The sequence below is a fragment of the Parasteatoda tepidariorum genome, chromosome 2 (assembly GCF_043381705.1).
Source record: "Parasteatoda tepidariorum isolate YZ-2023 chromosome 2, CAS_Ptep_4.0, whole genome shotgun sequence".
Classification (NCBI taxonomy): Eukaryota; Metazoa; Arthropoda; class Arachnida; order Araneae; family Theridiidae; genus Parasteatoda; species Parasteatoda tepidariorum.
In genome coordinates, this window is record NC_092205.1 from 71,083,974 (window position 1) to 71,228,152 (window position 144,179).

A 144,179-nucleotide genomic window follows, 5' to 3' on the forward strand; every position below is an offset into this window, starting at 1 on the left:
TCTTTTTCAAATCCAAAATATTTTTTTCGAGCTATTTGACAATTTCCAAACTTTTTTTACACCCAGTATAAAGATGCATAGTAATAGCGCAGCCGAGGATAGTATCCTTTAAATTGGTAAGTCATATTAATATTACAAATAGTGTATACTTAGATATTATTACTACTAATATAAATATTACATACTTAGGTATTATTAACACTATAACAAATAGTATATAGTTAAACATTATTACAATTACAAATAGTATATACTTAGATATTATTACTACTATTACAACTAGTATATACTTAGATGTTTACTGAACGTACATTTCATTTGCAACAATACGAATTTTTTTTTTAACCATGCATGCTTTCTTAATGATATTTTACTGAAATTTTCTTCTACAGTGCTTCAAATCCCAAGCTTCACTGTAATTTCATCACAAGGGACACAGATCTTGATCTAAATCTTTGGCTTTAAGTATTCGCTGTCTGTATATACGTGTATCAAATAAATTATTTTTATTACGAAAATATTGAATTGAATTATATCACTTGTCATTTTTTGTGTCATCTTTATTCCTTTATTTTATACCCAGAAAGAAGTTTAAGTTATTTCTTTCTATATACAGGGTGTTTATAAAGTCCCGGACCCATTTTGATGTTTATTAACTCATAAAATAATAAAGATAGATTAAAATTAATAATATATATGGTTAGATAGACTCAAAAAGTTTCATGATCCTTGTCAATGAACTGCCACGTGTGCCCTCTTCGTCGCACGGAGAATATCAAGTTGATAGTCAATTTCACGCCAGGTAACGGCAAGCATCCTTTTATGTTTCTGGCATTGTTAATCGCCATAATGTGCGCATATGGGGATCTGAAAACCCCCATGAATACCGTGAGACATAAAGGGATTCCTCTAAGGTTAATGTGTAGTGTGGACTAATGCACGACCGAGTTATTGGGCCTTTCTTTTTTACAGAAAAGACGGTCTCATCAGTTTTATACTTAAACATGTTGGAAAACTTCGTATTTCCACAACTGGAAGAGCTTCGCCACATGTCTTTGTGCGACAAGATGGTGCACCACCTCATTGGGGTATCATCGCTCGTAGTTCTTTGAATGACCATTTTCCAGGAAGATGGATTGGGCGAGAAGCTCCAATTCCTTGGTCACCCAGATCACCTGATATAACGCCGCTGGACTTTTTTCTTTGGGGATTTATAAAGGACAACGCTTACAGGAGGATCGTGTCGAACATTGGTGACCTAAAAGCCAGAATTACAACCGCAATAGCCTCTGTGGATGCCGACATGTTCGCCGCTACCTGGCGTGAAATTCACTATCGACTTGATATTCTCCGTGCGACGAAGGGGGCACACATAGAAGTTCATTGACAAGGGTCATGAAACTTTTTGAGTCTATCTAACCATTTATGTTATTAATTTTAATGTATCTTTATTATTTTATGAGTTATTAAACATCAAAATGGGTCCGGAACTTTATAAACACCCTGTATTTAGAACTTGTAAGCGACAGCTACTCTTTCGTATGTGCGTACATTTGTTTTGCTACCCAAAATCTATAAGACTCAGGAACTTGAAAATATGAAGATGTGTAGGAAAATATATAAGGAGTACGATGGAAAGAAAAAAAATTAAGAATCAATTATTAGTTCGGGAACTATCAACTTGTAAACTTATGGTAAAAAATAACACGTGGGACGTCCTTTAGTCCTCAGAAAGGAATTCACAGGTAGGTACCTTATTTATGTCGCAACTAGAGCTGCAAAATGTGCTATTGGCGACTGTCTGGGAAACATCAGTATATTTTTAAAACTAAACTAACTCAGTGGCGCGACAGCCCATTAAGAGGGCCAAGGCCGACTGTGCCCACCTCAGTTTTCTTGACCTTGGGCTCTGGGGTGCGGGAGCATATGTTCCGGTCAGGTGGTCAGCCGAACGCGGAACCCCCAGTGTTAGTTCCCAAGCATGCTTGGTACTCATTTTATCGACCCACTGAAGGGATGAAAGGCTGAGTCGGCCTTGCCCGGCCCAAGGATCGAACCAAGGACCTGTGGCACGGCAGCGCGAAGCGCTACCACTCAGCCACCGGCGTATATTTTTATCCGTATATTTTTTATTTATTCAAATATAAAAGTATTATATATCTTTTCATTTAAGACATTATATTTAAAATAAATAATAATAAATTAAATTTTACTTTATTTTATTAAATTAGAACTTAAACATAAGCATAAAATTTTGATAAAATTTGAAAAATCATTGTTTTTCCTAATTTATTTTCAAAAAATCCATTTTAAGGGGACCCCAAGCCATGGTCTAATGGGTAATCCAGCCCTGGTGGCTTCCCTGCTTTGGCAGCTCGACGACCTGAGCACGAAGTCGATCGCACGATTGTTGTAGTTAATTTACGTCGCACTAGAGCTGCACGATGGGCTATTGGCGACGGTCTGGGAAACACCCCTGAGGATGATCCGAAGATATGCCATCACAATTTTAATCCTCTGCAGAGGGGATGGCACCCCCGCTTCGGTAGCCCGACGACCTGCACGCGAAGTCGAGCACTTAACGGTAGAACAATTTAACAAGGACCGATACTGCGTATCCTCGGTCCCTACGCAGACTGATCAAAGTGGTCACCCACCCGCAGCCTGTGATGCTTGACTTCGGTGTTCTACTGGGAACCGTGTCCTTACGATCAGTTCACAGCGGGACAAAGGAATTAACAGGCAAATCAAAGGATTGAATACGTAATGCCTAATGCGAGATGACTTTGTAATCTAATCATTGGATTTTCACGTACTAAGATGCGATCTTAATTATTCGTGGAAATAGCCTTAAATATGCTAAAATATTTCCGCAGGCGATATTTTAAGTTACGAAATATACTTTCTCTGAACAAACATGCTTTCGTTCAGACGAATTTAAATTATTGAACCTCAAAATATGGAGGCAATCTCTATCTGGAAAATGTCCCAGTTAACTGAGGACATTTTCAGGCTCGGAAAATCTTTCGAGCTTCGGAATTAAGTTTCGAGAAAAAGATTTTTTTGCACTGATACTGATTTATTTTTTTAATTTCGTAACTTAATGGAGATAGTCTGAAAAGGTATTTGCAAGCCAGCTACGATGATCTTGGGTTCTTAAAGCATTACAAACGCATTCAACAAATTATATTTAATTGAATTTTATAACAGTCGTTCAACAGCCAACCCAATTTTGGGTATAGGACTTTTAATGTTCAACTCCGTATCCTTGTAATTTTGGACCAATCCAGAAGACAAGGAAACTCCTGCACCAGCACCCCAGACGTATGATTTGTTATGGAACATGGAGGACTTAGTGACTCGACAGATTTAACGTGCATAGTCTTCGGAAGGTGGGGATCGAACCCAAGACCTCTAACATATGGGCCCAGTGCCCTAGCAACCAGACTATCCCGTCGCTCAAATTATATTTAAGAACAAAAGCAAGGAATGATGTTCATGGTACAGTGCCATAGAGGAAACAGAATGCAAATAATCCTTTTACATTACTGCACACAGAGCCATCTGTTGGATTTTAGAAATTATTATTATTGTCATTGAGAAATATTATTAACACCTGCTGTGCTGCGTTATGGTAATTCTTACTACAGTGACGGAATAGCATGCACCTAAAATTTTTAAATGTGGTGGATATTTAAATCATTATTCGTAGGATATAATTTCTAAATTTCAATATTCATTCGAAACTACCATTTTTTATCCTTATCAATAATGTATATTTCCTATGAAACTTTTCTCAGCAATTTCAAAAATTCACTACGAGAAACCACAGTTAGAATATTTTGTTAATTTTAATCCCTTTTGATTGGCTTTTTATTTTTATTGGCTACAACATTTTGACATTTCTTAATTGATTTTGTTTGGTGTGAAAAACTTGGTTTCACTCTTCTATAGTAATAAAGCCCACTTTTACATTAATTTACTTTCCTAGCTGTGTCCAAAATAAAAATATTCCTGTTGTATACCATTGAAAAAACAGTTATTCACATTTTCCTAAAGAATTAGGCTTTAAACTCTGCACAATTTACAATCAACTGAATAATATTAATTATTGTCCTACACTAAGCTCCAGAATGGGAAGAGAATTCCCGATTGGATCAAAATCAAGTTATCATTTAAAACTCAAGTTGCAAATAATAATTAAAACAGTCTGTATAAATTTAGACGTAAAGAAAATAAAGCCTACTTCACTTTTTAAGCTTTTCATCAAGGCATCTACAGATTATTGTACTAAAACGATGCATGAAAAACATTGTCTAATTCACTATTTCCGCCATCTATAGTCTCCGAATGGTTTATTTATTTTCACACATATATTATGCAAGCTTGCGTGCTCATTACAAAGTAGGACTTGTGAAGAAAGTTTAAGAACATACATCCCTGTTTACGCTGCACAGGGTTTGGCGGAGTTACGCGGTCTCCCGAACGGCTTTGGCAAAATTCAGAAATAACAGAGAATAAAGTATACGCACCGGCTCACGACGGAATTCGAACCCTCTACCTCTCAACCTATCCTATAACATCACTTTCTGCTGACTTACAGACAGTGCCCGATTTTGAATTACTTAAGCTCAGTTAAGCACTTGTTTGTGTTAAGGCTCTATAAGCGATAACAAGACACCAACTTTATTTCACTATCGTAGTGAGGAGGATGTCTTTCAGCCATCCTGGATGGTCTTCCACAAGCTCTGTTGGCATATGATACTGATACTTAGGTAGCGAATATTTATTTTTAGAATTGCTGGAAGTTTGTAATAGTTATTCATGATTGTTACATCTTGTTAACTTGGGACGGTTTTTCGAAGGCTCTATCGTTGCTTTTTGTTATTGTCGTTAATTTACGTCGCACTAGAGCTGCACAATGGGCTATTGGCGACGGTCTGGGAAGCATCCCGGAGGATGATCCGAAGACATGCCATCACAATTTTGATCCTCTGCGAAGGGGATGGCACCCCCGCTTCGGTAGCCCGACGACCTGCGCGCGAAGTCGAGCACATTACGGTAGCACAGTTTAACGAGGACCAATACTGCACACCCTCGGTCCCTACGCAGACTGATCCAAGTGGTCACCCACCCGCACACTGACCGTAGCCAGTGATGCTTGACTTCGGTGATCTGCTGGGAACCGTGTCTTAACGATCAGTCCACTGCGGGACGTTGCTTTTTGAGAATAATATGTTACTTTCAGAACTGCTGCAAGTTTCTCATGTCATGTAGGTCAAGTTGAGCGTACTTTTAGCTAGCGCCCGGTATGTTTATTATGAAAATGATTCAAAACATTAATATGGAGAAAAGCCAGAGTATTAAAAAAATGAAAAACATCTGCGGTCTTTTCAATATTCAAAAACTTACTCCAATGCTCATAAAAACATGCAAAAAATGAAAATAAAGCATTGTTTTTGATAATTTTCATCTTGGTAAGAAAAATGTCGCCAAACTGGCGATTTAAAAAAAAGTTTAATAACCTTTAAAAAAATAATAAGTTATTTGTCCGTTCTTAAGCACAGATAATTATTTAAAGCAAAATGGCATACATAGTTTAAAATTATAGATTTGCTTCAAGTAAAAGGCATTTAAACTGTGTTTTTTGTTTTAATTTTCGTTAGCAAAACAGCTTTGAAAAAAATCATCTTAACCTTACAGAATAGCTATGTGAAGAAAAGAAAATTTTGTGGAAATGAAAAGTTTGAAATAAATTTTTTTAACAATTTAAAAGTTACTCCAAGAAGAAAGCAGTCCTCAGTCAACACCTCCTAGATAAGAGCAGGCCTCAGCACGGGTTACCGTAAATATCCTTAAGTAGTCCAAACTTAATGACATATTTCGTATTTTCAACCCCTGCGCAGCTTAGTACCCCGAACGTAATGACATCATTCTTATTTTTCATCTACTGCGCAGTTATTTTCGTTAGATCGGACTACTAAATTGATCCGTGTTGAGGCCTTTCTTCTTCTAGGAGTTGTTGCCTCAGCACGGATCAATGTAGTTCAAAGTAACGGACATAAACTGCACAGTGGAGGTTAATAAGTCGTTCGGACTACTAAGCTGTGCAGTGGGGAAAAATAGGAAACATGTCACTACGTTTGTACTACTAAAGGATAAAATTACTTGTTTATGGTAACCCGTGCCGAGGCTTTCTCTCTTCTAGGAGGTATTGCTCCATCACTGCATTGATTGGGAAATATGTGAAAGTGGAAAATTATTCTTTGATTTTTTGCATCTCAAGAAGGAAGGATATCGCCAAATTGGCAATTTTTTAAATATTGAAGTCAAAACAATTAATATAAGCCGTGGACTATTAGAGTTTTTATTTTGTTATATTTATCTCCCATAAAAATATCTTGCAGTTTCCCGGCAACGTGCAGAAAGAGAGTGTAAGAGTTGGGGAAATTTAATAACTTATGTTTATACACGTAAAACATTGTTTCCAGCGTAGTTTTTCACGCTAAATGGAATGAAACTAGCAGATTGGTCATATGGGCTCTATGCACAAACAATACAGTTTTGTGACAGTACCAATTCATGCACATGATAATGCTATCTAGACAAATGAAATAAAGTTACTTTAGGTACAAGTAAAAAGTATTACTTTTGGTACTAAAACCTAACAGATCATCTCATGGTTAGTCACATTTGATGGAGCGTAAATAATTACAATATAAACAATACCTCTTAAATCGAAATATTAGTGTTTAAGTTTATCCCCATTTTCTTAGAATTAATTTAAAAAATTGCCTTTTAATTTAGCATATCAAATTCATTTGCACAATCTATTTTATATAAAATTTTGAAACATCGTAATTCATATTTCCACAGAAATTAGAAGCCATTTATTATTTCTTTTAAATAAAAATGAAAATAATTGTAACTATTAATTTCTGTTAGTGACATGAAGGATTTGGGCTAAATTATAAACACACTTTTTGGGTGATTAATTATCATTTTATTTCAGAACGCATCACAACTTAAATTACACAAAATACAGACAAAATTTTAAGAAAATAAAAACTTTGGTATCCAAGCAACAAATATATTTTTCTTTTAAATTAGCTATGGAATGTCACTTAATAAAGAGAGAAAAAATTATTCAATTAAAAATATAATATATATAATCACAATTGAGATGGAATATACGTACATGTTTTTTTAAAAGAGCACAGCTACCTGTGTCACAATTTTTTTTTTTTTCAATTTCTGAGTCCTGACCGCAATCTAAATGTACTACTGATTAAACATTTTCGTACAAAATTCAGGAATGTTGATCAGAGCGCTTCAAGTTTAAAAAAATAAAGACATCATACATGAAAAATTTAACAATAGTTGTCTAAGTACCGATCTCATATGACACAAATCTGCATTAAGCTATTATTTATAAAAAACAATGTTTTCCTTATTGCGTCGTATTTTGTTTTTTTTTACCAGTATCCATTAAAAAACATTCAACATGCAATTCCTTACAAGAAAATAAAAACTTTTCTTCTTATAAAACCCTTAAATAAAAGCTCAGTAAACTTTAAAAATAGAATTTTCTTTTTCCGAATGATTAACATGACATTTAATTTAATACAAAGTGTAATTTAATGAGAAACACTCACTTGCTCATTGCAGGGATGCTAACATATATTTAGAACTTGTTTTTGAAATCTTATTCAACATTTACCCTAGCTAAGTTAACTTAATTTTACATCAACCAAATAAGCGAGACTTTACAAAGTTTTTAAGCGTTATAGTACTCTGACTGAAAGTTAATAACACAAAAATCAATTTTTCTTGTTCCTCATTAAAATTATAGAACAACATTTTTGCCTCAAAAAGAAATACATTAAGCCAAATATGTATCCACTGAGCTCAATTAAAAAAAAAAAAAAAAACATTATTATTAATGCCAAAAATTTACTAAACTAAATCAAATGTTTACTTGCTTTTGAGTTGCATTCCTCTTTTTTTTCGAACACTATATTAAATGAATGAATTTTATTTTAAAGAACACCTGCCCAGGCTGTTCATAACATCCTCCAATTTTTTGTGTTACGTCTATTTTGGCGCAATATATACACCTATTCATTACAAAAAACGAATTTTTTAATTTTTATAATGTATTCCCTTTAAAAATCGAAAATATTTTTTTCTGCTATATAATTCATTAACTTAAAAAATATCTTTGTGTTGTGAAGGTGTATATGTCATGCCAAAAAAGTGTAACATATACATACGTCATTTTTATTTTGGAATTACGGTTTAAAATTCTGCAACGATCTATTTCGGAAAAACACAAATTTTTAAACAATTCATTGTTCGTGTTGTTGTTGTTTCATCAGTTGTAAGCCAAATTTAATGCAGCACATTGGAATAACAATTCCAAGCTGCAAAGGAACAGCAATTATTTAAAATAGATGAACTTCTGTAAAAAATTCTTTTTTTCCCTGCTGCAACCCACAAAAAATTTACAATCGTTAGTCATCCCTGCATCAACATATATTAATATGGATTTATTGCTCAAATCTATTTTTCTCAATAAGTTACTAGGAACTGAATTTTGTCCTCAACTACTCACATTTATAGAAAAAAAGAGAAACAATGGGGGTGGTGTTTAAATACAAAATAAATAATTAAATATGATCATCAGAACAAATAAATAAATAGAATTGTACAAAAATAACAGTTATTTGTTAAATAAATTAAGAAAGGAATGCAAAGCTGATCTGCATTCTCAATAAATATGTGAAAAAATAACATCTTTTAAAATTAAAATTATTCTAGAAATTTTAAAAGATTCTAAAAAATGCCAATAAAAAGTTAAAATCTGAATAAATATGAAAATTAAATGTTGAAAGTCAATGTGAAAATTAGGCAGCAGTAAACATTAGGTCATGCATAAAGGAGCATTGCATTAAAATTTTTTAATCTAATAATTCCATGTTAAATAGTATATCTTTCAAGGCAATTCCAGAGTAATAATATTTCCTAACAATAAAAAATTTCAGATAAAAATTTGGACTGGAAGACGTAAGATCTTTAAATAAAATTAACAATTGAAACTATGAACAATGATTTCATATAAATAAAAATTCTCTAAGAAATTTCTATACAAAACATAAATTAAAACCAGCATATCAGAAGCACTATGTGCGAAAAAAAAAGAAAGTCTAACTGCTAAAATTTAACAGGCTGAAATAAAGATATTTTAACAAAAGCCATATTTCAAATTCAAGCTATCAAGTCTAAATATTTTTGAATTTCTAAAAATGGATGATAATTTACGTCATGAAACAAGCGTAAAACAACTTCATTAATAACAAATAATTGGAACAGAAAGTAATCAGTAAATTCTGATGTAATAATTTATAAATTGAATTTGAAATTTGCAACTTACTTTAATTTTACTAATACCTAAATAGAAAAATAAGCTTTCACTATTATCTTACTCGATTAACCATTAATTTTAAATGTAAACAAATAGTTTTTAAAAAGTAGTAAAAGAAAATTGTTGAAATTTTAGATGGACACTCAAGTTGATTCATATAATACACTTTGGAGAAAAAGCATCATATAATAAGGCATGTTATTAAAAAAAAAGAAGAAAAAAAAAAGCAATGATTAGTATATTAAAGCTAATCAATTTTAGCTTGAAAATGTATTTAAATTAATACTTTAAATGATTAGACACCAAAAGTAAAAGCTTAAAAAAAAAAGAAAAAAAAAAGGATACACTGTATTTTGCATCTAGCAATTTGTACATTATCTGTGTCCGACTTTAAATAATTCAAAATTTAACTTATATTTAAGCTATCATTAATTTACAATGGAAACAATTTCTTGTAACTACATTATTGTAAAGTAAAGGCTTTTTGATCATTCTTGTCTTGTGATTATTAGCTAAAATTAGTGGAAATATTTTGTATCAAAAACTACAAAATAAATACAAGACATAAAACTAATAATCACAGCTGTAAGGGGTGACAGAACTCACCAATACAGTTTTTACCATTCCATGTTGGGTCGGGAAGCAATGGGACACAAAGGGTGTTTGTTTGCCGCAACTATGTGGACAATGTCTTTCCGAACAGATTGAATATAATCTTGAATCGCCCACCACAGCTGTAGACATTAGCGAAATGGCAAGAATCTTTTATTGTCAATTCGAGTCCCCGTTGCAGATGTGCAACCTACATTGCAACTGATAATTTATTTGAGCATCTGTTGTTAAGTCTCCAATAATTATCTAGCCTCCATTCTTACAAAGCAGTCACTTTTATTTTATGGCTCTGCAAAATTGTACGTTTTTTGTATTAACAAGTTTTTATCGCCCCTTACAGTTGTGAGTAATAAATTTTGCTACTAAAAGTATATTCAACAAATATTCAAAATATGGCTTAAATTAAAATAAAGCAACTATGAAATTCAACAATCAGGACATTTAAGTGCTTCTTTAGTGAAATACCTTTTACTGAAAAAAAAAAAAACAAACACAGAAGATTCAAAATGATACAACACAAACAGTTTGTTAGTAATGACTATGAATGGTATGAGGAAGAAAGTTCCAGTCTACTTTTATAAACATAAAATAAAAAACAAAATTCCTTTCACACTTCAACTTCCTTTTTTCATAAATAATCAGCAGTAAGCTTTCTTTACTTTAGTGAAAAAAAAAGTACAGGGTGGGCTACTTATCAGGCAACTAGCGCTATTCTCAACGGTGAATATCTAAGACTGTGCAATACTGTTCTAATAACATCGTCCAGAGAGTAAACAGCATTCACTTGGAAGTAGATTTCATTTACTTTTATGTAAATAGAAGGTGTCATAACTATTCTGACAGTATAACAATCATGAAAACGAAGGCACATTCACTTTCAGTGTTAACTCGATGTGATAGATATGTTTGTATTTTCATAACATTAAAATATTTTTTTAGTCTTAAGTTTCAATAAAGAATAAACAAGTATTCAGCACATCTCTCAATTTAACTATGTAAATATATATACATCATTGAAAAAAAAATCAAGAATAATAGAATATCAAATAGAATATTTAAATGAATAATAAAAATATTTATTTTCATTATATTAAGTTGCATAAATGGCAATAATGGTAAAGTTACCATCGCATATGAGTATTTAAGAACAAATGAAGCACACCCTGTACTTTTTTCCCCTTATTTTTAATGACTTTCATATTTAAGAGCATCTTTAAGTACACATTATAACTAATTATATATATACAAATGAATGATATAGCAGATGTTAATAAAAACTATACCAGGCACGCAAGACGACGATTTTCTTTGCTAAAAACAGTACCTCAATCTACAGTAGATAGACAATAGTTAAAAACATTTTTATTTAAATAGATTTAACATAAGATGGAAATGCTAAATTTTTTTAATTTCATACAAAATATACTTTTGCATGGTTCTCAAAATTTCAGGGAGGTGAAACTATTATACTTATCAATGATAAGGAAAAATTTAATAAATAACATACATTTTACCATTGTCACTCTACTGCACAGAACTTTCTTCATTTAAAATTGTGATTTACAGATATAATGAGCATTTTTATACACAAATATTGCATGAATAAGTAAGACACATAGAGTGATAATCCTCATTGAATCTTTCCATAATTTTGCAACTGTTCTATCAAGTTTTGTGTCCGTAACGGGTCAAAACTAAATTATTTCTTTTTTTAATGAAGAACAGTTGAAATTATATAATCTTTCTCCTTGATATAAGGATTTAAATGAACTGGAAACTACATCGCACAAATAAGAGCTCCAAAGCGATTTTCCAAGTGTCATCAACTCTACATGTCTTAGCTATGCATTTAAAAATTCTCCTAATACACATGCATTAACAGATCTCAGAATTTTTACACCAATGTGTCTCTGTGAATTAAATGAAGGAAGAAAAAAAAAAGAGTGAAAAATAAACACAAACAATGCAAACAGTTCAAGCATTTACAAGCAATGTGAATTCATTTTCCCCCTAAATCTGCATGGTTAGTGATATCCATGAAAGAAATCACTTTCCATAAAAAAGAACAGTTTTTTTTATTTTTTAAAGTCCTAATAAAGCTGCATACTTTTTCAATGACAACTCTAATAATGATGTGATTTAAGAGAAATACACAAACCAAAACTAGAGGCAGGTCATAAAAAAGGCACAAGTCCACAAGATTTCAGGTAGTCTTGCTTTTGAAAAAGGCTTCTTTTAGCTCGGCTCAAGTCTCGGCTATGCATTTCCCCACGAGTAGATGAGAAAGCACTGTTCCACGCATGCTGCAGCTGTTCTAGTGATGAAGCAGAAGTGGTAGAGTCACTTCATAGATATGAAAAGCGCAACACACCTAAGTCTAATTCCTATCGCACTACACTTAAAATCTAAATCTAGGCGTAAGACAAACGCACAAAAAACGATGCACATCCACAGGGACTTCATGAGACCAGACACAGAAATACAAGGAAAAAAAATAAACTGAAACTTGTCTTTACAAAATACAGTCTCTGTATTGAGAAGTCACAACCCAAGGCCAGATCTTGACATTTTTTTTTTTTTTTATGTTGTGTGGAGATATATGTCATGCCGAAATAGGCATTACACATTGTGTATTTGAACTTTTGCTTCCACAAAATAGTAAGAGTTTTAATAACTCTGAAATCTGTCTGGCCTTAGATCAGTGAACCAATAAGAGACTATTTCACTTTCTGAATCCATTTCCTATAATTTTCATAAATTTTCTGATACTAATCATAACAATTGTTCTTAATGTCTGTGTACACACACATAAAAAAAAGGAAAAACATGCAAACTGTGGGAAAAAAGTTTGCATCATTTGAATATGTCTTTAGGTTCAGAATTAATGATCTACCAGCATTTCTAGATCTATGCATTGGAGTTTTAAAGAGCTGTAGCTTCTTTCTTTTTTTTCATTAATAATCAACAATGGATGTCATGTAGAGAATCTCGAGAAATAACATTTTAGGGCTTAAAAAATAGCTTTTTTTTATTATTCTTCGTTCAATATTAAAATAAAAACTTTTTCTCTATAAACTTTATGTGAAGCCAGTTCTTCATCACTTTGAGATATTTTGGAACACCCCAGATGAAACCAAACGATATCGCTTGAAGATGGTGAATCCAAATTTAAAATGTGTGACAAAGGAGTGATGGCATCAGTCGAGTCTGGAATTAAAACATAATCTTAAAACTACTAAACACTAAACAAAAATCTGCAATTTGCTTTAGGAGTAATTATGAAACTAAGTAAAAAACCTTGAAAATTTTATGAGCAAAAATTTGAAATCAAGGTAACTTTTTTAACTAAGATTTATATTTTAGTTATCGACCAATAATAAATATCACACACATATATATACTAACTTAGTAAAAACCTTAAATTAAATATTTTTATTAGCGAATTGCATTATGTAGTTAATATATTTTAAGCACTTTTTACACACCAAGAATATTTTTGAAGACTCAAAATAAATTTCATACAATAACTAGTTGTTGGCAGAGAACTGTATTTCTAATTCTGTCAGTGACCATAAAAACCTTTTACGCATAATTTTAAATAAATTCATTATTGAGTTGCATATTTTATTCTTTAAAATAAATAACTGCTTTATTCAAATATGTAAAAAATAGTTATTTTTTTATATTTACCTCTTACGTCAATCAAAAGTTAGTTTTATCACATCACATTTTAATAAACTATAATAAAAAAAAAAAAAAAAAAAAAAAAAAAAAAAAAAAAAAAAAAAACTAGTAGGAGAACCACTTTTGATGTGAAATTTGTTTTAAATATACAAGATTTCAGTTTGCCACATTCTTACAATTGTTTTCTTACTAATCTAAGTTTAAAAAAAACTGGGTAGAGTGCACAAACGAAAACTAAAGTAGAAAAAAAGTTGAATAATGGTAAAGGAAGGAATAAATGTCGCATTAGCAGTATTTTCCAAATTCAGTCGCAATATAAATTTTGAACTCAAGGAAGCCCACATAATAACAGTCTTGAGTTACACAGAATTCCGAGAATTTGCGAAAAAAATCACATATCCTGTGCACTCAGTTTCAAAATATGGAAAGATAAGAAAAAACTCGGAATTGCAGGGTACATCCATAATACAATCACTCCTGTCGATTCTCAAAATTTACTAACATATTCATATTTTAATTTCCACTTTTTCTTATTAATACTTATTTTATTATTTCCACCCAGCTATCTAAAAAACTGTAGCTTTAATTAACACAATATTGAAAAAAAATAGAAAGAAAAGAAAATATGTACTATTACAACATGGTGACTCATGGAAACTTTACTTATTATATACTTAGGATACCTCCCTTTTTGGAAAATTTTTGTTTAACTTTTTTACTCTAATTGTATTTTTAGTTTGTAGCTAGAACAAGAATGGCAGTTGGTAAGCACGAGTACTAGGTAAGTTCAGGCCATATGGGTATTACATATTTTACTTAGTCAGTATGCAAATACAAAGAAAATCAGGTGCTTTTGTAATACAGTACAAAACCCGTTATTCGGAAATCAGAAAACCAAAAAACCGGAACGAAATTCAATAAATTTTCTCGCAATTTTTTAATTTTTTTTTTTTTCCCTCATAAGATTTTAGGATTTTTCTTTCTTTTTTGAAAGATAGTTACCTTACCATCATTTCAGAAATAAACATTAGTGTATTACCTCATCGTTTTTTCTTATTTTTAAGATTATTTCCAAATATTTTTTTTTTTTTTTGGGTTTNTTTTTTTTAGTTGGATTTAACAATAAAAAAAACGGCTTTTTGTAGCGATTCAGAAAACCGGAAAAATCAGTTATCCGGAATAGCGATAGTCCCGATCGCTCCGGATAATCGGTTCTCTACTGTACCAAATGTTTCCAAAACATTTTAAGTAAATTTATAATGATAATTTACACATATACATAAATAACCAAAAAAATATATAAGGTAAAGTATGGTAAGAGAAATGAAATATATATATATATATTATTCTATCATCAACCAATATCCAGTCATTGATTTGCATATTAAAGGAGATACAGGTAATGCAGAGTAAAAGATCTTACTCAAAAAAGAGTTCACTTGGCTTGATTGTAAGCCTGTTGATACATGGCAGACTCATCATTCCCATTGTTTCCTGCAGCGGCTGCCATTTGATCCTGAGAAAGAGCATATATCTTAATTATTAAGACATGTCACAAATTTTGTCATTTCAAATGATGTAGTTTCATTACAAGAGTCTTTTTGAAAAGAAAATATTTGTTACTTCTAATATATTAACAAAAAACTTTTTAAGCTATTTCATTTTTATAGCACGTTGGCTCCCAGAAGTTCCTTTTTTTTCTTCTTCTTCCAAATCCTGCATAGTATTGAGGAAACATTTTTGTATTAGTACCTGTACTAGGATGGTTACAAGGTTTTGATGACAAAAGGGGAATTAGTAATCAAGAAACTTGAGAAAAAAAAGAAAAAAAAATTCAAACTAAAAACACCGGATTTTAGCACAATTAAAATTTTTGGGAGGTCCACATTTTCTTGAATCATAGGCAATTCTAAGAAGTATTTGAATGAACACATTTATGAACACATTGAACAATGAACACATTTATAATAAAATAAGGGAAAGGCTAAGACGTATTTATAAAATTATTTAGAAGAGCATTTATAGAAAAACACCATGTTATTCAAGTAGGCAATAAGGTGTTTTTCTCTATTAAGAAAAAACCATGGGAGCATTTAAAATATTAAGAGTTTAAAGAACAAATACCTATGAAAAAAGTTTGGATGTGTCCTCCCATGTTGTCAATTATGAAATTATAATTCAAAAATAGATTTTTTTTCCCTATACTCTTTTTAATGAAGTACTATGAGAGAAAGTGACTATGTGCCAGAAAATATGAAGGTAGAATGCTGGTCCTTTGCATGCAATACTGTAAAAGGGTTAAAATTATCCACTAAAAAAAAAGATTTTACAAGATGAAAGTTTTAAATGACAGAACTAATAAATGTTTCGCATTTAAGAGGTTTAAAGTGCTTTAAGCGCAATCGATAATAAAAAAAAAAGAAAGATTGATTTATTAACAGATAATTCTCATATTACTAAAAATTTTTTTGTATTCTGTTATGCAATCTGTTCAATTTCCCTTTTTTTGAGATTACAGAGACAATGCAAGATTTTCCAAAAAGAAAATAAAAAGGAATTAAATTTAATCATAGCAGTGAAATCTGGGGGAAAAAAACCTAAATATTAAAAAAAAAAAAAAAAAATTTTTGTTTCTTTATTTTTAAAGAATTTCTAAGTGTCTGTATACATTCGAAATTGAAAGTTAAGGATAAAATGAATAAAATATATTATAAATGCATTTCTACCTAATAAAATAATGGTAATTAATATGACATTAATCTGATTTGTTAAAATGAAGAACTTTGGAAAGTTTCAGTTTGCTGAAAAACAGTAAATCTGACAATGTATACATCCGAGACTGAAAAACTATGATTCATTCCAAGCAGCAATATAAATACAGATTTTTTTTTTTAAATGTGAAAGAAAAGAAACTTGTTAAGGTTATCATTTTAGTAAGTTAATTACTTAAATTGACCACTATACCAAGCACCAAATTTTACTTCTGTAAGAAAAGGAAGCAAAAACCTCAGTAACCTAACTTTTTATGTTGTCCACAACACAAAATTTGTCTAGGGATCTTATCGAATGCTATTCTCAACCTGTCATAAGTTGACCGAAAGAAATAAAACTCTTTCAGAAAATTTTCTATCTCATTATGTTCTGTAATAAAATTTCACTCAATCATCAAACTCGTATCGAAAACTACATCGCAAGTTAACTGTAATAGAAACTATTGATGGCTCTGGAAACAAATAAGCTTGTAAGAACATCAAAATAAATGTTTAAATGCTGAAATGAGTATAATGTTTTAATTGCATGCATTTGTTTTATTACTGATATTTTAAGAAAATATTTAAAAGAAATAACTAACAAAATATGCATATCTGTTTTTAAAATAAATTAGATTTCTATTACATTTAACAAATTTTAGCTAAATATGTAATTAACGTTATTTCTTACGATATATGGGTTTTTGGGGAAGGAAAGTAAACTATTGAAACCATTATTTAAAAAAATTTAATCATAATCTTAATTTCGATTGAAGATATGTAAGAAATATATGAAACTGGTATAAAGAATAATATGATATAATTCAGGGTAGCTGAACAAAATTCCCTGATATATTTTTAAACAATTCCAGTCTATTATCGAAGTATGTACTGACAGTGCTGTGGTCAAAATATACAGTGAACCACAAAAATTTAATAATAATTTATATGTTATATTGCATATTTTATTTAAATTAAAACATAAAACACCACAATAGAGTGAAAAAATGGTAGTAAAGACAAAAGAAATATATCATATAACAGAGAAGAATATTATGTTTAAAAATAATGACATTTAGACTCACTTAGCAAACAAAAAAATTCCTTAGCAACACATGGACTTAATAAAGAAAAAAAAGGAATAAAAATAGTTACTGATAAAACTAAAGGTTCTGTATCAGTTAAGAAATTTTCAGAGAAACAATTTCCTTTTTTGAAAAATGGGTGCTAAAAATAAAACCTGGCTCAACCCCAGAATATATAGTGTTATAACTTATAAGTGGAACAGCAATCCCCATGTTTCCCATGAATTCTTTATAATGAATTTAATTGAATTGAATTCATTTATCAGACCTTGGCGATATAGGATTAAGAAAATAGAGAAAAAAAAAAACAATAACTTATAGGAGATAATAAAACACTATTTATCCCAATAAATTTCTTAATAAAACATAAGAATAGACAATCTGAAGTATATTCATCTTTCAACCTGTTATGGATGCTAGCAACCATACCCCTTTTCGAGCTGAAAGTTTTCTAAGTCACAAAACCAGGGTATGCTATGGTTTTGAGAAATTCGGCTCCATGCCAAATGGGGTGAAAATCAAACTGTTGCGTAATAAATGTGTTTTACTGTAAACGCAAAGGTCGCAAGTTTAGCGATCGCCAATACAAACTCCCTGATTTTTTTAGCAATTTCCAAATTATCAGACATTTTCTCGCTATTCCAGGTAGCGCAGCAATCCCCGTAATTAAAGAGAACAAAATTGACTTCTCCCCTTCAATAAATTGACCACCAAACCAATGCATCATAAATGGTCAACTTACACTGATTTCATTCTATCTCTTGCTTTATGAACAAAATACATCAAGACTTGAAATAAAATTAAAAATAAATAAATACAGTCAGGGTATCTGCTACATTTTAGATTTTCAAATTCATGACTTTCCATGTCTATTTCAAAGAACCTTTCATGACTTAACGAAGTTACTATTTTCTCCGACAAAAACAGAATAATACATTTAAAAAGCATTATAATAACATTAATTAAAATGATAGGTATAACCAAAACTGTTATACTCTGCATCTTCATATTTATTGATTTTAAATTTAAAAAACAGAGTAAAGAAATAGTTGAAGCAATAAAATAGCTGAGCAAATAATTTTCTTTTTTCTGCACAATTATATTCTAAAGATACTTTTCTTGTTCATCAGAAAGGAAAGAAATACTCCTAATTTTTCTGTTCTCATTTTGGAATTAAAAAAATTTGCCAATGACTGGCTTGCTTCAGCTAAAATTTTAAATTGATAAAATAAAAAAGAAAGATGAATAATAATAATTCTGAAATCACATAACTTTAAAAGATGCTTCGCTCTAGAAATGTTTTTTCTTTCATTTTTCGAAAGAACAGCATAATTTTAAAAGAAAATGATAAAAACTTTTCATATTTTAATAAAATATGACTCAGAGTGGGGATTTTGTTACAAATTCAGATATTTGGAACATCATGAAATTGGGGAGGGATTCCATTTTAAAAATAAAATTTTTCGGCGACCTAAATCCATGACAAATTTTGGTCAATACCAAAATTCATGACTTTCCATGATATTTCAAGACTTTCCAGGAGCGCGGATACCCTGTACAGTAGTTCAGAATACAATAACGCTTATCAAATACATAATATTTACGAATATAACATTTATCAAATAGATTAGAATGTAAGAGAGCATTACCTCGGTGAGTGGCACTGATTGAATAAGATGGGCTGGCTGTGGATAAAGTGCTTGAGCTGAAGGATTCCCTGTGTACGCAGGATGTGCCCCAGTCATAAACTGTAAAATATTGTTATAATTAGAATATATAAACACACATTCAATAGAATATTTTTTTTGTGTACTTACAAAATTGAATAGCCATGCTTGGCTATTGCAGGTATACATACAAATGGAAAAATCAGTAACAACAACTTAGTTAGCATAAACTTTCTCCCATTTTTTATCTTAAGCGAACCACACAAATAAGATTATGCCCACGTGTATTAAAGCTTAAGAAAGAAGAAGAAAAAAAATCATAAATCTCAGGTGATCTGAGCTTTTATAACTGGACCCAACTTCAAATCAATTTCTTCCTACGGCATGGTCGTGAATTATTAATATGCTTCCAAACATTTTAAAAATTAGATATTAAAATCACTATTTTTTATTGTGAAAAGTGAAAAATTGTTTTTCAAATTATCAAAAGTCAATACAATAGTTTATCTTATATCTCTAGATATGAAATCTAAACATATTCCTTATTTCAGGGGAAAAACATTGGACAAAAAAATTTGGAATATTTGTTTTAAATTTAATTAGGTGTATGTACAAAATGTGTAATAAAAAGCTTAGTCATAGCAATGAAAATACAAATTAAAAATACATTTACAACAAAACAACTACATAGGAAAGATAATACTATTAAATTGCTAATAATTAAAATAGGAGAATATATAAACGTAATTTAAATAAATATATTCTGAACATAATCTTAATTTAAATCAAACAGTAGATTACAGTGAGTCAAAAAAAATAAATAAATTAAAGGGATATTAAACTACAAAAACAAATTTAACTAGACGGCTAGCATTTAGCACAAGGCCTTGAACAAATGTGATATGGTAAAAAATGCCTAGCATACCGACCAGATCAATTTACTACATTAGTCAGGATATTATATAAAATTGTGTTATACAATTGAAAAATGCTAGAGAGAATAGATTTGTGAGCCTAATCAGATTTTTAGGTAAGCATATACAGCAATTCCCATATTTTAAAAGAATTTTAGTTGAAAATTGTAATTCCTTCAAAACTTAATAAAACTAAAAATTTAAACAAGTATAATGTGCTACTATATATCCTCCTATAACAATCTTATGTAATTCAATTTAATAAAAAGTCATTGGTATTTAAGACCTACAGATGTTCCAGATATCTGCATTTGGGACAACTGAGCTGTCATAGGTCCTACAAGTGCTCCATAATGAATAGGATCAATAGATGAAGGGATCATCTATGAAAAAAAGGAAATGAAAAATATAATAAAAAACACATTTAATCAGTCAAAACATTACTTATTTAAATGACAGTATAAAACAAATATTTTCATCTGCAGTATAAAATAATATAACATAGTGAAAGATAATTTCAAAACAAAATACAATTTAAATAACAAGAGTTGTCAGTAACAGAATGAATTTCATACAAGCCAAAGACAAGCTTCAACAGGGAATTTTTTTAAATTAGAAATGTATAAAAAATTTTTTTTATATATATTTTAAAAATTTCTATTTTATTTCTTTTTATTTCCAATGGCAGATTATAGACAGTAACAGCATACATAAACATCGAATGAAAATAAGAACAGAAACAAAAGATGCTGTAACAAAGTCTATTAATCACAACATGTCTGGAGCTTCCCAAAAGTGTTCAGTGATAGAATTCTTGTAAAGTGCAGATCAGCGGAGAAGGTGCGTGGAGTCCATGTCCTCATCAGAACTGCAAAGAGTGCATACCGGGAAAGGAACGATATCAAATCTAGACAGATGTTTCCACAGACAGTCATGACCGGTGGCTAAGCGGAATTCAGCCACCGCTCTTAGTCTTGGGCCATTTCGCAAATTTAGTACGGTAGTCCTCCAAGACTTAGTAGAAGTACGGCCGATAAGCTCTTCATGAGCACAAGTCCTAAAGGTCCTCTTAATAAGCTGTTTGATGGAACAGAAGGGCATAAGGTGTGTAGAAGTCTGAATAATTAAGGTCTACTTTTTTGTTAAGTAGTCTGCATTTTCATTGACCGTAACCCCGCAATGGGCAGGAACCCACTGGAGAACAATGGTTTTCTTAAGAGATGCTAGGTATTCAAGTTGGAGGCGGCAATCTAAAATGTCTCGAGTTAAGGGATTATTTAAGGATGCAATAGCAAGCAAAGCAACTCTTGAATCACATAGGACAAGGGTTTTTTCAAAAAGATCAATATGACAATGTAACTGGACTAGAGCTATTCGGATTGCAGCTATCTCTCCATCAAAAGCAGATCCCTGTTTTATTTTATATATTAACTTTTAAGTAATCCACACCAACTCTAATAACAAAAACATTTTTAATGATAAGTTAAAAATCTGTTTACTTCTAGATAATTGTGTTCCAATAAATATGATCTGCAGCTTAATATTTAATTGCATGTTATTCATAAGCACAAATTAAAAGAAATTCTTCTCATTTAATGGCACTTATATGTGTAAATTAAAATATCAGTAAATATGGATAGCAGTTCAATACAAATGATACCTTTTTCAACATTCATTACAAGTTATTCATAAGCTAATATCCAGAATCAGAAAAAATTCATTCATCTAAGTATTAAGTTATCCCTGTATACATTGCAAAACTCTACAGTTATTTTATATTAAACTTTTCATAAAATTAATTTTTCTTGCTACAGGTTTACGTTGATTTTTTCGCAAAAAGTATTAAATGTACAAATAAAACTTAATTGGTACTAATGGTAGCAGTTAAAAACAACATTTTTATGTTGTGAAACGAAGTGATTTTATCATATGTCATAACTTTTATTAGCTTTGTGTTGGTAGTTAATGTAGATCTAATTGTCACAACATTACAAAATGTGCAAGAATGTATTCAATTTAAAACAAGTTTAAATATTTCAGAGAAATAAAATAAATAATTGACAAATGAAAACCCATATAGTATAATATGAGTATAATATTAAAATAACTTTTTCTTTACAGAAAATAAAATTTTTTTTATATCTTGTAAGGCAAATAGTACAAAAATGTGGCATTGGTAGTTTTTTTTTTTTTTTTTTTTTTTTTTTAAATTATGTAATTTTTTTAACAATTTGTAATTAACAATTATTATAGGTAGTTTTGGGGTGAAAAACAATTGTAATAACTGCAATCAGCAGATACAATACTCAATATTATTGATTATGAAAAGTAACATTTTACTTGCAAAAAATATACTTGCATTATCTCAAAAATAAAATAACCTGGTATTAAGTAAAATAGAAAATCCTATTAGGACATATCATTAAATTTTAGCCTTCTATTAAAGAAGCTGAAATGTCTTATCCACTAATAGTTGTTAAAAAATTTTTTTTTCTCAATTTGAAGGAAAACTATTTTTTTTTAATTTATATAATATAAGTTATATAATAATATAGTATTAAAAGTAATAAATTTCACAAGCTTAAATTTGCTTAAATCTTAGTCCATACTGCGGGTAATTTATATCTAAACAATATTTAATATTTTTAGTACAAAATTTTTCAAGACTTCCAATATCACTTATATACAAAACAAATATATAGAAAAAAGTATCATTCAATCATCTTTTGAACTAGACAAGCAAGTGCTACAAATTACATAGGAGCATCAAAAGCAAGGGCCTAATTGTAATTTAAGTAAAACCCTATATGTCATTAGACAAAATTTTTTCAAACAATCATTATGAAATTTACAATAAATGATCAAAAACTTACAGGAGTCAATGGTTGTTGCACTATATATTGATGAGGATGAACCCAAGTAGTGCTCGGCTGTAATTGATAAGGTGAAACTGGTGTTGAATAAGACCTCTGGTATCCACTGATTGGACTTACAAGTTGGGAAGTGATTCTGAGAACATACAATTAAAATTAGTTTCACTAGCATTTTAATGAATTATTGATGAAATAAATATTTTGTACACAAAATAAGAGACACTTTACAGGCTAATTTAGATTTACAGCTTGTATTGTCTTTTCTTGATTTAATTTTCTTTTGAAAAACAAATTGAAAAAGATGTGTTATCTTTATAAAAATTATATTACTCAAAGCATTTGGGATCAAAGCTATTTTGCGTGATTGTATTCAGATTAGAATGGTAACACCATTTATTAATCTAATTTAATCAACTTAAAAAAAATAATAAACAAAAGAAAGCTATATATTGCTTAATTTTAACACAATCATTTAAAAAATGCCTCATTGTTAAACTATATAAAATATTTTATTCTTAAATTAACTTGTCAAGGATGAGAGTAGTTAGAAAGTAAAGAAGGGGAAATCCAAGAATGAATATTATATATATATATATCCTGTAAATAAGAATCGCAATGCGCAACTTTTAAATCAGGTAAATACGAAAACCGATGCTTGAAGTTAAATTCGTTTGAATAAGAATCGCTACATAGGGTCTTAAAAACACAGGAATACAAATTGCGAATTGAATTTTCAAACCTCGTAAATAAGAATCGCAATGTAAGATATTTAAATCACGTGAATAAAAATCTTAAAAACGCGTAAATACAAATTGCAATATTGAATTTCAGAAACTTGTAAATAAGAATCGCAATGTACGATATTTAAATCACGTGAATAAGAATTGCAATGCGCAACTTTTAAATCAGGTAAATATGAATATCAATATTTCATATTAAAATCGAATGAATAAGATTCTATAGAATTTCAAAAATGCGTGAATACAAATCGAGATATTTGATTTTCAAATCTCGTAAATAAGAATCACAATGAACAATATTTAAATCGCTTGAATAAGAATAGCAACTTTGAAATCAGGTAAATACGAAAATCTATGTTTGATATTAAAATTGCGTGAATAAGAACAGAAATATTAGCAGATTCTGGACTTAGGATTTCTAAAAGGCTTGCTTGTATTGTTGCTTAGCCATAATAAATAAAAATGTACAACATTTGAATGAGCAAATTAATATTTTCACCACAAATCCGCCACTATTTTTCATTATTTCGCTTGGTTTCGCTCAGGCAAACAGGAAGCAACGACGTCCGAATCACAAAAATACGAGCTGTCTGTCGGAGAAGCCTTATTTTCTGTGCGTAAAAGTGGAGAAAACATCTGAAATAAGTGAAAATGGGAAGGGTTGGCAGCTACGTAGTTTGCATTTTCTGCTTGTCTTTGAAAATCGAAAATAAATATATTTTATTTAAATGACTGAATTTTCACAAAAAGCGGAAATTCGAGAGACTAAAGTGAAAAAAGCAGAAATCCGTTAAAAATTCTCATCCCCAACTTGTACTATTGTTTCATATAGCGGTACTCATTTGATATTCTTTTGAATCGACCACAAAATTGGAATAGTAACTTCATTAATTTACAAAGCTGATTACATTGATTTATATTCTTTAGCAAGATTTGTAAGGTGTTCTTTTAATTCCATTTTAATTTATTTATCTTGCTAAGATAACATAAAACACTTCCTTCTAGCAGAAGTAACAGCAAGTCTGGATAGTTAAACTCAACTACATTAATTATAATAAAAAATCAGCTAATACAAGAAAAAAAAAATTCAACATTTAGATTTTTAAGAAAAAGTTATTTTGCTCACATAAAATTATCAACTTTATGCAGTCATGTAATTCTTTTTTGTAGAACTCTTGTATGAATTAAGATAGCATATCATTCAAATTGAAAAAAAGGGGGGAAAAGTTTTGTACGTAAAAAGAAAATCAGAATTCACTTTTAACACAGGTATTTGTATGAAAGAAATAAACATAATCAGAATTCTAATGCAATTAGTATAAAATGAAAAAAAAATGTGACATTTAAAAAATTAATTTTAATTTCACATGGAAAGAATTACTTTTGTATTCATGTAAAAAGAGTAGTAAATTAAGGAGTAAATAAATAATACACAGAAGTGAATAAAGCACCCATTAAAATGTTAATAAAATAAAGAGTATGAGGGGAAAACAATGAATTGGCAATAATAAATACTTTACCCATTCTGATTTATTCCACTTTGGTCATACAGCTGAACTCCCTAGAAAGAATAAAATAAATAACTTAGAAAAATTTTTTTTTTTTTAAAACCAAGCATTTATTATTAAAAGGTTATAAAAATTTATAACTAAAACTGGTTATTAACGATATATGTAAGAAGTCAGATTCTGATAATCATTGGGATGAAAAAGACATGGTTATTTTATGATTGTGCACTGATTCTGTCAGTCTAATTGGGAAATTTATTTAATAATTTCAATGTATGTACAGTTTCTCTTTAACACAGAGAAAACTTTTTTTTTTTTTTTTTTTTTTTTTGTAGAAACACAAATGGGCATAAGGCTTTGAACTCAATTCAAAGCAAAAAGGCTAATGCAATCCAATAATAAAAATTTAATTTCCACCTCCACAATATATGATCAATCAATTTGTGGTCTGCAGTCTTAACATCAGAGAAATTTACATTTACTTCCCCCTCAACAGAATTTGGTATTGTTAGAAGACATTTTAATTAAATGTAAACAAATAGATGGCAGTACTAATTTAGCCACACCTTATCCCAACTCTTCATAGTTATTCATTAAAACATGCAACCAATGACTGGAGGTTTAGTGAATACTGCCAGATTAAAATTTTAAACTTCTCAGACAGAGTAATTTCTAAATTATCAGTGTAACATTTTGATAAGTAGATTGTCATGTAATGTTATTTGCAATTTGCATTGTCTTTTTTAAGCACATTAAAAAAAAAAAAGACTTCAAGTCACATGATCAAATGAATTCTAAATGATTATGAGGATTTAGTTAAAAATGCTACTGTAAATTAGTTTTTATTATATAAATATTAGTTTAAAACATCTCATACTTCAGCTCTTTCTGGCCATAGCCTTTGTTCTTGGCTCTTAAATTGATTTCGTTTTTTGTTTCCTCCATCTGCAAATTTCACTAACAGAGGGTCTTTACTACCTGCAAGAAATAAAAGTATGTGAGAAAGCGGAAAATACTCGTTTCTACAAGTTAGAAATGCATTACCTTTATACCTATATGCAATTAGAAAATAATGTAAGTGTAGGTCTTTGTGAAAATCTATGTGTACATTGTTGTTTTTACAATTCTTTGGCGGTATACAAATGCTAAAGAATTTTAATAATTAAATCAATAACTTAACTTTCATAACTTTTGTTATTTTATTATATTTATCATGCAAATAATACACACTAATAACTTGGATATAAAAATATGAAATGCTTAATATAAGTGGGAAACACTACTGATAAACAATTACTGTTTAATATTAGAATGTCCAAAGAGATTAAACAAATTCATAATTTTTATAATTACTTCTTTGTTCCTATTTCTATTAGACATTGCCAATTGGCTACTTTTTTCAGATTGCTGATATGTTTGAAAAAAAAAAAAGTTCAAGAGTTGTTGGTGAGTTGAAATAACAATATAAGAATAACTTGTAATAATGAGAAAGTAAATCTTAACTCGACAAGAAAAATGTAGCTATAAATTATATCTGAATTAAAAATAAAAAGGATCAAATTGTTTGTCTGGATTAATGAAACAACGGAAAGTGGATTGGAGAACCATTCTCCAGAAAAAACTTAATTTCCAGTGAATTTCAATGTAAAATTAGAACCAAATATTCTTAGTTCAAATACAAATAACTTTAATTACAATTTAAAAAATTAATATGTATAACATTGATTAAATGTAGAAAAAAGTTACATTAAAATAATTTTTTCAAAAATTTCTAATAAAAAGTTTTCTTATGAATTTTATTAAAGGCTTTAGATAGAAAGTGGTTCACAAAATTTGTATTATTTTGATCTTATTAGATGTTTAGATAAATGAAAATTATTGAATTATTTAAAAGTTTAAATTGAATTAAAGTATCTTAGACGACTAGATAAACAAATAAAAATGCCACCTAAGTTCTAAAATATGATTGATTGAATTATTTGCAAATATGCAGGTATAGGACAAATAGTTTCTAAAAAACTCCAGAGTAAAGGATAAATTTTCCTGCAAATTGCAGGTTTTCCCTGTTTCTAGAGTGAGTAGTCATATTGTGTTATATTGCACTCAACTAAAGATTGCAGTCTGAAACATTTTTTATTCTTCTCTAAGTTGAAAACAAAATTTACAAACCAATGTTAAAAAAAATGTTTAATGTTTCTTATAACAATCTAAAATAATAATAACAACTGAACTTGGCAGTTGGAATTATATTATGTATAGAAAATTCTTCTCTCTTTTAATTTCTATACTGTTTCTGAGAAAAATCCATGTTTTCCCCTTCTCCTTATAGTTAAAAAGCAGTTATTTTATGATTTTAAAAAATAGTGAAACGTTTTTTTAATAATACAAAAATTTTAAAACTGTTAATCATAACAATGATTTAAATTCTTAAAATATTCTTTTTATCAGTTTTTAAAATTTTTCAGTATATTGAAGAAAACAGTTATGAAGAAGAAGTAACATAAAAACATGTTTTAAATTTTGAAAATAAACTTCACTCAGAACTATGTTTGATAAGCTAAATATAAATAATAAAAATAATAAACTAAATTGCTTTTAAAAATGTAAACTAAAATTATGACTTAACACTCTTCTCATTCAAAAGCTATATTTAATTTAAAAGCTAATATTTAATTTTTCTTCTTAACTTAAAAAAAGCAAATAATCTAGAATTCACGTAATTTATAATTCAAAGCTGCAAATATCAGACAACCATACAAATTCTAATTCACTTTCAGTATTATTTTTGTTAAGAATTGCCACGAGGCGGCGCTCTCATCATATAACACATTATTGTTCAGTTGCCATTCAACTCTAGAACAGGGAACATCACCCTGTCACTCAAAATGATCTTGTCAATTTTATGTTATTAAGTTTCAAAATAAATGTTTATGTTTGTTACAGTCCGCTACTTAATAGCTCAATATATCACGAACACTTAACAATTTTATTTTAACTCAGAAAAAAATTACAAATGAAATTGAATATTTCATAAGCTAATAATCAGTATATCTAATGAAAATTTCAGTTACATTAATACATTTTTCGTTGATTAAAAATTGATAAAATGAATTTAAATAATTGATTAAACTTCTTTGAAATAAAGAAAAATTTATACCTGCAAGAAGTTTTCCATTAAATCTGGAAATGATGACTTCACACATTTCACGAGTATCCATCCTAGGGAAAAAGAGGATAACATTTTACAAATAAATAAATAGAATAAAATAAAAATAAACTATAACATACATACGAATTGAAAAACTCACCTGGCAAATCCAACTCCCCTTGAATTCATTCCAGAATCACGCAAAATACGTGTAGATATAACTGTACCATATGGAGACAATATTTCTTCTAGCTCTGTTTCAGCCATAAATGGAGGTAAATTGGCAATGTACAGATTGGTGGGATCTTGTTCTTGTTGCTTTGATAAAAGAGAGGCAAAATAAAAAAATAATTAGCAAAAGCAATTAACAAAATACACTTACTTTTTACAGTATAAGGCAAAGTAAGGTGAACATCTTTATGTATATTTTAAAATTTATATTATGCTTTAAAAGTAAATTGCTCACACAAAGTTACAGTAGTATTTACAATATATTTAGCTGTTTAATACTTTCAAACACTGAGTCCTGGAAAAATTGTGCAGAAATTCTCTTGCTACACACTATTTTCTTATCAAAAGCAAGGGAAAATAAATATATATATGTATATTTATTTAATAAAAAATGTAGGGAAATACCCAGATAACTGTAGGGAAGCCACAAGATAACATAACTAAACTTAAATCAGTGTTTATTCTGTAATTAATCATTCAATTCACAGAATACAATGAACAACATATCTTTGTATATTTCTTTCACCTGTGTCAAACAAATTTTTGGGAAATATTCTTATATTTTTATTAAGATAGGGTTATTTATAGCCATGTACACATACAAGTAAATAATTCTACTGATAAGAAATTTTTTAACAAAATCTTTTAACAGCGTTAGAAATTATTAAAAAAAAAAAGTTACCGATTCTTCAGATCAATAAATAACATACTGGTAAACTCAAAATTTAACATTTTATGTACTTGTACAATTTATAATCATTTTCCTGCATTTTCCTAATAACAGCACATTTATTAGTTTATTTTGAATAAAACTTGATTAATCATAACAAATTGATTTAAAAATAGAATAAAACACTAAATTGGTCCTCAATTAAAAAAAATAAAGTGCTTAAAATTGCTGCTTTATTTAAATAAAACTCAAAAGAATAAACATCAACATTAAATAATAATACATATTGAGCAATATATTTTGTAATTTTGTGTGTCATATTTTAGTCATTCGTAATTTGTCAGTCACTGGTTCCGCAATATACTAGTTCACTTATTTTTCTCGCATGGGATATCATTTTCTTTATTCTATGTATCGTCCATTTTTTTAAGGCGTTCCCCTTTCTTAAAACGACGATTTGTATCTAAAAATTAAATAGATAATTCTATGGTAAACATAAAACTTAACTAAGGTTTGGCAAAGAAGAGCCACGCCGAATATTTCATTATAATATTTACAATAAAAAGGAGTCGTCATTATTCTAGGAACTATTAATGGCAGACACCCTGGTGACCCCACAGACCAGTGATAACTATTTCATAGTGGTCCTAGGAGAAATTCAGTGGTCCTGCATCAGCGGAAAATCAATGATTTCTAGTGCTGTTAACTAATAAAACATTCTTCACCTCTGCCCAGTTAACTTTTCTACATGGACTTAACATAAAACAAACAACTGTTAACTAATTAAAAGTCACATTTAATTCAGGCCTTTATTTAAATAAAAATTTTATAGTAATTTTATAGCAAATAATTTGTTACAATAATTTTAGATTTACTTACATGATCAAACTAAGATATTTAATTTAATTTGATTCTTACAGTATTAAAAATAAATAAGCTTTGTAGCTACACTTTAACTCAACCAATCAAACAGTTAATAAAATTATTTTTAATTTTATATTAAATTATGCCATACTTTAATTACCAGTCAATTCAAAAATGAAGTTTCACTCTAAATCTAACACACAGTTATCACTCAAATTTTAAGTAATAATATTTAAGAAAAAATTATTGAAAACAACTTAGAGCAAAGTTTCTATGAAAGAAAAAAAGATATAAAACCTTGAAGAGTAAAGAAAGAGAAGACAGAAAGAAGAGGAAAGAGCTCTCGCATAAAATTATTACCCGTGTGTAACATACTTTAGCCATTTGAGCTTGAACACCTTGATTTGCTAAAGCTTTAACAGCTGCTTCTGCTGCCACAGGAGATTCAAAATCAACAAAACCATAACCTGAAACATATCATTGTTACTTAAATAACTCTTTAGCAAGTTTATTACATAAAAATTTGCAATCAGCCATTAAAACTTTTTTACCAACTTCATAACAAAAAAGGGGTTATCTTAAATCATTTACCAGCAAACATTATTTATTATTAACCAGCAAACATTATTTATTATTAACCAGCAAACTCTAAAATTTATGTAAATAAGAGAAATTTTAATAAATTTATTTCATTATTCTTTTAAATTTATCAAACTTAGACCTAACACCATTTTACCCTTTGACACCGGTGTCTCTCATATATATAAATTTTTCTGACGCTTTAATTTCAAGCGAAGATATATTTTGGTATGTTATGATTATAAGAAACAGTCAAATTGTTATTAAAAAAATCTGTTGAATTATCAGAATTAAACTTGTACTAAAATATAAAATCCAAAAAGAGTAGTTTACAATATTTTTTTCATTCATATTCAAAAATTTATCAATAACTGATTTTGTAATTTGAAAAAATTTCCAATGATGAATAACCGATTTTGTAATTCGAAAAAATTTCCAATGATGAATAACTGTTTTTCATAGATTTAAATAACTGCGAATAAGTGCAAATTTGAAATATTATTTGGAAGTGAGCGTGTTTGAAAGATTTTACCTTTATTGCAGAAAAAAACACCACTGCATTTCATTACTATAAATTATTATAATGCTAAATACAGCATTTTTTAAAACTTATTTTGGCCTAAATTAATACAAAATAATGATTCAAGCATGAAAAATATGTTTTAAAAATATTCTGTGTCAAATGGTTAATGGTATTTATTTTTTCTTCTTCTTTAAATTGATATGTACATTCCAGACAACCCAATGAAATTGACTTAGGTGAAAAAGAAATGACAATTTAGCTGGCCTTTAAGGTTACCAGAATTATCTCTTCGACATCATACGGCAGTTCATCAACATAATGATTCCAAACGGTTAACAGACAATATATATATATATATATAATTGTAAATAATTCCAAGAACTAAAAACTGCTTAGGTTTATTTAAAAAAAGGGAGATAATGTTTTACAACAATTTCTTAAAATTTATTTAATTAATGCATTAAAATAGTAAATTTTGAATGTTAAATGTTAATTCAAATATGAATTTTAATTGTGATACAAAAATTTTCTTTCAAAAGAAAAAGTGAAACAATATATAAGATCAACTAAAATAAGAGCATATATTAATACTGAATAAAATCTTTAGCTTTACAAACATTTATTTTACATATACATATTTTTAAGTACACAAATTCCTGCACTCTATTTAACTTCATGTCAATTCTTTTAAATGACAGTTCGCAAGAAAGAAAATTATTCAGGATAATATTTTATTGTTCTTGTTCAAAATATTAAAAGATATCCTCAGTATTTTTAATTCAGCTCAAAACAGTGAAGTTTACATAATAAATAATAGTATTTAAGATAAAAATTATGGCAATATAAGAATACGAAATTGAAAAATTGTTTGACTTCAAAATATTGCACATTTCATGATTAATAACACAACACCTAATAAGAAAAAAATTGATTAATTAATTCAAAATTTGATAAATATAACTGTTTAATAGTTTTATTCATTACGTTCACTTTAAAATGAAAAAGTTGAAAAGCAACAGATAATATAAATTTCATTTTTAACATAGAAATCTATACATAATAACAGAATGACAAATTTAGAAATGTATGCAATAATAATGTGTACGAAATTTCGAATCATAAAACAACATTTTTATAGTTTACTAAACTTACCTTTACATTTATTGGTTTGCTTATCGAGTATTGCTTTAGTAGAAATAATAGGGCCATAGCTAAAAAATACAGAAAAAGTTAATTTTAAGTAAAATATTCCTGTTCTTGAAAGAAAAAGTAAAAGTTAATTACAGAAGTAAATAATCTTACAATATTTCAAGTAAATGAGTATTGCAAAACCAAATTTTTTAATTACAAACGCTTGTTAACATAATCAATACTATGAGTTTAATTAATACCATAAAATAAAATTGCATACTAATTTTTTAATCAAATACTGTAAAGTAGGAATACTCAAATAATATGATAACATTTTTTAACATGGATGAGAAAAACTTTTAACTTTATTAAATTTAATTTGTTTCAATTTATACTATTCTTATTTTAATTCTTATAATTTTCTTTCTTTAAGTTTCTCACGTTTTGTCCAATCCTTTTTCCCCCCCTCCAGTTTCTTCCCAAATTTTGGATTGAATAGGCTGGACAAAATACCAAATCTGGTTTAGATTTAATTACAAAATAAATATTTTTTTCTTATTTTAATTTTTAACATCTGCACCCAAGTGAAAAATTTAGATTGGTCACATGTTGGTCATTTTTACTACATTTTTAACTGAATCTGAATACACCTAGTCTGTGCATCTTTGTTCCTGTATATTGAGAAGTTTGTTGCAAGAGGGAAGATGCATTGATAAACTGGCGGCAGTAATTATTGTAAATTAAAGAGCTGAAGTTTTAAAACTGGAATTGGGTAAATGAATCATAACCCAGCCTCACAAGTGAGAAAATGGCCAATTGAAATTAATTTATAATTTTGTTCACTAGTGAAAAAAATTTAATCGCTTTGAAAATTAAAATACAAATTTGTTTTAAAGCAAACATTGATGGCTGGTGAGCAATTTCAGTTTGTAACAAAGTACTACTGATAAAGAAATTATTTTTCAAGAAGCAGCTTTACTTAGTTCACAAGTTGTAAGCAAACAAGGAAATGTGCACCAAGTGTAACAAAAAAAAATCTTGATATCAAACAAAACTGATTGGAAGAACTATGCAGTGCAATGCATTATCAATGCAATGGAAAATTTAATAGAATGATAAAATTACTTGCAAATTTAAATACTATCTCAACAATGAAATTTCATAGAACCTGAAGCCTCTGCCCACTTCATTTTGTAAACCAGGCAAGTGGAGAGATACCCCAGAAGTACTGGACCAGTTAATTTTTCTGTATGATTACATAAGTTAAATTTCAAGAACTATAAATAGTTTAATAGCAAGCAGTCAGGGTGTGTAGCCAAATTATTCAACAAAAAATAAGCACCTTTTAAGCACTTTTCAATAACTCAAAAAATATTTTTAAGCATTTTTTTGACAATTGTTAAAAATCATGAAATTTGGAATCATGTCATATGCTTTGGACTGACAATACGACGATTGGGGTTGAATTAATTATGAAAACGCTGAATAGAAACAATCTGAACTGTATCTTTTTGCATAATTTGAAGCGAAAATCAACACAGTAAAGGAAAAATCTCATTTTGAAAAAGGGAAAAGTAAGTACTTTTTAAAAACAGCCAATAAAAAAAGCACCTGGGCTTTCAAAAAGAAAAATAAAAAAAATAAAAAAAAGTAAAAAATAAGCAGATTTAAGCATTTTTTAAAAACGCTACGCACCCTGGCAGTACTTAAGCATATAACAAAAAGAAAAGTAAAGTAACTTTCAATAATTGGAAAAATTTTATGGGAAGTAATATAAAAAAGACTTATTATTACATTATAATTTTCAACACATACAAAACTGCACTATTAAACTTGAATGATCTTATTGACAACAAAACTAAAATTAGAATCTTTTTTTTTTTTTAATGCTTTTGAAAAAAACAACCTACATAGCATTACAAAATAATTCATAAATGTAATAAAAATGTGTTAATTAAAATATACAGTTTACTGTAGACTCAAAAAAATATAAAAAAACATCTTCAGAAATATGCAAAATAGTAGCATTATTCTTATAATTATTTGATACACTAAATATTAATTTTTTTATCTGTGTCAAATAATTAAAGCAAAAATATTAATATGTACAGTGCTTAAAATAAAAAAGTGAAAAACCATGAATAACTTTGGATCTAACTATCAGATTTTCCAGTACTAGAACTCAATCTTATGGTTTGAGTATTTTAACTTTATTATGCTAATTATATAAGTACAGACAATATTTTGAGAATTAAAATGCTTAAAATAGCTAGTGGTGCTGTAGTAACGCCACTAAGCTATTTTAATCTGCTTGCCTTGTTACTATAACTAGTCGAGAAGATCCTTTCTTCCCTAAAGAATGCCTTCGCTAGCCAAGTCTTGGTCCGAGAAATTTAGTGTATAATTTAATGTAGTTCCCTAACTAAAAAGTCAGAAACTGCGGGTTAAAAGAATAAAAATGAAAAAGTCGCTTCTTTTAGTCTTTCAAGGATTAGTAAGGAAAAAAAAAGGACTGTTTTTATTTTTACAGAGGTGTTTTCATACAAATATGGAAAAATATTTGTCTTTTCAAGTTTTTCTTCTTCTTTTTTTGGAAGAAATTTAATCAGAAAAAGTGAAGATCATCAATACATTGCCACCTAATTCTGTGGGCAATCAAAATTTTTGTGTAAAAAGATTCAGTCAAGTAAAATTTATCGATAGAGCAAAGAAAGCTAACTTTAAATTATGAACAAACAGGTCTTACTTACTTCATACACAAATTAAAAAGATCCTTATCAGTGGTGTTCTGAGTTAGTCCACGAATATAAAGGTTAGTTTTGCTAAGCTGTTCAGACTGGGAAGAAGAGTTGAGCCCAGAGCCTGCTGAGCCCATGCTTTGAGTACTAGTGGGTGTACTGGTATTGAGGACGGGAGGAGAAGCAGTGGGACCACGAGGCATATTCTAGTAAATAATAAAAACAAATATTAAGTCACACACAGATATTTTTCTGAAATCAACAGTTACAATTAAATAGTTCATAATTACGTGAATATTAAGAAAGAAATTATTTAGTTGGTTGAGTGCGCAGTTTAATTGCAAAAGAGTTAGAAGTGGCTAAACAAGGCAAAACACTGGCATTATTACATAAATTAATAAAAAAAATCGCCAGTTACACCAAGTCAGAGGTTAAAATAGGAAGGAAATTGAATAATATAAAACATCTAGGAAGTCCAACATAATAACACTTTTTTATCATAAGATTGCAAATTTTTAATTATTACCTACTGAAATTTGTATTGTAAGAATTAAAGAATTCATAAAAGGTACAGATTAGCATTTTTTTAAAAAAATCTTAGAATGCTATTTTATTTAATTGGTCATATTTTGGCAAAGCAGAAGTTTGGACAATCAAGCAATGGGAGTTCATGATATGCACTTAATTCTTTAAATACTTCTTTGCTATTATTTGAATAACAAGTATATAAGTGATTTAACGTTTTTTTCATTCAAGCATAAAAGATACCATTTCATAAATAGAAATGAATTAAGGTGTCACAGTACCCAAAAAATGACCAAAATATCGATATTTTTTTATTGCTTATAACAAAACTTCACACTGTTTCAAATGCAATGAAAAAAAAATTATCTCTCTATCTACATTTTTAAAAAAGTTATGAAAGATTTTAGATTATTCTAAAACAGCAGACCAACTTGATCAGCAGACCGACTTTAAAGTGCTTTTACTCATAGATGATAATTTGTGTTTTAATCTTAATTAAATCCCTAAGAAATTTTTTCTATTTAAGATAAAGCTTTAAAGTAAACTTTTATATCTTAAGTATAATACACTTACTATTTAAACTGTACATGGAATAAGCATTTTATGAGGTATTAAAATTTTTACAGCATGTTTATAAACCTAAGAGGAATTTTTAACCTTTTTTTTTATTTTTTTACAAAATAATCAATAAAAAATTTTTCTAATTGATATATCAACAAATGAATGCACAAAATTGTTAAAATGAATATTGCAAGCACTAAGGGAAAAAAAAATTTTTTTTTTGAAAATATGCAAAAATAAAAAAAGCCTAAGGAACTTAAAAAATTTGAAATTTTTCACTTTTTTTTAAATTGAAAAAAAATTAATCAGTTTAATTATTTTTTGAAGATAAATTATTGATTATAAGTTAAATGAGCATGTAAAACATTCACAAAAGGAAACATTCATTTTATTTTAAAAAAATGCTGCAAGGGTTAAGCTGCATTTATATTTTTATCAAATATTGGTTCAATATTTAAAAATTTTATTTTTTACAATTAAACATAATTTTAATTAATAGATATTTTTTAAAAATTACGAATAAAAAATCGATATGTCATTTTTGTTCAAAGAAAATTAAAGATTGTTAATGGGTTAAGATAGTACTATATAAGTTAATATTAATCATATGAGGTAGAAGGGTGTAGGGAGGGAGAAGGTCCAATGAACCACGCAGTCTCGCAGAGGCTTCCGAGGAATGCAGCGGCGCCCGAGGCCACAAACAAGGACCCATTCATGCCACTAGCAGCCATTCACTCGGAACATCTCCTCCAGGTGAGCTACGGAGTCAGGAGGCCACGCCATTCACAGCACATCTACATTCTCACCAAAAGGGTTTTTATAGCAATATATTACTACATTAAAATGATGGCAACATAGAACTTTGAGTTCGTTATATGCTATAACTTTCAAACCCAGTGGCTTCTAACTTCTAATAAGTAACTTGCAATTTGAAACTAATTCAAAACTAACTGATCCAAATAAAAAATAAATAGTGCAAAATTAAGAGCGAAAACAATTTTATAAATTTCATTTAAAAAAAAAAAAAAAAAACAAAAAAACCTATTNAAAAAAAAAAAAAAAAAGCAAGAAAACGATAATTTAAATTTTGAAATAGTTTTCTATTTTTTTTTTTCAATTTGATAAATTACAAGCTGTATGAGTAAGCATTTCAAGAGAATAAAAATACACGTCAAGATTAAAAAATTAAAATAGAAATTTATTAGAAATTATTTTAATCGAAACATTTGTAATACGGGTTATCCAATAACATTGCATCAAATTTGCCGAGAAAAAAGATAACTTTGTAAACATCCCAGGTTTATTAAATTTTTCAGCTATTATATATTAATGCCATAATAAATAATGTTTTTAAACAACCCTCATGGTTACAAAAAACGATAACTAAAAAGATTCAGATAATATTAGGCTATTTAACTTTGAAAATCCTGTACAAAATTTTAAAATATACATATTTTGCTTTTGAAATTAATGTATTTTTATTTATTAAAATTTTTTTTTTTTTGAAAATTTTTCGGTAAAAATTGGTAATAGGTACATTTATTGGCGTTCTATTTCTGGAAAACCTAAACATCAAATACTAAAATAATCCATTTGATACAAAAGCACTGCTGACTTTTTTTGTTGTTGTAAAAATTACCAAATTTTATTGACGATTGGGTTTGTTTACATGGAGCAGGCGCATTAAAGATAAGTATCATTTTGCCTTGAGGATTCACTAAAAAAATTGAAGATACGAAAACGTTAAACAAATTACAACTTTATAGTATTCCTTATAATTTTAAGACGATATCTGGGCGGTTACGACTCTTAACTGCGTCTTGTTTGTGATAAAAGCGAGACAGTCACCGTCTAGCATGAGTAAACTTTCAAAATCAACAACTTCGCATTACAAAGATGTCTGCGAGAAGTCTATTAGTATTAACAATGTTTTAAGAAACAATCTCTCTTCTTTTCTTCGCTTAAATTCAACACTGAGCTCATTTTAAGTAAAATAGGGAAAATATTTAAAAATCCTATTTTAGTACACTCGCGTTTAGTGCATAGAAAATGCAAAGCACATTTAAAACATTATACACCGAAATGAAATATGAAGGGCCACTTTTTAAACCTTATTCGTGAAATCATCATTTATTCAACAAGAGGTTTCCGTGTAATATGGCTGTTACAAAGTTAGAATTCCAGAAACTTATGAAGTGCTCGGAAACAGTACTAAGGATAAATTTGTTACATAAACATCACAATTGGAAAAAGAGTGGTTTATTACTGCCACAAGCTATTCATAAAAAGAACAAGAAAGAAAAAAATTAAAATTCACGCCACGTAAATTAAAATTCGATTGATGTTCAATTAAATCAAATTCAAACCATCTGATTTAATTTCTTACATTTAATCACTCGGAAGATTTCCTTATTTGAAAGATATTTTCTTTTCTACTCAATTGAAATCACAAAATTAAAATATTACCTACACATTTAAATTTGTTAATTTTCCTTCGCGTACATTTGCAAATCTTAACACTGATTTTGTGGATCAATTTAAAACGCTTCTACGAACCGTTTCAATTAAAGGTTAAAATAAAAATTGTTAACTGACATAAAATTTTTTGCCCAACTCACTTTAAAAGTGAATAAACCCGTACTTTGTTAGGTGTTCAACTAAATTAAAAACTCCGACATAGGAAATATACAGGCAAGGTAAATTACATCATTAATATACACGTTGTTAATTTTATTTTTAACATGTCTGATGAAAATTGTATATTTCTCCGCTACTTTCTTGTGTCCAGTGTTTAATTACATTTATTTTCATCAATTAACCGCGCTTTAGAACCAGAAACGCGCATAAACAGAACATTTATTTATTATTAATGAAAATCATTGTAGTATTTACACTATTCAAATATGAAACTTATTAAGCAAGCCCGAAGAGGAAAAAAAAAAAACAATATTTCCAAAAGCAAACATTAATAAAGCGACTGTGCAAACACATGCAGTACATGACAAGGTGTGATAAAAAACAAAATCCATAAATATAGTTTTCTCCACGCGTTTTCTATCGACTGTTAAACGATAGTACGAAGTCCAATTTGAATTCTGAAGTGTCAGCCTCACCATGGCACACGATAACGATTCAGTTTCGTCATGTTCTCGCTCTAAGTTAATCGAATAATGTAAATATCTAACTTTAGAACGGGATATCACATCATTTTTTATAGATTATAAATATGCAATAAAAATAAGTATTTCAAAATATGCTGCAATAAATAATGGAGAAAAGGAGGATTTTTACACAAGTAATCTTATACATTAACACACAAAGAGATTGAAAGTTAATTATTTTTTAAATTGAAATTACATACTAAGCAGTGTGCATAACCTGCTTTAAACAAGATACTTTTCTCTTTTGTTCGAAAAAAGAAGGAAAAAAAAGCAGTAACACAAGTGTTCCTTCATTAGGATTTTGATTGTTGAAACATGATAGCTTTGTCTACCATAATATAAAAATAACTTTTTTATATTAGAAGTTACCGGACTGTAGTTTTCGAAAGGCTAAGCGATAAATAGCAGAAAGAATGTTCTAATTTGTGTAGAATAAGTACTATCACTTTTTTTTTCTTCATTTAAGTGTTATTTATACATTGTATTTTATAACCAGCGTTTGAACAACTGATCTAATTCCGAGTTAACAACTGTCAGCGTTCAACTCCCTAGAATTGTAATTTTGAACCCAACCCAGAAGACAAGGAACTTCTGGATCAAGCATTAGGTCAAACTAGCCTTTATGGAGAACTTATTGATGGAACTAACCCGCAACTGCATTACATAGAGGGAAAAACCACAAAAACCTTCCACGGGACATCAATGAGCTGTTAAGAACCCTTTAAATATTACGTACATCAAAAAATATGCAAAACGCTATTTATAGGGTGCTGACGAATATTTGAAACGACCCCTAAAGGTAAAAACTAAGTGTCTAGCTAAGAGCAAAATTAAACGACACGTGACTTAAATCGATTTTTATGCACTATTACAGGAATGTTTGTATCCCGGAAAAAAAAGAAGAACTGGTACTAAAAGCATCACACTTAAATTTATGAAAGAGCTTATACAACTTTTAATGATGAACTACAAACAACTATTTTTTCGCAGATAAGTTACAGTTCTGCAAGTACGTTATAGCTGTTAAGGTTTGGTGGTCAGAAACATTTTTCAACATCCGAAAACAAAACAGATAGAAACTGGTGTTTCTGAAGTACAAACAGCCTTGACCACGATAAGCCAAAACTAAATTTACTACACAAAGTATTCTAAACACACACAAGGAGAGGAATTTAACGATTACGTAAAACTAATTAGTAACCTCATTTTTATCGCTCTATTTATTAATAAAAGTTAAAATAAACAATTGCGAACAATAGAAAATTTCAAAACAGTTCGATAACTCACTAATAAACATTCGTATTACTTTTGCGAATATTTTTGTTGTTGTTAATAAATATCATGTGGCAGACAATAAATAAAACATGATATTTAATATTACTATTTCATGCGCAATACATATTGGAGCGATATTTGAGCATTGAACATAGTACGTTCTTGAGACAAAATTCTTTCATGCGGTTGTAAGTTATTTTTTGCCCAATTTTAGAGCTAAAAACAACTGAAACATATTGTTACATTTTTTAAAATAAATGGTAATTCATAGAAATAATAAATAAATGGTAAATAATGGTAAGATAAAATAAATGGTAATTCTAATGCAATTCATAGAAAAACAAAAGTTTTATTATATAAATCTCTCATAAGATCAATTTTAACATATGCTTGTGAAACCTGGACCATATCTTGTACGGATGAGGCTATGTTGGGCTCTTTTGAGAGAAAGGTCTTGAGAAGTATTTTTGGAGGAATTAAAAAAAAAAAAAATGTTGTGTGACTTAGAAGATAGAATCTAGTTTTATTACTCATATAATGAACCTGACATTATTAACTTCATTAAACGACAAAGAATAAAATGGGCAGGCGAGGCGGGCCGAATTTGAGATGGATTGATGGCCTAGAGAAGGACCGTTTGGTCTTAAAAACGAAAAAGTGGAAAACACTAGCAAATAAAGGGTTAGCCTGGAAAAAAACAACTTGAGAAGACCAAGACCCACCCTGGGCTGAGTCATTGACGATGATGATAACAGGGGTCTGTCTAGACATTTTGTGAAAGGTCCGTTTTCGTGAAATTGTGCAAATAGGGTCCGTTATTGCAAAAAAACTTTTTCAAGGAGTTTTTAAATTGTAAAGACATACAAGATTATGCTTAACACTGTAAAATTATAATTAAAAAAATTAAATTTTAAAAAATAAACAACAATTTCTGTTTCTAAATTAAAGATGCAACATACAAATATTTGGTATTTAGCCTATACTGCTGAACGCAGAATATTCATTTCGGAGGAATAATGGAAGAATCGTCTGCCGAAGACAAAACTTAATTCGTTTACATCCATCTTTCTTGTTTTCTACCCTGGGAAGGGTTTGTTCAATTAACAAAACAATAATGAAGATAAACAAATTTGTGAAGGGTCCGTTAATGGACCCAAATTTCTTCTAAACAGACCCCTGGATAATGAAAATAAATAGTTATGCAAGGGACAGTAATTGTAGCCTAGATTTTCAAGCTACCAGGCTCAAAATCAGACTTGCGTAATCATGTTGACGTCTGTTTTTTTTACAGAATATAATAAATCGGAATAAATGCAAGAAATAGATATTGATTTGCATTTATCATCATAAAAATTTATATTCCAATTAAGTATTCAACGTGAATCGTTCTAAATTTAATAATGCGCCAAGTTGTTAGTAAGCTGTCGCGTAATACTATAAGATTAACTTCGCCATAAATATGGTATGCAACTTATCCCATTACAACCATGGTTTTATTACATGCACGTAAAATGCTCTCAACTTTATCCCTTACTCAAAAAACCAGCAATTCACACCCAATATACTGAAAAATAAGTACCTCAGTAAAACAGTGTTGCCTTTCACGAGAACAAAACACCTACCTTTTTTAGGAATTGGCGGGGATCACATTAGCTCTGGGTTGATCTACGTAAAATTATAGGGATTATACCTTTCACTTCACTCATAAGTACTAGTTCTCATTTCAATATGAATGTCATACATTTAATAAAGAACTGGAATGACGCATCACATTCAAATGCTCGCTCAATGAAATAATTTTGAAATAGGTTATTTAAAACCATAACATTAAAAACTATATTATCCATAAAACAAGACTTTAAATAAATCTTAATGGTTTTTCCTCTGGAATTTACTGCTTTAAAAAAAAAAAAAAAAAAAAAAAAAAAAAAAAAAAAAAAACGGCGCAACTGTCATAAACTTTGGTGCGAAGCAGAAATCTAAAAGATTAATTTCGATATTATTGCAAAAAGAAAAAAAAATCTTTAAGGCTTATGGTTGATAGAATACGATTAGTTGCGAATACAACCGGGTACTCGAAAAGCAGTAATATGCCCAACCACGTGGTTTAGATCAGACTTAATTGGATACTTGCAAGCAAAATCAAGTGTGTGTCGAACCCGATTGGCTTCTGAATCGACAAACACCATGATTTACCTACGATGCACTTGTAGGTATCCAACTGGCGTAGCCTAATTCAATTTAGGAGTGGCAAAAAGCTTCGTCACATTCCATTTTTTAAATAATCTTTAGCATATTAACTCAGACTATACTGCAACAAGAAATATCAATATGATATTGCATCTATATAAGAATTGAATAACAGTGATGGAGCTGGCGATATGTGAGATACAATGTAAAATATCGATATTTTTTAAAAACATCAACAGTTCGTGGTCAATAGTTTATACCATGTCTTACGATAATTACCAAACACGATATTATCGTGACTTAAAAAAATTATTTACCAATGGAAAAAAAGGGAAATATCGTAATATATTAGTATTTCCTGATAATATATCTCGATATTCAAATTTCGTTATCGGCGGACAACACAGTGAATCAATAATATTAAGAATCTAAGTGATATAAGGAAAAGCCGTTTCAAACTCTTATGCGGAAATGACCTCGACACTGACTGCTAAAAAAGAAAAATTACTGTGTTTTAAATTTTAATCGATAAGCTTTTAGACCTTCTTGTTAAGTAAAATTAAAATAATGAGGACACTGGTTGTCCATAATAAGTCACAGTTTTGCAAAATTAGATACCAATTGTTATTAGACCTTCAACGGAATACGTTGAAATCTTAAAGTATTTTTCTTTTTTTTACCTTTTTCGCAATATTAAAAAAAAATTATATTTCCTTCGGTTTACAAAAATGTAATTATTGGTATTTAAAGATGAGCGAAATAAAAAATAATATTCATAAAAATAATCAATAATAAAACTGCTTTTAATTCTTTTTTTCTAGCATAAAATAAGAAAAAATAATAAATGTTGCATTTTATGAACAGCAAACATTCCAAAATGTCATTGATGAAAGCTAACAAAATAAGAAAGTTGGGTAGATTTATTTTTTTAAAAAATGAAGGGTTAACTTTGGGAATTATAATTAAACTTTTAAATGTTATTTTGCCAAATAGAAACATTTTCTTGCTTCGTTTAAAAAGCAAAAAGTAATAATAACAAAATAAATAGTTTGAAGAAAAAGAGTTTCCAATATGAGAGAATGAAAAAAGTTTCTATAATTTTATATAACCACCAAAAAAATTTAAAATCGGGTTACGAAAAGAAAAATAACACGCCATCAATTTCATGTTGAATTTTTTTTAAACAAAAACATGACACAGTCAGTGGCATACGTTTTTATTTTAACAAACCAAATAAATGCTAAGCCTAAGGGTTTATGTAAAAATAATTTAGGTTTGTTTGTAAAATCTAATGTTTGGAGCACTCCCCCCCCCCAATAAAAAGGCTCATTGCAGATCTAATTAAAAGTCAAGAAAAGCCTAAAGTTATTCTTACAATCACATTTCTTCTAAAAACAATCTATTCTCAAATCAAACAACAATTTTGAAACCAAATTCCTCAATTCGAGAACCTATCACAAAATCTTTAATAATCTCACCAATTTGATACACGGTATTTGGTGTCAGTTCCGTTTAAAAAATTTAACACATTTGGAATATAACAATAGTTAGTTTTGGCAAAATTCTGCAGATTCGGTATGATAGCACAAATATATAGTTTCGGCAGCATAAATTGGCTTTATTCTTAACGATAAAATACAGCCGATTCTTTTGCCAGCGAAAAAATAACACAATCAAAACAAAATTTCTAAACAAGAAATTTAAATCGCCAGCATCACAAGGAAAAGACGTGAAATGGAAGAATTTGTTACACCAAACTGGTTTGATTCTTTAGTTCCATCCGCAAAAATTAAATTCTTCCAAAACCAGCAGCAGAGGAAAACGATGTTGCAATCTTGAGAATTGTTATGAAAGCGCCTCTACCTTTAAATTCGCAATGAACGTTGAAGTCAAAAGAAAAACCTTCAATCACTGAACTAAAGATTACCATTTCCTTATTTGCGACCCTGTAGCCCAGACGCTACGGCTTTCTTTCATAGTCATTAATACTGATGAGAAAATGTCGGATAGATTTATTATAACCTTTTTCACCATAATATATCCGCGTATAACATTTCATATTATAAAAAAGAGCCAACTGCATGTTATGGAAGGTGCATAAAATTATTATCACTAAATCCATGTTTAGTATGATAAAAATAATCAACTAGAGAAACAAAATATTTTGTGCATTTAACAAGAACCACAAGTATTCTTTATAAAAGAAACTGTTTTCAATAAACAAATTTTAGATTTTAGTTAAAGCGATTGAAACTAATTTCACAAGTACTTTTTTGTTTGTTGAGATTATAAAGGAGTTGGAATTTACTCGCAAATTTAAGGCTCCTATTTAGGTGAGATACTTCCTTTTTTCCTTCTTTTTTTTTTTTTTTTTAAATAGGCAAAAATCTTGATATCGTAAAATAGCCATCAACGATTTTTTGCAATCCGATAATATTAAAGTGTGTTTCATTAATATAAATTTTTAAAAAAATGTATAATATAGGTAAAAATGCAGCATTTACTGGTAGGAATACGTAAATTGTGAAAATAAGTACTTTTAGCGAACAAAGCGGTACATATGAAACTTGAGTTGCGTATTGGAACTGCTATAATTTTTTAATGCTGAATTTGGTAATTGCAAATCAAGATGGATAATACCATTGAAATTTCATGGTTATGTCTAATCACGAGGTTGTGCTGGGCGTTTTAGAGTTACTGCTATAGAGGCTTGGTTTACTATCAAGCGGATCAATTTTCGGATCAGAATTCATTGGATACCTGCAAGTGACGTCATGTGTTTGTGACGAATATGATTTATCGCTTAATCGTGGCATAAGCAAATGCCACGATTTATTACCCAGGCGCGACGTCGCTTGAAGGCATCCAATTGGTGCTTGAAACATAATTTAATAAAAACATGTTTTAGAAAGACGATTATTAATTGCGAGATTACATATAGATATTGCGATATTAATTAGTGACAGTCAAGATTTACCACCATCGTAACTAGTTGCTAATGGCACTACAGTTTTTATACATACATCAATCCTCATTTTCTGCTAAATTATAACTTAGCACAGAACTTTTATTTTTTTTTTTGTTATTAGTTGCCATATTTCTTGATTCAATTACAACCATCAAATTATGTTTCAGCAGTTTCCAGACCTTGTATGTGCTAATTTTTTGCGTCAAGTTTATGATTTTCTCGACCTAATTATCGAATATTAATTTTTCTTCCATAATACGCTCTATATATTTTTCAACAATCCGTCACATGTTTCTCATTCTTACAGTTTCTGCACAGCAAAACAAAATGTAATGTTAGGTTGAACACCAGAAATAATGGTGGCACTTACGATAATTAATCAAAATAAAAATACGTTGGGTCGAAAATCCATATATTTCAATCCCTCAAACTGATTGTTTTAGGGCCGTGTCGACTCAGGGGATAGAGCACTCGCCCCGCCCCCACCGGTGACTGAAATTCGAATCCCAGCAACGGCTGGTTGTTACGAATTACGCTAGTAACGACCAGTGCTGACGTAATATATTCTCAGTGGTAGACGGATCATGGGTTAGAGTTCCCTTACCGTCAGAATAATCGTGGGATACTTTTCGTGGTTTCCCTCTCCATGTAACGCAACTGCGAGTTAGTTCTATAAAAAAGTCCTCCCCGAAAGCAAATTTCTCTCAATACTTCATCCAGGAATCCCCTTGTCTTCTGGATAGGGTTCAAAATAACAATTACGGCTTTTCAAACCAGTATGTCTTCGTAGACACGTGGGATGTTCTGAATACATAAAAATCAGGACAAAATATTTTTTCAGCAAGATCAGGATTATCAAGACAACTACGAACCCTGCAGTTTCACTTACAAAACAAAAAAAAAATAAATAAATAAATAAAGGTGAGCTATAAATATTAGACTTAATAGTTTTGTCTCGTACTAGTTATACCTGCAGTTAATTTATCAAAAAAACTTAAATATGTATATGTACCTAAAATATCTTAGTACACAAGTACCAAATATGAATACATAAAAATGTTGTTGTTTCTAATGCCACTTGCCACACGGGCAAGCCTGCTTGGTGAAACCGAGCAAATTTAAGGCAGAGTGTGCGCTTCTTGTTTTTCAGTGGCGCCATCTATGTCCAAGAATTTGACTTCTGTCACATCATACGTCGCACCCGCTTATAGGGCGGACCCATTCATTCATCCACAGATCGTGATTTTGACCTGAATCAGAGAACGATCGATCTCCAAATCTAGTACCCCCCAGAGGTTTTGATTTGTTATGGGAACATGGAGGACTTTAGCGAATCGACAGATTTAACGTGCATCAGTCACTTTATTACACGGGGAGTCTTCGGCGGCTGGGTTCGAACCCACGAACTCTCGGACATGGGCCCAGCGCCCTACCTACCAGGCTATCCCGGCCCATATACATAAAAATTCATTTATAAAAACCAGCATAAACACGGTATAGTTTCAAACTGTATCCCTCGTCGTGAAATTGCCTAAATACACAGCTTTGTAAATATTTCTTGAATTTTATACATTAGTTAGGAACGTTAAAAAAATACAACTAACTATTAAATGACAAAGTAACAATAAATCTCTGCTGTAATTAATAGACTAAAAACGTACAGAGTTATGATAGGAAACATCACAAGGTTGTCGAGATCTCGGAAAAAAAATTCCAAGGCGGACATAGCAAAACCGCAAAGAGAAGAGAGAGAGAGAGAAAATAAAAAATAAAAACAAGAATAATAAAGAATTCATCTGGTGAACGTTTTTGAGATCTTCCACGTTCAGATAAAAAGCAAGATGAAGAAAACGAGGAAGATCTGCATTTTATCTGGTGATTTCAGATCTTGAATAACTTGGGAAACAATGGAAGACGAAAGTCACAAGGTTCTGGTTTCGCAGACGGGCCATACCAATTTCCTCCATTCATATGCGAAAAAAAAATTAATGACGAAAAAAACGATCGATGAGCTAGAAAATGAAGGGGTTTTTATATTTTCACTAAGTTTCCGCAGGAATGGCGTTGAGATATTTATTATTAACAGTAGATTAATTTCTGCGTTACCCTAGTTAATTTGGCAACAAGAAACCAATCGGCAATTTCCGGGTTGAATTGATCAATGTTAGGGTACAATAACGTCAAAAACCGAATAAGAGCTAAATTTTCAAATTATAACTCAGTCACTATGCACTATTTAAGGCAAGTGATGATTTTTTTTATTTATTTTTAATTACACTTTTTCTTTATTCACACCAACACAGCTCAATTTCAAAACATACAGTTTAGATCAAAATAAATTATAAATTGAAATTTTTTTAACAAATTAATTTACGATGGAATATTATAATGAGTTAAATTTAACTGGTACAATAAGAACATCTAGATTTATAGACTAGTAAATTAAAACAATAAAAATATTCTTATAATCTAAAAATAATAATCGACCAAAATTTGATTCTAGTTTATAAAAATTTGGAATATATAAACGTTCCCAATTATTTCAACTATCACTAAAAAACATAACAATTTGACGATGATTATATTTTGCATGTAGCTCAAAGTTGGTTGTTTTTGGAATTAGCATTTTAATAATTTTAACAGTAACAACAGTACTTAATTCGGTGATCGAAGGAAACAGACTTGTCGGATATAATGGCTGAATGAGCAAACATGAAGATTGAAGTAATCCTTCTTACTTGAGTTTAACCCTTTGAAACCGTATTAAACTTATACACGAGTGTCATGCAGGTCGGAATTAGTATTCATTTAACGAAGTCATGATAAGCTAAAAAGACAAACATGCAACTAACAATGCAGCTAGCTTTGTCAGTCGTGGCTCAATAGGGGAATTTTTTTACTATTAAAATGCATCTGGGCTATTCCACGGTAACTTACGTTACATTCACACAAATTTTATTGCACTGAGAACTTAGCAAACAAATAATACTAATACACATATTAAAATAAAGTGATTTCTTAAAATTACAATCAAGACCAAAAGGAATCTAATTAAAATAATTAAAATTTTTCAATTTAAACAGTGTAAAAATCTAAAATTAGTGTGGTAACTTACGTTACCGAAAAAGGAATGGCATAAATTTGCAATATGCTTGAAGGCAAAATTCTGTTCTTATACAAAAGTTTCATGATTAAGATTATATGTATCATTTTTCTGATATGTTTAAATATTTATTATGGCTAGATTTAAGATTTTATTTCAAAAGTTAAATTAAATATAATTTTTTAAGTGGGTAACTTACGTTACAGTAACTTACGTTACGAAATTCCCTTTGTATCAAACTTTTATCAAATAATGTACAAATGCAAATTAAGTTATTTAAACAGTATAGTGCAAGGGAGAAAAAGTGTACATGAAGTAAATTCAGATACTTTTGATTCACACATAACTGCAAACTTATTAAGTCCTCTGTTATTAACTAGTACAGGGGGCTCAATTCTTTTCACCATGCTTTCTTTCTGGTAGAATATTTCATCTCTTTTTTCTGGCCATTTACAATAGATTCCCACAGCAGCCATTACATTGACTTTAAATTCTTGCTCTGCAACAGACATTACCACACCAGGATATAACATGTCCTCCTATCTAACCATATATCAACCCCCAGCATTTATCTTGGATTCATCATTTTCTTTTTCAACATCTTTCACTAAAAAAAACTCTTCTGGTATGCCTTCTTGTACTCTTAAATGGTGGATCTGCTTAATGTTTTTAATCTGTGGAGATTTTGAGAATAGACTAGACACTCCACTCATCTGTTCTAGAGACTCGCACTCATCTGTTTTTTCTAAACATAAAATAAATTTCTAAAGAATTTCGAAAGATGGAACATTATGAATTTTGCTGCAGGCTTCCTTAGTCAATCCGAACTTTTCATGATACTTTCCTGGAACGCAAACATTTTCTGGAAGTTTGCTACTAAGCAAGACATGCTTTGGACGGAGCTCAAAGAATTTAGTTTTTCCTATTTTACATTCTGGATTTTCTTCCATAAACGTTTGGTGCATTTCTCGAACTGAATGAAGATGCCGTTGGTAGCTTACATTGCATGCATGTCAGTAACTTACGTTACACATATTGAATGGTACACAAAACAATAAATAAGTAATACTTGAAAAGAAAACTATTGCTGCTTATTTAGTGTTAGCCTCTAAGAAAGAAAAAATATTATTCTTACTTTTGTATCACTTGTTCTTTATTACACATAAAAACTTTTTCTACTTTTTGGTAACTTACGTTACATACATTAATGTTTAGTTGAAATATATATAATTAAGTGAATTTAACAACAAAAACTTATTTTAACACTGCACAATATTTCTATTAAGTGCAATAAACAATATTTATTCTTTTGAGAATTTTGAAATTAAAATAATGCTCACTTACTGGTTTTCAAAATCTGACCATGTTCTTCACCCAATTCAGAACAAGCAAATGCCAATGTTCAATGGGTTACAAACACTAAAAAACTAAATTCTCAAATTTTTTTTTTTTATAAATTATCAAACTTCAAACCTTTCTAATTCAGAAAACATCCGAAATGATATTATTCTTATTTGAATTTTTCAATGCTTTTCCCCTTTTTCATGGAATTGCCCATCTTTTTCCCCCCTTTCGTGATCGCCTATTTAACGGACTAATCTGAGAATTTTCCGCTAATCATTGCTAAATCTAGTTTTTATGGAGAAAAATTTAAGATTAAGTATTTATGTTCGGTATAGCTCTTAATTGGCACAGCATAGGTACAGTACATTGGCCAGGTACTGTTATCAGATAGGTACTTACTCTATAAGTTTTTGGAATTTCCACTAATTATTATTAATTTTATAAATTATTATTAATTAATTTTATTATTGGTATTATTAATTTTATAAATAAGAATATTGTCGAGAGCAGATTCTTAAGTCTGCGCGAGACTTTGTCCTTGTTCCAAATTGATAGTAGTTATTCATAAAAGATTCTCAAGCTATTTATTAAAAGAAAAAAAGACCAAAAGAAATTTGGTATCAATAAGAATATTGTCGAGAGCAGATTCTTAAGTCTGAGCGAGACTTTGTCCTTGTTTCAAATTAATAAAAGAAAAAAATGTATATATGTATGTAAAATAAGAGGGTAAGAGGTATTCCAATACCTCAGATAAGAATACTTGTCAACAGCAGATTTAGTCTGAGAGAGATTTTGTCCTTGTTCCAAATTTATAGTAGTTATTCATAAACGATTTTCAAGCTATTTATTAAAAAGCTTTAAAAAAAATAAATAAAAAGAACAAAATAAATTTTGGTATCAATAAAAATATTGTCCAGAGCAGATTCTTAAGTCTGAGCGAGACTTTGTCCTTGTTCCAAACTGATAGTAGTTATTCATAAAAGATTCTCAAGCTATTTATTAAAATGAAAGAAGAAAAAAAATCCAATAAGACCAAAAAGGGCCGGGATAGCCTGGTCGGTAGGGCGCTGGGCCCATATCCAAGAGGTCGTGGGTTCGATCCTCGCCGGCCGAAGACTCCCCGTGTAGTAAATGGTGACTGATGCACGTTAAATCTGTCGAGTCTCAAAGTCCTCCATGTTCCCACAACAAATCAATACCTCTGGGGGTACTGATCCAGGAGTTTTCTTGTCTTCTGGATTGGTTCAAAATTACAAGGCTACGGAGTTGAACGTAAGTAGTCGTAAACCCATGAAATTGGGTCGGCTGTTCAACGACGGTTATAAAATAAAATAAGACCAAAAGAAATTTCGGTATCAATAAGAATATCGTCGAGAGCAGATTCTTAAGTCTGAGCGAGACTTTGTCCTTGTTTCAAATTAATAGTAGCTATTCATAAGCGATTCTTAAGCTATTTATTAAAAAGCTTTTAAAAAAAAAGACCATAAATAAAAGAAAAAAATTTATATATGTAAAATAAGAGGGTTAACTGGAATACCTCAGATACGGTAATTATGTTGCTTAAAGCCGACTTTCAACAGTCAACAGGAACTCAGGTTTAACAAAGAGCTCATTCTTTTCAAATGAGTCAACGAAAACAGCGAGAAATATCGCATTTATCCGTTTCCCTAAATGACGTCAGCAATTGGGCACAAACACACGATACCGAAATCAATAAATGACATGTGAAAAAGGAAACTTACAGAATGCGATCCAATGCAATCAGAAAAACGAAACAATTTTTTTTTCTCTTCTTTTAATTGCTAATGTAAACATCGAAAGTCACTATCCATCATTATGAACAAATATTTTATTCTTTTAAATTGAAAAAAAAAAATTATTAGGTCAGTTATTTAACTGCCTTATAAAACAAAACGATAAAGAAAAAAATCAGTTGGAAAATTCTCCGATAAAGAGGGTAATTGAACAAGTAAAAAAAAAACATTGCGTGTAAAACGTAAGAATAAAAAAATCAATAAATGAAACGAATCATATTTTTAAGAAATATAGGAGTCCATCCAACCAATTAAGTTTTAAATGAATACAAGGAAAAAAAAAAAATCCTAACGAGAGATATAACGGTTCATTAAATCGACAGTTATGGAGGAACGGGATTTAGATTTTTGTACGATTTAAAAAAAAAAATAGAGGCTGGTTAGTAGAATGTGATAACTAAGAGCTATGAAATAATTGTTTTTAAAAGGGAACATTATACAAATAAATGAAAAATTTCAAATATGCCAGAAGGATAAAAAGAATGAAGTAATAAATGCTTATACATTATTTTATAGATAACACAAAAATAAACATGACAAAAACAATTATACCCCTTTGAAAGGGTTAACACTTGATAGAAACGGGGAATTAGAGTAGTTCGGCCATGGATATCGATATCAGTTCATCTTCACCCATTAAATAAATAAACCATAAAGAGAGAAGAAAAAGCAGTTACAACTATGGGCTTATTTATAAATAAATTAAGCGAATAGAGAATAAACTCACTTCAACAACTACTTTAATTTTTAAAATAATAAGTGTATATATGACTTTTGATACATTATTTTTGCATAAAAAAAAACACTATGAACATGCAAAAAAAAAGAAAAAAAAAAAAAAAAAAAAAAAAAAAAAAAAAAAAAGAGGGTGGATTCGAATGTACATCGAGGTAATTTGAAATAATTTAGTACAGTAGACGAAACTCTTGCTTAAAATGACATCCTATGAGAGGGTTGGGGTTAAAGTTACAACAAAATATAGACAGTGTCCTATAGGTATATACGGGGTGTTCCGTAATAACTTTCCATTATATACATTTTTAGAATCTACCTCAGGAATTAAGTCAAAAAGTTAACACATTAGGAGTTACGAATTAATAATTAAACGAGAAAGCCGCTATCGAAATCTAACGATTTTCAAAATGGTAAATGAATATTTTATGGAGTAGAAGTATTATTTTTATCTTTTCAGTATTTTTGATTTATCTCCATGCTATCATTGATATATTACAATATCTAAATGAAATAAAAGTAAATATTTTTCTTAGACTAATTGAATTTCTACTTAATAGTTGCTGAAGAGGTATAAAACATTATCTGTTAAGAGTTACTATTTGTACAGATCAACTTGGATACTTGCAACCCGAGAAGAAGACTGCCGAAATCACGTTGTGCATAAACAAGATGGTCGTTTATTATCATGCCGAATCAATTCTCGGATATGATTTAATTGGATAGTTGCAAGCGACGTCACGCAGAGGGTGTCGCACCAAATTGGCTACTGAATTGTAGCATAAACAAATGCTACGATTCAGCAGTCAATCAGTCTCAACAGCCAGGCGTGACGTTGCTAGCAGGAATCCAATTTATGAATCATTTTAAAGATGTTTACTTGATCCTAGTTAAAAATCAATAGAAGCCATCTTCCACTCAGTCACACATTTAAACATTGTACTTATATGCATAGCAATGATTCGAATAAAAATTCACCAAGATAAATTTAAAAATCGATGAAAAAGGCATTCAATTAAATGCCTGTTTAATGAACAAATTTAAATTTTTATCTCAGAACATTAAAATAACGTGCAAGTAGTTATACGGTTTACGAATTCATTCAAAATAATAAACATCTGCACTGCATCTGATGGAATGTACAAATCACACAAAATCTATTTAGAATAGAAAAATATTTAGTAAATTTTTATTATTGCATACTTAAATGTTTTTAAAACAAATATAGCAAACCAAGATCGTATCATAAAACCACATTTTCCTTAGTACTCTGCTCGTAGTTCTAATAGAACAGCCAGCAAACGTGCTTCCAAATAGGACGGCAATTTATAACAATTACGGTAATTTATAAACATTATTTGTTGTTTCATCGCAAATCTAGCGTAAGGAAATAAGCAAGATTAAATTGGCAACGAACATTAATACACGAATACAGGTAGAATTTTTTTTTCAGACCGGAAAAAAAAATGGCTAATTCCAGTTGTTCCTGGAAACAGCGGAGAAATTAGCTTTTTTTAAAAATGAAAATAACCAAATGGAGACAAATAAAAGAGAAAAATTTAAATCCGCTTTTTTTAGTTGTTTTATTTTAAGAATAACCAAACAAAAATGCAATAAACATTTTGACGACACATCTAACACAGGATCATAACAAAAAGAGCGAATTAGAGCTAAAAAAGAAAATTTCAATAAATAGGAACAGGAAGGAAGTACAATTAGTGATTAAGTAAATTTATAAACACGCTTATTATTTATCAATTTCAAATAATAAATTTGATGTTTTATTTTTCATTTTTAAGAAATTTAACCTTACATTCCAAACTAAACAAAAGAATTTTAGCTTTATTTATTTTATTATTATTTTTTTTTGTGGGAGAGAGAGACTATTCTGTTCATTGAAATTCAATTAAAATGATCGATCGCTAAAACCAATCGGTAAGTTCCAACTAATATACGATGTCAATCAATAGAAAACTAAACTAAATATTTGTGAAAAATTTTGCATTTTCTATGGTTTACTTTTTTATCTCTTACAATTGCTACAATATTTTTTTTTTGCCGTCTGAGAGTCATTTTTCATTCATCACAAACATAGACATTGATGACAGGATTAAATTGAAGGCTGTTTTATGAAATAAAGCTTTTTTGTGGATAATATGCTATTTTTATAAATGCTGTCAGTTTGCAACAGTTATTCATGACTGTTAAATCATGTTTAAGCTACCTTAAGTCAACATTATTATTTAAGTTAATTTTGAAAATGGAATTAATTCTGCACTTATTACATATGAAAACAATTATGAAGAAAGCTCACTTTTTTGTAAAAATGAAAAGCGTTTGCGATATAATTTATTTCATATTTAAACAATTTTTCCAATGCAGCATTACCTGGGGGTCATAAAATTTTTATTAAAAAATAGAATCAGTAATTGATTTCAATAATTTTCATTTAGGAAAAATTGCACCAAGTGGGCAATTTTTAAAAAAGTTTAATAACTTTTAAAATTGTTATATTTTTGTTCAGGTTAAAGCCTGGATAATTCATTTAGCAATAAATTTGTAACAATTTGGTTATATGCAATAATTGCACAAAATTTCGTAAACCTAGCTTAAATATTTATGTAGATAAGATTTTTTTATAAAAATCGTAATTTTTATATTTTTATCTTTCGTTTAATTTTTTTAAAATTTTGTAGAGAATAAGCGGAAAAAAAACTAAAAAGGAAAAAAGAAAAACCTTTCAATTGGATTCAAAGTTTCTAGCAATTTTCAAAGTAGTTTTCATACTTTTTATCAGAAAGCACAAAATGATAAGAGTTTCAATTTCGAGTACAAATTTCATTTTGTACTATTAAACAAGATTTATTAAAAAAAATGACACCGGCTCTTTCGCATGTCTTCTTTCCCTATACAATCATATTTCGGTGTATGAACGTTTATTGTAAGGTATTATCATTTGCTTTTTAATTTCGTCTAATGACAAAAAATAACATTCTCTGAAAAAGAAAAATTGCTTGAAAATTTTTTTAAGATATTCAAAGATTTTTTTCATTAGTTTACCTGATACAATTCACTACAAAGTTATGAAGGGGAAACCCCCCCGCCTCGCAAGCATCGTATAAAAGAACTACGAATCTATAACAAATTTTAAAGTAATAATTTTTCAATTAATATTAAATTGTTCTAAAAAATTTTTATTGAGTATTTTAAAAGTTATAGCAAAAAACTAAAAAATTATTGTTTTTATAAAAATGTCTATATCTTCATAAATATCCAAGCTAGGTTTACGAAATTTTGTGCAATTATTGTACATAAAAACCAAAATAATTCTTACAAGTTACAAATTTAGTGCTACAATTTTTGGCATAGGGTGTTTAAGAACACTATTTAACGTTTGTAATTTATTGTCGGTCCCTCAAACCATTTAAACTTCATTGATATATATGAGAAATCGCATGATCTAAACACTTCTGAAGTTATAAAAATGATTATTTATTTCATGAGAAATATGAGGGGGAAAAAATACTAGTATAGAAGTGTTTCCGTTATTTCGAAAGAGACAATTTAACTGTTACACATCGGTTTTTATTTTAAGAAGCTTTAGTTGACTCATTCACAATATTTTTAATTTAAAAAAATACAGATTAATTAAAGTTAACAAGAGCTTCATATTTATTATCCATGTGAAAAAAAAAGAAAAAACAATACTTTATTTTTTAAAGGTAATAAAAATTCTTCAATGACTCACCGAGAAAGAAAAAGAAAAGGAATATCTTGTAGATAGGCTAAAAAAACTTGCATAAGAAATTCATCTGTAATGGTTTATTCTATGTATCGTATTCAACATTTTGAAAAGAAAAACCCTTTTGTGTGTTAAGCCCTATGCATGTATAATTTTGTAGCCTAATGATACACGTATGTCCTCAAATTATTTATTTTTGCACTTTAATGTTTTTTAAATACTTGGTTTTATAAGTATTTTATGAAATAAACTTTATTTGGATTATAAAATTTAGAATTACTAGGTAAAAATATATATATGTATTCTATGTCTGAAGAATTCGAATAAACTCCAACTTAATTTAATTTATAAAATTTTTTTTAAAATAATTTTATTTTTTCAGGATATTACTGACACTCTGATTATAAACTTTAAAACAACTTGTAAAAACAGTATTTGTCGAATTTATACATGATTTATGGCAAGGGATGGTAATGACTGTTTTTGTCAAATTTATAAAATTAAGCGCTATTAATATAAAATTAAAGTAGATATTTAACGAACATTTGTTAAGACCACAAAAATACATAATTTGCTTTTCTAAAAAATGAAAAACAGCGTCCCTTGTTGAAAGTTTAAAATTTAGAAATTCAAAATCACATATTTCAGGAGAATGACCCATACATAATTTTTAATATATTTTAACAATTATGTTAAAATATGAAGTGAAATTTAAATAAAAATACCCATAATTCTAATAGTACTTAAGAGAACAGTAACTTAAAACTTATGATTAACATTTACTTACTAATATTAATACTTTCCTAGGATTAGTTATTTTTTTTTGTTACCATTCGGTAACAAAAAAAAAAATAACTAATCCTAATCTTAGTCGGACACTTTAACTACCTATTCCATAGTTGATAATTAAGCGTTGTTAACTGATAAGCCTAATCGTACATAGGAAAATAATAACATAAAATTAATAATTATTTATTAATATTAATACTTTTCCAGAATTGTATAATTTATTTTTATATATATTTTTCCGTTATTGAATATAAAGTCTTAAACGAACACTAACTACCTACTCCATAGCTGATAAAAAATACATCAATACAAGCAGATGACACATAGAGCTCCATAAAATATAGCACACGATTTAAAAGAACATACCTACAAAGAAGTCACCCAGCACATAAACAACAAATTATAGTGACATTTTTATGGGTTAATTTAGAAACGCTTCAGACCCGTAACGTTGAACCCACGCTGAAATCTTTTAGCAGGTGAACACTAAATCAGGAGAACAAATAAGAGCAAAGGTAGTTAGCCACTAGGGCTTTTTACTTCTCTAAATAAATCCACCACTACTTCAGAAAAAGAAAAAGAGAAAAAACATTTAAGATCCAAGCGACAGATGAGCAGAGCGATAGAATCAAATGGAGATGGGGATCAACTCTTGGGGATTTGCGGCAATTAATCCTTGAAGCACGAATAAAAATTTGATCGAGGACAGTTAACATACAGCAGCTGAGAAACTGTAAAAGTAGGAAAAGAATATTTCTATATGGTTTGGGAAATACCTTTATTTATTACCTGAATTCTCCTTTAATGCGAGTTTTACTCGACCTATATTTCAGTAACCTGTTTTAACTCAATGCGTTTACTTATCAGTTCATAGTTAAGAGAAGAATTTCAAAATTGGAAATAATAGTCAGTAGAGAGTGGGGAAATTAAATAACGGGTTAAAAAAAAAATATACATACTCAAGAACAGAAAAGAATCAAACAAGGCTAGAAAGAAAATAACATGAAAACAAACAAAATTGGTGAAAGCTCACATTTATAAATAAACCCCTGAAGGGTGACGCCACTAGGGAGAAATACATGTAAATAGGCGAAATAAATTACATTAATCCGTTTGATACATAATATCTTTAAACAAAAAGAATAAACTTAAACGCATGTGAAAATTACGTTAATTTAAATTAAGAAAAAAATATGTCAAGTTTCAATTGTTTACTCATATAAAATAAGATGTATATAAAAAAAGAAGAAAAAACCAGAAACCGAAGGGACTTATAAATCAGTGAATAAAATTATATAAAACAGTATAATAACATTATACCTTCAAAAAAATGCATCAGTGGTAATTACATTCATTTAAATTTAGAAGAAAAAAATACTTTCACCATTTTACACACATGAAATAAAATGTAGAAAAACAGACATCAGCGAAGGAAATTATACTAATCTGCATAATAATTATCTGTACATTAAACGTCAGATATCTAGAAAACAATGTATACGAAATTACGATAATTTAAAAAAAGAAAGGCTGTATCAATTTTGAAACTTGAAATTTAAGTACAAAAAGCTATTAATGGGTAGTTTAGGGTTATAAGAAAAAATTCACAATGACTAGTAGTTGCTTAAGGAATAAAACCACTTTTTTCACGATCACGATGATCGGGGGGGGGATGTCAAACGAGATTTTTGACGAGCCACGTGGTTCATATGAAATATCAGATTCATATGAATTAGCAGGACTGCCGTGCAGACGGAAAATGGTTGAGGACAACCTACAGGCATTAACTACTAAAATATATAAATAATTAGTATCATTTTATTGTAATAGGTAGAAAAGTTGAAGAAAAGCTGGCTTATTTTAAAAAAGTTCAGGCCGATCCGGTTTTTTTTATTAATTTTTAGATTTCTATAAAACTAAGATTCATTCATAATAATCCGAGAATATATTTGGTTGTAAGTTGGGATATTGATTTGCATAACCCCAAGTAGTTTAAAATTATTATTCTTCACACTCAATATTTAGTTAAAAGCTTTTTCGAAAGCGTAAATAATCTAATCAAAATAACGTAATTAAGACCATGCTTCTTTTGTTGTATCTCTCTTTTTTCAGAAAGTCTCAGTATTATGATTTTAACGGGGAAAAAAAAGCATTTTTTTTTTGGCTTGACTTAAATTCGTCAACCCTTGTCAGCGCTGCACTACATATATAATTTGCATAGAACAATTATGAAGGGGGGGGGGAGAGAGAAATGTTAGTTTCAAATACTTCGCCAAAAAATTAATTCATTTAAAATAAAAAGTTTTTTTTTTTTTAAATTAGAGGGGAAAAAAGTTAACATTTAATGTTATAAGCCTGTTCACAATAAATTTTGATGATAAAAGAAAAAGAAAGAAGTAAATTAGTCCATATTTTTATAGAATAGTAGAGGTAAAACAAGCAGGGAAAAAAAAAACAATTTTTTTAGGTGATTTTTCTCTTGTTTTACATTTTTAAAGGTTTCAGAAGCCAAAGAACATTCGACGGCGAAAATAATTTTCTATGAAGTGAGATGTTTTTATATCTCTTCCAATTTACGTCATTTTTTCTTAATAAAAAGCAAACAAATAAAAACCAATAGTATATTAAATGCAAGAGCTGTTTAAATCGAATGGGGAAAGGGGCAACCGCAACATCAGCATTTAAAATAAAATACAGGCCAAGGTTCTAACGAAACTGATAACCAAACAATATCTAAATATAACTTATCAATTGAAAACCAATATCTAGACAAAATCCTTTATACGGTTGAGGGTGATAATTTACGTAGCACACGAGTTTTAAAGATAAAATAGAGCTTGCAGAGGTAGTCAAATTTTAACCCTATATTAACAAGGAAACACTTTCAGGACTTTCCTTATATTATCTTATCACCAAATGTGATCAGAATTTTTTTAATATTTATTTTATCTTATCATAGATTCGCATTGATCAAAACTATGAGGCACAGATGTTTTTATAATAGGTGAGAGCATTTACTGGAACTGATAAACTACAATTTCATTATCACGTGAACTTCAATTGGGCGTGAGAAACGAAGCATTCCTATTCTTAACCATGCAGTCACATTTTTTTTTTTTTTGTTGTTGAAAATATTGAACTGAACTAAAATTGATTTTATTTAACACCTCTATTCAATAACGTAAATTTTAAAGCTTTTTTCTACCGAAAAGAAAGGAGGAAAAATCATTTTTCAGTACTGTGGGAAAAGGTTAAAGGTTACTAATACCCAATGGCGTATAAAAACACGAAAATATCAGGTGGAAACTACCTATTTGATTAAAATAAAAGCTAGAATAATTTTGTTAAGTAACATGATACAGTCAGGGGTCTGTCCAGACATTTTGTGAAAGGTCCGTTTTTGTAAAATTGTGAAAAAATTTCTCGTAATTTGTGCAAATAGGGTCCGTTATAGAAAAAAATTTTTTCAAGGAGTTTTTAGATTGTAAAGTCATACAAGATTATGCTCAACACTTTAAAATTATAATTAAAATAATTAAATTTTAAGAAATAAACAGCAATTGCAGCTACACTAAATTAGCGATGCAACATACAAATATTTGGTATTTAGCCTATACTGCTGAACGCAGAATATTCATTTCGGAAGAAATAAAGGAAGAAGCGTCTGCCGAAGACAAAATTTAGTTAGTTTACATCTGTCTTCCCCCCCCCGCATGGGACGGGTTTATTCGACAAACAAAACAATAATGAAGATAAACAAATTTGTGAAGGGTCCGATTAAAAGATAAATTATTTTGTGAAGGGTCCGTTTTTAAGTTAAAATATTTTGTGAAGGGTCCGTTAAACGGACCCAAATATCTTCTAAACAGACCCCTGACAGATGAATATCTGAAAATATTTTATAAAATCTTATCAAGAGAAGTAAGGAACGATTGGATATTTTTCAGACTGCTAACTAAATAAACTATTTAAAAAATTAAATCCCTTAACTCTTCTTAGCTAACACTATGTTTTTTTCTTTCAAAATTCAATATACCTGGATGAAATTTATTTTCAAATTTACAAGTCGATTTTTATTTTTTTATTAATAGAATCTAGAACCTTATGTAAGCCTTGATAACACCCCCCATCGTCAGCAGAAAAAAGTGAATCGCTAATCGTTTAATCGCTTGTTTTTATAGAGATACTTTTCATTATTGAAACTTTCTAGTGCCTTTAACAATTTATTATGGACTATCATTTTGTTTATTTCGGTATCGTACAATACAGTATGGTTTTTCCCCCCTTCAGCGTTGTTACCCCAAAAGTATTCATTAACGCGAATTTAACAGATATGAAATTATGTTATCTTTCAGTTAATACTAAATTCGGCAGGATTTTAAATATTTTCTTCCAAATTGTGCGATTCTCCGAGAAAAAAAGTTATAGCTATATCGTTATGATAGATGCTGCTGGAAGCATAAGCAAATTATAAAATTATGATTATAAATTAGCTCGAATGTTAAGTTTTTTTTTAAAATCAAATGTTGAAAAGTGTTTAAATTTTAGTTAACTATGGGATAATAAATTTTTTTAAAAATATTTATTTATATTGAACGAAACGGAAATAATAAAGAAATCTCGAGAGAAAAGAAAATATATGAATAAAAGTCATACAAAACTTTTTCAAACAAACTTCATTTATACATTTCCATTAATATTTGTTTATATTTCAGATAGTAGAATATTCATTTGTTTGAAACTCTCAATCGAAAACAGACGATTGTTTAGGATAACGAGACAAGACAATAGGTTTCTCAACATTTGTTTTACCATTAGCATAATAGTTGTAACTGACTTTTCCGGCAAAAAATTACTGCTTAATCGATATTTGATCGGAATAAGAAATAGTAAAAGACAGAGTTTTTGCTACATTTCGTAAGGGCTCGATTTTTTCCCCTCCCCCCATCAATGAATTGAAATGGTAATCCTTTTCAATTTCCTTGAACCTTCAATTCTTTTCTAGATGTAGTTTGTTTTGAGGTAGATAAAAAAAAAACTAAAAATAGGAAAAAAGAATTAAACACCCGCATACGGAGACCCATTACACCAGCACATGGAGAGAATTGAACGCAACGAATCGATCGAATCTATTGCTCTTACCACGCTGCCTGACAATTGGACGATTTGCTTTTTAAACATGGATTTGTTCGTTCGCACCCCCCAAAGTGCTAAAATTTCCGTTTCACCAAATTTAACAAATCTTGGCATACACTTAAAAGTCTGAGGAGTTTATTTAAAATAAAAATGACGCAGTTACTTAATCAGTAAATATGAGCCGGGATGTTATTTTGGGGCTTTCTATATTCCTAATGCTATTTTCTAAGATGCAAACAAAACAAAAAATAATAATAATAATTTTCTCTAGCAATATAAAAAAAAATGTATTCAATCGCTATTTTATTATTTAAATTCACTTCTTATATTATAAACAGAAGAGCTTAAATTTCTTTAGTTGGAAGGCTTCAGAAATTAAAGGGACTGCAAACTCACTACATAATGAAAGGGAGAAAGGGTTTTTGATTTGCTTATTTTTTCTGACAAGAGGGGGGAGGGGGTAGTCTATGAGCAATCTTTTCAGTAATTATCCCCTTAAGAATTAAAATGCCAACGAAGGGCCCAGGTGCACCATCTTCCCCTGATCATAAAAATTATTATTCCTAAATTCAGAATTTATTTAGAAAAAGAAAGTTATAACAGTTTCAAAGCAATGCACTAAAAAATGTTTTAGTACTGTTGTATTAAAAAAATAACCAGTATCGATTAGTTAATATTCGATTTAAGTTCGTAAACGAGCTCAAAACTTCTTTAACCAAATAATTTTCAAGTAATGTTTCTATAATCCCTAAAAAATAGACCATTGAAAGTTTCATGACACTATTACTGTATTGTTTATTAGAATCAATTCTTTGTAATATTAGATTTAAAAAAAAAAAAAAAAATTATTGTGACATTACAAAACGCCGCCATTCGATATCCGTTACTGCATTTGCTAAAGACAATAAATAAGTGTGCGACCCCTGAATTAATAGCATAAAAATTTTATACACTTTTTAAGTTTCCTTTTCATAAAATGACAGAATTCAGATGCCCGAACGATGTTTGTAGATCCTTGTAATTAGTGAACGGTTGCTGAGTTTGAACTATCAAATTTTCACGATTTTTATTAGCATTATTAATTGAAATAAAAAAGATGCTTGGTCGAAAGTTCAATTCTGTCGAATCTTCAAATTGGTTGTTTAAAATCCAAATTTGCATTTGAAGAAAATGAACTATCATAAAAATCAGCTATACCAGGGTAAATAAGGGCAATTTATTTTATTTAGGAATATAAGGATAACTATGCACGTTGACATGTTTGTAAAAGCAATAAGGTATTTGAAATGCTTAAATATAATCCGTTAACAATATCTAACAATTCAGAAAAGAAATTTTTTTTTAAATGTACAAATGAGAAAAAAATTCGTGGAAATAAACTCAACTGTTTTTCTAGCAATCTGTTGATACTTCAACTGTTTTTAACGGATGTAAGTTGGAATGCAGCCATCGTCAGTTGTTAAGAGAAAGAATAGATATTTATTTATACCTTTCCAAATAAACCTGAAGTCAGAGATTTCAGGAGTTAGGATTTGTTTATTAGAATAATGAATTAATTCTCATAAGCAGAGATTTACTCGGAAGCATGGTATAGATCCTTTTTCTATGGTCATATATCTCTTTTTTTTTTTTTATATGAACAAAAAACTAACTGGTTTATCTATAATTTTGATAAGCTACCAAGACATCACATTACAAGAGGGAGAAGATTAAAGTTACAAGTGGAATTAAGAATTTTGATTGGTTCTTAATTCTTTTTAGTTCAAGTTTAAGTTAATTTAAAATAAATAAAAATTATGGGCTAAATTATAAATGCGGGGCCGATTACCAGTATCATTACTCTTCTTTAGTACTGCCGTTAGTAAAAATTAATATTTATTACATACATGAAAGATTTATTTGAATGCAATAAAGTGGGTTCATATTAAAGTTGGAAAGTTATTAAAAATAAGGAGCCCTTCACAAGTGTTTCTCAACACGATTTATTTGAAGGATCGGTAAAATTTTGTTTCTGATCATTTACAAATTCTCTACAATGAAAATTATTTTGAGAATAAATCTATTCAGTATAAATAAAATTTATATTAACGTGCCGCTAATATAAATTGATAAAAGAATACGAATCTTAGTTCTGCTATCCAAATAACAAAAAAACAAGACCTAGTTATATAACCACCAGGTGTAAAAAGCAGTTTTTTTATTTTATTATTGAGCTACAGAATGGGTTATCAGTAACGGTCTGGGAAACAACCCTGAGAATGATCTGAAGACATGCTATCGCAATTTTGATCCTTTGCTGAAAGAATGGCTTCCCAGCTTTAGCAACCCAACGACCTTCTCGTGAAGCCTAGCACTTACCGGCAGAACAGTTCAACGAGGACCGACACCGCACACCCTCGGTCCCTTTTTAGTCTGATCAAAGTGATCACCCACCTGCGCACAGACTACCGCCAGTAATGCTTGACCTCGGTGATCTACTGGGAACTGTATCTTTCGATTAGTCCACGGTGTGACGTGTGCTAGTAGCCAAAAAATACGAAATAAACAAAAGGAAATAATAACAACGATGTGACTGCTGTTGCTAACTAACATGAATACGTTAGGCCCGAAACTAGTTACAGCAACACGTAAAGCAGGCACAAGATTCAGTCGATTTCGATGTTTTGTTTCAATATCACCCATTACCAAAACGTATCACAAATGTAGTTTCACAAATATGTTAAAGAAAACTGCAATAAATCTTGATTTTGCATAAAGATGGAGATATTTTCTAATTTTTATGTAGAACTAATGTTCATTAAATTGAGAGTTCAATCCTAGATCAAAAGATATTCAATAAGTTCTGTGGTAGTAAGATTACGAACCCGTTATGTGTTTATTTCACAAGATGAAAAATGTACAGTACATATAGGGGGGAAAAGTCATATTTGGCTATAGTTAAGTTTTCAAGCAACAGGATCGACTACAAAATCACGGGAAAAAAAAATAATCCATCGAGGCAAGGGAATAGTAGCTGTATCTCTAATCTCATATGCAAAAATTTAGTAACGAAAAACGACATTCAAATCTTGTCTGTCCTTTATTTTTAGTGATCTGGGCTGATTTTATACGTTCATCAATTTGAATGTTATTAATGGATACCCCCGGATTTTCGTAAGTCTTACGGCTGAAATAAAAACAGTTTTATAGTAATAAGCGCTTTATTCTTTTCTATTAGAACAGATAACAATTCAACTTTGAAAATTCACTTTCACAAATTTATTCTATCAACGAATTGCCTTTTCAAAGAATATACCATTAGAAAGCTAGGGAGGGGAAGAATGCGATATTTCCGTCTACCTTTATCTCGCCAACGGATCAAAGTTCATTCCTAGCGCATTATTTTCACATGATAACAAACAACTGATCTTAAAAACACTTTCCGTCAAATTATTCATACAATAAGTAAAAATAAGACAATAAGAAAAAAAGGTCTATGATGATGCCATGAATCAGTAATCAATCTTGAAATGATAGGGAAACAAATTAATGCCACCCAATCCTAATTATTGTAAAACACAAAAGACAATTTTTATAGAATGGCAACAAAATAACCAGAAGGGAAAAATTCAAAACGTAGATCTAAATGCGACATTAAGACAACGCGCTCTTAGCAATTAAAACTATATTTGAAACTATAAAAAAATTTTCGGTGATCGATTGAGGGATATTGAATTTTTTTCACTATTTTAAAAATGTGACAAAAACTAACACTTATAATAATATATATAATTACTTAACATCAAACTTGTTGGGTCGTTAGAAAAGATTTCATTTAGTATTAGTAAAATAATTTTCAAGGGTGATTGTGAGACAAAGTGAAAAACCCTGAAAAATTTATGTGCAACATTTCACTTTATACACCATACATGCTTCGTATTAAACATAATTTTTTGAAATAAGATTTATAATTAAATTACCTATCAATGAAGAATATCATACCTTTAAAACAGATAATTAAAGAAAACTCTTACAAGAATCGCAATATTATATTTAATTTTGAAATTGAGGGAATATGAATCGGGATATTGGCTTTTAATATCGCATGAATATGAAGCGATATTGGATTTTAATAACGCATGAAAAGGAATCGCGATAATGGATTTTAAAATCGCATGAATGTGAATCGCGACATTGGTTTTTAAAAACTCGGTAAATACGAAAATCAATGCTTGATATTGCAAACGCAGGAATATTAAAATTTAAAAACTCAAGATTACAAAATAGCGTGAATACGAATCGCAAAGCGTAACTTTTAAATTATTTTAAAACGGAAATCAATGTTTAATATGTAACACTTTCTTCGCAGCAAAAGAGCGTCATAGTCTCACTTTCTGCGCTAAAATTGAAACAAAAGTACATCTTTTAAAACTTGTTTAACTTTAGTTTCGTCGCACTACGTTATTGATTAACTAAAGTTCGAGAACTAACGGCTTTTGGAAACGCGGCATTCTGCGATCTATATAGAGAAAGCATTTGCCTGGCTTTTAATTTTTAAATTCGGAAGGAAGTTAAGAAAAGCTCGGAATACCAGGGTACACTCAATATACAATCACCTCTGAACTTTTTAAAAATTTGGCTGCTTCGCCAACACTGAAAAATATAACTGGTTGTTTTAAATTTAAAATTTTCTAAAATGCATGAATCATTGATTTGTCAAATAGTTTTTTTAAAAAAAAAGACTAATTAAGTTACATGTAAATGCTACTAATCCATTTCTAAATTATTGCAATTTGAAACAAGATAATACTATTTTTTTTTTCTTAAAATTTTCACTTTTATTGAAAGAAGATAAATTTAGGAAATGTAAAACTAAATGTCTGAAATTATTTTCAGAAACCTGATTTCAATTGAATATGCATTCTTATCAAAAGTGCGTATAATACACAAATAATTACATTTTTCAAATAAATATTCATAATTATTTTATCTAAATATTTCACAATCCTCGAATTCTCCACAGAATTTGGAAGTACATACATAAACGTGCTTATTTTATTTATTTTTAAATCATAAAATTAACACAAGTTTCGATATTTTAGCTCCTAAAACAAAAGAAAAAATATGCTTATTGACAGTACTTGTCAGAAACTTTACTCAACCTCTTAGAAATGTATGTTTATTCAAGGAAAGTACACTTTTACGCCCTATTTAATAACTGAAATTGTTGCCAGCACTAATTAATTAGCAATGTTTATCATGGGTTCCACAAATCGAACTTTCGTTCTGTTCTTGAAATCGGATGATTCGACTAGAACAAGGGTTATTCAGGAGGATCTTTTTCTATTACAATATGAGCTTGATTATGCAAATTTCAAGTCTTCAACCCCTTTCCTCAATATTTATGTCAAAAATACTTTTTGTCCTCACAATATTTTGACAGAATTTCCCAGTTTTACTATATTATTACATCTTAAAGCAGTGGTTCCCAAACTTATGACTTTTGTGTACCCCTTCTAAATTTTTCTTAACACTGTGTACCACTGACAAAAAAAAAAAAAAAAAAAAAAAAAAAAAAAAAAAAACAATTGCACAAAAGTTAAAAATCACAGTTGTTGACACCACTAAAATTAACTGTTAACTCTGCAAAAAATAGCCAATAGAAAAATAGGTAATTTCATGGCTAGCTTTGTTTCTGAATAAAATTTGAGACTGTTCATAGACTGCTGCAAGATATTTCGCATAAGAACGCATACCCCCTCTAAACTGCTGCTGTACCCCTGGGGGTACGCGTACCATACTTTGGAAAACACTGTCTTAAAGGAACAAACAATTATAAATAGAAAGGTGATCATAAAAGCTAGCATCTATTACCTCTCCTCAGGTTTGCACAGTATCAGCAGTTATTCCCCAAAATGACGATAAAAATCGAGGTAAGGAGAACATAATAAATAAACTGAATTTTTAATAACATTTGGTATAATCGTTAGATTTTTCTAAAATTACGGATTCCTAATTTTTGCGCAGATTATTCTTTTTCATCTTATACTATGATTATTTGATATGAATATAAATACAATTTACTTCCTAGAGTGCAACAGCTTGTTTAACATAATTCGGTTTCTTACACAAGAGGCTTACCAAGGATCTGTCTAGGTTTTTCAGAGAAGTACCTATTTTGTGAAATTTTAGTTATAAATTGTGAAAATTAAAAATGATATTAAAAAATCAACACAAAAATATGGATTTGCCGTTTTTAAAGGGATAAAAAAATAAAATTTTAAGAAAAAATATTTTGAGTCCCTCAAGTTGAATTTGCGAAGGTACCGTTAAACGGTAGTAAATCTGGACAAAAAACATGTTAAAACACAAAATTGTACTCACATGCACTGAAATAAAAATGATTTACAAAACGGTGTATGAGACAACTTGATTAATTGAGAAGACATTTGTCTACGACAAAAGAAACTGTCAAAACTAGTCGCTCAACAGAGATTTTAAAGCGTACAGAATTACAGCTAAAAATTAAAGATTTCAGAAATACAACTGGAAATTTTTTTTAAACACCCAGTATATTCACTTGATCCTGCTCCTTCAAATATTTTGTATTTAAATGTCAAATCAAATTTCTCAGTTAAAAGACAAAAAGTTTGGTTCTAGGGCAAGAGTTTAAAAAATTCTTTTGAAGAGAAACCCTACAGCGTCTACAAAGTAAGTGAAACTTGCAAAATGTTAAATTGATGTATGTTACAAATACCCACTGTTTTAAATTTTGTAAATTTGAACTGATCTTAAATCAGGCACATTCTTTTGCAATCACATAATAGTGAATGTATTTATGTTAAGAGTAATTAATATTATCTTAACTTTCGCACCATCTTCATCAATATTTCTTTTTTAAAAAAAGACAAAACACAAAAACGATTGTGTTTAGTGATATCATTCAATTTTTTTTTTTTCCATTTTAAACTTTCCTTAACAAGACTTTCAAAAATATACATTGAACCTGTTTACTAAAGAAAACATTAAACCTGTTTACTAAAGGTATTTCTTTTCAATATTTTAAAAGGAAACTACCAATATAATATTTTTCTGTTTTATCACATTGGTTTAGTGGTATAGATCAGTAAGTGTAATATGTACTGAAAGGGGACAGGATTGAGGACAAGAGTTATTTTTTAAAAAAAAAGCAAACATTGTATTTACTCTTACTGATCAAGAGTTAATAAAATATTTAATTGCTTTCCCGAAACACCAATATGAAAGAAAACTAGTCAAAATTAAATTATTCTTTTATATCAAAATTAGACTACTGAGATAAAGTAATTTGCTCTTTGAATTCAATAACACAGGTGATAGTATATTATTATCACAGATAAGTAGCACACAAATGCCATAATGTTATGTAATGTAACTTCCATATTCTCCTTTTTCGTTAGATCCCAAGTTCTGTACCTAATTCTTTATAATAATTTAATATTCCAAATCAAAAGTTTTCAAAGTGGATTTTTTTGAGTTAAAGAGATTTTTCTAATTGCTTTGATATCATAAAATTTGTCAAAAGCTAAAAAATTAAATAATTTTCTTCATTGCAGCCAAATATTCTTAAAATGTATAATTAAATACTGAAAATTAAAACAAATCTTCACAAAAGAAAACTAACTTAAATAAATTTGACTTCATTAACTGCTATAGTAACACTCAGATTTACAATAAATATTTCTAAGAATTTTTATATTCCATTCAATTATTTTTATAATTTAACTAAATGAATACTAAATAATTTCAATTTAACTATTTTAATACTAAAAATGAAATCTTTTCAAACAAAAACTACTTTAATTAGAATCCAATGACTCAAATATCAACACTTAGATAATTTACAGTTAACATTCCTGTGATAAACTATATAAACAGAAAAACAGCAAAGCCAACTTTTTAAAACAAATATAATCATTTCTCCTAAAACTAAGTAAGAAATGTTATATAATAAATTGGCAGCATCAAATCTCAAAATTTATAACTTTTTCTTATATAAGACGACAACTCTGAAAATCACAAAAAAAACGATCTCAAAAATAAATGGATCTTATTAATGCTTTTGATTAATTATAGCTTGAATAATTACATAAAAAACATGATATCTAACAGCAGGGCTAATTTGTTTCGATACGAATTCAATCATTTCTAACAGAACAAAATAAGAAAAGTTACATAATAAATTGGTCACATTCAACTTAAAAATTCTATTTATTCAATTTTTTTTCTACAACTACGAGGATATTCAAGATGGCAACTCTGCAATCACAAAAACGATAGCAAAAAATAAAATTCTTCTATTAATGCTTTTAATTCATTATAAGCGAGAATAATTAAATAAAAGCATCATACTTACTTTTTTAATATAGTAATTCCCATAACCGCTACCCCTGCGGCCTTGAAAAGTGGAATCCCTATAATAATTTCCTCGATATGTTTGTTGAGGTTGCATCACGACAAATTCGCTGAATCCATTGGGAAAAAAAAAAGCACTCGCCAAAAGAGCGATTATAAATTATACAAAAATAATCGACTTATCGCATCACGATAAAACACCGCGCAGTTAAAATATCACAGATAAGACAATTTTTGAGCTGATAGAGTTCAAACGTCACATACAAAATATCCAGATTTGTTTTTCCCGGAACTTTTCAAAAAAACTGGAATTTGATATTTTCCCGACACAAACATCCGGGAATGTGCGTGAAAACCGGCGAAGAATTTCCGTAACTTGTTGGAATTCTTTAACCCATTCGCCTTCCGGGCGCCTGTGAGCATGAAAACGATCGACAAAATGAAGAAAGGGGAAAATATAAATATTTTTTTTCTCTTTTTGAGGTATAATTACTTCGCCATAAAATAAATCAATGTTGGTATTCCGGTATATTACGGGAAAAACCGATTATTGAGCAGAACACACAATATTAATGCTTCACACTTCTAAAAATCCACACGTCTTACACACTCACAGCTGGGTTATTAAGAGGAAACGCCCACAAAAAATCACCGACAATTTTTTCCCTTTAAACGTCACCACGCTCAAAATCATGTTTTATCCTTCTTGTGCCAAGATGTCTTGCTGTAGACCGGTTGTTTCCGCTACACTGCAACTACGATGATGATGCAGCTTAGCAAGTAGCTAAGTTGCTCATTTCAGCACTCAAGAAATTGTACTGAAATTCTTCTCGATTATGCAATTCAAGGGCGTACACCAAAGGGAATAACGAAGCAGTGCTGCCATCTTTTGAATAATCCACTAACTAATAAAAAACATTTGCCTTTTGATTTTATAAATATATTTTTTAATTGGTAAGGTATTAATAAGTAGAATTGTTGCATAATATTTGCAGAAAAAATTATTTTAAAGTAAAAAGTTTATGACATAAAATGAATAATTTATTTCATAAACTCCACTTAATTTATTACTAAATTATGTAATCTATCAGTTTAATTAATTTTAAATTACCCATATTTCATAGGCAATACTTTATATTATTATACCTGAAAAATACTAACTGCAGAAAATATAAATGAATTAAAAATAAAAAGGAATCATGGGAAAATTCATTAAATTTATCTTATCATTTTCCTAACATAATTAGTCAAAAAATCTTTTAATTTTATAAACTACAACACAATAACTTAGGATTTATAATTTTGAAGTGGTGCTATCTTAGTTATATTATTCCATATTCTATTATATAGTTATATATAATAGAATATAGAATAAATGATTTACATGATTAGATAATTTTTTGCATTGTCCACTCTGAAACTTGAAATATGTTGACTAATAACTTTTCAAAGCTTATTCTTAGTTATTACAAAAATTGTATTATGATAAAGATAGAAAAATTTCAAGGAAATGTCGGATTCTTGTAATCTTTATATCATTATTACTTTTATATTTGAGTATTAAATTACAGTTTCAATTAACAAATTCGAGATTACACCTTTTTCTAGAAAATAAACTAAAAGTGTTCGCTCTCTCTGAAATTTTTTTTCAAAGTTTGATACAAAGGGTTTGGAGAATTCTTAATGTTTTGGAGACTACAGTTAATGGAAATTCTGCCATAGATCAACAACAATTGATGTACTTTTATTTTGCAGAACAGTGAAATTTTGAGTTCCATCCCACCCCATTTAAAATTTAACATCTTTAACTTTGAATCCCCTCCTCTTTTTCTTAAAAATTCTCATGTTCTATAAGTGTTTATATAATTTTATTTCACTAGCCATATTTTCTTACTTTAAAAATATTAATTACAATAAAAGTTTAGAAACAATGAATTGTAAGAAAACATTTAATTTCAACTTTTCAAGTTATTAGTTGATCTCTATGTAAAAAGTCATAAATTACTAATTAACATAATTGGAAATTTCGTTTACAGAAAAGTTCTATACATCATATCTCAAAACTTTTGCTCCCAATCTTAAGTTATTAAAAAATAAATATAACTTTTTAAAAATAAACAAATTATTTATTCACTGTTTCATATTTGTAAAACTGTAACCAAATAGCTTTATCATAAAATGTTACATTATAAGGTAATTTTATAATAAAATAGGAGCTGTATATAATGAGGGACTTGGGGAAACTGGGAAAATGCTTCTTAAATTCAGTCACTAGCTAAATTTAAATTCAAGATTAGCAAAAAAGAAAGAAAAGAAGAAAAAAAGCCAAAAAATAACTTACAAAAATATTTTTTTTTGCCGAGAAGTGAAAAAATATTTATCTAACATTGATTGTTTAGATTACATCATTTAATTGCATATTGCAATAATTTTTTTTAGTGAAGAGTTTGATAATTTTTACATATTTAAAAGTATGTTTTTCAGAAAAGGTAAGTGTCGGGATTGAGTAACTCTAAAACCATAAGTGCTTTGACAACCATTCAGATACTTTGATGATATTCAAATTCCCTAAAAATAAAAATATATCAAATTCCCTTATCTTCTAAAAATGAGAAAATGGGCTAACCTGGTGTCCTGACATTCAACCTTTCTCAGAAGGGTGCACCTGCTGTCAACAACTTTGAAAAATGATCCACAAATATTTCTAAACAACACAAACCTACTACACAATAATTATGTACCAAAATACCTTAAATAGCTTTCAACACTTGATGGTGCACTGCACGTTTTTTTTAAAAAATAGCTTTTTGTTATTTTTGATACTATTCCATTCTTTTCCTTGTTAATTCGAAAAAATAAATAAATAAATATTAAAAAAAAAAAAACGAAAATAAGTAAAAAGTTGCTCAAAAAAATATCATGCTCTAATACAATTTTTCAATAAACTGTAACTGTAATAATTTTTCAATAAACTGCTTTGTTCGGTTCTATTGAACCAAACAAAACAGTTTACTTGAAAAATCCAGAATCTTGTTAAATATGGCCTCCTTATAAATGAGTTATGCCGAGTGAAGAAATAGCACTTTTAATTTCAAGCCTTTAAATCAGAATAAAATTAAAAATTTTATAATAGTAAGATGATAAACAAACATTGCACATTAATATCATTATAAAGTTAATAATTTTATGCTCAAGGCAACTTTATTTATATGCCTGGAATTATCTGTTCTGCTCTTATAGACGTCAAGTGTCAAATGATAGTAGATGCATGCAAAACGTTATTGCAAAATCTTTTAAAGAGTGTGGAATTTCGAATTCTTTGTATGGGGGTGAAGAGAATTTTGGGTGGGATTCCTATGGTATGACAGCATTACTAATGTTATTGAAAGTGACACAGATGACGTTCTGGAATTTTTAAATTTGCAGCTTTATGTTAAGTTTTAAAAAGCTTCCATTATGTTATATTTTTTAAAATACCCTTGAATAAATTATCTTAACTTATCTTGTTCTTAATTTTTTTCTGAACATAATTTAAAGGATTGTTTCTGAAATAAACCTTTATATGTAAAGAAAATATGATGAGTAAAAATGCAAAATTACACAGTTATTCACATGCATATTTCATTGTTTATAATGCATTGATATTTCCCAATCAACAAATATTTGATTTTATTACTGGTGCAGAAGTCAACTAACTGATTTTTATAAAATTTTGAGAATTTGAAGTCTACTTATACACTGGGATATACAGGAATCCTTTTTTAATTAAATATATTCGAAAAAGAATGAACACATTAATTCAACAACATACGCATCTTCTTATAAATATTTCTTGCTGTTGTACAATTACTTTAAATCAGTTTGTAGTTCATTATGATCATCATCAGTCATCATTTATGAAATCATCATTAGTTAATACAAGTTTATTTTGAGAGAGGTTTGTCTATTCTTACCTAATACAAAATAATTAAATAATCAAAAGATTTAAAAATATAGACCAGATAATCACAAACTAAAGTACTGCAAATTCAAGCAGGTTTACCATAAATTCTAAACTAAAACCACTGGATGTGAAATTATGAACTTTCTCAAAACTTACAGAAAAAAAAGTTTATGAAAGCAAATTAGAGCAAAATTTTTTAATTGAAATATATATGGAAATCACACGTTTTTATTCAAGGTATTTTACAAAATACTATAATATCTTTTTAAGACAAAAACTTAATTTTTAAATATGAAACAGACTTCTAGAACCCTTTCTTTAACAAAACTGAATTTTTTGCCCATTATAAATATTATTAATTTTATAACACATAAGCATGCTTATAGTATTGCAAGTTTTACTAAAAATATCACCAAATGATTGGGTAAATGCGAATGTAATAAACTTAACAATAATAATAATTTTTTTTTCAATGTAGGAGATTATTTAACGAAGAAAAGTTAAAGTAATATTTGCAAAGAGCATTTAAAAGGGCAGTAACTTTAGAGAAAAAAGAACAATCGATAAAATAATATTTAATGATAACAAATAAAAAAAAATTTAATGAACTAACAATTCATTTCGGTTCTAATGTCAAAAAAGTTCACAAACTTCAAAAGTATTAGGAGAAAATATTGAAGGAAGTGAAGCATCTTTCTTTTATGATACTTTGTTATCAATGATGATTACAGATTTAAAATACTATTTACAAAAGTTTAATACAAGTAAGAAGTAAAACACAATAAGTAAGCTAACGAAATTAAATTTAATAAAGTATTAAAACAACAAATTTTACTCCAGGTACTAAATAAAAACAGGTAAGCAAAATTAAATATTTTTACAATTCATTTATGTGTGTATATTATGCGCACACATGGCAATACTTTTACTTTCGATACTTGTAAATAACAAAAGTAAAAAATACGTATTTATACTTATTTTTCGTAACTTTTTTTAGGAAAAAGTATGTTGAAAAAAAATCATCTTTCAAAACAATCTTTTTCTTGAAATTTCTAAAATATTTTCCTCAATTTTTTATTTATTTTCAATTTATACATTTTATGTATTATATATTCTTTCATACCTAACTTCTTTTTGCAAACACCTTTAAGGATTGCAATTTCCTGAGAGAGGGTGGCACTTAAGAACACTCAATGACTTTTATAGTATTCCAGTAGTACTGAAACAAGTATTACTTATTTTCTAAGAATTATATATCAGTAGTGATATATGGCGTCACATACCTGTGATGTTGAAAGGGAATCGAGAATGGGAAAAAATTTTGCATTTTAACACCGTTATCTAAAATGAATGTATATTATTTTCAGAAATATAGTTTATCCAACCTTTTAGTACCTGAAGACTATAATTATTCTGACATCAATGTACTGTCTACATTGACACCCTGTCCTGTATTAATTATTCTGACATCAATATACTGTCTACATTGACACCCTGTCCTGTATTAATTATCTCTGTGTGAATGTGAGTTTCATAGGCTTGCTTTCACAAATGCTCTTATGTTCCTCATAGAAATATTTCGAAGTAGTAAGTCATGGAAAAGGAAAACACTATTGATGGTCACGAATTTGGATCAGTGGCGGTACAGAAAATAGTTTTGTTTAAGTTACAAATTCCATGTATCTTTGATGTTTGCTGATGTATTTGGGCTTAGGCTACGCCCATAAGAAAAAAAAGGCCCTTACTCCCCTTTTTTATGGGCAAACATTTAGATTAATAAGTGTAGGTTGAGGTTCCTTGTTATGTAGTTTAATTTGGCTTGAGATTAACGGGAGAAGGGTGAGTACCTTGCAGACTTAATTTTTAGGTAAAAAATCTATGAAACATTATAAAATCTAATTGTTTTGAATCTGAAAAGGCTTTAATCCATTTATTTAATTTTGACAAACAATGTTTTAGTCAACCATATGAGTATTTTTCAAAATGATTTTAATAATGTATTTGATGTTACTAAATCGAAAATTTTTTCACAAAATTTAAATTTTTTGCCATTTAAATTTTAAAATATAAAAATTATGCTTCATTTAATTCAAAAATAGTATGCATTAAAATCAATTCTAGAGTTTCATTCTTTTTTTGACTTTGAATAAAAATAAGTTTTCTTTCTTTTTCAAAATTTACAACATTAACTAAAAGTGTACTACATAAATTTAAAAATAAAACTTTTGTTTATTTATTTATTATTTCTTTTTTAGAGTGGATTAAATACATCATATCTATATTATGAATTAAAAAATAGTCATTATTTAAAATTCTAAAATCATGTTTATAAACTTTTATAAAAGCAAAATATAATTTCAATTCAAGAGGTTACCTGAATATGAATAAAATTTATTATTTTGTTACATATTTCTTAAAAAATAAATAAATAANAAAAAAAAAAAAAAAAAAAAAAAAAAAAAAAAAAAAAAAAAAACTACAATGTTTATCATATTTGTTCAACAAGTTTACAACAAATTCCAAAGTAAAAAGTAATTTCCAATGATTTGATAATCTTTTGAAATTAATATATTTATAAGCAAACATTGAATTTTGATTTCTGTTTTTTTTTTTTGCTGGGTTTCAACATTTACTATTTAAATGAATTTTGTAACATTTTCATGCATTTTAAATGTAAAAAAAATTATTAATTTTAAAATAAAAACATTACTCGTTACTTTTGCTTAAAGTACTTGAACTTTTATTTATTACTCTTTAAAAGTAACATTGCCATGTATGTTGAATGTGTATATTCGTTTATTTTACAGTGTATTATTAAATTGGTAAAATATAGGACTATTTCTAGGCTTGAACATAGAGAAACAATGAATATTTTTTTTAAAATTAAATATCACAAATATTAGGTTAATAAATTTGCCCTTAATTGGAAATATGAACTGGTAATAATTCAAAGCTATGGAACAAATATATCTTAAGATTAAAAAAAAAAAAATCTATTTACCTTTAAATGAAAATGAATAAAGAGCTATAAATCAAATCCTATTATACAGCTTTGTCTCTTAATAAAAATGTATTAATTATTGTATAATACATTTACACGGGCCAGAACTTTCAAATCTTTTCCATAAACTAGTCAGTGATTTCGAATACACTTTTTTCCAATTGTTATTTTTTATGCATCACATAAGTTAAACAATATACCACAAAATTTTTTTAGAAATTTTACTAAAAGAATAATTTACTTTTTAATTTAAAATTAAATTTAATGAAAAAAAAAAGAAACATGACAGCTGAATTTCAGAAAATAAAGGAACCTAAAAATGTGGACTGACATGATTCTGAAGAATTAAATTTTCAGAATTCAAATAGTTTGCAGAAACATCATATGTATAATTGCATAGTTAAAAATGCTAATAAAAATTAAGTTGACAGTCATTAAAAATGTACTTCAACTTAAGAGAGAGATTTATAAATCATTTAGGCCCCTTATCTCCCTTTGCATAGTATTATAAAACTTGAACTAAATTTTAGGATAAGAGGAGGCAGCTATATGATAAACAATTCATAAGAAACATCCTTTGCTTAAAAAAAAATTCCGTTCAAAATCAAAATGAATAAATAAAATTAGCAATAAAAGAAGTATTTTGAGCACCAATAAGTTATAGAAGTCAGTTTTCTGGTCAAAAGGAAAATCTCAAAACAATCTTTCAAGGTTAATATAAAAATCAGATATAAATCTATTAGATGATACATCATTTAACATGATGCTTTCATTGTTGTTTGCATTGTAGTTTTGCTCAATTTTCTTGTTTAATGAACTTAAAAAACTATTTGCTTCAGTTATTTTAGTACTCATAGTTTCCTATTGAATACTCCTAACTCCATTTCACAGCATTATTATGAGCTCAGTATATACTTACATATACTTTAAATAATTAATGATCATTAATTTTGAAAGTTAAAAATTTTAGAGCAAAGTAAGTTCAGAAATACAAAATCTTACATAAAAATATATGTAATATAGAAAAATATTTTAAAAATTAATGACGTAATAAAAATATTAATAATTATGCAACATGAATACTATTACTTTCTAAATAATTTTGTTAAAATACTTTGATGGTATTTCTAGAATAAACAGGGAGTGCATTAGTTTTGCATTTGTCAACCGCATAAATTAGCACATAATTAAATTTTTTAATAGATGCAATTTACAATTAGGTAAACTTCAAATTTTGGATTTTTAGACATAAACAATCTTAAAAGAACAGCATTATTCCCAAAGTCAATATCAGAAACATGACTTATTTCAAAAGAGTATAAATCTTTGCTCCAAAATAAATACTCTCACGAGACATCTCAATCTATATTACAGTACACAACTAGTAGTTATAAATGAATGTTGGCACCCAATAAATCAGGGTTGGGTTTTTGCCGTCAAAAACTGGTTTTTGACATGACAGTGGTTAAAACCGTGTTTTTACCGGTAAAAACTGTCAAAAACCTACTGTTTTGTAAATTTATGGCATATAGCAGACAATATATTATTTTCACATAATTGCCTTTATAAATGAATGTTGTAAATGATTGCTATTGATTTTGCAACTATATACATGTATTCTTATAGAAGGATATACATTCATACAGAAATATTGTAATATACTTATTGAAAATAGTGATACTTACTTTTATCATTATAGCTTGATTTGCAAAGGATTCAAAATTTTGCACTTCTTAATTGTTAGAAATAAAGAAACAAACAAAAAAGCTTGAAACTATTAATAAATTGAAAATAAAATTTGGCATTTCTTAAACATTAGAAATAAGCTAAACAAATCTTTCAATCTTGACATTCTTCAGTAATGTAATATGCCAAACAAAATGATGTTTGGAAGTGTTGAAAATTTTGTTCAGTATCCTAATATTTTACTTCAAATAAAATGTTTTGATATAATCATGTTGGGAAAATGCAAGAATCAGTTTTTAAATATCTTTAAACAACTTTTTTTCTAATTTTATTGCCCAAAAATGACTGAATTTTAAATTATAAGCAGTTAAACTCGAATAAAAATACAGTTTTACCAAAACTATGGGTTTTTAACAGTTTTAGACGTTTTTGACAGAGGGGTTTTTGACATGACGGTAAAAACCATGGTTAAAACCGTCATGTGTCAAAAACTTGCCAACCCTGCAATAAATAGATAAGATTGTAGCTTGACTTTTATAGATTTTACAGTTTCTTAAAACTGCTAGTAAATTATATTAAAATTTGTATCGAAGGAAGTTTAGATATGGTTATCTTGCTGTAATACATATGAACTAGTCCTGTTGTATCATAGTTTGTAATCTTGAGTCAAGATTCAACTTGAATAATGGTGATTTCTGAAATATATAGCTGAATCTTATAGAAAAACCAAAATTTACTTATAAATTAAAATTATAAATAATAGCTTAACATGCACAACATAATAACAAATACATGAAACATATTATACTAATCCAAATTGAACTGATTCAAATTCGCTGCAAACAAAATAATGCAAAATTAAGTTTCAACAACAAAGAAATTTCTATCATTTTTAGCTTTAACTCCACTACCCAATAAATTGGTGTTAAATAGATAGCAATTTAATATTTACTAAGCCCTTTTAACATAATAATAAATCCTTAAATTTCTAAATCTAAATCCATCTGAAGAAAATTTTTTTTCTCTATTATGCAGAGTCATATCAAAATATTGAGGAATGCATTATCCACAAAATTAAATCGCATAAAGCGAATTAAAAAAAAGAAGCATGAGATTCAAGTAGTAACAGAATGAAAACTCACAGAATTCATAGATGACACAGAAGATGGGGAATAGCATCCGATAGAGGCAGCAGATGATGTCCAAGTGGGAGGAGGAGCAGGAATTGAAGCAGGATAGCGTGAAATATAAGGAGCAATGCATCCTTGGGGAGGGCGTAATGGGTGAGTAGTTTGGATCGCAGTGGCGGGGATCTGAGGGCTTGGGTTGCGAAGAGGTGCTTGATGCTTTGTATACACAGGACGGACAGGCTGCAAGAAAAGCAAGGTTCCCGTTAGAAACAAATAGAGAGTTAAGCAAGCAGCAAAGCTAATTAAGTCAGAAAGAAGATAGGATAAAAGCCAAGTGAAAAATACAAGAACAAAATAATAAATGAATTCAAGAAAAGTTTGAAGTATAAAATGAAAGTCTGGGATTATAAATATAATATGAATACAGATTTTTCATTGCAAAACAATAAATCAATATTTGTATAGAGCTAAACTACAGAGAAAACATATAGCGCTAAACTACAGAGATAACAATCATAATTATTTATTCAATGCTTGATAATTTTATTGAACCTGCTCTTAACTAATATGCTAAAAATTAGCGGGTTTACTCTTAAATGATTCCTCTCACATAACAAATTGATTTCAAAATCTCAATGAAAAATAAAACTTGCCTTCCTCCACTTTTTTCCATAAAAAGTAGGTGATCTATAAAATTATCAAAACTTAGAGAATTGTATTTCTTATTTAATTTAATTGCACATTATTAAGATATTATCCTCTTTTTTTAAGATTTTGAAGTAACTAAATGAAAAGTATATAATTGTACTTTCTTTCTATATAGTTTTTTTTACAATGTTAATTTTAATTAAGCCTTTTAGCTACATTCTAGAATCGTATAAAAATTTTTTTTCTAAACAATTAACAGACCACGAGTGGATTATGGATGAAGTTTTGGAACCACTAACTACACTTTTACTATTTTTGCAGTAATGTCATCTTTACTGCTCTTATTTTCAAAGGTTTCTGCAATACAAGATTACAAACATTAAATAGAAAGCCTTTCATCTTCTCTATAATTATGGAGTTAAAAATAATTGAACTAGACATAGACTTAAAAAGAAAAAAAGATGTAAGAACTCTGTAAAAGGTTGTCTGATATTTTCATAAAAATAACATTTCTATTACCTCCTGTCTGGTTACGCCTATTACAGTTGTCTGATATTTCATAAAAATAAGAAAAACTCTCTATTACGCCGATCTATATTAAAATATTGAGGAATACATTATTTACAAAATTAAATCCTATAAAGCGAATTAGAAAAAAAAAGAAGAAGCATGAGCAAAACAAAAGTATATTATTTCTCCATTTCTCAATATGTCGTAAAATTCTAATACCATGTACTATAATAATATGGAAATTCATTCTCTTCGGTACAGTCAGGTTGACATTTAAATGTTCAGTTTAGACTTACAAAAAATTATATGCTACTCTTAAACTCCTATGAAACATCTGATTTGATACCTGTTGGTTATGATTCAATGAAACAAAGATTTAAAAAAAAAATATATATATATTAGCCAGATAGCCTAGGTTGAAACAATAGGAATTTTTATAACCTTATTATTCAGCTATTGGAGCATTTTTTAATGTTTACTTAAGATTTTTATCTCTTACAAGCTTTTTCCATTTTTTGGTACATTTGTTAGTTAAATTAGGTGCTTTCTATGCCTTATTAAACTTACATGTGTTAACAATCAATTAATGACACATATGAAATTCACAATGTAAATTTATAAAAATAGGAATGAAGAAGAATCTTCATACATGATAGTTGCCAAGTAACCAGCTGATATTTTTATAGTAGTTTACAGAAGAAGTGAAATTTTTTCAAGGCTTGGAAAATAATAGTTTCACATATAATTACAATGTATAAAATATTGCAATATAAGTAAAAGTTTTTTTTCCTCGTTTTACTTCTTCACTATTTTTATAGTTAATTTTAAGAACAAATTCCTATATGCATAACACTTGCATAACTTTTGAAACTTTTTATTTCTCTTTTAAAGTTGCATTAATGAAAATAGATCAATAAAAACTTTTAAAATGATTGAAATAAAATTACATAAATATATTTTAATAAGATAGTACGACTGATTTGAAGTAAACCATGTTTCAAATCAATACGAGATTACAATGATTAAATGCATTGGCAAATCCAATAATTACATCATTATCATATGAGTATGTAATATTTAAAAGACACAAGTTCTGTAAATGATTAAAAGAAAATGTTTAATTGTAAACAAAATCCTTCAAAAAGCTTAAAACTACATGCAGTAAGTTTCAATTACCCATTTATTAAAAAGGTACATATTGTTAAAATTTTTTAAATATTTGCATAATTTAGTGAACATTCTTTGTTAATGGGGCTAAATATCTCAGATGAACCCTAAATAGACAGATTAATAAGAGAATATGCAAAATAATCACATAATTTTAATGTAATTAAAAGGGAAAATAATGCCTAACGTGTTCTCGAAGACCTATAAACACAGAAAATTTTACTAGCGTGTAATTTTTATTTAAACAATGAATTAATTTTTAAAAAAAAGGAATACGCATAAAAAGGCAGTGTTTTTAATGGAGGGCGGCTTATTTTTATTAAAAGGACAAAGAGGGCACATTTCAATCAAAGGGCAGACATCCATTCTGAAAAAGCTTAGGTAGAACACTGTTGTAAATTCCAAATATATTTCAAGGTGACAAATTTGTTGCCCTTTCGTATGATTTTAGTGACATTTGACAGAAATTGTCGCCTTGAACCCTAAGTATATTTATTATTAAAAGTACCTTGCAAAAAAATATTAGTGCTAGAGAGGTTTGTAGCAGAAACCCGAAAAGATTCTGCCACAGGGATCTGGCTTTTTCTTGTCTTGTAACAGAATATAAACATAAGTAATGAAAAAAGAAAATTTAAGCTTAATTATACATGAAAGTAAAACTTTATGAAACATAATTTTTTTGCTGGCACGCCTCAAAAATATTTTACATCCTATCTTAAATACTATGAATTGATTTTAGCATGATTATGCATTTCGATGTTTCACACTTATCTACCTTACTATCACATCTGACCATTTTAAAACACTTCCGAAATGAGTAGCTTATTGTTTAATAGAGAACAATTCCTACCACACAAATCACCTAGAAGCCACTGAGGTTTAATTCTCCTTTTTTTTTCATTTTAATTAACTTTAAAAAGCTATCATAAAAGCACATCCTTATGAAAAATGTGTAAGTTGAACTTAATCTCTTACTACACTAATCGTTTTAATAAAGTACTAAACAGACTAATCTGTTAATCATTAGATAGGTATCAACCACGAATTTTGAATTCCTTGTTAGTTTTAGAAATAATTATCTTCCTACTATCTTTTTTCTTCTTTATGCTATTGTTCTAAACCAGTGATTCTCAATCACTATGCCGCGACACTTTTGTGTGACGCCAAATTCTTAAAATGTGATGCTAAATATTAGAAATGATACAATAAAAATTATAATGATTTTTTTTATTATGAGTAAAGTTTAAATTAAAGAAAAGTGTACATATATATATAATATTATATATATACTTTTTTAAAAAATTTTCACGCTTTAACAGAGCGAACATCTTTGTCGGCGATTGTCATGTCTCTGACAATCTTAAAATAAGAAGGAAGTGTTTAAATTTTCTTTGACACACAGTTTTAAAAAATGTTAAAATAAGTAGGAAATTTAATGACTATTAAAATAATTAACAAACGCTAAAACAAGCTAAATATTAACTTTCCAACAGAATTAAAAACTAATCATTAAAGTAAGTTATGCAGTTATTAGTTATAAAAGAAAATAAACAAAGGATAACAAACAGAATAAGCTAACAATTAATAATTAGCAAAAAAACTAATTAACAAGAAATCACAAAAAAATAAAAATTAATGTAAAAAAACTAACAGTTAATAACTATAGAAAACAAGCTAACAATTAATAACTAGCAAAAAAAATAAATAACTGTTACTAAGTAATAAAAAATTAGTCGAAATAAATAATTAATCCCTTAATAAACGCGCATATTATTTTATTTCACATTCAAAATTATTATCACAGACTATTTAACACAGTGTATTATTGGTAAGTAAACAACTTTTAAACTATTTTTTTCCCCATGTGTGCTGTCAAATTTTGAAATCGTTATAAGTGTGCCGCCACAAAAAAAAGGTTGAGAATCACTGTTCTAAACTAACTGAAATAATTTAGAGGGTGCACTAGAACACACCTGCCAACAGATTTTACTAGCGACATTTTTAAAGCTACGAGTTAAGTTTTGATACATCATGCACAACCATGTAAGTCAAAAAGAGAAATTCAAAATTGGAAATAATATAAGCACTTACATTTAGAGAAGTAATAACTATTTATATAAATCTTAATCAAAAGAAGATTTTTTTTTTGAACCATTATTTATAATTACTTAAACTAAAAATACTCAGCATGCCGCAGTACTGGCAATAGCACCATTTGTTGAAAAATAAGAGAAGAATTTTTGCCATCAGGGGATACTTCGCCATTTTTAATAAATTTTTTTCCCCCAACAAATACGGAGAAATTTAAGAATATGCAGGTAAACAGGGGATAGTTATAAAATACAAGCGCCTTTGTTAAAAAACAAGAGGAGACATGGCAGGAATGCTAGAATATCATTGGCAGGTCATGCATTGAAAACCAGTCACCAGAGTAGCAATAGATTTTTAATAGTTTTAATACATGCATCAGAAACATTTATTTACTAAATTCATAAGTGTATAAGGACATTCCATTTGGCAAAAATAATTCTTTCATCTTTTAATGATAAATATTGCAAGAAACTCACCATCCTGTGAGGCCCATTAGCAGGAACTTTTCGATTCATAGACTTATTTTGCATAGCCTGAGGTGAATTCATCCGCTGTTAGAGAGATTTTTTAAATTTTAATTAAAGGTGAGCAGAGTTAACATAGTTAATTAAGAGCTTAGCTTAACATGTTTAGATTAAAGCAAAATAATATTAAAAAGCAGTAAAAAAAATTGGAACTAAAATAAAACATATTAAATAGGCACAACCCCTAGTTTCTACTTTGTGCATAATAGCTCTTTTATTTAAGCTTTTAAGATACATGAAAATATACTGAATTTGCTTTTTTTTCTAAATTAAAAATTTGTTTAAGAAGACTAGCAATAATTTAACTTGGCAAAACATTTAATATTAAAAAATATCTAATTATGCTATTATAATTCATATATTAATTAAAATATATTTAGACATTAATTAAAAATATTAATAACTCGCCTTTAACATTATTTTTTAAAAAGCAATAGGAGATAAGAAAAAAATTCCAATAGCAAAAATGATGAGCTTCTTTTTCATGATGATCAAAAGACTGAAACAATATTATCTGAACACTGAGTAATTAGAGGATTGATTGTTATAAAATGAAAAGATGATATAACCATTCTAAAACTAGTAAGTTTTGAAGGGTATTAAAAATATACAATTAAAAATTAGTGAATTATCCCAAATGTTATGACTATTTTTACAATTTATAAAAATAATAATAATTGTTTAAAGGATTGAATGCACTCTGAAAAGAAAGCAAAACAACTGCATTTTTTGATATTTTTAGACAATGAAAACTTTTAGCGAAAACTAAGAATTTTTATTTTAGACAATTATGCAAAATTAAAGGTATTGAGGGAAAAAAAAAACTTTTTTCATTCAAACAGAAGAGAGGCAGCTCAGCCTATTCTCTTAAAAAAAAAAATAAAAAAAAAAAGATTGACTTTGTTGCAATAACGTAGGAAAAAGCTTTATTAAAACAAAGTTAGATGGTTTCCTTTTCTTTAAAAAAAAAAAGGAAATTTTAATGCGGAAGAAAGGTTTTATTTCTTTAAAAAATTTCCTCTTTTTCAGTAGCCTATGAGTGAGACACCTACTGTGCGTGACCTTGTGGTCAAATGCTGGTTATTGGCAAATTAAAAGATATGTAAAATGACAAAAATAAAAAAAAACAATTCTGTTAAAAGGGTGGGATTGATTAAGAACATTCTCCATCTAGTACTGATTTAGGAAAAAGAGAATTCTGAGGAAAAATAGAATATAAAGATAGGCTTCTATTTTGCAAGCTACACCTTTTACATTTGAAAAATGTTTCAGATTTCACTTTTTGAATCAAAACTTACTAGTTGACATTGATAAGTAAGTCCAATTTTTTCAAAATTTTATCCAAATAGCTCTTTTATAATCACACGTTTGTCAAAATGGTATGTTCTGAACAAACAAACAAAAAGAATTAGATAGATCAGGTGTGAGCCAATATTAAAAATCAGGACAAATAAGAACAGAATATTTTAATGAAGAAAATCAGAACAACTATGAGTCCTGTATTAAACCACTAATGATAATGATATACTAAAACAAAGTATACAGGAAAATCAATTCTAGGCATTGAATGATATTTAGCTATTAGTTATTTTTAATTTAAACATCAAGAAGACGTTGATATTCGGACCTTTAAAATATTAAAGAAAAAGACGAGAAATTACTAAAAAGCTAAAACTATCCAAGAAAGTCGTTGTATAAGGTCAGGTGGGGTTAAGTGGTATTTTTCCACAATTTTGAAGCCTTTTTACTATTTATAGTAGACATGTATGTTTATTCAATTTAGTTATTTTAAGGACAGGAATAAGGATAAAGGAATTTTAAGGAGTTATTTCAGGGATATCCATGAAAAAACTGCCATATGCGTGAAAACTCATATATACCTTTACATATGCTCACTAAATTATGCAATTTTTGAACTCTTTTTAATTGTATATGTCAGTTATATCCCTCTTATCACTTTTCAATTTAAAAAATAAAATTTAAAATAAATTTTGCTTTCAGTGTAAAAATTACTATGTAGAGCTACAGTCAAACAAGTAAATTATTTTTTTTAACAGTATTTCATTACAAAAAATATAGAGCATTAGATACTTTCTAAAGCTAACACCGAAGTAATATATATATATATATGTAATAAGCGAGACAACAGCCTCTATGTTATCCCGCCAGATGTCGCTCTCAGGAACAGGAATGTATTGGAACTTTCTCGATGTAAATGAAGAGAGTCAGTTGGAATTGTCTGTCGGAGTAGTTTCTAAGTGAAACTGATAATCTTAGTGATTAAGACTCTANCTATCATATAATACTTAGTTAAGCTTAACCATATTCCAACTTTACCCCATCTAAGAAAACCATTCAATTTCGAAACTTATTCTTAAATTGCTATGTATATCAGTTTTTCGGGTTTCTCTACCAATTTGAACTAAAATTCATAGTTTTGACAGGTTTTAATGATATTAGAAGAAAGTTTATACACAGTTATAGCTAACATACTGTATAAGTTGATCATGAACAGATAGTTTGGAACTTCTAAAACTGAAATAAAAATGCTTGCTGCAATCCTAGTGAATGTCTCAAAAAATATCAAATGATTTATCTCAATTTAAATGGAGAAAGTACACGTTTTTTAATACCCTCTTTACCCCATCTGTTCCTATAGAGAATTTCTAGATGAAAAAATAAAAATTTTGGTTTTAATAAATAATTTCATTGATCAAAAAATTAAGTATAGGTTGTCCCTGAGGTATAAGTTGAAAACCACATTCAAAGAATAAATCAGATGTAAAAGTTAAGAAAATTTTTCCAGACAAAATAAAAAAGGGGTATAGTCTACGTTTTTGAGTAAATAAAAGTTAGATGTGTATAATCCTCATGCTTGAAAAACAAAAACTAATTTTTCTACTAAGACTAATGAACAAAATTTATTTGGAAAATATAAATTAATGTACTTAAAATTTCTCCACAAATCAGATAAGAAGCAATCTAACTTTATTTGAAAATCATTAATTTTTACTCATTAGATAATAAGATTAGTTTCTTCTTTAATATTAATACGCAATGCAAATTAAATAGAAAAACCCTCCGAGCTTCTCTCTGAATATTGTTTCTCTCTCCTTCAACTTTGGAAGCCATTCATTAATAGATTTTAGAAGAAAAACCTTTTGTAATAAAAAACTGAACTAACAGTTCAACAGGTGTAACTGTACATTCGAAATGAAAGAAAAAAAAAAATATTTTGTTAAAATCAGAGACTTTATAATTTTTTTTTCTTCCTACTAACTTTATCTTGTCCATCTCATGTTGTCTTAATTTTTTTATTTTTTAAAATCCACTAAAACAGTGTTCCCCAACCTTTTTATCACCGCGGACCTGTCAACGTTTGATAATTTTAACACGGCTCGCTGGGGGGGACAGGAGTTGATTGTTTATATTTTAGATTATTTTGATTTATTAATTTTATAATTGTATTTATACAGGCCTTCAAAATAAAATACAGTCACAGCAAAAAAAAAAAAAAATGTGATTTAACATTTTAACTTAGAAGAACGTTAAATCAATGAGTCACGATCGAGAGAGAAGACGAAGTTCTTCATTAGTTCCAATGTAAATTTCGCGCCGCGCTTTCGTGTTTTTATTCATGATATTTACAGTTATAATAATTGTTTTATTTTTATTAAAACTAATTGAACGAGAAAATGCTTGAGGTGGTTTTCTTGTCTTCTTTTTACTTTTTAAAACATTAAAAAATTAATGTCACTACCTTCGGGGCTCCCTTTTTTTTAAATAAATAAAATTTTAATGGAACACAAATATTTTTAATTTGGGGTTTAAACCTAGGAATTTAAATTCAGTTTAAATGAAATGGGCGGCCCAGTACCATTTGATCCACGGACCGGTACACTGTTGGGTTGGGGATCTGATCCCGGTTGGGGAACACTGCACTAAAAGACTGAAAACTTTATATCACTATGGTCATCATCATGATAGCATTTGATTAAGTAGAATAAAAGTAAATATAATAAAAAACAATAACAATAAAATAAAAAAACATTTATTATCATAATCATGAAATTTTTTTTGGTCTTGTTTTTGATTTCTAACTTTTTATTTAAAATATTTTTTATATATTAACTTGCTGAATACCCATTTTTCGTACAAGTCGGAAAAAAAGTAAGGTAATCGATACATCAGTATTAAACAACACTACGAAATCCTGCGCAAAACTAAAAAATATACACCAACACAATTAGTAAAGCTAAAATGATTTTATTTTTTAAATTTGTTTTTGTATTTCAGTGCCAGTATATATCACTGCCGTTGATACTAGTCTGATAATTTTTTAAACTTCTCGTCAATGGTCAAGTATCATATCTATCTCCAGTTATTATTTATTGCTTTTAATATACATTATTTTTAATTTCCGTATGCAATTACTTATTTATTATTAGTAATTAGTTGTTTCAGAAATCAATAATAATATGCAAATTTTCTCTGTTTTTCCTAAATGATTTAGTACCATTTGTATGATTTTTCTACCCAATTTGTATGATTTTTCTACCCAATTTGTATGAATTTCTACTGTTTTCAATTGTGGACAAACCACTTGATTTAGATTTAACCAATATTACTGTTCACGTTTGCCTTTGGATAGATAAAATTGGAATTTGCTTATTATTGGGTAATTACTTGATGAGTTATACTTTGATTTTTTCTCACAAACATTTGAAAAATGAATAATTCCCTGCAATGAACCAGAAGATTTTATATTAGTATAATTATATGGTACATTAAACGAAAGATAAATAAGAAAAGATAACCTGTATGATAATCAAATAGTGAAATTATTTTGTTTGTGATTTCAAGTTTTGTTTGTATAATATGATCCATGTTTGGTTCATTTGCATTGAAAATATTACCGAAATTTAACTTTAAAGGATTCTGAATCAGCGTGTGTAAAGTTTATTATATTTTTAGATAAAATATATGGATTAATCAACCTTTATTAATAATGGATATGTGATTTATTAATCATTTTTTTTAACTCTCAAGCAATTTAATTTTAATGGAGAACTTTAAAACAACTAATATCTCTAAATCCTCTATTGGTGATTATACTATTCTAATGCTTTGGTTGTAAAGATTTATTTTTATCTAAAATTTCATAAAATTATGTGACAGATAAAACCTGTTGTTTTTATTTTTCATGTGGATTATTTTATTCATTCTTTATGGCGGCTAGTTCCACAACTATTGGACTTAAGTTATTTGTGCACAAGTGATCCGGCTTTTAACACTTAAGTATATTTTGAATGTTTAAAATTTTAGTATGTTAACTTTTAGTTCGGTGTCATCGGGAGTAATTCTTTTTGCAATTTTTCTCCATTGATCAATTCAATTGTTGCTATTGATGAATCGATCTGTTAGTTATTGAAGATGTCCTACTTCTCATTTGTACTGCCAGTACAATACCAAATTTATTATTTAATTACTTCACAAGCCACTAATTTTTAAATAAATTAATCATTACTCATCTCTCTTACTAATTACTAAATAGTTCATCACTTTTAATTTTAGCACCATCTATAACACTTAAATTAAATATTTAAAAACTAAATAGTATGATCATCTGTTCTCAATATGGGTCACCTTGGTACAGTTGCTTTCAAACTGCTCAGCAAGAGGTAAATGTTTTTTTAAAAGTGCTTTTAAATTCTGGCCTTGATTGATGTTACTTTAAAATTTTTAAATCTATTTAGAAAATTATATTTTTATTCGGAAAATATGAAAACAATACGGCTAGAACTTATAAGTAAGAAAATTTAAGACCAAAAGACCAGTAACTAAAAGGTACTAGTCCATACACATTTTCTTTGAACTGCTTACATATTTTTTATAAGATTTCTCCAAAAAAAAAAAAGAAAAAAGGTTAATAAAGCGAAATTGAATGAAAAACTACAATATAGAGAAAATTTAAAAAGTAAAGCATTCCTTTGTGGGCCAGGGAGTCATGGAAGTTGAGGTTTTACATTTTTACAAACAAGCTCCTAGTTACCACAGAAGATCTAGTTCCAGTCCTTCTTAATGATGGCTTAGTGATATAACCAATGAGTTTGCTCACATAAAATTTGCAATATACAAAATTATGATGAAATGTGCTATTTTGTTGCAAAAGCTTAGACCAATGCACGAAAGTGAAAATCAGAACAGCATACCATCATTTCACATTGATAGCTGGTTCTGGAGATCATTTATTATTACTGTATGTCGGTTCAAGTCAAATTTTCAAGTTTCTGATGGATCATCATTAATTTTGAGCCCTAATTGCAATTTTTGAAAGAAACTTTTTATCATTATTTCTAATGCAATTTCTACAATTATAATTATTTTAAATTGCAATTTTTACAATTCCGAATAACAAAAAGTGTGCTTTTAACGAAATTTCAAAAAGTGTTTTCCGAATAACAAAAAGTGTTTTAACGAAATTTCTCTCAACGGCTAGAAATTACAAAGAAATTTAGCTATTTCAAATAAATAGGCATTTTATAAATTTAGATTAATTTTAATTGAATTTTTTTCTGTAGTTTGCATTTATGTTTTCCCACATAAGGATGAAGTTCAGATTGGGCACAGAGATATCTAGAAATGAAAAACACACTCAAAATTGAGCTGTTTCATGTTTTATTTAGAAAATCTGAAAGGGAATAGGTTGTTATCCTTAAAGTAACTGAGAGTAATTAATTCAGAAAATATTTTTAAAATTATGATTCATTCAAAAACACGACGTCATTCAGACTGCAAGGAATTTTTGGTGTTTCCTTAATGATTGACTTTTAAAAAATATTACCCTTTAATTTCAGAATATAATTATCTTTTTACGGCACTTTGTGAAAAACAATTTCTATGTCTTAAAATTAATAAGAGAAATCTATATTTTTTAGCAAGTCTTTAGTCAATTTTTTTCAATTGATACCTAGAAAATTATTTCTTAAATTTCTCATTGTGATGGAGGAAAAAATTCATTTTTAAAATGAAGATCTACTGATGTGTGAAAATAAAGCAAAATAATAATTAAAAAGAAATTTCTTTTACATTCCATTGATGGGTACCTAATAAAAACCTCAGATAATAAAATAAACTTATTAGATTTTTTAGCATGTCTTCAGTCTATTTTTTAATTGATGGCTAGAAAATTATTTCTTTTATTTCTCTTTGTGCTCGAGGAAAAAAAATAATTTTTAAATATAGAGCTATTGATGTATGAAAACAAAGCAAAATAATAATTTAAAAAAAATATTCTTTCACACACGAAGGATGAATAGAATATAAACTGAGTAAATGATTTTTACCAATCAAATATCGTAAAATAAAGCTGAAAATATAAAAATCCATAAAATAGCTTAGCAATATACCTTTTTGTCATCATATTTGCAATCACCACCACCGTTGCCCATATTGGTGACAGCCTGCATAGCACCTTGCACTTGACCTTGCTCATTGCCGTTGACAGCACCCATGGGTAGGACAGGGACCATTGCAACAGGGATAGCTGTCCCTGGGCATGCTCCAACTAACAGAGGGGCACTCATACCATTCATATGCTGAATCAGTTGATTTCTCTCATCCTAAAAAACAATAGAATAATCATTATAAAATTACTTTAAATGCGTTTAACCCTTAAACTTACTAGCTCTTAGTGCATAGTTGCAATATAATTTTAATATTGAACACCTTATTCTATTGGAAAACAACATTATGGTCTCAGGAATGAAAGATACTTAGTGTGTTCGGATAAAATTCACATTATGACAAGTTTCAGATGATAAATAATTATGATAAAAATATACCATTCAAATTATAGTTAATCGGATAGATAAATTTACATGATTGAAGAGTAACACATTTAAATTTTTTAATCAATTAAAACTTTTAATAAGTAAAAATTTTAACTGTATAAAGGTATTCAAATATCTTCACAATTATTATTATCTTATAAATTCAAATTTATATAAAGGTATATAGCAGTTGTCCCTCAATCTCAAAGAAAGATGGGAAACATTTCAGCAAAGTATAAATGTTTACTTCCTTAAAAAGCTTAAGCTTAAATTTTTTTCCCCCTTGAAAATTTCAGTTTTTCAAATAGATAAAATGAAGGTAAGTAGAGCGTACAATGATGAGAAAAAAAAAATACTTTAAGATTACTCAGGGATCTGTCTAGGATTTTCTGTGCGGTACCTATTTTGTGAAAATTTAGACATAATTTGTAAAAATTAAAAATTATGTTAAAAAATTAACACAAAAATGTGTTAAAAATATGGATTTTTCGTTTCTGACGGGATACAAAAATAAAATTTTACGAAAAGGTTTAAGGTTGAATTTGTGAAGGTACCGCTAAACGGTAGTAAATTTGGCCTGGACAGACCCGTTACTGGTAAGCAATATTTTAATGTTTTAAACTTGGGTTAACATTGAGAATATTTAGCAAAGATAGCTTACATACAAGACAAAATAAATCACTGGTTAATTTTTTACAAAACCAATATCTATACATTTTAAAAGTTATACTATATTCTAGTAATAAAGTATAATGCAAAATCAGTAAAATAGAAGTAATACTTAAAAAAAAAATAATAATATTTACAGTTAATTTGTGAAGAGTATACTTGAGTCAAGGAAAAATTATTTGATATATGTTTTGGATTCGATCCAATAATTATAGATCAACCTCAAGATAAGTGATAGCATGTAACTCTATAGCAAAAATCTCTGTAGAAATCTGCTTAAAAATGGAAAAATTCTAATATTTATTTGCAGATCTTGTGATTAGATACTTGTATTTACTAATTTTTAAATTTGTGGCACAAGTCACCGAGGCATTAATTTTGCTACTGGGTTATGAATCAACTTAATAGAATATTTTCCAGTTTATTCATAACCAGCTAAAATCAACGATAAAAAAAAGTCACCACTAATAGCTTTTATATCTTTTTAATGTAAAGAGTTACATAGAAGACTGTAAAACTAGTTTGTAGAATAAACAAGTTCAAACACAATTTTGAATGAGAGCAAGGTGAAAGTTTTATTTCAAAATTTGCAGGAGCTTGCAAAAAAAGTTTTAAACATACATGATGTGTTTAATATTTGCCTTTATAAAAAAAAAGATCTAACCATAATATTGGAAAGTTTCGAAATCGATATCTGTGTTAAAATGGTTGCATGGTTATGAGGACAATCCGGCAGTAGCAGATGAGGTGCTAAAATTACAATAACAGATAAATACTGAATGGAGTACTTAATCTAGTTCTAACCTCAGTCTTAGTTAGAAGTTAATTTTCAAGCTAATCTGATTAAGCAATACTAAAATATTTATTAAATTGGACAGAATTTTGAAACTAAATATAGTATGCTGTGAAAAATATTTCTGTCATTGTTTTTTTTTTTTTATTAGCTGTGCACCATCTTAAGTCAGTGTTAGCATATTGTTAGAGCATCAAGACTAAGTTTATCAATTATAATTCAGGTTTAAATTTGAAATTTGGCATATATTAGTGACAAGGTAAGAAGTGCTTTATATGGATTCTTTTTTCAAACGTTAGGTTTACATATTTATTATTGATCAAACTATGTATTACTTCTACTTAACACGACTATATACCCTTTACCTTAAAATTATACACCCTTTATAATTTTAACATTATTAAAATGATATAAGCGAAGCGTTTTTTCACTATTATTCTTATTATGTAACGACATCCTTATTAGCTATTGCATGTGACATTTAGACTTAGAATTCATTGTAAATACAAGTAATAAATAAACAAATAAAATGTCTACAAGAACTATTATGAATTTTAAAACACAATGATCACGCTCTGAGCCAAATGGCTTCAAAATGCACCAGAAACAGTAATCCGGAAGTATAGGCGGTAAAGAGCCTGCAGCGCTCCCTAGTGTAGAAAACACCATGCATAGCTTCTCGGTTCAGTAAATTTTCCTGTTAAAAATAGTCAAAATTTTTCTTCCTTTTATATTCTTATTTCACTTTAAGGAGATATTGAATCCTCATTAATTTATTATTCAACAAATAGAAAGATTACCTTACTTGTAAATAGAAAGACTACCTTACTTGTCATAATTTGCACTATCTTAGAACTAATTTCTTACCATTTATTTATTCTCCAAAACGGACTTATTAGTCACACATCATTAATTTTAGCTTCAGAAAAGTACTAATTGCTGTTAAAATATAATTAAAGAATTTATACTCTAAACTACTTTTGCCTGAATCCTGGTATTTTTAAAAATTTACAAACTTAAGAGAAACATTAATAATTTGTTGTAATCTGTGCTATGACAAGCTTCTAAAACTAGTAATAACCCATGATTTAAAACAAGTAGGTCTAACTTAACTCAATAATTAAAAAAATTTACTAGTATTAAGTTATTTTATAAAAGGTCTCAGATAAGGATAAATAATAGTTTTTAATATAATACCAATAAAAAGTCATGACATATGTATTCTTGATGCATGACATATTTTTGAAGCATTACTTTAAAGAAAACACATTTGTTTCTCTTCTTATTACAACACCTTACATAAATTAAGTTTTGTAAAAAAGACCTTGTCACAGTTTTCTATTAAAATAGCTACAAGGTTTTTCTTTAAAAAAAATCCCAAATCTGTAAACAATATTTCAAAAAGATTCTAGCCCAATAGCTATCAAATTTAGCTAAGACATTATATCCAAGTACAAATGACTACAAACGCTCTACTGAATTATTATATTGAATACACAACTTACCAAATAAATTTATTATTAATAGGCAAACTTAATTATAAATTATACTACAGTAGAAAATAAAAATTGCCAAGAGTATTTTATGCAACGCTAATCTAAATTTATTCTAGAAAATATTATCAATTAAAAGAGTTAGACAATTAAAATAGTGCTGATAGACTACTCTGTATTTTTCATTATTAATACTAAAAAAGTGCTTATGAATAATGAAATTATTTATAAATAAAATTATGATAAAAAACAATCAATTTTATTACATTCAAGCATCGTAATAGTCACATAAAATATGACTTTTTAAGTAATCAAATTGTGAACAGCTATCTAAATTTTAACTTATATACATTTTAATAACACAATAACAATAAATTATACTAAAAAGATAGCTGATTATGAGCAAATAATAAATGATCAATTTTTTATTGCAACCTTTTAAAAAAGTTTTTATCAGTTCTTTCTTTAAGGTTTAATGTAAAATAATGCTTTGGACGTAAAAAATGTTGGTTTCTATCATTGTGACCATAATCTTATTTAGTCAACTAATTTCATTTGTCATACTAATACCTACAGCAATACTAATAATTAAACATATACTCAGAAAAACATGCTCCAAATGAGCAACAATACACACTAATAATACAGGTTTTACAATACACACTAACAATAAAGGACAAATTTACAGAAAACGATAATTCAATAGAAAAAAACAGCCCTCGACATAAAAAAAAAGCATTACAAATAGCTTATAAATTAAAAGAATAAAATTTTTTTTTATTTCAATAAAAACTTCCAACACATTTTTATATTTAGGAAGTAGATCTTTAAATAAAATTGAGCCCGGATTAACTAATATGAGAGTAAACAACTAATACTAGTACCTACCCTCATACTAAAACTAGCTGAATATATTTTTATATTTATTTCGCAAATCAAGGATCAGAAGATCACAATTGTATAAAGCAATGAGCCAATGAAACAAGCTGGATCTTAGAATAGTTAACAGCAAATGATTTATAATTTATAAAATTTTTCGGTGATTCATCGGCGGCTTATCGTTATTATTGGTACAATAGGCCTAACAATCAGAAACTGTCAGATTGAGGAAACAAAGATCTAAACTACTGTTTAGAACATATTTGATCTAACTACATCTTTGAAGTATGAATAACGAGGGAGATATGGTCATATCTTTTAAAAACAAACAAAATCTGTAGTTTTTCAATAAAAAATCGGGACACAAACATTAGACAAATTTACAATCAATACACAAAAACACTAAGAAGAAAATTTTAGGATTGTAGAGCGAAACTATTTGACAGCGCTAACATAATTTGTTTCCGGCACAACAGCTGCACTGATAAGTTACTTTTTTACACTAGAGGGCAGAATATGCAGATATTCTTAAATAAATATATATTAATAAAACAGTAAATATCATGTAATAAATCTTAATCTAAGTCTATTCAAAAAATGTATAAACTTTTTTTAATTTTACTTCAGTAATGAGAAAATTAATGTCTCGCATGTACAGTGCAGTTTCTAAATTCCGCAGATGCGTTGATTATCGTTTTCTGCTATTATCAATAGGTGGCGCAGTCATATAACGTACAGATCGTAGCGTTCAAATACGCCATCTGGGGAAAAGGCCGGTTCCATGTTTGACCCTTCCCTCTCCGCCTCTTCTCAGTTGTATAGGAATATGCTTTGATATTTTCCCCTTCCTTAATATTTTTTGTATTTAACTACTAAAAATATTTTTTTAATATTTGCAAGAAGCTTTCTTTTAGAACTATGTTCAATGTAATTTTCCGTTCCATGTAGTTTCCAAGCTTAAAAGTTTTTAATATGTTTGAAAATCAAGACAGGAGCTATAGTTAGTTCACCAGGAGTTGGCACTTTGCTCTGCCTTTATAACGTTGTATCCGACTATACTATTTCGCTATTTTTGGGAAAAGGGTATGAATAATCCTGAACAAGGTTGCTATTTGTCTATCATATGACAAAATTATTCATTTTGCAATCTTATGGGCATTTTTTAAACATTAAAAATGTCAAAAATTTGGTACTTCTCTCTTTTGAGTGAATAGTCTGTTTTTTTAGACATTTTGCAGGGAAAACAGCAGTTTTTAAATTCAAAATATATTTAATTAGCTAGAATAACGAAATGTATAATAGCAGATGATGAAGTGTAGTAAGTGACTGAAAAATAATTCACTGTTTGCGTTTGGCGCTCATTAAGGGTTGTCTCAATTTCAAGGGAGGAGATGTTTCTCCTCTTACTCCTGCGTTCCTAGAAGGACTCTTTGTCTTAGGAGGTAGAGCCAAGTGCCAACTCCTGGTGAGTGAACTATAACGTACTTCCTTCTTCTATGACTCTCCATACGTTACTGGTGAAAGCATGCAAAGTGTTGCCATAGCTAGAGAGTTCTGCTCTACGCCACCTGCAGCCCATTTCGATCCTCAGTTGTGGTGATCAAAAAAGAAAATGATGAACATGTTAAATTTAGCTTCTCCAATCACTTCACGGAACGAATATCATCCTTACGTTTTCTCTGTTCAGTATCTCTAAGTAGCATTTCATGCTAATTAATTTGTAGAGGACGATATTTTAAATTATAAACATCTAACAATATTGCATAAGAATAAAGGAACGTTGTCATTCATCGATAATAAATATGCATTTATTTGCGGTCAAAATTAGCTACAGTTGGCGCAGAGCAAAACTTTCTACTTATTATGATAACAAGTCTCAAGCTTTCACCATTAACTTGTGGAGAGTCATAGAAGAAGAAAGTACGCTAGTTTCTGTCTTGATTTTCAAATAGAATAAAAACTTTTAAGTTAGGAAACGATATAGAACAAAAAACTGCACCGCACATACCTCTTAAAAAATACGTTGTTGAAATTTCAAAAAATATTTTTGACAATTAAACACGAAAAATATTAGAAAAAGGTAATACTTTCCTATACAACTGAGAAAAGGAGGAGAGGGAGGGTCAAGACATAAGACTGGTCTTCTTCCCAGATGGTGTATTCGAGCGTTGCCATCGCTAATTTCAAACCACTTGAGAATGTCACGTTTATTTGCTCATCCTATTATAATAAATTAACTGTATTCGGTATTTCTTTGGCAAGATGTTTTTGCTTAGCCTTCCTGTGGTGCAGCTCATTAAGGCGTCGCTCGCACAGCTAGATAGAGAGCAGGCAGTTCAATCCTATTAATTTGGAGGCAGGCAAGACAACCGGCATGTATGCTCACAAAATGCACGTTAAATCTGTTGTGGTTGAAAGTTCTCTCGTTGGTCATGTTGTGGTAGTTTGGGGAGAAAAGGTAAGAGCTCCAACCCTGCCCACCGCGTCTGGTCGGTCTAAATTAAGGGGCATTTCTGCAATGGCCGTTAATATATGAATGGGCAACTGAATGTAAACAATAACAAGCATCCTAAAACCAGAAGAAATGCAGAAGACTTCAGGTGTATCCCTTCTCTTATGTTATGTTTACGAAGCAAAGTGTGAATGGTTAGATATTCCAGAAAGTTTTATTATTGTGATTTAGGTTTAAACTCTGGGTCAAAACTATTTAGGTGCAAAATATAGTGCTTGTTATTTGTTAAGTAGCTTAGTATGCTGTTGGCGTTGTCAAAATTCGTTTTCGGCCAAAATAAAACAGATTACACTAAAGTTAAAACGAAAGGACGCTTTATACTGTAAACTCTATTGGTATATTAATGCTGGCTGACGCTCTGTTTCAAACTTAGGGGTAAAAATAAATCGGAAGTAGTAACTCGGAAGTTAAGACGAATAGCAACCCCCTAGTGTCAACTGTGCTTAGGTATACATACCGATATAAAATACTGTTATCATCCATATTGGTGGCTCAGAAGGTAGAGCGTTCGACTCCCAAAGAGGTATCCCAGGTTCAAAACCCAAGTGACCCAGGTGAAGTGAGCAAGTTAATACGAATTTTGCCCTCAGTTTACATCAGTGGTTCCCAACCTTTTGTGGACCATCGCCCCCCTCTTGGGGTTGGCTGACACATATCGCCCCTTTCTCTTTTTGCTCAAAAAACCATTCATTTTTGTTTGTGAGCAACCAAACACTGAAAATATGCTATGTTATTTGATTTTAATTTAAATTGTAATGCAAATAAGGAGGCACATTTATTCTGTCATTTTTATTAATTAAAAAAAAATTGTGCATCTTTTTTTTTCAAAAAGAAATGATATTTAAGACTGAATAATCAAAACAAAAGTGCATTTTTTTTAATTCATATTTTAATGTAATCAAGAGAAAGTTAAAACTTTAACAACTAAAATTTGGGAAAAAAATGAAGAGTGAGAAAGTACATTTTTACCACTTCAATGACTGCTCCGTGCTTGGTGTATTTCAAGTTAAAGTTTGAATGTCAGGTTTTATGCTCGTCAGATTTAAACGAGGGTCTCCTTTGAAGCAAATGTCCAACCTATCTCTTTGCTTTGTGAGCAGCTGGAAAACAGAACTAAATCCTCTCTCCACTAAATATGTTGATGGGAATGAGAGGAGAAGTGGTTCAGTTTGTTTCCATAATTGTGAATAACAGTCCATTTGCTTTATCCAAACTAACTCGTAACCGTATTTTTTAAAGACGACTTTAGCCTCACAGTCATACTTCAAAACTAAAAACTCAGTCTGCAAAGAGGAAGTGAGCTTATCCACAACTTCAAAAGAGAAAGGATCGAAAATTCAATCCAGAATTTCTAATTTCATCAAATCTTTAAATCTTGATTCCAAAACTGATCAAGGTAATTAGTAAAAATTAAGATTTCATTTTCGAGAATCTCGATATCTGCCATTGAGCACTTTTTAAGAGTTGGAAATGGTATTAGCTCTTTGCGATCTATGTTTGACTTGTAGATATCAAACTTGGTGATGAATGAAGATATGATTCCCTTAACCTTGATAATGTTCATTTTATTTCCTTGAAGTTTTCCGTTGATTTCCTTCATTTTTTCAAAACTATCAGTGAGGTACGCAGTTTCCAACTTGCGTTGCTTCAAACTCTCACTTAAAACAGGATCAGTGGTGTCGAGAAACTCAGTAACCGAATCCAGCAACTCGAAGGAACGGCTCAGTTTCCTTTTGAAAGCCATCTCACAGCTGTATGTAGGAGTAGGAATTCGAAATCTTCATCATTTTCATGGCAAAGTTCTCGGAACAAACGGTTATTAGGAGAATTAGCTTTTATTTTATTGATGCCAGAAATAACCAATTTTTCGCAGCCAAAAGTTGACGATAAATGACATAATGAATGGTGAGATAACTTCCGGTACTTCTTTTTTAAGGTGACCCAGAAACCCAGTATGACAACAAGACATGGTTGGAGCACCATCTGTTGCACAAGCACTTACATTTTGTGAGGGGAATTTCTTTTACCTCAAAATAATCTTTGACCAATTTAAAAATCGACGATCCTTTTGTATCTGTGTTCAAAGTTCTTGTAAACAACATTTCCTCGTTAATCTCCTTACTCTCATTTATGAATCTCACGTAAGCTAAAACAGCTTTGTTATCTATCACAGTTGATTCATCAATCTGCAACGCAGATTTACCTTCTTTCAAAAATTTGAGTTTTGATTCAACGTCGGCGGCCATCTCGTCAATACGCCTGGAAACAGTATTATTGCTCAGAAAAACAGAGTGACTTATCAAATTTCCGCCTGCGATACCAAAACGTATGACGAAAACGATCCTGCACTTGATTTTTTTTTTAAATTTTTAACTATCATAATTCTTTGTCTACGCCAGAACCATAAGTTTTATATATATTTTCAATTTCAATCTCAAATAGCTTTTGTTATTAATATTATTAGCAATTTTTATCTTTTAAATACTCGTTGCCCCCTGATCGCCCCCCTATGGATTATCGGCCCCTTGAGAAGCTCTATCGCCCCCTTTGGGGCGATCGCCCCCAGGTTGGGAACCACTGGTTTACATCAACCACTGTGCTGACGCAAAATAACATTAATGGTAGATGCATAAAGTGTTAGAATCCCCTTTCCGTCGGGCAAAACGTGAGCGATACTCATGGTTATTTCCTCCCTGTGGAACACAAATGCGAATTAGTTCCCTCAAAAAATCCTCAACGAAAGAAAATTTGTCCCCTCGCTTGATCCAAAGCCGCGGTGGCTCAGAGGATAGAGCGTTTACCTTCCAACGAGGTGAATCGGGTTCGAATCCAATCGAAAACTGGTCGATATGAATTCCGCCCCCGGCTCGCACCGACCACGGTGCTGACGTAAAATATCCTCAGTGGTAGAGGGATCATGGGTTCAGAGACCTCTGACGGTCAGACTAACCATGGGAGGTTTTCGCCGTTTTCCTCTCCATGCAACGCAAATGCTGGTTAGTTCTATCAAAAAATCCTCCACGTAGGCAAAATTTCTCCCAATACTTAATAGTGGAGTTTTCTTTTCTTCTGGATTGGGTTCAAAATAGCAAGGCTACGGCTTTGAACATTGGTAGCCGTAAATTCAAAATTGGGTCAGCTGTTCAAGGACGATTATAAAATAAAATGCTTGATCCAGGAGTTCCCTTGTCTCCTGGGCTGGGATCAAAATTTCAAGGTTACGGAGCTGAACACTGATGAATGTAAACTCAGACTTCGGCTTGCTGTTCTGTTAGCTGGTTTCAAATTAAAATAAAATGAAACCATCCACAGAGCCCTAAAAACAGAGCTAGGTGTTTGTTGGTTTTATTGGGTTAAGGTCGATTTGTCAGCTTTTTATAAATTTTCACAATGCGGAAATCAATGGAAATTTAATTCGTATTAGAGAGTGAGTGTCAAATTCTAAGAAATTATCCATATTTTTCAAGAAATATTTGTAGAAACATCTTTAATTGGGCTTGTTTAGTCCAATGTATGCTAAATTCAGAGCATAGATTTCGATAACATAAGGGAGAACAATTTGTCAGCTTTTTATAAATTTTTACTATGCGGAAATCAACGAGAATTTGATTCATATTAGAGAGTGAGTGTGAAATTATAAGAATTTATCCATAATTGTCAGGAACTATTTATAGAAATATTTTTAATTAGGCTTGTTTAGTTCAAACTTGCCAAATTCAGAGCATAGATATCGATAACAATTAGTCAGTATTTTATAAATTTTTACGATGCGGAAATCAATTGGAATTTTTATTTCAATTTATATAGTGTCAAATGTAATATAAATAATAATTCTTCACAAATAAAAATTTCAATTGATTGTGAGAAATTATGGAATAATTATAAAATTATAGGAATTGTGTGTGTGTGTGATTGTAATAAATTATCCATATTTGTCAAGAAATAGTTATAGAAATATTTTTAATTAGACTTGTTTAGCCCAAAGTATGCCAAATTCAGAGCATAGATGACGATAAGAGAGGACAATTAGTCAGTTTTGATGCGGAAATCAATTCAAATTTGATTTATATTAGGGAGTGAGCTTTAAAACGTAAGAAATTTTCCACAGATTCCAAAAAATAATTTTAGAAAGGATTTTATGCTTTTAGGCATTTTTTGTACAAAATATAGGAAGCTCTGAGCATAAATATCGCTAACATAAGGGTGGACACTTTGAATGCTTTTTATAGTTTTTTATTCTAAACTTAAAATTTCCAATAATATTAAGCGATTAATGATGCTTTTTGGGAAACAAATCATTATGCTTACTGTAAATTGTAAAAATAAAATAAAATGAAATGAAATGAAATAAAATGAAATAAAATAAAATAAAATGAAATAAAATAATTAAATTGAGATCTTTATTTACAAGTTTTGCACAGAGAATATAAGCAAATTGTAAAATTAAAATAAAATGAAGTAAAATAAAATAAAACAAAATAATTAAACTGACAGCTTTATTCAACATGTTTTGAACAGAAAATATGTGCACATAGTTTCTATTGTACTGTAAATTGTAAAAATAAAATAATTAAATTGACAGCTTCTTTTAACAAGTTTTGCGCAGAGAATATGAACGCATAGTTTTCGAGTTTCTAGGTGACACCACAACTGAAACTCAGATGCTTTAATTTTTTTCTTCTTTTTTTTTCTTCTTTTTTTTCTTCTTTAAATTAAGACTGGTAGAATTTTGTCACGATAGCAATAAAAGTTCTCTTTTTCAAATTCTAAAATTAAATTACCTATTTTTTTCATTTTTTTTTCAGTAAATTTCCTCCTGATTACAATTTTTTTTTTCAGTCAGAAAGTTTGGTGATTAGAGAAGGGATTTCCTATTTCGACACAGTTACTCGATAAAATCTAAAGCTTTAAGTCTAACGAATTGTAAGCCTTCCACGAAAAGTTAAGCTTATAAAGAACAATTATTTTTTGACAAACAGTTTTTCTTCCAAAGAAAATAATGATTTTTTTTTTATTAAATCAAATGAAAATTAAAAGCTTCTACTAGTTAAATGTCAACATTAAAAGAGAACTGACAGCTGTAAAATTTACCAATTGATTACTTTGAATTTTCTTTTAGTTCCGCTTCCAAAAGCTTTGAGAAAACTTAAAGTCTGCATTACAAATTCAGAGATTAGTTATTACCTTTTTTTTAACTTTAAGAAAAGTTCAGTGCTGTAGAGAGTTTTCTTTAACAATAAATAAATAAAGTTACACATTCATTTTAAAGAAGGTTGGAACGGGTCGGAATGTTAGATCGTTTTCTCAGTTTTTTCTTTAAATCCTAATTAATTTGACACGAAAAGTATATTTAGCAAATTTTTTTTTATATGGATGAAAACAAGCAGAATTTATAAAAACGTAGATTTGAACTTTATTTTTTCATCTTTTTTGGAATTTTGTCATCGGATCACTAGTTTACAGTTCTTACCTCTACGTAAATTTTATACTTTTATGTTACTTCTTTTCAGTAAAAAAGTTCTTTCTACTCAAAGATTTCTTTTTTAAATTTTGTATATATCGTGAATTTTTCTACCTAAAATGTAAAGAAATCTGGTTAAAAAGCAAAAATAACAAAAAGATTACTAAAAATGTTTTTTTTTTAATTCATGAAAAATAGGGATAAACTTAAATGTATAGGAATGTATAAATTCTAATTATGTATTGCAAAATTCATTTAAAAGGAAATTGATAAAGGTTAAGAATTTAAAGATTAAGGCCTAGTATAAAACGTTTTTAATTTTCTTTGCTTAGCAACAGTCTTAAAGTGATGTACCCTAAGTCTTATGAGTAGGGAAATATCGAAGTAATTAAATTTTCAGTTTTCACAAAGCCATTCAAAACGTTTTTTTTTGTAATATTTATAATAGTATACATTCCTGACTATTTTAGCCTTAATATTTAAATTTTTTTAAGAAAAATTTGTTTTTTTTTTCTTCATAAAAATCGTTATATAAATTCCTTTTTACTTTATGTAGCTATTCTCAAAGACACTCGGAAAAAAAATTTGCGTTTTATTTTACCTTAAAAATGGTTCAAAAATCTTACTTCGATAATTAGCTGCAGTCCCTTTATTTTGTTTTGCAAGATTTAGCAGAAAAATATTTTTCTACATTTTTGTAATTTCGAAATTTTAGATTTATTCCATCACCGTCTTTTTGAAAAAGAAAATCCTCAAAATGAAATAAAATATAATAAGATACTATGAAATAAAATAGAATAAAATAATAAACAAAATAAAAATGAAATAAATAATAAGCAACTGACAGCTGTATTCAACATGTTCTTCACAGAAAATAAGTACGCATAGTTTCTATTGTACCGTAAATTGTAAAAATAAAATAAAATAATTAAATTGAAAGCTTCTTTCAACAGCAACGAAAAGCGAATTCAGTAAAATTTCTTATGATAACTAGTTTAAAAATTGGTAGGCCTTTAATTTTATTTTGCAACATTTAGAAACAATTTTTTAAAAACATTTTTGTAGTTTCGAAATTTCAAATTTATTCCATCGTCTGCTTGAAAAAAAATTCCCAAAATAAGAAAAGCAAATTTAGTAAATTTTTTTATCATAAAAAAAGTTTAAAAAAGTTTTAAAAATTTAAACTTGATAAATCCCCGCCCTGTAGCACTTATACACTCATTTTATTTGTTATTTTCATTCATTCATTCGTTATTGAAATTTTATTTTAATCGAAAAATTTACATAAATTAAAAACTTGATAGGAAGAAGATAAAAGAGAATAAAAAAAAAAGTATTTTTTTATTTCCATTGAAAAAAAATTAGAGATAACATAAGTGCTGTTTATAATTCTTGGGAATAATATGAACTCAAATAACTCATTTAAGAATTAAGTATTCAAAAATTTGAATAAGTTTGTAGTTTACAAAAAAATTCTTAGTAGAAAACTGAATAATTCATAATCAGATTTTAATTTTTCATAATGCATTTAAATTCATGATTCAAATCTTGTGTTATTTTCATAATTTTTCTTAGAGATTTCTGGTTGGGTTGACTACGTTAATAAATAATTGCAATAAGATGGATTTTTTAATACCTCAAGGCAGACTTGAGAATTTAAATTTTCAGTTAGTAGTCAGAGGCTAGTTGTCTCTTATTTATGACTTAGTAGTCACGTTTTTCTCAAACCTGATGAGTCGGTGACTGCTGACTGATATCAATCAGTGCTTTTCATTTAGTAGCTACTTTTCGTTAACTGTTTTTTGCTTGGATTAGAATTTAGTTTTTAAAAAAAATTCAGAAATAAATTACGGCAATAAAAAGTTAATTCAACGATAAAAACTATGTAAAAGTGAGACAAAATTTAGTTAAACATACTGACTTTAAGGAAATTTATGTAAAAATATTTGGGGAGGCAAAATACATTTAATGATTACAACAACTTTGAAATATGTGAATTGTTAAGAATTCTCCTTCCACTTGCACCACAATCGTTGCACCACAGATTGGTGAATTCTCAAGGATTAAAATTTGGAATGGGGACATTGTACAATTTGATTAAAATTCTGTTTTCCAAAGTTTCTCTCTATATTAATGTACTTTTATCATTAAACTGTTTATAAAAAAAGCGACGAGGAAAAATGGCTTGTTTTTAATTTAATTTAATTAATCTAATTATTATTATTTTTTTTGACTCGCCACGTGGCGCATGGTTATTTTTAGGTATGCCTCAAGGTTATAAAAAAATTAAAATAATTGAAATCACTACTGCTTTAATTTGTTTTCGATGTTTAAAAATATTTTAATATTCAATATTTTTCTAAAATTGTTTTAGTTAATATTCCTTCCTTTCTTTTTTTTTTTTCACTTTTCAAACTCAAGATGTAACATGATGACCGAGTAAAACTCTTGTTTTCATGAATAATGCAGCAAATAATTAAACTATAATCAAGTATAATAACAGATAATAGAAAATATTTAAAAACGTTGCTTAAAATTGTTCTTTTTTATTGAGTGGTGTTTCGAAACTTCAGAGATTCGATTAAATATCCAATTACTTAGCTGAATGAAAGTCATTATTAAAATTTTTTCATGTAACATATCTTATAAAAAATATATTGTTCTCGTAAAATTATAGAAAATTGCACAAAAATAATCTTTTTTCTTATCCTTTTATTATTATTATAATTTATCGAATTTTATGAAAGCTAGGCGGTATCTACTCTCGAACTTTTTAAGACATTGCTGCATGTCTTCATACTGCATTTAAAAAAAACTGCATTTTTTAAATCTCTTGACTTAAATTTAAGGGTGGAATATTTTTTTTTTTTTTAAAAAAAAAGGAAGTTTCATGCGTTTTTTAATCTTGAAAACCATCTCTATACAATTTAATGAGCCGCGATGGCTCAGGGGTTTAGGAGTAACTGTCAATACGAAGAACTGGGTTCCCATTAGCGGCTTGAAGCTCATCCAGCTTCAAATCGATGAGTACCAGCTTGTCTGGGACGTAAAAGCGACCTGTGCGCATTGCTGACCACATTGCTTTAATCATTCCATTAGTCACGAAATTGTGCAGGCATGACCTTCATGATCCCCCTGGCCCACAACAGGTTGTAACTGGAATGCTTTTTTTTTTAACATTTTAATAGAATGCCTCGTAAATTCGAAAAATATACATTAAGAGTGGTCATAACGGAACTTCCTTATTTAATTTTTTTATGCTACATTTTTACTTTCAAATCACTTTTCTTGTATTCGTGTACTTCAAAATATCCATGAAAATAAATCAATCGACATTAAACTTTGTAAGCAGAATTTGTATCAACATTCGTAACGAAATTGAACTCGGGTCACCATCATGGGAGGCGAGCGCCCAATCCCCTGAGCAACCGCAACTCTCAACTGAAGTTCATTTTCACAACCGGAGTTGAACAGTTGACTATTTCTGAATTTACGAATTTACAATTGTAAATATTCAACTCTGTATCCTAAAATTTTGAACCCAATCCAGAAAATAAGGTAACTCCTGGAACAGGCATTGAGACAAACTAGTCCTTGTAGAGAAGTTATTCATGAAACTAACCCACATTTACGTAGCATGAAAAACAAAACCTCTCACGGTTAGAGCGATGGCAAGGAGATTCGGATATTGACGTCATTGAGGTTGTTTGAGGTCAGTAGTTCGGTCGGTTTCAATTGAAGTTTGTAACATTCCTTCATATTACGTAGAGAATTAAAATTAATAAATTCTTTTAAATTGCTGACTTTTCCTTTTCTCAAAGATGCCAATTTCATTATTTTTAAATTATGCCAATCATTTCGACCGATTACAACTCCAAGAATATATTTAAAAAAAATTTATTTTTGTCTTAGGTTTCTTATAGAATCAATGTTTTGTTTCGAAAATGACCTACATTTCACGTTCACCTTTCGCCATTTTGTTTGAAAGGAAAACTTGAAATCGCCGTGACTTTACCTTTTAAACCTGTGCAATAAGCAATTGTAAATGCATTCTAAATAAAAATAAAACTTTGGTACTTAGCTGCAATTGAATAGTTTAAGTTCTAGACCTTCGCCTCTTTTAAGATTTAATGTTCGATTGACAATTATTTCCGACTCAAAATCTTATTATAAAAGCGCAAATTCTTTATTAATTCATGGTTCTCTTAATCCCTTTTAACGGAATAATTCCTTTTTGACCTACTGCTTTCAAAGTTGAAGAGTCTTTAATTAAATCGAAGAGGTCTTTTGCATACGAGTATTTTAAGAAACTTTATTTTCAGAAGTTTCGAACAATTTCATATATTTTTAAGAGGCTTTACATTTTAAATAATAGTCAGATTTCAATTAGAAGTTTTCCAGTAAATTTCTATTTTTAGTTTCATTGTCGTTCATAAAGGAAAAAAAAACTACACGAGTTTGACTTTTATGTAAAAAGTTGTATAAATTCAATAATTATTAAAAATTGCTATCTCTTAAATTTGTTATCGTAAATCTTTCTTTTTTTTAAAATTTTTTTATTTATTTGTATTTCATTCTTTGTTGGTGGAGTATTTTTATAGGCATGTTTGTGCCATGTACCATGGTATATTTCCTTAATTAACAAAAAAGACGGAATATTTGTTTGTTTGTCATCAACATAAAATGAACAAAAGTTACAACGGTATTTATTTATTATCTAACGACATTTTCCTGTAATATTTATTTTTCATCCTTTCTTCTTATTACTTTTTGCTATAATTATGCTTTTAATTTTGGATATTAGTCCAAAATTATTGTCAAGAATTAAAAGCGTTGTTTATTTCATAAAGTAATCGCATGATATTACATTAATACGTAACTTATTAACGATAGACGTATAAAAAATACATTATAACTTATTATTTAGAATTTCTTAACGGTGTCAAAGTTATAATGGCTATTAAAAAAACAGTTATAACTACCTCAAGTCAAGATGTATAATTAAAATAATAAATGCAAAACTGTAAGCCTGTTTTTGGAATTTTGCACGTCGGAGGTAAGGGACACCGTGTCACAAAAATGTAATTTTTGAGAAGAGAAGATTTTAGATTTTTTCCCCGACTCTATTATAAAGTTATTCGAATAATAAAGTAAGGTGGTCTATGTCTAACTTCACCTTTTATTATGACAAAACATAGTGTACCACAAGAGAGACAAGAGATCCCTTAAGAAAAATCTACAGTATGGGTATAGTATTAGCTTAATTTTATTTTATAACCGACGCTGAACAGTCGACCCAACTCTGAATTTACAACGTCCAATGTTCAACTCCACAGCCTTGTAATTTTGAGCCCAATCCAGAAGACAAGGAAACTCCTGGATCAGTACCCCCAGAGGTATGATTTGTTATTGGAACAAGGACTTCGTGACCTGACATATTTAACGTGCATCAGCCACCATTTACTACACTTCGGCCGGCGAGATCGAACCCACGACCTCTTAGACAAGTGCATGCATCAAGTATTAGGATAATTTTGCCTTCGCGGAGGAGTTTTTTGATTTAAATAGCCCGTATTTGCTTTTACATGGAAAGGAAAACAACGAAAACCTCCCACGGTTAGTCTGATAGCAAGGGGACTCTAACTCATGATCCATCTACTACTGAGGATATTATACGTTAGCCCTGTGATCGGTGCGAACCGGGTGCGGATTCATAACAACCAACCAGCTCTGGGATTCGAACCAGAGTAGTATATAGCTAACCTTTACATCTACAGATTATGAAGAGAGATTTTGAATGCTGATTAGATTTTTTGACGACTTCTTCGACGTTTCTTTGTAGCTCTTCCCTAATTTCTCCATAATTTGTTTACCCAAAATGTAAATCAATCATAAATCAGTTCTATTATATTTCCCTTATTAGTTTTAATTCAAATGTTAATGTCTTCTACAGAAAATAAAATAGCGTCATCGGTGTTCTTTTAAAAATAACGCATTTATTGAAATCTAGATTGCTTTAAACTTTATTCTTATAGTGTTGTTTATTTGTTCTAAATATTTTTCTTCTTCGTTGTTTCACGTTTCTGTATAATATTTTTTAATAATAATATTATGGATTTCAGAGAAATGCAAGGTAACCAACAAGGTTTTAGTAAAACATCAAATTAATACTATCATAATTATTAAATATAAATTATGAGTTTGTATTTTGAAAGTTTTTTTTAGCTATCTTTATTATAATAAATATCGGCATTTATTTTAAACATGCATTCAATAATCTTTATTCGAATTGAATAATACTATGAATCTCCTTATGCGCTTAAAAATTAAAATATCGATCTATAATTTAGCAAGTATGATTGCAGAGCCAAACAAATAAAAACTATGCAGGTTCAGTTTAAATTTATTATATGAAATTTTGAAATGTATACAATTTTTGTAAAATTACTTTTATTTTTATTTCAAAAAAAAAAAAAAAAAAAGAAAAAGAAAAGAAAGAAAAATATTCTAAAATGCTAAACAATTCAATTATATTTCATAAAAAAAAGTTTATGGAACATTTATAATTTCTATAATTTATTTTATAGCGTATTGTTTATGTAATAATTAATGTAAAATTTATTTATAGAGTATTATTTTATAGCGTACAAGTTTGCGAGTTACAATAAGTATTTATAAGGATAACATGTTGCAAGAAAAAGAAAGTATGTTCTAATTTAGGATAGTATTTTTACTGATTTTTTATTTCCATTCCTCAACGTATTTCCATCTTCAGTCAAAAAATAGAAATCAGATGTTCAAATATAATAGAAGTTTAACATTAAAAAAAAATAATAAAACGAAAGGATAGAAATAAATTTTAAGAGATAAAACTTAGTTTTATTTCTATGGCTTCATAAACATTATGTTTGAACTGAATAAACATTTAACTGACACGAGGAAATATTTGAAATAAATAAGTTCTAAGATTGCAATTTATGCAGACTTTTTCATTTCATTCTAAAATAAAAGAGAGCACCACGTGCTAAATAAATCTGCTTAAAATTAATAAAAACGATAAGAAAAAGTTATCCTTTGCATAAAGAAATGAAACTTTTTAATTAGTATATAAATAGAATTAACCACTGATAATAATTTTAAAAAACAAAACAAACATTTAAGAACTAAGGGAAATGTTTTTTAAGGAATAGAAATATTTAATCATAACAAAGATTTAATCAATTTTTGGATCACACCAAGATCTTAAATTTCGTAATTAAATTTACTACACGTACAAGTTGAACAAAAATTTCTATTTCAAAACCAAGAAGTTTAGATACATTCTGTGAAATTAAAATATAAATATCATTTACATTCAAGTAATATAGTAAAAATATTTTTGATTATCTTTAAAAAGATTTTAACATGAGAGGATTATTATTTCATAATATAAAGTTGATCCAAATCAATATCGACATTGATTTGGATTCGCAAACACACAAAATAACATTACAGTAAAAAAAATTAAAACCACAAGAATCACTATTGAACATAGTTGAAAAGTTGAAAACCAGTTTGATTATCGATTGAAACTTGAAGCAGATTCTAATAATAACCTTTTATCTAAACTTGCAGCAATCGAACAAGTTTTGATATTTCTCATCTCTCCTTCCTCAGTAGTGATTCGTTAGGCTTTTTCTTTAGTTTTTTTTGTCTTTTCCTCTCTAAAATCTATACTTATCACACCCTAGACTGTATATTTCTTAACTTAATCTTTGTCAAGGATTCCAAAAACATTTAAATAAAAGTGGAGCAGCCTGTTTAAAAATTTTAAAAATTTCTAAAAAAAAAAAAAAAACTATGCCCTGCTTAAAGTTTTTGTCATTTCATACAATTTGTAGGTCTCAAAGATAGCGTTTAATTTTTTTTTCTGCTAAATTTAGTTAGAGTTTGGTAAATTGAATCATCGAAGTAAATTGAATCATTAAATTAGTTCACTTACTGATTCAAAACCTTTATTGATTCGAATCATTTTCTGATTCGAATAACTTACTGATTCTGACTTTGTAAATTCATTCTTTCATTACTCATTGTATCAATTCAGTGAACAATTCAGAATCATTCAATTTGATTTTTATGGGAGTTATATGCATGAAAATAGCATTTTTAAATAAACATGAAATAAACATTTTAAAAGATATTTACGTGATTTCCTTGATCTCAAATAGTATTTTTTTTGGTATTGAAAAACATTTAACAAGCACAAGGAAACATTCAAAATAAGTTGTAAGTCAGTAGATTAAATGCAGACCTTTTACTTTTATTTTATAAAAATAGATGTCGTTACAAATAAAATATTAAATTCAAAACTTATTAATTTAGTTTTAGTAATCCACAATAAATAAATAAAATATTAATTTAATTCAATAAATATCAGTTTAAAACTATTAAGCTTGCATTTCTTAGTGGATGCAAGAACTAAGCAAGGCAATTAAAATCCGATTTTGATGCTATTCAATAAATTATGTTAGCTTCATTAAAATTAATGCTTGTGATAATTAAACGAATAAAGAATTTCCTGTAAAAATTAAATACAAAATATTGATTTACACAACAAACATGTACTTACCAAATCTTTTTCCGTGAGGTTTTGAATTTCTGAAATTCAATTTTATATTTGTTAGTTTCCCAAATTCTTTTACCCACTTGTTGCAATCTTTGAAATTCTGAAAACATTGCTTCTAAGGCAAATAATTTCATCTATAAGTAAAGAAGGCAGTATCTCAGGGAAAAAATTTCAAGTTTGGAAAAACAGCTTTAGTTCGAAATCGCTCAATGATTAAAATAACAAGTATTGCAGATTGAAATAGGCATACGTCACAGAAGGCGCTGCCGAGAAATCTAATCAACGCGCTTAAAATCTCCCTTCACAATCTGTAGATGTAAAGGTTGGTTCCATGCACCCGGGTAACCTCATTGGGAGGCGAGGGCTCTATCCTCTGAGCTACTACACGGCTCTTAACTTAGTTTTAAAAACAAATGGACACGGTATCCCTTACCCCAGACGTAAAGAATTAACTTTTCGTACTCTAACCTATTTCTTATTAATTTCTTTTGCAAAAAGCATTTAACAAGTTTCTTAATTAACCAAAATTTAACAGGAATTCAAGAAAAACAGAATTGCAGATAAAACGGCCATGGTTACGAAGCAAAATGATTAAATTAAAATTTCTTCATTTTTGAATCAAGAATCGTTTCTAAATCTGCATTAATATAATAAAAGATATTAGGATCTTTTAAATGAATAATTTTTAATTCTGAGGTAACAATCTTAATTGGTAAGAAATAAAAATGATCGCGTAACAGTCGAGAGTATTAGTGAAATTATATAAAAAGAATTGCTCTAAAAATAGTCCAACAGTGCTTTAATTTTATTTTACTTTTGTTTTCATAAGTACTTCCACATTTTGAGTAACTTTTTATTTTCCAATGCCCACCTGGGGAAAGACCTTTCGTCAATGCTGGAGGGCAGATTTGTTGGCCACTCTTTCAGGGGCACCATATTAGGTGGGTCAACGTGGCTCCCACAGTAAGGACAGATGGTACAGAGAACGAAAGAACATCCATGCCCTTCCCGGGATTTGAATCCAGAACCTTTCTGATGCAAGGCCAGTTTCTTGACCCCTACACAATTCGGTCGGCGTTTTGAGTAACTAAAATTTATGGAAATTCAGAATTATAAGAGACGCGAGAAAAAAAAAGAAAACGAAACACACTAAGTAACAGCAGATCTAATAATCAAATTTTCACGTAAGATCTTAAATTTAATGACTGAAGAGGGTTGCTATAAGGGTTGTTGTTTCTAAATAAACATGGCTTTTTTTGGCCGAAGTTGGAGAAATATGGTACCAGAAGGTCAGGAGAATGGTCTTAAGTTTAAATCCTTTAACGCTAATTTTGCTTTTTGTGTATTTCGCGATATTTCGAGAACTTTTAAACTGAATTGAAAAAATTTTGAAAAAAATTATTAAATCCGTTTAGCCAAAGATATTACCATGCAAAAAATTATTTTTAATAATCATTAATTATTTTCTTATTATATGTAATAATAGTCCAAAAAATTAAGAATTATAAAAGGACACAAGTTTTTAAAGACATCTTAAAAAATTTAATTTTATATAGCAAAATACGAAATTTGATCGAAATCGGTCGAACAGTTTCTGAGAAAACGAATTTTTTATATGCGACTTTCTTACGCAATTATGGGAGGTTATTTATAATTTGATTTTTTTTTATTGGGGAGCGCAGTCCATGTCAAAAGCATGCTAAAATTTGAATAGCCTTTCAAGGTCGGTAATGCTGCAGGGCGAAAGTACAACATAATCAAGAATTCTTAATTTACAAAACTAAAAACAAATTTCAGATAATTCTTTCTTTTTTTTCTTCTTGTAATAAAAGCTTTTGTCCGAATCGAAACTGAAAACGTAACAAAACGCATCTTAATCTCATTCTTATTAAAAATCAAAAATACATTAGCAAAGAAGCTTTAATAGGAGAAGTATTAAATACGGTATACATAGAAAGACTCCTTCCGAAAATGATGTTCCGATACAAATGGATCCTAAAATCTTGATAAGCACAAAGGAAATTATAACGACAAACAACTGAATCTAATATAATTAACCCGAAAGAATAAATGTAGTAATTAGATAAAAAGAACAACGATATCTCTGAAATCTAATAAAGTATGTAAGGGAATTTCCGATAAAAATCTCTATGCGAGCCTGAATTTATATTAAAGTTTGGTATTTTACTAATAAAACTTTGTGACACGAAACTAATTCATTCTTACTTCCAACTTCTACGGCACTTTGTCGAGTTACTTGGAATTACCTTTTCGAATAACTCGGATTAAAGTTACTGCATGATGCCGAAATTGGCATTAATTGATTTATTAGCAGTGTGAATGAGCAACAACAAGAATATTTCGTTGAATTATAATTATTCAGGAGGTGTTTTAATCTCTTTGAACAATTTCAATGGTATAATTAAATTTATTATAAGCGTTTAGTTTAAATAATTATTAACTAATATTAATAATTAATAGCTATTAAATTATTTGTTATGAACTTGAAGCTTTTTATTTCAAACTTCCAGACTACACTGTAAAAATTTCCGAATCAAATGACGGTATAAAGTACGGGCATTTTGGGGGCATCATCCGTAAAATCCATTTTTAACGTAAAATATTATACCGTAATTTTTACAGTATTATTTATTTATGGTGTTTTTACGGTGATTATCATTGTAAAATTATGGTATATCAGATTTTTTGTTCCTTAAAATGTTCCGGTAAAAACTGATTTTACGGCAAAAAGTATCGGCACCCTGAGTGCCGATACTTTTTAACGTAATTTGATACCTTCATGACGATCGCCTTTAACATATATTTTTTAGAATCCTTGCCTAAAAAGAAGTAAAGAAAAAAGTATGCACGTTAGAACACAAATTTATTTTTAAACCAAGACGAAACAAAAACGCTATCCAAATCTGCTGAATAGCAAGTGAGAGAGTAGAGATGAAAAATATTAAAACCAGTTTGATTGTCTGGGTTTTGCCAGCGTTCTTAATTTTCCTTACGCTTAAATATTATTTAGTGACCCTAAATATATTGACTTTTTTTACTTTATTTTTCTAAAGATTCTAAAAATACATTTCAAAGGTGGCCTCCATGGAAAACCCCGCATGATAAGTGAAAGTTATGAAATTTGGGACTATGAGTTAAAGGTTATTTAAAAAAGCAATTTTGAAACAAATTATGATATTCAAATTTACTGGTGTACTTTTTTTCTTCAAGTAATGTAAATGCTTTTCAGTTTCGTACGATAAGTTCGCGAAAGTATTTTTTCCGTTGTCCGATAATCTGACTAAAAATTTCTTTTAGATAAGGATTTAAAATTACAAGGCTTTTGAGTAGGACATTGCTACACTACAAAAAACTCCAATTTCGGTAAAAATTATCGGAACTTAGGGTCACAGTAATTTTCTTCGTTAAATCCATTTTTACCGTGAAGTTTTACAGAATAAAAAATCAGTTATATTGTACAATTATAGAAATATTTAATTAAATTCACTGAATCACTGTAATTAATAAAATATTGCTTCAACATTACGGTATAAAATATTAGGGTAAAAATGCATTTTACTGTAAAATAGACTTTACGGATGCTGCACTCAGAGTACCATCAATTTCCATCGTATTTTGTTCCGGAATATTTTACAGTGTAATTTGCTTTTCAACTTTGAAAACTTTAAGCGTTACGCTGTTCATAATTAAAGCATGTTTTCCTTCTCTATAAAATGAAGTATAAACTGAATGTCTTATTGATTAATTTCGCAATTTTTTTTCTCAGAAAATAACGGCAATTTAATTCAGAACATGGTTGATTCGCTTATTAAGGTTTTGAACTTTTTACAATGCGTATTTAGTTTGTTACTTCAAAATTTATTTTACTTAGTTAAAAAAATTCAGTTCAAGTTTCAAATACTAATTCAAACTTCAACAAATTATATCATTTAACCATTTTATTATGATAAATTAAAAAAAATGTGATGATGATATTATGTGATTTGAATACTTATTATACAATATCTATTAAATACTTTATACTTGAGGCAATGTAAGCTTTATTAAGGATGATTTTCAGCACAGATGTGAGGAAAAATAAACTATCTCTATGATTACGATCTATTTTATTATCACAAACAAAGTGAAAAACAAACAAAATTTTACGACAAACAAAAATTGTTAATTAACTCGTGTTACGTTACTTTTCAAAAACATTTTATAAAGGTTAATATCAAATTTAACAAATAAACAGTTACAACTTATACTTATAACAGTTTATAGCTACAACAATTACAGTTAAAGTCATAGTTTTTAATCCTCGGGTTGTAAATTAACCCTTTATCATCACAAAATTAGCCCATTTTTATTCGAGTCACAAATTTTCGCAAAATATTTTGAATAATATTATTAAGCGTGATACATAAAAATTGTTAATTATTACAAGCTCATTATCCTTTATTGTTTGAGCACAATTTTTTAACACTAATAATATTTTGAATAGTAATACTTTTCGATAGTAATAATTAATGTAGGCTAGATTAACCTATTATTTTCTAAGTCGAAAATTCCTCAAAATATTTTTTACAAAATTTAACGTGGTAGATAAGATATGTTAATCAACTCAAGTTGCTTTAATCCATTATTGTCCGAGTCGCATATTTTCAAAAGTAATTACAGAATATTATTAAGTGTGTTGAATAAGAACTGTTGAATAACGCAGGTTACATTGAGTTGCAGTTTTTAAAAGGGAAAAAGCTGTATAATAATATAAAAAACGTATATTTCGACGAAACAGCTGGAAATTTACTAAAAATAGTCTTGTCTGAAAATAGATTCTGTTTCAATAAACAAAAATCCGATGATTTTTGACAGCTTTATACTTTATTTAATTGAAAAAAAAATATTTATCTATTCGTAATGTCTTTACATAAGATTTCCTTCATCTTTACCTTTTTTTACCTACTTCTTTATCGTTCTTGCATTCATCTTAATATTTTTTAGATTCTTCTTTATCTTTCTTACCTTCTTCTTTATCTTTTTTGCTATCTTTTTATTTTTCTTACCTTCTTTATCTTTCCTAAATTCTTCTTACCTCCTTCTTTATCGTTCTTACATTCTTCTTAATCTCTTTTAGATTCTATACTTTATCTTTCTCACCTTCTTTTTTTATCTTTCTTACCTTCTTTTTATTTTTCTTAAATTCTTCTTACCTTCTTCTTTATCATTTTTACAGTCTTCTCTATCTTTTTTTACCTCCTTCTTTATTTTTTACCTTCTTCTTTATTTTTTACCTTCTTCTTTATTTTTTTACCTTCTTTTTTATCTTTCATATCTTCTTTATCTTACGTAAATTCTTCTTACCTTTATTACCTTCTTCTTCATCTTTTTTACCTTCTTCTTTATCTTTCTTATCAAAGGGAATTTAATGTAAACCAAATAGCAAAACAATAACTACGCTTTTTGACATTCTTGTTAAAATAGAAGACAAGTTTTACATCGTTAAGATTAATTTAATTCTTTAAACAACTGCAGTCCAAAACAGCTTCAAAGGATGAAATGAATTCATTTTTCATATCGCTGAAGAAATAAACAGAGAAGAAAAGCACTGTGCACCCAGAAAACTCTGAAATGTATTAAAATTGACAATGATTCACTAGCAACGTCGGTAGATCAAAGAAATTCAGATGTTTGCATATTGAAAATAACGGTTTAAAAATTAAATCCTTACTCTTTAAAAATATGAAGGTAGAGGAATCTGTTTACAAGAAATCTTTCGTTGTATGCAGTAATGAAATAGTAATGCTGAAAACTTCTTGCATGAATCATTAAACAGATTCTATCAGATCCAATCTTTCTAACTTAAAATGCTTGTGATATTTTTTTCATAAAGTTGTTTGAATGTTTTCATTTAAATTCCCTTTCAGTTAAAAAAAATTTTTGTCAAAGAGGTTTATTCAGATATTTGAGCATCCCTCAAGATGAAAAATATTTTTTAATGGTTACGAATAGATTGGAATATTTATTTTCGTTTCAGCCTTTCTAACTGTTTTTCCTTTTTTCTATTTTTATAGTCTATCAATTTTAAAGCAGTTGACTTTAAAGTACGTGACATTTGACAGAGAGTTATGATGCTATGCCAATGAATATAAACCATTAGACTTACAAAAAATTCAATATTGTAGTTGCTTTTTTTTAAAATACAGCACTCGGAGCGTATGCAGATAATTGAAGATAGTAAATTTTTTTCCCAGATGGTTTTTGTAATGATTTATTGCCTTAAATATGTTGTATAAAGTAACGTATTTTATAATAATCAATTTATAATTAAATAAATAAGTAAAGAAACTGAAGCGGTATATGATGTTATTTGATTAAAAATTTACATTCGCTTGTAAAATGTACAAATTGGAAATAACAGTCGACATATGTTTCAAGCGCTCAGAAAGAGGCTCCCATTTTCAAGACTTGACGGACATGAATAAGAAGAAAAAAAAATGATTTGAAGTATAAAACGTTAGGTAACCAACGAAAAAAGAAAATAATGGTGAGAAACAAAAACTAGAAAAATCTCAGTAGCCGAGAGAGAATTAAAAAAAAAAAAAAAAACCTGAAGATACAAAACAAGAAAAACAACTGTGGCTGAGAGGGGCAAATTAAAGATCTTTTCCCTCATTTGCAAAACGAAACGTTTCTAACGAAATTTTAGAAATCATTCGCTCGATTACCATTTTTTTCTTGTGTGTACAAATAAGTTTCCACCGTTTTCTATCAAAAATTAGCAGTTTACTGTAAAAAAACGGTCTTTTTCCCATCTTTCAGGGAACATTCGGATATCACGTCGGAAGAACTCTCCATCTTTTGAGGATGTCTAAGAATCGACCTATTCCTTGGTTTCTTCAAATGATGTAAATTTCTACTGAGACAGACCATGTGCTTTCGACCGGACTTGGTGATAATCTGAAGGGGCAAGGACTGGCGAATACGGCGGATGGGGTAAAACTTCCCACTCAAGTGTTTCCAAATAGCAAAATCAATTTTCATGCGAATGCCTCTTGCATTTCAATGCCTCTTGTCTTCAGTTCGTATGGAAGCCAACTTCTTTGTTTTTAGATCATTTCCAACGATTTTAAACGAAGCGAAATTGCTTGCTGAGTCATGTAAGAGCAAGTTCTATTTGCGTTAGGAACGAATCTTCTTTCAGTAATTCTTCCAAGTCCTTGTCGTCGTATATTTTCGGCATTTCACTGCGTTCTCTGTCTTCCACGTCAAACTCACTGTCTTTAAACTTCTGAAACCACTCACGACTAATTCTCTCACTCAAAGCAGCCTCATCATATGCTTTTCCAAGCAATCGATGAGCCTCAGCTGCAGATTTCTTCAAATTAAAGAAGTAAATCGGAAGTTCCCCCAAATGACGTTTATTTGGCACAAAACTTGACATTCTTGCACGAAATTAATTACGTGACGCAAATACGTAATCACCGAAACGTTAAGGTTATGTTGTTGCCAAACTTACAATAAGACGTTTGACATCAGTCAATTTCTACATAAACTTCTGGTAGTGTTATTTTGCGACGAATTGCGGGAACTTATTTGTAGATCTAATATTTTATTTTAGAGAATAGAATTCTCTCTATAATGATGTATTGGAATTTTTGATTTCATCAATATTTAATTTTTCACAAAGCTTGAGGACTTTTCTTTTCCAAACAAAAAAAAAAACAAACGAGTTTTACATTTATTAATGATTACAAACTCGTTTTGAGACAGTTATGAAAAACTATACACTTGAATGTGAAAAAAAAATAGATTTAACGGAATATGTTTCATAATTTATATATATATATTTTTTAATGCTTCACTCTTTATGGAGTTCGATGAAGTTCGACACGTACCGTCTAAAACATAAAATGACACTTTTAATTTGATTGCTTATTTTTAATCCATTATACAAAAATACAAAACACTACAAAAATACAATTCCACTTCACTAGTATATAAGACATGTTAACTCGATTCCATGTTGGGGTATCTTGTCATAGATGTCGACTATCCCCATATTGGTGACCTTCGGACGTGATGTAAACATGCCTACCTTGACAGAAACTCCGATATGAACACGCCGATCTTGACAGTTACACTCACTTCAATCTGAACACGCCTACTTCGATGGATGATCCACATAGAACAGTTGACTTGCTACATGTGACTGCTACATTATCCACCTCCTCGCGCTGTTGCTACTCAGTCTCGATCACACACAACGTCGGCCTGCATAAATGGTAACCCAGGAGCGACCACGACCATGAAACTTGATACAGCTCTCACAGTCAGCACTTAAATATAAGGTGATTTTAATACAGCTCTACAAGCTTCTCACAGAACAGCAATGAATCAACTAGTGGTATCCGTTCATCGAATTCTATCATGGATATCATTCTGGCCGGGGAGTACTGTAGTGTGTATACCACTGCAAAAATACTGTTCCAATTCACTAGTATATAAGACATGTTAACTCGATTCTATGATGGGGTATCTTTTCATAGATGTAGGCTGACATAGTCGAAAACAACTCTCCCACAATATCTTGTTTCAGTTCGCTACAATCACGTAAATTCATTTAATTTTAAATTTTTAAAAATGACATTGGAAGGTTATAATTTTTTCCCTACAAATTATAGCAAAATGTAAACTTTCTTAATCATCTAATAAGAAATCGTTCAAGGTTCTTTAAAAGTTTCTTAATCTGCGACAAGAATTTTAAGAACGAGTTATTCGATTGTTAAAATGCCTTTGGATTTTTTTTAATGCTACTGAATTCAGCGCTCAAGAGGAAAAATGAATATAAAGAATATTTAAAATGGTTGGTTAAAGAGATAAAATGAAGTACTTGAGAAAAGGATGTTCTTCTTCAAATAGCGTCAATGTACTTTAAATTAAACTGAAAGTACAGGCGAGAGCAACCTATGCATATTTATAAGTGTATTTGAAATTCAAAGTGAGCATTTCTTCGTCAAGGTTGCAACTTTTTTTCTTTTTAAACATAAAACGAACATTTTCTCAATTTAGATTTAGCTAACGGGTTTTTAAGCAGACGAAAAACAATTTTCAGAGCAAAACTTAAGACTATTGTCTCGCAATGTTTAAATATGGGAAAATTGTAATTGGGCGCGTTCAAATTCACAATTAAGTCGACATTTTAACATTTTAAGTCGATGAAACTTTGTCATTGTGGTGACAAATTTACCATAATATTTTTTTAGTTCGATTGAAGTATATTTAGGTTTTTAGAAATAGCTCTAAAAAATTTTATATGAATCAAAAATGTAAACTTTATTATTTTTTAAACCCTAAAAATGAAACAAATGTCAGTTTTCTAATTCAAAAGTGTAAAGTTTAGAATGTTAACTTTACACTTTTGAATTAGCTAGCAATAATAACTTCTGAATTAGTAAGTTAGCAATAAATAAAATATATTTATAAAATGCCATAGTAAACTTCCCAGAAAATTTTACGAAAACCTTTATTTTCACTGTATAAAAATTCTGGATAAAATTACTGTACCGTTCGTAAATTGGATTTCATGGTAAAATCCATTTTTAGCGTAAGATTTTGTACCATAATTTTAACAATAATATTTATTTAATTACAATGATTTTTACAGTAAATATTACTGTATATATAAAAATTACGATACAGCACATTTTTTATTCTGCAAAATTTTATGGTAAAAAGTACTGGCGTGCTGAGTGTCGGTATTTTTTACCGTAATTTAAAACGGAATTTATTTTTGGCAGTGTAATCCGGAATCTACATAATAATTTAACCTAACGATTCGATTGAAAATTGTACTTATTAATGAAATTAAAGTTAGCACACTAATTCTTAGAGATCTGAGCCGCGATGGCTCAGGGGATAGAGCTTTCGCCTTCCAATGAGACGAACCGGGTTCGAATCCCAGTCGATACAAGTTCCGCATCCGGTTTGCACCGACCACTGTGTTGACGTGAAATATCCTCAGTGGTAGACGGATCATGGGTTAGAGTCCCCTGGCCGTCAGGCTAACAGTGGGAGGTTCTCGTATTCTTAGTCTCCATGTAACGCAAATGCGGGTTAGCTCCATCAAAAAGTCCTCCACGTAGGCGAATTTCTCCCAATACTTGATCCAGGAGTTCCCTTGTCTTCTGGATTGGGTTCAAAATTACAAGGCTACGGAGTTGAACATTAGTAGTCGTAAACCCATCAAATTGGGTCGGCTGTTCAACGACGGTTATAATATAAAATAAAATTTTGGAGACCTAAATGTTGCATTTCAATTATAATTTTTCTTTCATTATTTTTTTTAAAGTCATGTTGTTTACCGAAAACTGTTTTTCACTGGGCTCTAAATGTTTGCTTTTTTCCTTCTTAATTTGACTAAATATTTTTTGGTAAATATTTGACTAATAGGACTATTTTTTTTTATCGATTTGAAAACTTGAATTTTGAAAAACGTAGCCTTACGCGATACGCTCTTCTCAGTAACCATATTTCCTATAAAAGCCGTGTTAAAATAAGATTTAACACTTTGCACAACTTATGCAAGCCATACAAAAAAATAATTGTTGGTATTTTCCTTTTTTTTCAATACCCGCTTACGTTGAATGTACTCTTAACTATATTTCTGAGATGGAGTTCTTCTAAAGTATTAAAAAAATTATTACAATACAAGACACCAACGACGATGATGAGGAAAACTTTCTTTAAAGACTAAGTTGATCAAAGGAATCTTTTCCTCCTAACTCTTCTCCTTAAGAAAGAAGTTTCTGCTGATGTCCTAACCTGACTTTTTTCCTGTGGTTCCTAAGCAACGATACTTGAAGTAATTTCTCTAAAAACCCTAGATCGTTTCCTAGTAAGATTATATGCCATATTTTAGAGATTTTTCCGGACTTTGAAATACAATTTCTCTATTTTTTTTTCTCTTGTAGTTCGTCATTGTTTTAGTATAAGCTTTTTTATTGAAGATGTTGCGTTAGTATTGTTAGTTAGTCTACGCTTATTCAAATTTGACAATTTTACTTCAAACTGTTACTTAGCATAGTTTCTACATAGGTACTTTACAAGTTTTAGGAATCAACTTATGATAACAGCACAATGCATAAAAACATCTTATTGTCCTCGTGGTTATTGTAGTATTTTATACCAGAAATGCGGTCCTGCAAAGTTTGATTACGTAGCTTATAATTATAATGCCCCAAATCCATTAACTCTTACAATTTTAAAAGTAAGCAATCAAATGTAAATAAAAGTATCAAATGTTTGTGAGCCACTGACTTAATGAAAAAATAGTAAATACAGATTTTAATTTTATTTGAAATTTCCTCATATGGATCGGTATTGAATATTAAATATTATTATTTAAAAATTAGTACACAAATTCAGTTTTTTATTTATGCAATCACTTCAATTTCTAATTCTTAATAAGCTTAACCGTTCATTCTTAGTCCTTTAATTAAGTTTGAAAAAAATCAGCTTTAATTCAAATTTGTAAGGTATTCAGTTCTTATTTAATTTTTATTATTTTTTTACAACCGGTGTTGAATTGCCAACACAATTCTGAGTTTGCGATTATTAATGTTCAATTGGTTATTAATGTAATTTTGATTTTATTTAATAATTTTTGTAATATTGAGCTGTATGGTTACTAATGTAATTTTGAACCAATTCAGAAAACAGAAAAACTCTTGGATCAAGCATAGAGACAAACTTGCCTTAGTGAAATTTTTTTCGATGGAACATCAAAATACTACATCTATATTGACTGAAAACCTTCATAACATCTTCTTCATTTGTGTTACATAAAGAGGAAAACCAGAAAATCTTCTCCGATAGCCTGACGACAAGGGATTCTAACTTATGATCCGTTCTAAACTGAGGATATTAACTGTGGTCGGTGTGAGCAGGGAGTGGAATTCGTATCAACCAGCCACTTCCAGGATTTGAATATGGATTACTAAATTGCTCAATCAGCGCTTTATCCCCAGAGCCACCGTAACTCTTCGTAAGGTATTCTGTAACTGTACTGTAATATCATTCAGAAAAAATAGTGTCAAAAATTTTCTGGGATTGTGCAAGATATTGCAATAAATTAAAATTTAACATAATATTTATTTGAATAGTCAGATATTTTCTACTAAAATAAGTTTGTTATGCATTAAAAAAATATTACTTCTTTACAAGATATCTGTTCCTTATTTCGTAATAAAAAGAGTTTTATTGAAAGAGATTTCCGTTTCTTAGATTAATAAGAAGTAAATAAAGTACAAAAGTCTAAGACTTCTGGATTTCTGTAATTTATTTTTATTATTTTAAACAAAACTTTGAAACATGTTGGAATAAAAGGAAATTTAGTGAAATTTTCTTCAGTTGTTTTAATGTGAAACAATATAGTGATTAGAAATTCAAAAAAAAAAAAAAAAAATAGAATTTAAAAGAAATTTAGTAGATTTATGTGCTTTATTTTATTTATACTAAAAAAAATCGGTATTTAAAAAATAATAGAAAAAATTAAACACATAAATCTGAGATTTCTAGATTTTCTGTATTCATTCCAAGAAGATTTTTTTTAAGAGATTGGAACGGAAATGAAATTTTGTTCAATGTGCGCCAATTGTAAAATAAATTTATCAGAAAGTTCCTGTTCTTGTTGTTCATTTACGTCTCTGCGGGACATCAGAAAATTTAAAAAAATATTTTAACTGTTAACCATTTATTAAAATTCTGTACTCTTTTAAACAAAAATTTATTAGCAAATTAAAAAAAAAACTTAATTCACTCTTTAAATTAATAAAAGTAAATGTATGTAATTTTGCATTTTTGTTGAGATGTTTACTAACTAAAAATTTAAAACGAGCTAAATATTTAAGTTTCATTTTCACTTAACCTGTAAAATAATTGATGAATTACTAAGCCAAAATTATCTTTCTTACTTTACTTTCTGACAAAGATGAATTTTAAACTTTAATGCTCAACATTTTGTTTCTATATCTTATTTCAGAGAAATTGCATACGAGAACAGAAATAAAAAAATTTGATTCTGAACTTTCACAAATAAAAATATAAATATACATAATTGTAAACTTTCAAACCGCAAAATGCGACAACATAAATCGAACAATTTTTTTAAAGCCTATTTTAAGAAAACATATTCCTTAGGAATTTTCTTTTAAAGTAAAATATAGTATAAGGACATTTTTATGTTCCTATAAATTTTATTTCGTATCTCAAATGAATCACAAGAAATATAAAATTTTCTTAACAATACTCATAATTTTCACATCTATTTCATCAATTATGCATATTAACAATTACTTATCGAATTAATAAGAAACAATTTTTTAATAAAATTTTTATTACGAACATTAGTAGTCGTAAACNAAAGACTGGGTGTTTAATTGGATTGCACATAAAGTATTCCGAATCCCACTCTAAAATATCTCCAATAGTTCTTCCTGACATCGAAGCTTTCAATCGCGCGTAAACTATTTTTAGAGATATTTATATGTGGTTTCAGCTTGTACGATTATATTTTTTTCATGTGTCCTTCACAAGTTAAACATTGTATAAAAAGGAATTTTTTGGTGAATTTCAGCGATGTTTAAAAATAGTCGCATTAATAATACACATTCTCTGACCTTCTCAGCATATAATGCTTTATTATTTTTATTATTACTTTATAAGCAATTGCTTAGAACATTTCATACTTAAACGAATCATTTTTCTTTGTAACACTCATTTTTTTTTTATTTGTAAATGAATTCTTACAAACATTAAAATATAATATGTAATTTTAAATTACGCTTGGTAAAATATGAAAATAAAACAAGATATTAACTGTAGTCTGTGCGAGCCGGGTGTGGAATTCGTATCAACCAGCCACTGCTGGGATTTGAATATGGGCCACCAATTTGCTCAATCAACGCTCTATCCCTAGAGCCACCGTGACCCTTTGTAAGGTGTTTAATTGTGGCAATGTTTCTTCACTTTCAGAAAGGTGTAAATTTTAGTGTGTTTATCATGTTAAGTAAGAATCTGCGCAATAGCATAAAATTAATTTAATGTATCTGAGATAGGGACTGGATGTTGTGAGGCAGAATTGGGAACTTTGCTATTATCTAGTAGTCAGTTGTAGCAATTTTTACAGTGGCTAATCTTTAAAACATGTGTTCACTTTTTCAAAGATTGAAAATAATAAATGATTTTAAAAAAAAAACTGTTGATATTAATTATGCAAGGAATTTCTATTGAGGCATTTCTCATTTTAGAAAAAAACATTGTAAGATTAAAATCTAAAATAAAGAACAATTTAAGAAAAATAAGCCTGAATTAAAGTAGTTTTTAGAAATATCATGAAAAATTCACAATAAATCTATGTCTGTTTTTTTTTTATTTCATTTTATAACCATTGTTGGACAGCCGACCCAATTTTTTCGGTTTACGACGACTTCTGTTCTACTTTGTAGTCTTGTAATTTTGAACCCGATCCAGAAGATAAGGGGACACCTGCATCCAGAATTGGAAGACATTTGCTTTCGTGGGAGCTTTTTCATAGAACTAACCGGCATTTGCGTTGCATGGAGTGGAAAACCACGGATACCATGGTTAGCTTAATGGCAAGTGGATTCTAATTCATGATCCGTCTACCACTGAGGATATTTTACGTGGGCACTGTGGTCGGTGAGAGCCGGCAGCGGAATTCGTATCGACCAGCTATAACTGGGATTCGAACCCGGTTCACCTCGTTGAAAGGCGAACGCTTTATCCCTTGAACCATCACGGCTCTTATATATAAAAATTATAGAAAGAAATGAGCAGGGGGTGCATTTGTGACGAAATAAGTGACGATAAGGTGACAACTGTCAGACGAATTTTTAATCACCATTGACCGATAATTTTGGGAAATATACTGCTTTGATTAGTGTAAACAAGGGTAGGGGATTTTAAATTTGTATCTCCTATTTGTCAACAACTTAAGTATTTAGATTTATCTAGTTAATGCATCAAATCTTTCAATTATTCTCAGTGCTAGACAATTGATGAGATATTGTCTATCGAACTAAAGAACTTCCTTCGCCAGGAGCGATGTCTGTAGTTCTGACGAAGTTAAACCGTTTTAAGAAGGGGTGTGGGATAAAGATTTAGGGAAGGTTTCCTCTCCGGTCTGCAAGATAAGTCCCTCTTCATAATGGCCTTCAACTTGTTTCCATAGCAACAGGCAGCCGATACTCTGAGGCGTGAAGAGTTTTTGGGTGACATAGGCCGTACAGTTCATTTGCCAATAGGATAAACGTGGTTGAAATTTAGGTTTTTTCACTTTTAATGAAGTTAGGTTTATGAAAATTCTATTTGAAAGGCGAGTTTTACCTTGTTTGGTCATGTAATTCCCTTGTCTTCCGAGTTGGGCCTAAAGTTTGAGAGTTATGGATGCAATGTTTTCAAGTTACCCTTTTATGTTTTCAAGTTAAAACATAATAAGGATATTTGAGTAGTCAAGAAGATGTTGTTGATTTTGATCACCGAAAAAATTTATCTAAATTAGATCAAATTCACAAACCTCTAAAAAGTCTAAAAAAAAAAAAGCAGGTTCTGAAAAAACTTTGCTTAATGTTAAACCAAGACATTTTAACAACGTGAACAGGAAAAGTCTGAACAGCCCTAATTTTGGTGTAGGTCTTAAAGGTCTTCTGCCCTGGCTCATTGTTGGAATTCCTCAACTGTTCATTGGCGTAATGTGATATGCAAGTTTGCATCTATGGACTCCATAATTGTAATCTAGAGTGGTTTCAGGAATACTAGTCATGTGATGGAGGAATTTTTTGTGATAGAAGAAAAGTATTACTTTATTTAACAATTTATTAATTAATTTATTTGTGTTAAGCTTTTAATAGAAAAACTTTGAAGAAATTAACTTCCACAAGTGTCCATTGGCATAACGTGATATGCAAATTTGCTTCCATTACCTCCATAATTGTAATCTAGAGTGGTTTCTGGAATGCTAGGCGCGTGCTTGAGTGTCATTCCAGTGATAGAAGAAAAGTATTAGTTTATTTAACAAGTTATTAATTAAATTATTTGTGTTAACTTCTTAATACAAAAACCTTGTTCCTGATAGAAAACCTTGAAGAAACTAAACTTCCACAAGTGTCCATTGGCATAACGTGATATGCAAATTTGCTTCGAATGCCTCCAAAATTGTTATCTAGAGTGGTTTTTCGAGTACTATGCAGTATTAAAAGGTAAGGATAGAAAAAAATTATTAATTTGTTTAACAATTCATTAATTCATTTATTTGTGTTCAATTTTTCATGGAGACGCACATAACTTGAAGTATTAATTATTCTTTAACATTTATCAGTGTATTTCTAAAAAAAATTAGATAGGATAATTTTTAGGGATTTTTCAATGGATTTCCAGACAATTAGTCTTAATGAATTACGGAAAAATTGCGACTTAATGTGCTACGATCGAAAAAGAAACCCGTAATAAACAAATTAGATAGGATAGTTTCTAGAGATTTTTCAATGGATTTCCAGACATTTAGTCTTAATGAACTATGGAAAAATTGCGGCTCAATGTGCTACGATCGAAAAATAAACCCGTGAGGAATAAATTAGATAGGATATTTTTTAGAGATTTTTCAATGGATTTCCAGACATTTAGTCTTAATGAACTACGGAAAATTGCAACTTAATGTGCTACGATCGAAAAAGAAACCCGTAATAAACAAATTAGATAGGATAATTTTTAGGGATTTGTCAATGGATTTCCAAACTTTTTGTCTTAATGAACTACGGAAAAATTGCAACTTAATGTGATACGATCGAAAAAGAAACCCGTAATAAACAAATTAGATAGCATAATTTTTATGGATTTTTCAATGGATTTCCAGACATTTAGCCTTAATGAACTATGGAAAAATTTCGACTTACTGTGCTACGATCGAAAAAGAAACCCGTAATGAGATAGATTAATTAAAGAAATAATATTTAGTAGATATTTTTTGTGGATGACTGGCAGAACTTTTTACAGCTGCAGAGTAGAGGTAAATATAATATTTTGGATTTTCCTTTTTAATCCTCTACTCTTCAAACATTTGCTTCTTTTATGTCAATTTTTGTCAGAATTTCCGATGAATTCTTGGTAGAAAATCTTCTCGACTTAAATCCTCGACTCTCCGTTATTCCAAAATTTCAAACGTCAGCTCAGAAAAGAGATTTTATTCGCATTCTTTTGTATCCTGTGTAAAAACACAGGAAAGAAAGAAAAAAAATATTTTAAAAAATTTAGGTCTTTTAACTCTATAATTTTATCTTTATACAAATAAATTTTTGAAAAAAGTATATTCGTAAAAGATGCATTTAAATAAAAAAAAATATTAATTTGAAATTTTTAAAAAATATTTATTTAAATTTCCTGGAAAAGATTAAAAAAAAGCACATTTATGCTTCTGTTAATTAATTTTAAATTTAGTACATCTCTTTGCGAGTTTTTGAAGAAAATTTTTAACTATTAGAAAAATGCATGACAATTTTATTATTTATGTAAAAAAATTATTATAATTATTAAACACATAGGATTTTTCAAATTCGACTATATTTGTTTTGGAGCTATTTTGACACATTTTTGTTCAATTTTGAGAAATCCTCTTTTGACAGTGTACATTTGTGAATCAATACATTAGCATGATAAAATTAACGTAACCGATATATACGCAATTGTGTCAGCAACTTTAAGTAATAATTCTCAAATAGAAGATTCAGTAAAAAATATAAGTTATAAATTCAAAAGCTAAGTAATTAAGTACTGGCTAAATTTTAAATTTTTTTTATTAATAATAAGAAACTAAGTACGTATTTTCGCTCTATTTTACTAGTTTAGCTGGATAATTTACTAGTTTTTAAATCACTAAAACTCAGATTTATATGCAAAAATATGATATTTGTTTTTAAATGCCATATTCAACGTATAAGAACAATTTTAAACCTATAAAAACTTATTTCTTCCTACTATTTAGATTCAAAGTGTTGGAAAAGTTAAAAATGGCGGACAAAATTTTTCATCTCACTCCTCTAAAAAAAGTGGCCATATCGTCTTTAAAGCTACGTTTATTTACATTTTTTAATAGTATTTCGAGTATTTATACAACTGGTGATAAATTATTTATTTATTTTAATTAAAAATAGTTTGTCTAGTTCTTAAGAAATTAAAATTAAAAAAAAAACGCTTGTAAAGGATTAAATGATTTTGAAGGATTAATAGTTCATTTGATGACGTCAGCTACTTTTTCACTGCCATGAATATCTTTATTAAATACTAGGCAATTCGACGGAACAGGATTATTATTTATTTGTCTTACCGCGCGGCTTATCTGCTTTTGATTGATATATCTTCCAATTCCATTTCAGAACTGGATATTAAACTAAACTTTTTTCTGAGATTTAATTCAATTTTAGAGAGATTTTTCTTTTAATAAAATATAATATTTAAGTTTTTATTTTTAATTTTGAATGATAAAAATTATGCTGATTTCAGAATATGTAATTCAGAAAGTGCTGAACTAGAATACTTCAGAAATCGTTTTTGAGAATGAGAGATTTTATTTTATACAAATAATGATTTGATTTGACAGAAATGCGTGTATTTTTAATAAGCAAGGTATTTTAAAGTCCAGTAAAATTTGCTCAAAAAGATTCATGTTCGGAATTTTTTTGTTGTTTTTGTGTAAAGCTAGAAATGGTTTTAATCGCTTTGTTTGCATCGAATTGAACTTTGCTTTCCAAGTTTGCCCCATTCTATCTAGTGAGCTTCGCACTTGGCAGCACGGAATTTAAGTATTTAAGTCAAGTCTTAGCTTTTTAGAGATTAATTCGGAAATTTCGCTTTTTACAAACTTAAACGCAAGGCAAACAAATCTAAAATATCTGCGCCAATACAGTAGGTGACACGTTAAAAAATAACATAGTTATGTTTCAGTTAAAAATGTTAATTTTTCTAAAAGCATGCAAAAATTTAATTTTTCATATTCGAAAATAAAAAATGCATCAATTTAGATCATTGTTCCGTATATTCTTATTCATTTTAGCATGTAAAGAAAAATGAGAGCAAAGAAAAACATGTTATAACTCATTATTGCCGTTTGGCGACAAAAAAAAACTCACAAAATTTTTTTTTGAGAAAAAAGAAAAGAAAACCTAAAAAGTAGCTGCGAAATTACCATTTTAATTTTCATCTTGGAGAAACCAAAAATATCTGTCCATTGTTACATATTAATAAAAAGCTTCTAATTTAAGCACTAATGAATTACCACTTTTCATATGATATCACTTTCTAGATAATTACGATATAAAAAGTCAGACGTTAAGGGATTGTCTCTGATTCCATTGGCTTTGCAAAATTGCGTGGAACAATCCTTTTAACACTTTGGAACAAGGCAAGAAAAAAAATATTCCTAAGCTACAAGGAGAAAGAAATATCTAAGCCCTAGAATTTAAGCTGAATTTTTTATATATTTGTTAGTTGATTGAGCTGCTAGATGGAGGATGATTCGTATTTGTACATATTTAATCTGTGTTCTTTCAATTGATTACGTAAAATATTATTTTAAGTATTATTTTAATATTATTTATGCGCATGCACTAATAGAATAATTTTCCTCATATAGTTAATAGCAATAGTTTTATTACTAATCAGTTTAAGATGTATTATAATCAAGTGCTGATAATATAGTACAAGAATATTAAATGTTTGTTAATAGCTCCTAAACACACACATAAGCATACGCACACACGCACGCTTCTATTTTGTAATCTGGCAATTTTGTTGCAAAAATATTTTAAATCATTTTTGAGAGATGCCGGCAAATGACAGTTTCAAGGATTGGAGGTACATTACCGCAAACAATCATACACTATACGGTATTTAAACCATTCATGTGGCTGTTGTTGGTTTACGTCATACTAGAGCTACACAATGCGTTATTCATGGCAGTCTGGGAAACATTCTTGAGGATGTTCCGAAGATATGCCATAAAAATTTTGATCCTCTGCCGAGGAGATGACTCCATTGCTTCGGTAATCCAACGAACTACCCGCGAATCAGTAGAACAGTTTAACGAGGAATGATACAGCATACTCTCGGTCCCTTTTCACACTGATCAAGGTGGTCACCCGCCCGCACACTGAGCGCAGTGATTGATGCTTGACTTCGTTGTTCTACTGGAAACTGTGTCTTATAGATCAGTCCAACTGCACAGCCCATTTGTTTGGAACTTTTCCCGTTCATATGGTAATGGTTTCTTAGAAATTCTTATTTTCAAAATTATCGTTTTTATTGCCACACATTTAGAAGCAAAATCCAAAACTGAAAAGCAAATTTAATGGAATAGGTGGTTTTCATGCCATGATCGAAGGTATCCTGATAAAACTATAAACTTTTACCACATTTACCAAAACTTACAATACGTTATGAAACCATATTTTGTTGTTAATTTTACCAAATTCATTCCCTAATGCTTTGGTAAAAATTCCGAGCTTTCAAGTGGTCCTATGGGGCAAGAAAAACAATAACTTTTGCCATATTCTAGTAGTTTTGACCATACAGTTCTTTTTAGTGTAACAGTGATCTATTAAAGTAAAGATAAAGTCTTAATACCCTAATAATGGTATTTTACTAGGTGTCCAATTTGAGTGGAAAATGGAGGGAGAAATGGAGCGGATGAGGTAGACATTTTACGCAAGACCAAGAGAGCTACAAAATAGCTGCAGAACAAATTAAGAACATGTATTCTTGAGCTTTAACATATATTTTTATAATTGATAGTTGTTATAATTTGATAAAATTCATGAATACTAACACACGAAAATTGTTTTAAAAATTTTATAGTAAAATTTAAATAGATATAGTGGTTTTTTTAAAATTCATTTTAAGCATTCCAACTTAGTGCAATTAAGTAAATGCATAATAATCTTCCAAAAGCATTAACATTATAAGTACTGTTAAATTTTATTAAGGGTAAATAGTTTTTATGAAGAATTTAAAAAATAAATGTTAACTTCTTCTGTTAAAAAATGTAAAAAAAAAACAAAAACATTTTGTTTAGTTTAATGTTGATGCTTCGTTAGCTTTTTAATTTTTCCACCGTAGTTCAATTTCTTGGTACTATCAATCCAGGTTTAACCTTTAAATTTATGTTACCTTTTAAAAAAAACTAATTAGCCCGATATTAGTAAGTATGAGTAGTAGAATGAGATAAAAAAACGTTATTATCTGTAATTAGATATAAAAGAAACGATAAAAACAAAATTCTAGCTTTCCTCAAAATGTTTCAAAAGAGGAAAAAATATTTTTACTAAGCTAAAAAAGAAAATTGTTGCTCGAATATTTTAGAAAATTGTAAATAGGAACATTTTTTCATGATTTAGATAGATTTCTATAGTACTTATATTTCGAGAAATATTTTTTTACAAGCAATGCCTATTTAGGTTCCTTGATTTCTTTGTTGATTTTGTCTTAAAACTTTCTGATAAAATTCACTTATATTATTTTTTGAAATTTAAATGATCTTTGATTCAAACATGAATATTTCTGATACAAATAATATTATAAGGCATCTTATTCATAAAACATAAAAATTATTTGTCTAGTTCAATATTGCAAAGTTTTTAATATAAAAGTAAAATAAATATTGCATATAACTTATTTTTTAACTGTAGACCTTTTGTACTATTCTTATTTCTTTTTTGATATTTATCATAATACTTGAAAGAAATATTTTATGCTGAATAAATCAGAATAGTAGTTCCTATTTGGAATATAATAATTTTCTCTGCTTTGTGATGAGTTTAGTTCGAATAATTATTTCTGAAACAAAACGCATAGTTAAAGTTATTTTGTTTTTTTTGAAAATTAGTTTTAGTTAAGTAAATATAATAATGACAGTAATAGTAATGATAATAATGATAAAGCTTCGGGATTAGTATTTGTCTTTACACAATGTTGCAGGTGGGATTTTAGGATAATTAGCTTTTAACCAGATTTTTAATAAATATTTTAAGCGACTAGCGGCCGACCGGCCTGTGTAAGGGACAGGGAACTGTCCTTGCATCAGAAATGTCCTAGGTTCGAATCCCGGGCAAGGCATGGATGTTTCTTTCTCTCTCTCTGTGTTCTATGTCCTTTCTTTTTGTGCGCGAATGGGACCAGCCCTATAAACGGGTTGTGGTTGTGTGAATGGCATGGCAAAAGTCGAATTCCTGGTCATAGATGGCGCCACTGAAAAGCAGGAACAATCGAACCCCCACTGCCTAAACAGGCATAAGACAAAAAAAAAAAAAAAAAAAGAAAAAAAAAAAAGTGACTAGTGGAATCGGACTTGAACATATATTTTGGAACATATTCTTTTTTCACAATAGAAATCTAAATTTTTGACTGATACATACTTCTCTCACGTGACTTAAGAAAGCTTTTTTTTTTAACTTTTGCTGAAATTTTTAAATGCAAAAGCTTTTTTACATAAAAGAATTGTATAAAGTAAATTGAAAAGTAATTCCATTTGACTTTATGTCAAATTCAATTACTTTACAAGTAGTTTTCAATTATTGTATGTCAACTTTTTTCTTCAATGTTCTGATCATGTAATGAGCATAATGACATAAACATTTGATTCAACATAATATAAAACATAATTTTATAATATAAAATTCATATGAAACTTTAATTTTACATAGAAATGCTAAAAAATAGTACTTTTGTTCATACTTTTTTTTCTTCTTAGTGCAGTAATGTGTTATTAGTGTGGTAGTAGTGAAGCAATGTAGTGTAGTATATTAGTTGATGGGAGAGACATAAAGATTTTCAAACATAATTACTATCTTTCATTTTTTGAAGATTCGAGCATTAAATAATATATAATGATGCAATTTTCTTTAAGGAAGGAGTTGTTATCTTAGTTTCAATCTAAATGACAAAGGACAATTAAATCGATTGCCACACTTTTGGCAGCGTGGATCATAGTTTTAACAATATGTCGTCCTATAAATCAATCTGTTTTGATAATCTGTTTCGTATGAGTTTTTGGAATATTTTCTTTGCAAAAGCAAAATAAGATTATTTGTACAGAATCTCAATAAGGTAGAGCGTAATTTTAAGCACAAATTTTTTTATTTATTCCCTCTATTATTGTTATTTTTTTCTTTTAATATTGTTATTTTTTAACAAAAATATTCTTGTAAGAAAAATCTGTATGGGCAGTTATAAAAAAATCTATTGGGACTAAAAACTGGAAGAGTAAACTGAAAAAGTAACTTTAAAAATATTTTTTCGATTTGAATTTTTTCCCGTTTTTTAAATTGTAATTTTTATTTTCTATTCGGAGTTAATACATTTTTTTCTTTCGGGTACCGTTTAATAATTTAAACTTATTTAGCATCTGGAAAAATTTAAAGAGAAATAATGGAAACAACGATTTTTTGATTTGAATTTTTATTTTTCTGAAACTATATGAGGCGCATTCGAATAGTTATGATTTTGTTCTGAATTTTTTAACATGAGAAAATTATTTTAATTTTAGAATAAGTGACATGAACGAACAAAGTGGTCTCAAAAGAACTTAGCAAGTAATTCCAAGGGTTGTTGAGTGACAAAAAGTAGAGAGCGTGGCCTTTAATGTATTTAAAATGAACAATAAAAGACATCTAGGTACAAAAATCAGAATATTAAACAAGTCTTAGTGGGAAAGAGTAAAAAAAAAAAGAAAAAAAAAGTGGAAAGTAACTGCTACAGCAGTTTCGAGGGTTGGCGGAGCAGGAGTGGAGACCCCCTTAGTTATAAGAAAATAATTATTCTTAAACTAATTTTAGCTATAAATTATTAGATATAGGCAGGTTCAAAAAATTAAATTTAAAACCTCGATCTAACTGAATTGATACAAATAAATTGGAAAAACCATTCAAAAATTTCAGTCAAAAGATAGAAGCACTCAAAATTAAACTAAATTCAATCTAAAATTAGTTACAAATGTTTAGAGCTGATTGAGATTTGTACTTAAGCTACTATCTAATCGTTATGAATATCTTATTAAATACTGATTTGGTGCATTCAGGTTTTCCTTTAATTGAAAACAATTTGCGAACGGGTTTAATTATTTCGATCGTCATTATTATAATCTGTCAAAACAGCAATTCCAAATTAATCTATATGCAGTGATATGTGATTAAAATAAATTGTTCGAAATCATTTCATATATTTTGCAAAAGTTAATTTCATTTAATCCCAACTTTTATTCGTTGTAATTAGTTTCAATTTAGAGCGATGCAAAATATATATCACGTAGACAACAAGCCAATCTTGAACAAAGACAAAATACTTTATTCACGACACTTAAAATTAAACTAATTCGTGAGCCTCAGATGTAAAATTGCTAAATACACAAAGTAGAACATTACAAAGTGTTTATTGATACTTCGTGGTAGTAAACTGCCTTTGAAAACAGTTTAAGTAGTTTAGATAATAAATGTCAGCCGAATTCTTTTGATCCAATCTTATAGGACGAAAATTATGAAACTTTTCGTGTTCGCAAGAAGCTTATGTAAATGCCTCAAATGAGTTATAATTAAGTTCGAAAACTTTGAATGAGCGTCTTTGAAGCTTAATGAAGTTTGATAAAGACTCTGGATGCAGATTAAATAGCTTCGGAGTATTTTATAGCGTGGGAGTCGGAAAAATTCTTTGCTTTTATTCATTTGGATTAAACTCTGATGTTAGTTATCAAGCACCTACACTGTTAAAAAAATCTGTTAAATGCACAGAAAAAAATTGTGAGCTGGTGTGGCAGTATTAAACTGTTTTGTAGAAAAATTAAGGTATTAAAAAACGGACGCCTGTTTAAATATATAAGTACTGTTATTTTAACAAATAAACCATGTTATTTTAACTTTATTTTAAGAACTCTGTTATGCGTATTAGAGAAAAGAAAACAATATAACGAAGCCATGTCAGCATTGTCGTCAGTTCGAACCGAGAGCAGAATTCGTACGACAAAGTCAACGCTGAGATTTGAACCCGAGTCAAGTCTTAGTGAGGCGAGCGCTCTGTCTCCTGCGCCACACCATCGTTCCGTTATGAAGAAAAATCTTAAACTGTCTTCCTCTTAAAAGTGTCATTTATTAAAGTCATATTTAAGTGTAAAAACGTTTAAAACCATAGTGGCCCACATTTATTAAAATATCTGGTCATTTAAGTTATCGAAAAATTATATCTAAACACAGATAATAATCAGCTAGAATATTAATTCAACAATAAAGTAAATCGCAATTTTATTTATGCGATGTTTAGTACGATAAAATAATTGCTGAAAAGCAAGAGCAAGTATAGAAAATAATCTTAAAATGATTTGAAAAAAAAAAAGAGAAAGTTATCGTACGGTAAACAAAACAGCATGGCAAAAACTAGAATTTGAACTGACAGTTTTAATCTGTTTATGATTAGGGTGAATAAGAGAGAGAAACTTTTTTTTTTTCGAAAAATAGCTTTAAACTATTAAACATATAAAAAAAATCTATTAAAAATAAAAAAATCAGAAAAAAGGGAATTTTTCGCAGCGCGCGGGTACGATAAAAGAAAAAAAAATCTGTATTTATCCTTAAACAGTTTTTTTTTTTGTTAAAAATATGCATGTTTCTTATAGAATTTTCTGTTACTTTTTACAGTGTATTTTTTAACTAATTTATAGTGAAAACAATATGCACATAAAAAAACTTTCGTTTTAGTTTTATTCTTATCTAATCTTTGTAAAATGTTCCTTTTTTATAAACATTTTATTCAAACATATTTCTTTTCTTTTAATGTTTTTTAATTCTACGGGATAAACTTATTATTGGGAAACTTTTTCTCTCAAATTAGTCAAATTTAAGTCTCAAAATTTAATTTATAAGTTAACTTACATAATCGCATAAGTTACCACTAAACTTATTTATGCAGAAAGTTGCAAGATGGAATTTTTTTTATGTGAGGTAGCCTTACATTATTAATTGTTCTGCGATGTCCGCGCAAATCCGCATCTGTAATATATTTATTATCTCACGTTATAAATTTTTCATAACACATCTGTTAAAATCTTGAACTAGTTTTTTTATTTTTATGATTTTATTGATGATATGATTACTGATGTTATGATTTCAACTGATGAAATCATAAGAGAAATACAAAATTGAGAAAAATAGAAAATGCAGTTCTTTTTCTTCCATGTATTTTAAAGTAAAATACATACGAAAATCAACTTAAAAATCCGATACCTTTGTAAAATTTCTAGAAATTAAAGACATTTTATTAGCTTTTGACGTTTACAAAACTAATGAAAAATGTGTCCAATGAAAATTGTTTGAAATTATCAATAAATACACAAAAATGTTTTTTAGATTCTTCCGTTGCAAAAAATAATACCGATTCGTAGGGTTCGCACCAGCAATGGAAAATTAGAGATTCAGTAAGACCACCTAGGTATTCCAGTGGTCTAAAAAATTAATATGATCGACATACGTGTGAAAAATCGAACTTAACAATTATAAAATTCATGCTATGGTACACATCAAAAATTATTTATTGCTATACCATAAAACTAATTCGACCCTATGACTAAGCCTATTTTCAAGACTTGCTAGACGTGAATGAGATGAAACAAAAGTGATTTGAAGTTGTAAAGTTGCCAACGAAAAATAATAGTGAGTAACAAAATTAGACAAGCCACAGTAGCTGAGAGAGAGATACAATTTTTTCTCTCTCGGCTGCTGTGGTATTTCTAGTTTTGTTTCTTACCTTTATTTTTCATTGGCAACTTTCAGTTTTATAATTCAAATCACTTTTGTTTGATCTCAGACACGTCTGGAAAGTCTTGAAAATAGCCGCCAGTTTTTTTGCGCTCGGAAGAAGGGAAATGTTATGTCCAGATTGCAATTTTTTTGAAGCGAATGAAGTTTTCAATGAAGTACTATCTTATCGTTTCAGTTACTTGGAATTATCTATTCAATGAAAGAGTGATACTCGGCAGATATAGGCTGGAGTAGACTAATCGGCAACAAGCGATGAGAATAGATAATCAGATCCAAGTACATGGAAAAGAAATTCATTAGTCGGGCATCCCTAGTTCACATTTGATTTATTTACGAATGCATTTTTGGACCTTATTTTCAACGAAAGACGTTTATTATAGGCGGAAATATGCTTGCTTTAAATATTTGGTTTCAGATCTAAAAAAGAAAAGTACTTATTAAGGCGGTTCAGTTTGACCCTGAAATTATATCATGTGATATTTTATCTGATAATGAAAAAGAATACACAGCAGGATGGAAGTAAAACTGATTATGAAAATGCTGCAAGTCAAAGGGCAACTTTTATATTATTTATTTATCAACGTGTTTATATTATTTATTTATCAACGTTATTCTGTGCTCTTTTCCTTTGAATGTACCAGTTTGATCTGATCGCTGATATCAACTATGGCAGAAAAAATTATTTATCAGAAACTTTTTGCGTTTTTATCTCATTTTAAACCATAATACCATCTAACTTCAGAGATAATTCTACTTCTAAACATTTTCACATTTCAGAGATAATTCACACTAGTCTAATTCATAAATGTAAGTACTCAATTTATATTCTCGTTAACTTTTTATTCGTCTTTTATAATCACGATTTGAATGATAAAGATTTTTGATCGCGTTTAGTCTATTTTAAGAAAGTTTTCACTAAGTCAAAACTATCTGCCAACAGACTAACCTGCTCAGGTTTGCCATATACGAGTGTAAGATATTCATAATATATATCATAGTATTTAAAATTAAAATTTTTCTTTTTTTTATATTTAAAATCAAATATATATTCATACATATATTATAGTATTTAAAAATGAAAATTGTCTTTTCTTAATTAAAATCAAATATGATTCATCTAATCAGTCAGTTGATTCATTTTGATACGAACCATTAGATAAGGAATTCTCGCCCCAATAGAATGTATAAATAGACCACCCAAAAACACAGCTCCCTTCAAAAGTTTATTTGTTATCATAAACTGTATATTAGCTTTGATTTCACATTGAAAATTGTTGCCTTGTTATACTGAATAAGAGGCCGGGCTAAAAAAGAAATGTTCTTTAAAAAGCTTATTTCCTCTAATAATTGGAAAACACTGGAATTTTGTTCTGGAATTTTATTCTTAAAACAATTTTAGATACTTCATATTTTAAAAAAAATATTATAATTAAAGAATTATCTATTTTTCAAAAATTTAGTATTCGAAAATAAATTCAAAAATTTACATTATGAATAAAAAGTTACGCTTGAATTCTAGAAATGCTTATAAAAGCAATTTTGAGGAATTCTTTTGTTAAACATAAATTTTTCATGATGTCTTAGTCAACTTGTTTATAAGTAACAGAATCTGAAATGTGAAAACTTCATATGCTTTAAAAAATTGAGAAGACGGTAATAAAAGTCGACATGTCTCAAGCACTCTAAAATGGCGGAATCTAATCGTACCGCATACTAATTGCCATTTGGCTCTACCAGGGACTAATATAGGAACAGGGACTTATACCTATGGCTCTACAAGCTATTTGTACCAGTCATTGTTGCGCAAGCGCAATAGACACATCAGATCTATCATTTGAAAGGCTTAACTAATTGTAGGTTCTGCGCCATCTATACTATATATATACATATATATATTTTAACTTCTGTCCTTTTTTCTATAAACCGCAAAGAATAGGGGGCGTTGTTTTTATGTTTATTCTATTTCAGTTGTGTCTTGCAATCGTATGTGTTATTTAGTTGTTGGAGTTTTTAATTTCAAGTAAGCTTTCGTTCGTACTTTTGTATGTGACTTGTTTTTATTCTACTGTATATGCTTCTGTATATTAAATTGTACTTTATGTTGTATTCCTCTGTGTTTTTTTTTTGTATATTATGCATTCCAGTCTTTACCTGAACTTTGGCAAAACTTTTGGCGGTACAGAGAAAGCAATTTTTGACTTTTGTCTTGGCTTTCTCGATAGAAAAGGTTTTGAATCCATGACATCCGAAGTTGGCACTGCCTGACGACGTCAGCTTTTGTTGTCATATTTGTTACATTTTTTGCAATTTTTCATTGTCTCATCCATTCCAATTTATACTTTTGAACAGCATTTAATTACTCTTTTATCTTTCTTCTATCACAAGTCGTTCTGGTAGATCATGCGCGGTTAACGATGTTTAGTTTGTTTACGTTTCATATGAACTTCTGATCGCTAAACTTTTGATTCCTTTTTTAATAAAAAAAGAAGCAAACAATGTTCACATTTATAATTTATTTTTTATTAACTTTATAAGCGGTGTTGAACAGCTGACGACCGAAATTTGAGTTTTCGACTATCAATGCTTAACTTCGTAGTCTTGTTATTTTGAACCCAACCAAGGAAACTCCTGGATCAGGAATTGGAACAACTAGACGTGGAGAACTTTTTGATGGAACTAACCTGCATTTGCATATACATGGAGAGAAAATTCCCGAAAACTTTTAACTGTTGGCCCAACGGCAAGACGAATGTAATCCATGGGTAGTCTACCACTAAAGATATTTTACTTCAGAGCTGTAGTCGATGTGAGCTGGGAGCAGAATTCATATCAAACAGCCTAATATATATTTTTTATTATTTTGATAGCCTTTTATTTATTTATTTATTTATTTATTTTTACATCTTTATATTCCTTCTCTTTTTTACATCGGGCAGCGTATTGCTGTAATGCGAATTTCGTGAAGAAGCTAACCACACCGGTGGTGAGATTAGCCTCTTTAAAGCCACCTATTTTTGAGCCACTATATTCGAAAATAGGCTTATCCTCAAAATTCGACAGACGTGAATGAGGAAAACAAAATAAATCCATAACAGAAAACCGAAAATTCTCTACGAAAATTGGAATGAGTGTGAGTGAGCTGTGATTTACAAAAATGATCCTTTTTTTATTCCCAAACTCTATTTTAATTAGGTTTCCTTTTTTTTCTTCAAATTTATAGCACCCAAGTTATTTTTTACACACGAAATAACGATATCAACGCACCCTTCGATTTTTTGAGGACTAACTATTTTAGCAACAACAGCATTTTGTACAATTCGGATGCTTATCATCAGTCAAAATGAAGCATTTCTTTTTAATTCTTTCACTGCTAATAGCGTTTTAAAAGTTTTGTTTCACTAGTTTTTTTGTCCAAACATAATTTCTTTTCATAATGAAAAAGAAATATCAATAGTTTATAAGTATTATATTGATATTTATCTCTCTAAGAAACTTAAATCACTTCTCTTTTTTA

The 144,179-nt window shown here is 28.8% G+C and overlaps 5 protein-coding genes across 16 annotated transcripts in view; 2 read left to right on the top strand and 3 right to left on the bottom strand.

Annotated features, from left to right (window-relative positions):
* The window catches only part of LOC107436422 (salivary peroxidase/catechol oxidase), a 31,578-nt gene extending 31,048 nt beyond the window's left edge, over positions 1-530 (top strand). Inside the window, exon 14 of the mRNA XM_016048138.4 lies at positions 393-530. Within this exon, the coding sequence (XP_015903624.2) occupies positions 393-465 (73 nt within the window). The 3' untranslated portion in view covers positions 466-530. The remainder of the gene's footprint in view (positions 1-392) is intronic.
* Positions 1-4,352, bottom strand: part of LOC107436423 (bromodomain-containing protein DDB_G0270170) — a 99,098-nt gene extending 94,746 nt beyond the window's left edge. The window contains exon 1 of the mRNA XM_071177709.1: positions 4,247-4,352. The gene's annotated coding sequence lies outside the window, so the exon portion shown is untranslated. The remainder of the gene's footprint in view (positions 1-4,246) is intronic.
* An 8,624-nt stretch (positions 4,353-12,976) lies between these two features.
* LOC107436420 (alan shepard) lies at positions 12,977-97,887 on the bottom strand. 12 transcript variants are annotated; one of them, XM_043041892.2, is made up of 16 exons: positions 97,843-97,887; positions 92,964-93,176; positions 85,507-85,581; positions 80,627-80,854; positions 35,154-35,347; positions 32,425-32,483; positions 30,546-30,637; positions 28,566-28,723; positions 28,415-28,476; positions 26,135-26,235; positions 25,270-25,310; positions 23,010-23,145; positions 20,427-20,519; positions 19,205-19,303; positions 15,144-15,236; positions 12,977-13,243 (listed from the first exon to the last, which is right to left on the bottom strand). In XM_043041892.2, exons 1-15 carry the CDS (start codon positions 97,870-97,872, stop codon positions 15,156-15,158), a joined length of 1,662 nt encoding a protein of 553 aa, XP_042897826.1. In that variant the 5' UTR covers positions 97,873-97,887; the 3' UTR covers positions 12,977-13,243; positions 15,144-15,155. The 12 variants fall into 12 exon arrangements, with proteins under 12 accessions (XP_042897826.1, XP_042897824.1, XP_071033815.1 ...); XM_043041890.2 differs by having other exon boundaries at positions 30,531-30,637; XM_071177714.1 differs by lacking the exon at positions 97,843-97,887 and adding an exon at positions 97,230-97,698.
* A 2,846-nt stretch (positions 97,888-100,733) lies between these two features.
* On the bottom strand, positions 100,734-101,978 carry LOC139424852 (SCAN domain-containing protein 3-like). The gene is made up of 2 exons (XM_071176886.1): positions 101,735-101,978; positions 100,734-101,044 (listed from the first exon to the last, which is right to left on the bottom strand). The coding sequence occupies exons 1-2, from the start codon at positions 101,976-101,978 to the stop codon at positions 100,734-100,736; spliced, it is 555 nt and encodes a 184-aa protein (XP_071032987.1).
* Positions 101,979-141,282: 39,304 nt separating this feature from the next.
* The window catches only part of LOC107454463 (uncharacterized), an 18,164-nt gene continuing 15,267 nt past the window's right edge, over positions 141,283-144,179 (top strand). The window contains exon 1 of the mRNA XM_071177721.1: positions 141,283-141,472. The gene's annotated coding sequence lies outside the window, so the exon portion shown is untranslated. The remainder of the gene's footprint in view (positions 141,473-144,179) is intronic.

What these genes read in the sequence shown, in the direction of transcription:
- LOC107436420 (XM_043041890.2), bottom strand. Translation starts at nt 97,872, where the DNA reads ATGCGAGACATTAATTTTCTCATTACTGAA. An exon ending in TAATGGAAAACTTCTTGCAG is followed by an intron (nt 26,236 to 28,414) that starts GTATAAATTTTT and finishes TATTTCTTGCAG; the next exon opens with GTAGTAAAGACCCTCTGTTA. An exon ending in AGTGGAATAAATCAGAATGG is followed by an intron (nt 23,146 to 25,269) that starts GTAAAGTATTTA and finishes GTATGTTCTCAG; the next exon opens with AATCACTTCCCAACTTGTAA.
- LOC139424852 (XM_071176886.1), bottom strand. Translation starts at nt 101,978, where the DNA reads ATGGCCGCCGACGTTGAATCAAAACTCAAATTTTTGAAAGAAGGTAAA. An exon ending in AGAAATTCCCCTCACAAAAT is followed by an intron (nt 101,045 to 101,734) that starts GTAAGTGCTTGT and finishes TCTCTTTTGAAG; the next exon opens with TTGTGGATAAGCTCACTTCC.